This window comes from Trachurus japonicus, chromosome 10 (assembly GCF_045865225.1).
Source record: "Trachurus japonicus isolate A0001 chromosome 10, Traja_1.0".
Lineage (NCBI taxonomy): Eukaryota > Metazoa > Chordata > Actinopteri > Carangiformes > Carangidae > Trachurus > Trachurus japonicus.
This window is the reverse complement of record NC_140916.1, coordinates 22,728,722-22,849,725: the sequence shown is the minus strand read 5'-3', so window position 1 is coordinate 22,849,725 and position 121,004 is coordinate 22,728,722. Positions and strand designations below refer to the sequence as shown.

At 42.2% G+C, this 121,004-nt stretch overlaps 1 protein-coding gene across 3 annotated transcripts; it reads right to left on the bottom strand.

Annotated features, from left to right (window-relative positions):
• Window positions 1–35,923: 35,923 nt before the first annotated feature.
• On the bottom strand, window positions 35,924–113,158 carry LOC146980038 (glutamate receptor 3). 3 transcript variants are annotated; one of them, XR_015036928.1, is made up of 17 exons: window positions 112,912–113,158; window positions 112,279–112,437; window positions 88,626–88,865; window positions 73,051–73,238; window positions 62,991–63,044; window positions 61,837–61,998; window positions 60,865–61,032; window positions 60,366–60,470; window positions 58,177–58,281; window positions 56,077–56,283; window positions 52,995–53,368; window positions 52,272–52,470; window positions 44,648–44,895; window positions 43,748–43,862; window positions 40,788–40,902; window positions 39,074–39,321; window positions 35,924–37,729 (listed from the first exon to the last, which is right to left on the bottom strand). XR_015036928.1 is itself a non-coding variant. In XM_085790118.1 (16 exons), exons 1-15 carry the CDS (start codon window positions 112,988–112,990, stop codon window positions 39,076–39,078), a joined length of 2,649 nt encoding a protein of 882 aa, XP_085646244.1. In that variant the 5' UTR covers window positions 112,991–113,158; the 3' UTR covers window positions 35,924–37,729; window positions 39,074–39,075. The 3 variants fall into 3 exon arrangements, 2 of the variants coding, with proteins under 2 accessions (XP_085646244.1, XP_085646245.1); XM_085790118.1 differs by lacking the exon at window positions 40,788–40,902; XM_085790119.1 differs by lacking the exon at window positions 43,748–43,862.
• Between the last annotated feature and the right edge of the window lie 7,846 nt (window positions 113,159–121,004).

Genomic DNA, 121,004 nt, shown 5'->3' with positions numbered 1-121,004 from the left:
AATGGGAGGTGGGGTGGTCACTTATGTAATGTATAATGTTTACGCATGGGTTTTATGTGTTTTAGGGTTTTGGACATGCCATTTTTCATGAGTGGGCTTTGTTTGGCGCTTTGTTTTTGTTGTGTGTGGGTGGCACATGGGCAGTGGTGCAGAGGGTGGTGGCTGCGTGTGAAGAATTGATTCAAAACCCTGGTAAATATTGCCCTGTGTTGTTATTGAAAAAGAGCAAGCGCTTGATGATTTCATCCCATCATCAAAGAGTGGAAAAGTATTACAAATTATACTCTTAAACAGACTACACATTAAACAATTATGTTTCGTTGCATCTGGACCCTGTCGGGCTCAACAATTCGATAGCAGGCCTGGAAGAGAGTCAGTGTCACAATGAGGTCAGCACCACTCTGTGTACAACACCATCAAATACTCTAAACACGTGTCACTCAGCTGGACTTGGGGAATAGTTTGACATTTATGTTTTCAAAAAAGCCAGCTGAGGACAATGCTTTAACAAGATTGAATGTGGCACTGTGGTTTCCACGTTTTCAACATCCAAAGACGATCTTAGTTCTGTTCTTCTCAGATGTAGACACTTTGATCTCTGAGGCAAGGAACCAGAGGTAGCCTGCGGATCAGTCCGTCCTTGAGGATTGAGATGATGAAACTGGTGCACTGAGCAGGGCTGAAACTCAAGGGCTTGATGGAACGCCAGCTTAGATTAGTTTTCGGGCAAGTGCCACAAAACATCTGTCTTTATTTCTTTGGGACAAAACCTGACATTTGTGTGCACTTGACCTACAGAGAGGTACGCTTTTTCATGATATGAGTTCAGGCTGACAGATGCTGATTAATTTCACTTGGTATTGTGGGTGGAAATAATGGAGAAGGATGACTTTTGGAGATCAGAAAAAGGGTATTTCATCACAATGAAATGTTTTCAGCATGAAGTTGATTACTATTGGAAGGTGAGAATCTGTTACTATATTTCTCTGGGTTGATTCTGTCCTCACTGCTCCTGCATCACAGCCTCTGCACAATCATTTCCAAGTCATGTGCAGAAAAAAAGTGATTCTAGTCAGCTGCCACTGAAGGGCAGCATTGCCAAGCCATAAATCAATAACACTGTGTACCAGTGTCTTTATGAACTATGAATTTAAAACATAAAATAGCTTCATATTGGTTGAATAATTAAATTTAAATATATCCTGTGGTTTATGTTCAGCGTGAATAGCTTTATATAGTTTCTCTGTCAACTATTTATCTGAAATTAAGATCTTCCCCCTTTCTCTCCCAGAAAGTCACTTCTCTATTGTTAAACTGTAGTGAAATCGAAGAGAGAAAGACATTCAAAGTAACCCTCACAGGGCCTGTGACTGAGGGCTCAGCCTAAGCATGTTTGCCACGCTTTTCATCCAAGCACTCGGCACAATGACTTTGAGAAGCAGATAATTCAGGACTGGAATAGTTAGGCACATGCATCTCCCATAATTTCAACCTTTTTTTTTTTTAAATGGCTAGTGTATACAGTATAAGAGGAGTTGCTTTAGGCTATTTTTTCCTTCAAATTTTATTTTAAACCATTTGTCATTGTTTGTTTTCGTGTGAAGACGAGGTCAGGCAGCCCCGGGATAAAGGTCAAACTTGACATAAAGCCACAGTCTGAGTCACCCCTGTATCTGCTGGCTTGTCCCAGACAACAACATTAAAACCTATGACAATTAAAATCAGTTTTGTCATGATTGGAGTTTTTTTTTTTTTTTTTTTTTGGCATCGAAAAGAGCAATAATAATTCTTATAACATTCCCTGGGCTTCAGTGCAGCGTTCATAAATGGTGTGCCACTCTATCCTCTCTGAGCTTATAACGAGATTTAGAGGCTTTCCCTGCAGATGATAGAGTTTTGCAGGAGGAATAGGCACATATATTTCACCACGGAGAGCTGACTGGTGGGCTGGGGCTTGTGGCTTCAACAAGCTGTTGGAGGATGATGGCTGCTTGGTCTCTGCTAAAGAGCTGCTATCTGTAAATGTTTCCTTTCTCCTATGCTCTTTGACAAAAGAGCACAAATCAAAACCAACATTCAATTGCAGTTATTAGGAATCACATGTGAGCTATAGCTAATAGAATAATACTATTACATGCAGTTAATTGTTTTATACCTCCCCACCCGTACATTACCTTTTCTGGTGTCATTGTTTCTGCACATTGGATTGCGGAGGTGTAACCTTGGCTAATTGATATGCTGTGGCATTTGATTTCCTACCTATAAATCTCCTGTAAATTGGACCATGTCTCCCATTTTCCCCGAACAATGATTTATTCATTCTCATTGTGGGTGTCTGTCTTAAGAGTTCTTATGAAAGACCAGAGAGCTCTCCCTCCCTCTCTCTCTCTCTCAGTCTGTCTCTCTTTCCTGTCAGTCTTTTTGTACTGTGCTGCTTTTATGCCATCACCTTGCTCCGTCTGCTTCTTTCTGTTTGCTGGCTGTTGTGTGTAACTCAGTATAAAAATGCTGTGGGTAAACTTAATTGATTTTTCTTTATTCCTCACAGAATTGCTGGAGTTCTGTGGCATTTTTAGCATGCAAAGGGCTACTCAGTGTGTTTTATTTAGGTATGTTCAGGGGAGTTAGCAATTTTAGAATTTATTAACAGCCTTTGTTTTTATATTGCTCTTTACAAGTTGTGCCTTTAATGGAGAATGACACTGCTGGTACAGGCAGGAAACCTGGGGTGTGAAGAACAGTGGTGGAATATGCATTCAGATCTTTTATTTAAGAAGCAACACTTCAGTATAAAAATACGGTTTTATAAGTTAGATTCCTGGATTCAAAATCTCACATTTAAAGTAAAACTGCAGAAGAATTACCAATAGAAAAATGTGTAGTGTTTTTATAATTATTCCTGATTAATTACATGCCCAAAATTTTCATATTGTAGCTACAGTAAGCTAAGCACTATATGTATCCTAACAGATCATGTTTGATGTAGATTGAAATCAGCAGAGTTGGTTGCTATAGTGCTATATGTGCTTTAAAAGTGATGTCCTCACAGATACAGTGGAGTAGGACATAGAGAACAGTTACCTAGATACTGCGCAAACAACTGAGCAACATTCAGTCAGGACAGTCCAATTCTACTTTTAGCTCTGTTTTTGTCCTCCTGATGAAAATATGTGGCTCTTTAAGATGCCCTGTGCTCAATTATATCAACAAGCTAATCAGTAACTTTAACTGTTGGCCATTTGGTCTTAGACAAGTAGTGCTCACTGGGTTTATCACAGATTTATCTGCTGATGCTAGGAACGATGCTGTGCGAGCAGCGAGACAGAGCGAAAAACAGTAAAGTTACAAGCAATAACAGCAAAATGCTAAAACGCTCTGCAGAGCTGAGGGGACATTCTGCATGGGGATAATTCTCTGTGGGTCTTTCATATAACAAAGGGCCATTTGAGCCATTGTTAATGTGAAAATATTAATTAGTGCAGCTTTAAGAACAGTATTGAGTAAATGTATTCAGCTGCATTCTTCTTTCAATAGCTATCGACTGCAGTAGCCAATCTCAAAGGGAGAGCTCTGAATTGATGATGTATAGTCCACAGATAACCAATATACTGTAAGTGAAGGTGACATTTCAAGACTTGACATTACTTGAACTTTATGCACACTTTTGTAAAAGTGAGTCTAAAAGTAGTCTTGCACATGTCAAGTTTTCATTGTTTCAGGCAACTTATTAAACAGTGATGTTTTGCTGTAAAGGGTGTAATTTTTTGCCTTGCCTCAAGCTCAGCAGCACCCCTCTGTGAGTAACCTTGTCTGTTACGCCGCAGCAGCATCAGCAGAGACATGATTCTGTAATTGAATTTATTAATGAAAAGCAGAGGACCTGCGAGACACACAACACACTCATATGACACAGTGAGGAGTTGTGCTGATCATCAGCTGCTTCAAAGAGACCAGACTAACACTGTGCACTACAGTTGCCCTTATTAATGCACAATTAACCAATGTTTATATGTTGATTAATTCATTAATTACAACCACCATGTTTTTTGTTGTTGTTGTTCTTAAAGATGCAGACTAAGGTGCACTTTAGTGTCCCTCAGCTCATTGTTTTGCTTCACAGTCTGTTTAATTCAGTCGAACTGAATAATATAGAAACAAACAAACAAACAAACTCCAAAAACTAACCGCATGTTACCTGCCCAGCAATAAAACGACAAAAGAGCAACTTGCTGGTAAACATATGGAGCATGTGTCTGTTAAACACCCAGATATTTCCCTCGGGGTCCTGTGGCCAGAAACACTGGAAATGAATGCTAATGATACCCCATGATTGTGTACATAGGCAAGTGTTTGCTAACATGCTCAACACAGCAACTTTATGAGGTGAAAATGTAAAATGTGTGTTGTGATGACGGTATTGCTCCTATCAAGTAGGTCTACTTAGTTATTATGCTTAATGTGTTTGCAAACGGCTGGCCACGTAAACATCCAACAAACATGTCGCAGCTTCACACTGGCAACCTGTATAATATTATAAGTATATTATTTATTTTATTTTATATAAGGCTCTTTTTAGTGTCTTTACATTTAGAAAATGGAAATAAATGTATATCGCTGGAATAATTCATAAGATATGAGTTGGACTATTTTGAGCCATTAGCCCTTTAAGATGTTTTTAATGCTCTGCTGCCAGCTCCATCATCAGAGGAATGTTTACATTTTAGGTTTTTAGGCATCAAATTGCTCAGTAACTCACAGCAGGTACAGTGATAGAGATAATCTTCTTGTAGACACTTGTATATCTTGGATGTGCTATGAAGCTGAGTCCAATAAAGGGGTGAAATACGAGTGAGATGCACGTTTATATCAGGCTTTATATGTGCCAGGATGATGGTTTACGGCCTCTCTGTTCCCTGGATGTTTTCCACGCTGCTTGTTTCTGAGGCTCATGTGAGGCTGCCACCTCCGAGAGCACAACCTCTGCCAGCTTCAATAAAGAGTCACTACCCATATCAAAATCTCTAAGCCAGACCAACAGCATGATCAAGAGGCACACCTGAGGTGAACCCAGAGGTAATCTACCCTTCAGCCTCTCTCTCTGTGCTGCTCTCTTTCTTTATTCCCCCCTGTCTTCTGTGTTTTACAGGTTTATATTTTCTCCTTGTTTTGATTCGGATATAAATTCGGAAATATTTTGCATTGCTGATTCTCAACTCCACGAAATCCGCAACAATATCATACCACGATCGTCTAACGCTCTCGCATGCCATAGTTTTCCATTTCTTACCTTGGACCCAGTGACCTTCGTCCATTTCATTTACTGCCAGCCGCACACTTTGTCACGCATCTTTTTTTCTCCCTCAATCACACTCTTATTCTGCACTTAGATCCCTGCTTCCCAGCGCAGTCATTGCTGGGAAGAAAAATATCCGTTTGCTCGGGTCAGTGTTCATATTTTTTCCCCTCATGGGGTGAGTTCACCTGTACTCTACAAGATGAATGACTTGAGGGCTTTCACTGGGAAATGGTTGTAGTTAAACAATATGACCCCCTCCCCCCCACTACAAACAACTGAATGGACAGGCTAAAAAAAAGTGAATGGGAGGTGTGAAAAGGCCAACCAGCGAAAGTAATTGCTGTTGTGTTCACCAGAGAGAAAAGCACACAACTTACAAAGAAGTTGTTTCCAGCACACCATGAGGGTAACATATCAAATTGCCCAGGCAGAATTGTCACAGGTTCAATCACCCAGAATGAACTAATGCATTTGAAAATTGTGTACACTGATACCCAGACATTATTTAATGTGTTGTCAATAAACATGTTCACAGGTCTACAAACCTGGCTCACCTGTGATGGCTTATACTAAATGATACCAGAGGGACATGAAGGGGAAAGGTCCAACACTGTCAAGTGCAGTGTTTTCTGGCCAGAGCTCTTGTTGAGGGTCCATGTTTCCCTTTCAGGTGTTTCTTCTTTTTTCCTTTTTATTGTCTTCAGTTTGACTTAGCATACTCTTTTATGCATGTAAAAATTTTAGAAACAATATAATTATAGGTGACATTCTGGGTACAAACAAAACTACAACTGTGCTGAAATTAAGATGCCTTTAAAATGTGGCAGTTTGACTACTTATGGTGCTTTGACGAGAGAAGGCGAAAGTAGAGATTCAGGACTTGTTCATCCTGAGAAGAACATGATTGCATGTATCGAACCTCAGTGCCAATAGGACAGCTGTCAGGAAACCATTAAAACATGCATGTAAAGTTCATAATGCCATAATGATAGTGCTGGATGTAAAGTCAAACACCAAAGCAAATGGGATTCATCCTCTTGGTACCATGACTATCTGTACAAAAATTACTAGACGTCCACCCGGTACTTGTTATGTCCAGACCAACATTGCCATAGAGTCACACCACTGATGTGACTAAAAAAAATGTTTAATGGAAAAATCCTTTGTTATTTCAATGTATTCAATTCGAACCCCTTGGTCTCATAACCTGGTCAAACAAACTGGATCCACAATCTCCCCCATGATGTTTGTATATGTGGCCAAGACATTATTGCATTTTCTGTGGTGTCCTAGAATGGAGTTGTGGGGTTCTGATTTACAGTCCATCCTGTGAAGACGTAAAGTGCATGCATGACTGCATGGCTTCTGGGCCAGCACGAGGTTAAAGGCCCAGAAATAACAGAGCTGGTAGTCAACAAGGAAAAATGAACCTTTATTAAGAGGTTTTTGTGGCTTGGTCATTGTGAAGTAACCCCTTTGACTCCAATTAATAAAGTGCCTCAGCCAAGACTGGAACACCTCTAGCACACAGGCAAGTTCAAGGCCTGGAAATAACATTCTCCCCATGTCAAGATTTATTCTGTCATGAAAGTGTGCAGAGGTCCTCGAATACCTTTTGACTTCACTGCTACATGGTCTTCACTGGCACTCTGGTAGGAAATTCAGCACATACGATACATTTGATCATTGAGCAGGGACTGGATCAACACACAGCTCTGAATCTGGCTGCCTTTCTCTCCAAACCTAAAAAATATCAGGTTATAGTTATGATCCGGCCTGCTACAGCATCCCATGGCAATTCTAGTTGTAGTTCAAAGCATCAAAGCACAGGGCCACCTAACAGTGTTTGGGGCTGTCTCATCCTTCTCATCTTCTGCATGGGAAATATTCCCAGATGGAGCCTGTAGAAAAGCTTAGGGAAGCTTACTCCACCTTGAGCCTGAATTTCAACAACTACCACTCCACAGTCTGCAAGGCTGCATCTATACAGCATTCTTGACTGGCGAAAAACAAGTACTTCATTACTCAGCATGAAAAGGCAGTGGTTATTTATAGAAGAGTGTGGCTTTCACAGGATGTATTACCACCTAAATTAACAATCCAATAAGTAAACCTTTGTCTCAGATTTATTACAGATGCCATGATACATGCATCCTGAGCTTCCCCATGATTTATTTTTCAAACTATCAAGATTTAATACTACCAGGCCCTGAAAGTTAGTGAACCACTATGACCATAATTCATTGCACATATGAAACAGAGCATCTGTGCGTCAGAGCATCAGGGCTCCCCTGATTTGCAGTGCATCTGTGGGAACACAGGCTGAAGGGAGAGTATTTCTGAATTGTTGCCCTGATAGTGAGGTAGGAGTGCAACGGTCAGACTGTTATTATATCACTGGCTCACTCAGCTGGGCTGCAACTGATCGTACAGTCTTTCTCAATATCAGGATCTATGTTCGGTACCACTTTACTTGAAGGTATCATCATAAGAGTGACATGACACTGTCATAAGACTGACATGACACAGTCATGAACGTGTCATAAACATTATGTCAATGTCATAACATTGTCATTAAGTGTCATTCGGTTAACCCTAACCCTACCCCTAAACCTAACCCTACAAAAACCGAATGACACTTAATGACAACGTTATGACATTGACATAATGTTTATGACACATTCATGACTGTGTCATGTCAGTCTTATGACAGTGTCATGTCACTCTTATGACGATACCTTCAAGTAAAGTGGTACCCTATGTTCTTATTAGGCAGAGAAGGTAAAAGAAATCTGAACAAGTTAAAATTTCAGCAGGTGCCTGTTAGAAACTGTGAGATGTGAGATTTTCACCTGCTACAATCCTGAAAATGTGAGCCAGACTTTCATTTTCAAGTCACTATTTATCCATTCAAATAAGAAGTATTAAAAGGAGTTCAAGTTTTTTTTTGCTCTGAAATGCTTAGTTTGACCTTGAAAAGTGCCTTGAACGTCCGACTGTCACTTTGTGTTAAGAGTTTTCTAATGATGATCTCAGCTCCTTCATGCCCTCTATCTTCTTCCCTCCATCTCATTATCTCTCCAAATATCATAACTTATTCAGAAGCCCTTAAAAGGCAGACTATACCCTGACACAGCAATATTCACCAGGAGTCCGCCAGTTCATTAAAAAACCTCATCAAACATGCACAACACAAACATGCAGGGACTCACACGCATTGACGCACACACACTCGGGCTAATTCAGCTTTCTGGCAAGCATGGCCCTGTGGTGCTAACAAGTTTCCCCAGGCTCTCTTATGTAGTGTTTTATCAGGGTGCGAGACAGAGATTTTGCCCCCTATGAAAAGCCTTTGTCAGAACACACACACATACAGTACACACACACACACACTACATGAAGTGTAGCTTGGCTTTAGGTCGCAGCAAGTGAAATTTAATGTACATTTGGAGAGAGCGTGCTGACCACAACCTGTGAACAACCTGTGCAGCTTTGGTGTGTCACAAGCGGAGCCCCTGACCTGAAAACGTTTACATTACGGCGTCAACTGTCACATACCCTGATAATTTCCCCTCCTGGCATCCAGTGTTTAAATTACCTGCACCTGGTTGCCATGTTGGTTGCATGTTTTTGATGAAAGTCACTTGCCAAGAAGGAATGCTTTTCAATAGTCTCTCAGTAGAATAGCTTAAGGCTTTATTAGGGACCATACGCCTGTCAGACAACACACTCCTGATGTTGTGTTAAATCCCATATGCAGCTGTGTGTTACTTGGTGCGTCTTAAGGTATGTGTGTGTGTGTGTGTGTGTGTGTGTGTGTGTGTGTGTGTGTGTGTGTGTGTGTGTGTGTGTGTGTGTGTGTGTGTGTGTGTGTGTGTGTGTGTGTGTGTGTGCTGTTGGGTAAACGGCCCTCTTCAGCTTTATTACCTGGCCATGAATCATGAGCCTTCATTACAGCCTGCTCATTGTGCTCTGAAGGTTAAGCAAACCAATTAGAGTTCCCTACACGCCGTTGGGGTTCTCAGCAACAACTGCATCCCCATGTCTTGCATTTTAAATAGGCAAACGAGGGCTGGGATTAAAAGAAAGAAAGGAAGTGAGAGGTAGGAATGAGGATGTTTAGGAGGCTGGGAAGAGTTCATGGTTGGCAGTACAAGAAAGGAGAAAGCAACTATGGCAGAAGAAGAAGAGAGGGGAGGGAGGAAGAAGACTATGAGAGAAAGAAAAGAGAGTAAAGGAGAGAAAGAAGCCCTATTAAAAGAAATGACACCGTCACGGTTCACTGAGCGCCTGCACTGGGCGGCAGTACCCCTGTGCTTAATGCTCTTTGGCTGTCAGCGCCACAGTCAGCAGCACTGCCTGGCTGCTCCCAGAGGGAAACTGTGTTGGTCTATGCTCTCGATTAACTCTGCCGCTTATTAGAATAGATACCGGGAAAAGGAGTCAGCCAACCAAAGAGCAGATCCGATAGAGTGCAGACGTGGCACTCTGTAATCATAATGTTAAGTGTAATTTTAGAGTTCCTCAACAAGTCAGATCTGAGGTTTAGATGCAGCAGCAGCACCATCAGATTCTTTCATTACACCCACATTTGAGCTCCTGTTGCAACGGTTTGACCGATACACAGAGGCCCTTTTAATCGTCATCACATTCATTTTCCTAGGATGAACGAGCAGTGAGATGTGTCTGTCAGGAGGATGTACTGTAAAAGCATCTGCAGCGGGAAGAAATTGGCGCCATTTGTTGTGACGGTGAAAGCAATAGCCTCTCTCATATTCTGGAGTGCACCTCTGGGATTAAGGTACATCGAAGGAACTGTCAAAGGAAGTTTTGAGAAACAGCTGAAATTATAGCTTTCATCCACATGCAAAGCGGATAAAGGTACCTGAAATTGGTTCCTTTCAGAGCAGTACAAAGAAAGGTCACTGCGTTGGCGAATTGTGACGAGGAGTACAGTGGGTAATAGTATGTGGTTGATGTGTTTTCCCTGTCTCGCAAGATGCAGAATTTACATGACTGCTGACCTTCTCCTGAGTTTTTGTAGATATTTTAAATAAGCCAGAACTCGACTCTTTTTCGCTTTTGTGCACATCCAGCAGAGGAGACGTGGGGACGGGACGAGCAGGCGAGAGAGTGATCTCATCCAGGAGATATAAAGATGTGAGGCTGGGAAAGGCTGACGCTGGAGCACTAAGTTGCCATATTAGCATTTCAGAGAGAATAGTAGAGGAATCAGCTAAGAAACAAAAAGGCTGGATCAGCACTGACTGACAGAACCAAGGACTAATGTTCAGTGGAAAGAAAAAAAGGGAAAAAAGACCTCCTCCTGTCCTCCTACTCCTCTTCCTCCCTTACTTTTCCTTCCAAATCCACTCAGCCAGAACACCAGCTAGAGATGAACGACTGTCAGGATTTCATGTGTCTGGTCCTTTTTAGCTGGAATCATTGTTGGTGCAAAGATTTTTCATATTTCCACACATTCATGGCCTGGCTATTGTTTCATTTACGAACACATTTTCTACAGTTGTGGTGATTTTTGTGTCTGTTGAGAAAGGTCAAGATGAATTAGGTGTCACGTAAAGAGCATTTACAAAGTATGCAGATTTTTTTTTCACACATAATCTCGATAGCTACTTTTTTAAAAATGATTATTATGATGCAGTCCAATAGAATAAAGACTTCACCTTAACCAGCAATGCCAATAATATTAATTATTTATATGATCTAAAACTGAAAGGGGTTATTCTGCAAAACAGATACTTTTACTTTTAGTACATCAAAGTAGATTTTGCCATGAGGAATCTGCAAGATCTGAAAACTTGCTACCACTGCTATCAGTCATAAAATCCAGTTATAGATGTTTCAGTTTTTTCCCAGATTCTGAAAAGTTTGGAGTTGTTGTTTGAAAATCTTTTCAGTTTTGCTGAAGCCTAACAATGTTTTGTGTTTTGTGTTGTGTGCCGTATCAACTGTTTTGATTTTCTTTTTCTCTGTTGCAACCACAGCAAACACACCAAATCCTACACCAGAAAGACATACCATCACTGTGTTTGTGTGTTCAGCTGTTTTGTGTTGGTGTTTACATCTCAAGTCTACGGGGCTTGTTTGTAGATGTATCACTGGCTGAGTGTGCTGCTCCAGGAGCTGCCCCGACAGTTAGACAGTCCAGCCGTCCCCTCCTTCAGTCAAATTTTCCTCCGAGTGGGAGCGGGGGCACCGGGGTCCCGGGTTGCTGCCCTATCAGCTTGACCTGCTTTAAAACGCCACCATCATCAGGAGAAAAGAGCCTTGAAATGCCTGTTAGTGCTGAGCTCCGGCTTCCCATTCATAACCCTCTGAAAGCCCCACTCACAGCAACCTGATAACAGCTCCAGGTGTCTGGGTGGCATCCAAATAGCTGCCTATAGTCTTCACTCTGTTAGAATAGCTCAGTCCTCGTACCCAAGCTTTCACTGTCATTTTTTTCCCCCTCCCCTCTCCTCTTTCATCCTCACTGTACCACGCCACCCCCTCCCCCTCCCTTCCACACATCCACTCATTTTCCCTTCGCCTGTCCCTCTGCCTAGGAAATCTTTGTTAAAACCTTCTCTAAAGGATGATTCTATATTGATAAACACGATTACCGAGTTCTTTGAGAAAGTCACTTCAGCCTGTATAGTCTTCAGTTCAGTGCCTTTCAGCACCCGTTAAACTGCATGCTGAGATGGGAGTCATATTTACTGCAGTCAGCAAGTTTATTATGGCTTATATTGCTTTGGTAGCTGCTGTTTCCGTATGATTTTTTTGTAATGTCACATCTCTTGGGGTAGTTTGTAGAAGGCGAGGTAAAACCATTAAAGTTCTTTCTTTTTCTATTTTATGGCCTTGGTACATTATTCATATGCTGGGTCATTCTAGGTAAATTACTTTGGGGCATCCCTGTTCTCATATTGAACCCGCAGGATTTGTATTTCTCTTATATATTTCTTTTTCTTTGGTGAGCACAGCACAAAGTTTTGTTGAAGTTGTCAGATTTTGCATTTGATAACCTGCCTTTGAGACACAGGGTTTTGATGCAGAAGTAATTCTTACAACAAGTTTCCCCTTCTTCTGTTGCCATACCGCAGTTGTGTTTGGTGGTCAGACACTAACTCCTTCCATACCCTCCTGGAAAAACTGAAGTCACTAAAGTTCACTCGCCAAATTAAAACTTGCTCTCTTCTTTCAAGCACTCCTGAGTACAATGCAAATGCTCAGAAGTTCTCCCTCCATTCAAATTATGTGACTGGAATGTGAGAGTGCTAGTTTGACCCAGTTTCTCTATTATCACAAAATGTTGAACATGCAAAAAAGGGAAGATGAACCTTAAAATGAGAAGACCCAGTTTATCCTTCAGGCATATGGCTGGAATGAAATCTACCCAACCCAGGCAATCTGTTTGCCAGGGAACGAGACATTCAAGCCTTTTTGATATATTCATGTTCCACTCGTCCACCGAGCACCTGCCTTCATCACGTCCCTGCCTTCACTTGCTTCTTGGCTTACTCTCTGGATGGCTCCGGTCCCATGGGCCTTCTGGCACTCCAGGTAATGGAATCATGAGGCAAGTATCAGTTAGACATAGAGGATGTGAGCGTCTCCTCTCAGTGCGACTTAAGAGACCGCTGACATGTGTCCTCAGCTCCCTGTCAAATTATAACCCTCGCAGTGCCATTGCAGAGGACACCTTCATCTGGTGAATAAGTTGATTAGGTAGTGTCATTACTTATCTGATAATGTTCAGACAAAAATAACACATTTTATAAATTTAGCCTAAAGCGGCTGCCAGCTTTTTTCACTTTGGACTGTCAGTTCTCACTGCCTGCAGTACAATTAGGAAATGATTTAATAGTGCAATTAAAATACTGTCAAGGGTTTTCAGTTGTGTTTGCATTTTAATTCTATTATTGGCAGCCTAAAAGAGAGTCAGTGCTTATTTGGGATGACAGTCTACTGTCATACACCTTGGCGTCAAATCAAAAATACTGGCAAACTGATGATTTGCTAAAGCCTTCCCCCAATCGCTCATTGTCCAGTCAGAGCTCAGCAGCAGTCTAGGCACGGCAGATTGGTTCAGTTTCAAATTTCCCCATGTTTACACAGAGTATGTGTTGTGGTGTAATGAGAGCAATGCTTGGCATCTCAACTTTGGAGGGAGGTGTCTCACTTTAAGTCTTTCCAAAACCAAAAACACAAGATCAAAGGTGCAAGGAAAGGATTAAACAGTGTGATTATCCACTTAAACAAATAAGCAACAAATGTTAACATATTTGCTGAATAGCTTAGCACAGTAGCCTGTAGTTTCAATTTAATTATCATTCAGCTATCATTATGCAATGAAGTGTATAGGAAAATAACAGGGCAATAGTCCCTTTATGCTAACAAATAAAAAGTATATCTATCAATAAAGCAAATTATAAATTGATAAAAAAGAATGATTATCTATTCCCAATGCCAAGCTGAGGAACATCTAAAAAACTAACCACTATGGGATACACATTATTACAAAAGCCCTGTTTGCTATAGCACATCCATTGTGTACTATTATCCTTCCTGCAACTAATCTACTCTATCACATAATGATGACATGATAACAATGATAACAACCCCTTAAAAAGCTAACAGGCTTTATATTAGAGTGAAATACCCATCTGATTAAATGTTGTTCTTTCTGCAACAGTATAATGCCAGGACAGGTTAGAACTCATCCGTAGCTGTTTATTGCAATACAGGAAACGCAATAGCAAGGTAGTGATCAAATCTGTGAGCAACTGTTGTAATTTCATCTGATGAAATGAAATCTAACAAGAAACCTGTGATTTTGGAAATCTTTCTTAAGCAGTTGTTGAAAAAAAAAATACAGAGAATATTGGATCTGCCACTGTTACAACTATAATGTATGTGAGAGAATGGGAAGCGTGACAGGCAAAAGTAACTGAGTGGGCGTCATTTCATTCAAACAGCATTGATACAACTATTCAAAGTGACAAACTTAAACAGATGTCATGTTCTACCTGACAAGTGAGATTTACTTTGTTGGAACTTCCAGTTACTGCATAAAAACCCAATATTTATGCTGAAGTAATGGATGCGCTTAAGTTGTCAGAAGGAGATGGAAAGTCAATGCAGGCTAATAAAGATGCACAAAAAAAAATCTAAAAATAACGAATCTATGCCTGCACATTTCAGTGCACACATACACACACTCACTTTACTTCCTGTTATGCCAGCTGTAGGTTTCAGTGCGTATTCCCACTGCTGTTTATTCCTTCATCCCTCTTACTTATCTAACGCTTTTCACTGCAGATGGTGCAACAAACAAACGGCAACCGTTTGAGTCATGTTTCATAAAGGCAAGCTAATTATTGAAAACATATTCTTTCACCCATTTGCTCTGAATGACTTAAATTAACGTGTTTTGGAGCCTAATTCACTTTGCATCACAGAAATTTCTGTCTCAGGGTCCAATTTGCAACTGGGAGTGCCGATGCAAGACTTTAGGCTTCCTTGCCGCAGTAGGAGGGTGGTATCATGATTAATTTAGGCTTGTTTTGTCAGCGCAGGAAGCCACAAAAAAGCTCATTACAATCAGCTGGGTTTTGTTACAGTCCGGGCTCCCTCTAATCTCCCATAGAGAAGCAGAGCGATACAGCCATTCTGAATATGCATTGATGATGATTGCATGATTTATGCATGAGTCATGGCACCTTAAGACTATCCCGCCCAATAGAAGCCCTTGAAGTTGTGAAATTAAAGCTTTTGTGGCTGATCTCAAAATGTTTGTTTAAGACACTAGACCACATCACTTACAGGACCGCTCTTGAATGAGTAAGAATATAAGTGTTTAATGCGGAAGTATAAGATAACAACGGCTTGTTTGTTGGAATATCTACCAAAAGCTTGTACAAAGCCATTAGGAAACATGTTGTCAGCTGTCATGTTTCCTTTCAGACTACACTCACTTTTCAGTTTGTTGCACGTCTCTGTTTGACTTTGGGCTTTCACTGACATTACCTGCAATTAGGCCGCCATAATTGCTTGACTTGTCAGCGGCAGACTTGAATTAGGACGGTGATTGATGGTTATATGAAAGTCACAGGAGTGATGTGTGCATTGACCTTCCAGTGAGCTCATCTCCTGTGGGTGTTGACCCTGCCATAAACACAGATGAGGCCTCCCAGACAGCCCTTGTGTGTGCGGCTGTTACAGTGTGCACTCGAGTGTCCCTGTTACTGTTGATAGATGACGATGCACTGGTCTCTTTTATCCATATTTTCTGCCTTTTACTAGAAGAATTCAGACATTTTATGTAAAGTTAAACACCACAGCACTTTAAGTTATTAGTAAGTAAGTCAATGTTTAAAATTGGCTGAATTTTATTTACAAAGCTTCACTTGGTTTCATTTCATTGCACTGTATTTCTGTTCCTAGCTTATATGTCTTTAAATTGCTCTTAATACTGTTTATCTTATTGTGGTGAGTGCTGTCACCCTATGGCCAGGTCACCCAGTTGGATCTCAAATGGTTAAATAACCTGGTTAAATAAATAGAAAATCTATAATATAAACAGCGGAAGCAAAAGTAATCATTTTGTCCAACAAAGTATTGAGCAGTCAAGATGCTGCTGTAGCAGTTTTTGATACATTTGTGAAGTGTAATCCATCTTTATTTTCAAAGTAACTCTAACAGTGACTATAGCTGCCAAATCTGAAATATAGAGGGGTAAGTACAATACATGGGAGCATATAATGGAAATACTCGAGTAAAGTGAAGGATGTGAAAGGCTCTGACATCTCACCAGTCCTCCTATTAGTCTTGTGGATTCGGAGGAGTTACACTGTCATCATTTTTGTTGATTTGTGTATTTCCAGCTCCACAGCTCCACCACACTACACCGGGACCTGTAAGTACAGTAGTAAAGTAAAAGTAGTCAGTTGTTATCGCTGTGTGTGAGAGAGCCAGAGCTCTAGAGTCTGGATTGAAATGCCTCAAATACTATTAGATTGACTCTCATGACATTTCTGTCCTCCCTCAGGATGAATTGAATGACTTTGGTCATTCACCAACTTTTCATCCAAAATTCTAAAATCTTAATTAATCTGTAATTTAATTTACAACTCAGTCTCAGTGTTATACTATTTTCAAATGTTAGCACAAGGTTAGAGGAGGAACTTGGTGCGTTATCAATGAGTTCATTCACATGCACACTAATAAAACAATTATTATCCGAAATCTTTTTTTCAGATTATTTAAAGGAGCATTATCGCAAATACAGCAGTAATAGCATAAAACAAGCTGAAATATGCAAAAGATAGGTCGGGGGGAGCCATAACTAAATTTACAAAAAAAATCGCCAACAGTATAGTGTCCGTGGGGCAAATGCAGCATTTGTCTTTGTTATGATCCAAGCCGGCCCGGCGCTTGCTGCGTTCGATTGCACTCGGAACTGGCAAATCCGACCTCCGAACCGAAAAAAAGGAACAGTAAATTGTAATGTAGCAGTGTTAGGCTGCTTACAGTCGCTGAATTGTCCCACTGCGGTCTGCACGTCACACCAACGATCATACATTTGTAGGAGGAAGTTGCAGTTGCTGTTGTTGCCGTTGTTGTGGTTGTGCGCGAGTAGAGCTGCCGCTTCCACTAGCGAGTTTTCTTTTTCCTTTCCCGCGATTGCACGTTCATTCAGCCTGGTGAGGGAGGAGGAGGGAGGAGGGAGGAGGGGGGAGGGGGGAGGGGGAGGGGGAGGACTAAACGAGGCTCTTCTCTCTCTCTGACAGCTGCCCACTTGTTTATATTTGATATGCTCCGCCTGGCTCCATCTAGTGGCCGAATTAAGAATTTGGATTTGCGATAATGCTCCTTTAAGTGGTCATGTAATTAGGGCTGTAACTAACGATTATTTTCATTAATGATTAATCTGTCGATTATTTATACGATTAATCGATTTGTTGTTTGGTCAATAAAATGTCAAAAATAAGTGTTTCTCAAACCACAATCTGCACCCCGCACAACAAACGCCGCACAACAAATGTGGAACTACGGATTATTCATTGCGGGGGGATGCAGTATTCGGCACAGCAGTTTTTGGACCTGCCAGTATTTGACTGCATCCCCTGGCTGTTAAACATAACATAAACACACCTAAATACAACTGTGCGTAACCCCATCTGCATGTCGCTCGCGGAATGCCAGGGGATGCAAATCTCGGCAGGTCCAAAAACAGTTGTGCCGAAAACTGCATCCCCCATGTGTTTCACTGTAGATGTGTGGTGGTCAAAGGGAGTTATGCACATTGTATTTAGGTGTGTTTATGCATAAAAACATGAATTTCATACATGTACCAGTGTATTTGGCTAAAACAGCCAGGGGATGCAAATCTCGGCAGGTCCAAAAACTGCTGTGCCAAATATTACCCCCCCCCGCAATGAATGATCCATAGTTCCGCATTTGTTGTGTGGCGTGCAGATCTCGGCAAGGGCGCATGACGTCTGTCCGACTACCCATTTCTCCGACCACCCATTTCTCCGACTCCGACCATACATTTCTTTATTTTTGCGTCATCAGTCCGACCTCCCACTTCTCCGACTTAAGTAGCCCTAACCCTTAACCTTACCCTAAACCTAACCTCAACACTATAGAATGGGTAGTCGGAGAAATGAGCCGTCGGACTTGTGGGCAGTCGGACTGACGTATGCTCCCCTCTCGGCAAGCAGGCACTTCTCGGCATAACACCCATTTGAACTACTTACACTTGATTTTGGCCCTAGCACTCGGTTTTGCACTTTCTCATGTAAGGGCAGGGTGTCCCAGTTCTTTTAAGAGCAAGGGGAAGTGGTTTTCAAACCTTAAAATCACCCTTTAAATCAGAGAGAGGCTAGGTGCAGACTTTGAATGTAGTGCAAGATGAAAAGGAGCAAAGTCATCTTCTGTTTTCTCCATTTCATTGGACTACGTCATCGCTACCCTTGACGTAGGTGAACCTACGTTAGCTACGCTAAGTGTTGTTCCTTTTCGTAGGGTAAGATCTTTACTTTTACACTTCTCACTTCATCATCAAGGGGTATCTCCCTTTGGAGGCCACTCGAAACCAAGTGCTAGTGTTAAGGTAGGAGAAATGGGACTGAGCCTGTAATTCTCATTTCTATTACTCAAGTCTGACCAGGTTCAAGTCTCAGTTCTTTGGCAGTGGTGAGTGTGTACACCTGCCGCTGTGGAGGATCAGATCAGCAGAGTCAGGTGGACAGACACACAAGTCACTGTAGAATGACTGTATGTTGACTATTAGCAATTGGCAGCTCAGTCCCACTTAAGGATGAAAGTTGAAGACAGGGTTTCCTCACATCTTCATGAGAGTTCTGACTCTCAGGTAGTTTTCCCTCCACCATGAGGAGGCCACTGTACGCTCCGTTAGCCAGTTAGCAGCAACACTATAAAAGTACAAACCGATCTTGAGCCTTTGATGTTCGTTTGCATATACGTAGCTACTCTCTCTCTACTGCCTCTCACCACAGACTCGTATTTTCCCTCTTGCCCATTTATCCCCTCCCACTCTCACTTGGCTCTCCAACTTTCTTCTCTCCTCACTCTCTCATCTCACTCCGTTGAGCCAGATCTCTTCCATATTCCTTTTGCTCAGGTCCGCAGGCTGATACAGTCTTACTTTAACAAGCGCCTGGCAGGCTGGGCGGTGGATGTGGCAGCTGTTGAAAAGAGGCTGATGTGGCCCTCTCTACCACAGGAGAGTGAATCCCAGGCAGGGAGTCTCCAGATGGGCTCGGTTTGAAGCAGTTCACCCTTGGTTCCCCTAGGTGAGCTCCATACGGGATAAAACTGCATATCTGAATACTAAATGCAGATTGAATGTAATTAATTACCTGACTGCATTTAGGTCTGTATTTACATTCGCACCTGATGCTTTCTCAGGTTCATTTTTGAAAATGCAATATTTAAATTACATTTTTCATATGCTACTCAAAACAAGTTGTGTAAAGTGTGAGTATGTTTTTTATGTTAATGCACACAATAAAGTGACCTTTGTCACCGTGCATCCACAATTTGCGTGACAGATGCTTTGATCTATTCCTGCTTCAATGCTTCTCTCTCCTCTGACTTGTACAGGCTGCTGGTATTCTCCCTGCGTGCCTCTGTGCTGACACTGCTTTCCTCTGCATCCCATTGATTCAGGAGCCCTGAGTGATAGATGGGTTTAATAAAGCAAGGTGCAGTCCCCCCAAATAAATGAGCAAACGCAGGATTTATTACCAACATCTGCATTTTAAGGGGAATAAACAGGGCCTAAGCTGGGAAACACAGTTTCAAGATACTCCCACAACCCAGAGTCTGGGCCAGAAAAGCTCATGCACATGCACAGCTGTGCACATGGACACGGATACTCTAACATGCCTGTTACACACACACACACAGACACCCAGGATGCACATTTTCCAATCACTGCCTTTTCTCATCTCGTCTTTCATGCTCTCTGTCACTTAATTCTCACATATTTTGCCATTCATCTTTCTCCTTCAACAAAAGGAGACGCTCTTTTTGGCATCTCCCTTCTTCTCAGTTACTCATGTTCTACAGCCCTTTTCTCTTTTTTTATTTTGTCCTTCCACACTTATTCTGACAGACATTCCTTCCTTTTGAAGAAGCATAGCAATTTCTTTTTGACCCAGAGTGCTCATCGCTAGTTTGTCGTCATATAGAGTATAATAGTCTTTTTTGACATAAACAGCAGAACATTAAATTTGCCCTCTCCTTTTTTTTCTGGCATGGCAGTGCTACAGGCTGCTTATTGGTGGTGATTTATCCATGTGCAGTGCCAGTGGAGCTAAATCTCTGCTCCCCTTGGCACTGAAACAGTAGTATGCATGGTTTAATTTCAGCTCTGAAAGAATGTCGTGCTGCAGTGATAAGGCAGGCCTGTTTGCCAGTGATTGGACTAATTAATAGGCTCACAGATGATCCGTGGCTGTCTTACCCAGTCACAGTGGAGGAGAGGGGGAAAAAAGGAGAGGGCGAAACAGAAAGTAGCTTGACCTGTGAACTTTGGAGCCCCTTTAGAAACACTAAGTTCACTCACAAGAGACAAAAAGCCAGAAAACGAGCACTGCAATTTTTCCAAGCAGGGTTTTCTTTCTTATTAATGACAGCATTTTGACAACTCAGTGGATAATTACAAACACATTTAGCATCTCTTCCACAGGGCTTAAACACGTTTTCCATTTCCCCCTGTGTGCTCCCTGCTGCTACCCGCAAATCTGATACCCTAAAAGGTTTGTGCAGGACTTGATCCTCCCTGCTCTCTCTTCTCTGTCTCACTGCAGATGACCCACTAAAGCTTTATTCAGTGAGTGCCTGTCTGATAGCTTTGTGTAATTACTGACTGAGCTGGGACTAAATGAAAAAAATGGTGTGTTTACCACACATCTATTAATATTTCATGAGGGAGGAGTGCTACTTGTTCACAGATTGACTGCTGACAGTGATGGATAACTACATATTTTAAGTTGAAATTATTTTAAGTCAAGCGCCAACCTACATTTAACACATATACACACACATACTTTGAAACCTTTGACAAAACTCTATAAACTTGCACACATGCTCACTATCTGTTTTCATTTGTGGAGTACTGTCCATCAAGTGCATAATAAAAGAGAGATGCATTCACATCAAAGAACTGCTGTTTAAATAAAGCCAGCAGTGGGGAGAAAATAGTTTTAACAGAGGGCGCCATACTGCAGCGAGACATCCTCCAACGTGCTGCTGCAAAGTGTTTCACACTTGTTTGATTAGCCCAGTGTATCTAGTGTAAAGGCTCAGCATGGGGTCAGTGCAAGTACAGATGTGTTCTATTTAAGCTCTGCAAGTGTGTCTCTGCAGTGACTGGTGATGGTGGCAGATCCGTGCTTAGCATTTGCCGACTGGCTATGGTGTTTTATTTATCTTTCAGCAAGGCTGTGCTCACCTGACATGCTGCAGCAGAAATATAAAGAGGTTGTGGCCTGCACCTCCACAGGTAGAGCCACTGGACTATTAATGAAGCTGTTAGCAAAATCGTTACTGACCTTGCTGCCTTTTACCCATGTTTTACTGTTATCTGTACTAGAGGATGCCATCCCTGTTTTAAATGAAAGTCTCTCCTCTCTTTCAACTACTAACGCTGTGTATATATTTTTTTTATTCTATTCTTGTAAATAACTGTATATATATTGGTATAATTATATTTGTCTTACATCGTTTTTATATTTCTATTTATTTGCTATTCTTCTACTTTTTTTTCCTTGTATGTTACAAATGCTACTGTACCAACCAAATTTTTCACATGTGGGATTAATAAACAGTCTTATGTCTTATGTCTATCCTGTTAGACCATACTGTAAAACCTTCTCTATGTTCACAGCTTCCACAGAGGTCAGTTCAAATATATTTTTCTCATGCCTGAATAAAAGCTGGTAAAGGTATAGACCATGGCAGCTTTCTTAAGAGGTAACATTTATGTAACACTTTCTACACAGCTGAAATCTGAATTGAGTGCTGTCAACATCATGAAAGCTGTTGAACACACATAATACTTGGCCATGTTGCCTTCCTAAGTACATTTTTCTCCAGCTGCACTGCACAGTAAGTATAGCCTTTTGCTGCATATAGCATTTCTATTATCAGTGCACAGTGATATGATGTTCCTCTTTATTTCAGTGCAGTTTTTTTTATCCAGTCATCTGGTAATGTCTTTCACAAGTCTTTGCAAGTAGTGTTGCTCACCAAAAAACTGTCATTGAGGAAAATGTCTTGAATAGCAATAGCAAGTTTCTTCTAACCACAGAGCAGGCTCCATCTTTTCTAACACGATGCACTACATAAACTGCAGCTCTTTACATATCAATCTTGTCATGTCTAATAAAAGCCATAACATTTACATAAATGTCACTCGTGTGAATCAGAAAAAGCATTCACTTTAACAGAGAGACGATGTTGCTCCTGTGCATGTATGTTTACTGTAATAAAACGCAAACTTGATGCTGTGTCATGTAAGTACATGCGGGAAATTCAACCAACTCAGCTACAACACAGAAAACACAGCAAATGTAAAGAAAAAGAAGGAAATATTGAACAGGGAGAGCAGATTTCCAGATTTCCCTGTTATTATAAACATGAAAATTGTTGGATTATGATTATATTTTCAATTTCTGTGTAGAAAAAGAGAGACATTTTAGGACTTTTTAGGAGTATGTTTTCAAATAGGATTGCTTGTGGTTTTTTGTTTTTCACTTCTAAATCTCAAATGTCCAGGTCTAAGTCTCAGTCCATTTCCTGGAATCACAAAGCACATCTGTAACAAGACCACCAAAGAACTTGCCATGCCTCTGTCCTAACCAGCCAAGCCTAAACCAGGTCCTAAGCACCATTAGGAGATGAAGAGTGCAGTCAGCCCCGGCCCAACACTAAGCCCTCCCTATGGGGTGAACAGTGTGTAATGCTGCCTTAACTACATAACATTGCTTCTCTGCATGGACCTCTGGGGTCAAAATCATTGTGTATTCCTGAGCTGCTGGTTCAGGGTTGCTTGGGGGAGTCCAAGAGCACAGAGGCGTGTTAGCAAGCTGTTGGAGCAGGGCTGTAAATGATTCATATTGTACAGGCAGACACGTTCATGCAAGGGCTGATTTTAAAGCAGCAGCTGAATGATGTCCTCTAACTCAAGGTCTGGGGTCCCTGAGTGGATATTACGCCTCAGGTTAGTCCCAGTAATGAGGAGCAAGTGACCCCCCCCTCTCTCTCTCTGCAATGTTGTTCACATATGTTTCAGGAGACTTTTGATGAAATGTGGCATTGGAGGGCCTTTAGTCCAGGCATGCTGAAGTCACTGCAAAGCTGATGGTAATCTGCTCTGGGACAATCTGTGCTGGCACCGGTCCCCCAGTGGAAATGTGTCAGTCTACAAGCAGTGAAATTAACACCTCTCATACTTAACACGCCCCTCTTTCTCTCTTCTCTGGGGGCTCATTCTCTTGTCTTCCACTATCTCCGTTTCTTTCCTCCTTTCTTTCTTTGTTTCTTCTTCCTCCTTTTCCTCCAAGAGCTTGTATTTTACCTCTGTCAATCCCCAGGAAGATGAAGAGGCGAGATAAGGTTGCGGCATCAGTAAAGGCTCTCATTGGGGCTTAATGAATACCATTAATTCAATCGAGGGAACTTGTTGGGATGGCCATGGCCTTTGTCCAGTCATGATTAAGCGATGCTATCAGTTATCAATCGTAATGAGCTTTTGTGGCCGTGGGAGACGGGCGCTGGCTGGTGAAATAATAACATCTTGGGCTGATGATATAGCAAGTACGGCCAGACACCTATCTCATCCAGACCTAATGATATGATATGATGCCGGTGTGGGGGAACCAGTATGGCCATACACTATCTCACAGCTTGATAGAAACATCAGCTCCCTGATGCCTTTTGTAATGAGATAGTGATTATGATATTTGATTTGACAGTCTGTCTTGTTGAAATCATCTGTGAGTTCATTTCCTTAAAGGGGCTATAATCAGTACTTGAACAGTGGATCAAATGACGATGTGTATGTGAGAGGGAAAGAGAATAATCACCCAGCCCTGCAGTTCCCATCTACCAAGCATTAGTGTCTCTCAGCTCACTGGTTTGATTTTAGGGCCTGAAGCCATAACGGTTCGTTCTCATGGCTCTCATCATTTTTGCTTACATATGCAGCAGGTATCAGTTTTCATCATAAAAAAATACAAATTAAATTCCAGAACATAACCTGATCAGCATTTGACGAAGTTAGCAGCTAACTAGCACCTCTAAGTCCGAGGCCATGGTTCTCGACCGGGAAAAGGTGGTTTGCAGTGCACCCTCCAGGTCGGGGGAGAGTTCCTGCCTCAGGTGGAGGAGTTTAAGTATCTTGGGGTCTTGTTCACGAGTGAGGGAAGGATGGAGCATGAGATCGACAGGCGGATCGGTGCAGCAGCTGCAGTAATGCGGTCGTTGTATCGGCCCGTCGTGGTGAAGAAGGAGCTGAGCCGAAAGGCGAAGCTCTCGATTTAGTCAATCTACGTTCCCACCCTCACCTATGGTCATGAACTCTGGGTCATGACCGAAAAATGGGATCCTGCATACAAGCGGCTGAAATGAGCTTCCTCCGCAGGGTGGCAGGGCGCTCCCTTAGAGATAGGGTTAAAAAATCATTAATATGCCTGGCTTTACAGTCTGCATAACACATTTCCTAGAGATGGGCCTATGTTTAGACTATAACTGGGTTAAACTTCATTGGGCAATAACCTAACTTATTCTGCTGAGAGTTAGTGGCAATGATGTAATACCACTCTCAAAGCTGCTAGTAACAGGTTAGCTTACCTTAGCACAAAGACGGGAACAAAGAGAAACAGCTAGTATCATATTTGTGTGATTCATAATTTGAAATGTATATGTGGTTTTATGCAGGTTTACATTTTGGTAATGTGGTACTAAGCTCTAGACGTGCTGGTGTGTGGATTTTGTTCATAAAGCAGAGCTAAATAGCTTCATATTTACCTTCCAGACATGAGAGTCTTTCCACAGGTAAAAGAAAACCCCACTAGCAAAGTAATTATCTAAAGCTCATTAACACATTACATTTAAAGAGACAGTGCATAATAAAATTCTGGCTGCGCTGGACTCAGTCCTTTGTCTTTATGCTGACTGTCAGATGGCTTGCCATAGTAGTGCGGTATTGATTGTCTTATCTATGATGAGATTGTTCCCCAAATGTCAGTATTTTACATAGACATACAGTGGCATGAAGAATCAAAACAAATTATCTTTAGGTTTTATTCCATACAACCAAAATATTTCTGCACCTTTAACTAAGCGTTGACCAGATATTGACTGCCACTTACTTGTCACGTCAGCAGTGATGTTCATGCCCACATGCACTCATTAAGCAGGCAGCATCTGTATAGTCTTTGGCCTCCAGATTTAAATAATTCACACAAAGCACAATCTCCATTCAGTTTTTATGAGCCCCCAGTGGCAGTTCAAGGCAGTTTCAGCCTGTTTATATCACAGTCTCCCTTATGTGCCCTCAAACCAGCCTTTTTTAATTTTGCATTTGGTTGCAGCCTGTGAAGCCTATAACCTTTATGTTCTCCTCTGTTTTTTAATAACAAGCCCGACAACTATTATAAGGATTCTGTAGCCTTTACAAAGAACTACTGTCTTTCTAAACACTCAACACCACTATGATTCATGGCATGGGTTATTTAAGTGCACGTATGACTTTAAAGCTAAACCCAAGGGCAAATTCCTGGATGGCTTATGGAAGCCTATACCAACAAAACAAAAACAAACAACCCATCATGCACAGGCACCAACAGCAACGGGAAGAAGCCTATTGCACGGGACGGCAGAGCAGAGATGCACCAGGCCTGGAGTGATGCACTATTCTCATCTCTCTCATAATGTTATTAAAAGTTTGAGCCTGGAGGCCATGAAGGTTTAGCAGAGGATTATTATTTCAAGCACCCTGCAAAATAAATCAATCCTTTATCAAAGTCCGCAGTACCCATGAACTGCGTAATCAAATTGAACAGTGTTCTAGGCAAGAATCCCGTTACTGTTCTATTAAATTGAGCTATTGCTGAGGGAGATGGCTCAAATATAGCCTTCCACAAATGACATGGGTGTTATGTGCAGACAATTGAAAAAATTTCATAAATTTGGCACTGTGAAACATTTTTTCCTAAAGGATTCTTTCTTTGAAGTTTTTTTCCCCCCCTCCTGTCTTCATTACCTCAAGAGTGCAGGAAGTGTTTTGTGTTAAGGAAAAATCCACAAGGTTGGCTGTATAGTGGCTGTATTCTTTTATAATATGAGGTGTTTTAGCCTACTCCATGTAGCAGTGAAATTCTCATCTCCTTAAAGCTCCTTGCACTCTCAATTTTGCATGAGGTAACCAAGAATGCCTTTCTGACATTTAGAGAGTTGGAGAGAATATATTGACCAGACCTATTCACATTGTTATATCACATATTCCTGTAATGCAATTTACGAACAACAATGTCTCTCCTGCTGTTTTGGCTCTCTCTCTCCCTCTCTCTCCATCCCTCTCTCAGGCTACTTTCTATTCAGCCGGTCCCTGTTGAATAGCGCTCTGTAAAGCGGCGGAGCAGATGAAGTGTTTTTATTTGCTGTTATGGTCAATGAAGGAAATGACAGTGAATTTGAAAAAAAAATGCTGATAACTCCTCTTGATATAGAATCCTATGAATTTAGAAGAAGCAGTATTTCCATCATAGCCCCTCTTAAGGTTTCCCATAATTTTGGCAGGGACAGTAGAAATTTTCAAAAAAGACTTGATTTTCACTTTTTTTTATTTTGTTCCAGTCAGTTCTTGACACAACAAGAGAATACATAAACATTTGGATATAAATATTTTATGGAACAACAACATAATGTTCTTGTGTCAGCAACATGAAGTGTACAGACTGAATCGGTTCTGAAGCTGAAAGAAAACCAAGTCATGCACACTTGCTGGCAAACACAGTCAACCTGACCTTACAGCTCCTTTAAGATATAAAACTGTTATGCTTATTTTTTAGAGTTAAGAGCCATTTAACACCTTTCACCTGATGAAAATATTAGAATAAAACAGCGCCTCATTACTCTGCTATTTAAAACGAACAGCATCCCAGCATCAAGCATCAACATCCATGCAGGGGCTAAAACATCTCATTAAAGCGGCACTGGTGTTCTTACAGTGTGGGAATGGTTGTGTAATGATAACAAAATGAATTCTTGGAACACATATGTAGAAATTCTATGTAACGGATCTTTTTTTTTTTTGTCTTCATGTGTGTGCTTGCAATGAGGTTCATTAGTCGCTGCTCTTTATGCAAAACACGCTGCACAGATGGCTTTTGCACTTTACATCTCATCCACTGCAACCTAGTGTGTGTCGTTCAAAGGCAAGTGTAGAGAAGCAATATAAAGTGAAGCTTTGATTGAACTTTTGATGATTGCTCAAAGGTGTTTTGAGGTACATCTTCACTACATACCTGGACGACAAGAAAGAGCCGCTCTGCCTTTGGAGCTCTAATTAGGTTCTAGAGAAGCGACTGTGACAGGAACATCACTTCCTGTTCAAAGACCTGGACTATGTCGCTCATCCTGTACATACATACAGCTTTCTTTCCTGCAGTAATGAGTCGGGCACATCCTTTCTGTTTGCCTTGTGCAGCTTTTGTTTTTACCGCTCTCACATTCAGAGGATACATCTTATTTATTTTTCTGAAGGGCTTGTCAAATTTAAAAAGCACTTCTATTATGTTGTAACCGCTGTCAATTATGAATAGAAACATCAAACGAAAAAAATATTACCACATCTTTTCATCTACCTCTTACGCTCACTCACAGACACTAGTTTTTTTGTCTTCTGATGCTTCAGTGAATGAATGAAATGACTTCTCTGGCTCTGCTAGTCCTTGTTATTCAAGTTTTGTCTCAGGCTGTACTTCGTTCGACTATGTTGCAGGAGTTGTAAACTGTAAACTATTTTAAAACAATGATGGGACTTGCACTGTCAGCTACTGACAAAACCTTTTTCTTTTGATACACTGAGCTCCTAATGGACTGTCCCAACTCTAATACTGAGGAGAGGAGTCTATATCAACTATGTCTAAGTGAATAAAAAAGTGCTTTGATCTCCTGTTATGTTTATAGAGTGCTTACAAACTAATTAAAATTCTGTATCAATACTCTCTCCTGCAGGAACCATAATGAAAAATTTAAAAAGGGATGCTATGAATAACAAAGATCTCCAGAATTATTATGCTAGCCAAAATCATTTATAAGAAATATAATAGAATTTAACGCCATCCAGATTAAACACAAGACAAAGAGACATAAAGAATGTTGTCCCTACTTTTGTTAAGTCAGACACAGATGAGTCACTGAGAAGTGCAACAGCATTTCTCCCTAAATGTCTCTCTGACTTTGAATATGGTTAAGGAGGGTGTTGTATCATTTTCCCCCAAATTTAACACACTCTAATCCTAAAAGAAATGTTTGGCATTTTTGGAAATACTCTAGTTTGCTTTATTGCATTGTGTAGTTTTTTCATAATTAGCAAAATCCAGTCAGTTTTCAATGTTTATGCTAAGTGAGATTAACCACCTCTTGGCTCCAACTTACTTTACCCAGATAGTGTATAGACCTTCTCACTTGAAGGATGTCCATGTTAAGTATACTTACATCTACCAAATATGTTCCTTTTATGTATCTCAACAGGATTTTTGCTCTATGAAACTAATGTAAGGTCGATGCTGTGAAGTTTGAATATAGGCGTGAGCCACGCATGTAAGAAGCGCCATATGAGCTGTGCCTGTTATGGAAAATATATGGGCAAGGGGACGAAGGAGAGCCAAGCTTAGACCTCTGTTAGGAGGGTTTACGGCCTCTGGTCTGCTTGAGAAGATGAATCTACTCGACACTCATAAAATCCGCATTGGCAGTAGCAAAGCAACAGCTGGTCGAGTTTTAAATAATATAAAATAGTTACAGAGTGGGGGAGGACTCATATGGTAGACTCGGACACTTTGTCCGTATGTCAGAGGCATACGGTGACTTTTACAGACAAGCGAAGCTGAACTCTCCCCCTCCTCTCCATATTCACATTGATTAACAGAAAGGAAAAGCTGGCACACATGTTTATCAAGATGATAAGTAAGACCAGAGCCAGTCCTGACCTCCCTTGGGCCCGAAGCAAAATTCTACTTAGGGGCTCTCATACCTGACCTGTGAGCCATGTAAACCTTTAGTCAGTGCCTGTCACACCTGACACTACAATCCTCCCTGCTTTGAAACAGTTTGCTCAATCTGTCGATCTACGTATAATGTATAAACAAACAGTATGCATAGTATCTTAAAGCAGAAGTAAGTGGAATTTTTGAGTTAATATAATATGTTTTAAATAGTTATATCTTCTGATGGCAGTCACTTACATAGAGTGTTTGGTCTGAAACACGGGTCTGTCAGTCACTCTGCTCTGCTGTAAGCCGAGGAGAAAACTTTCCTTGTATCCTACAACCTTTATCCAATGAGGAGAGAGAACGGCAGAAAGGGGCGGTCCTCTCTGTGTGTGCAGCCAAGGGATGCGCGTGAATGTGGTGACGTAGGGACGAGGGTGGGGACTGCCAACTCCATCGGCTGACAAGAAGTTAGCCAAAACGACCGGATCGCTTACTTCTGCTTTAATATAAATGAAAAAAATATATTAACATGAGAAATAGTAGAAAACATAAATTATGACACAGAGTTTTGACTCTGCTGTGTGGCCATTGGTCCAAAATATTCTCTTGTTAGTGTCGCGACCTACGCCACCCGCAAGTAAAGTTTTACAGTTAAGGCTCTAACAAGTCTAGGCTACAGGGATGACACAGGTGCACATATTTCTATTGTTGAAAACCTGGAGCCTGGTGGGATTCGCTGCCATATTGTACAATGTTCGACTCACCGGTTGCTTCCGCTCCCCACCTGTAGCTTGGTCCGCGAGGCTTTCCTGGCAGACCGGCGTCCTGCTTAAGTGGCACCGGGCCGGCCACCAGCTCCAGCGTCCTGCGTGTATCGACCTCCGTCCGTCGTCACGCGGTCGTGGCTTTGTCAGTTCATTTGTGTTAAGACGAGACAATAACTAAAACGATAATTCAATCTTGAGGTGGAGGGGGTCCTTGGCTTCTCCTCGGGGTGGCCGCCTCGTTCCTGCACGAGACTCTCTTTTTGGCTTTTTCCCAGCATCCCCTGCTCCTTCCGCTCACGTCAGACTTAAGCGGCCAGGTAACCAGGCAACCAATAAAACATTACACAGTATGGCAGCCCCCCTTCTCAAGCCTACGAAAGTGACCCCAACATTCGCTACAATGAAAACACAGGCCTAAAGTACTATGGCTGCAGCTTTTACATAAAACCTATAGACATATGTTATTAGCTTTGACTATAGGCTATACAGTAATGAATATAATGAATAGCTGCCTGTAGCCTATTTAATTCTGAGTCTTGTTAGGCATGAAGTCACAGAGCAGCCCTGGAAAAGTCACGAGGCACGACGACAAGTGTCTGACTCGGTTAGCAAGACATACTGTATGCAAATCATGTTTGTTGACATCAAACTTGCTCCTCCACTCTGAAGACAAATTATTTATTATTATTTGAGATTATAAATCATAGTGGAATTAGCTTACTTACTTGCTACCCCAACCACATAACACTAAGGAAAAGTCTGCAAATAATTTTATATTGTGCAAGAACGGTTTCCACACACATCTGTGCATGTGTTTATTAAACATGTGCAATATCACACATACTGTACTGTAATAGTGGAAGCTGAAGTGCAACTTGTCAACTTGTCAAGTGTCAAAAATGCTGCTGCTCTTATGGAGCAGTGACACTAAAATACTAAAAAAACAAAACACAAGCACTATAACAACCAGTAGCCCATGAGTACGTCGCTCAAATGTGCTCCACAGCAATATTGACAGTTAGCCAGCTAGCGATGGCAAAATTATGCAGACAAACTCCAAATAAGGGTAACACTAAGTCAGCAAATGTTATCGTGCCTAATGAAGCTGCACTAACGAAAACCGACATTATTATGTAGCGATTCATCAAGCCCCTCACTCGGAGGAGAAGAAAAGCCTGTTTTGAGTCAAGCTGGACACATTTAGCAGCTCGTAGGTCTCTCCACTTCTCTAAGGCCATAAAACCAGTGACAGAATGATGGAGCTGGTAAAGATATTAATGGAGCAGGTAAACATTTTAAAAACTAGCAAGGTCTTTTGAGCTTAAAAAATGGGATTTCTTCAAAGGAGGAACCTCTGGAAGGTCACTTTTGAATGATGTGTGGGGTATGACTTCAGTCTCTGGTCAGAACGCCATTACTCCAGAAAATAGAAATAAAAGAAAATAGATGTTTGCTGCAGGACCTTACAGAACTGTTAGCTTGAAAGCATGTTAATGTAACAGAACACTGAACTGTTCCTTCAAGGATAATCTGGGTATAATTGTAAGTATATGTGCTGCAATCATCAAAGCTTCAAGATGCTATTGGGAAACATGTTCCAGATCAGTCCCAGATATTATTGCGCATGGCTCACGGATGAGTCAACAAATTATGTATTGACCTTTCAATTGGCTGATCTGTTTATTTATGAAAATGTGAGACGTTATCATTCCCCACAGTTTAGTAAATTCCATTACACAGTGTCCCCCCAGGATAAACACTGTGATTTAGAAAACGCTGCAGTTGAGCAACAGTATACAGTTGAACTTTCATCAAAAGCCAATCAGTGGTTTCTAAAGGGACGGACCACAGCTGACTCATATTCCCTTTTGCTTTTGTGAAGCGCAATTACAACATCATAGAAAACTGTTATGATGTTTGGATCACACATTACACTGTAAAATCCAAAGCTGAAGACCATTGACCGGCACAACCTAAACAGTTAACAGAGCAATTTCCTTGACTGAGAAATAAAACAGCTTGTTGCGTGAGGCAGCTGATGACTGATGACCATACCACTCCATAAATGCAGACTGAACCGTGCAATATATTTAGGTCAACATGCAGTCAGCATTCAGCTGCACGCCAAATCTTTTTGCTGTATATAGAAGCCTACATATAGCAGAAGAATAGTGAGAGAAGAGCTACAGTACGTATAATCCAGATGTGAAATCACACTGAGTTACTTGTCAGTTCTAATGGGCCGTATTAATGAAGCTCTGTGGGAGATTAGCTCCTGCTACTTTTTGTTCATTCCTCACTGATCCAGCCGTACCAACTCCTCTGCACTCCACATATCAAATCAAACTACAAAACTACACACATGAACACTCAAATCTAGTATAAATCAATGCAATGTACTTGATTGCTGTGGTAAACATTTGCTGGTTTGTCGAAGACTTCCTTTTACCGTTAGAGCCTCTGAATTCATCAAAGTATGGATTCAGCAAGCTGCTGCAGATACAGTATACTCCACAGGGATGTTGGTCCATGCTGATTTGCAGCTGTTATGCAGTACCTGCAGATTTTATTTCCCTCATAAAACCATAACAGTGTCACGCTTCGGTCTTGTGTGGATTAAATAAATGAGATATACAGTAATGTTAAATAGCAAGCTTTAGAGGTGCTCATAGGCAGGTTTTGCTCCCTTCAAAGAAAGCCAGGTTAGCTGCTCCATACTGTAGGTTTCACTTCATTCTACCTACTCTTATTCAGCATTTATGAGCAATACATATAATGCACAGCTTAATAAAGAATTTATTGGAGGGCCAGTGTGATAATCAGTATTTAACCTTGTAAACATGTCCATATGATATATAAGAATATAAGACATATCATTAGTAAAATAAGCAATGCCAGTCAGTGCCATGGCTGAAGATGAAAGTCTCATGAAAATGGATTCAGACAGCAGGGTTTCAAACATCATATAACTTAGAACTAAAGATATTGGTGGAACTGGCAAAATCAGCCTGAAACTTGTCAGAGAGACAAAGACAAAACAGCAAAATAGTACAAATGGCATAAACAAGTAACAGATGCTAACTGTTCTGATATGTCTCAGAGTCACCGGTTTTGGTCACAACAGAGGAAGAGATAAAAATCTCCGCAGAGCGTCAACAATCAATAATGTAATGCTGCGCTGCTGCAGGATATTTTGTGTTTTGAGCTATGGGCTTAACATCCCCTATAAAGTGTCCCTGAGCACAAGTTACCACTTTCTGGATTGAAATGAGAGAAAATGAGAAAATAATGAATGAAGTGAAGAAAGTCTTAAATGTGGACTTTTTGTTACTGATGCATTTATGAAGATAAGGAGACGGTTTGCTTTGTGACAAGACACTGATTCCATGAAGATTTTCATCCAGTAAGCAGCAGATTTAGGAGCAGTTCACGCAACGTTCAAGCATGCACAGCTGTATGTCAGCTTTTAGTGCTTTATCCAGTCACTGGCATGTTGCAGCAGACAGCTGGATTTGTTGTACACCCAGAGCTCTTACTTGTAGACACATGGCCTGCCTCGCCACCCTGACCTGACCTCTCTCTTTGAGGTTTTCCTGCTCTCAGAACAGCAGTCAGCTTTGTATATCGCACCATTTATTCTCTATTAACTCTTAGCCCCAGAGTTTGAAGTGCACAAATCTCCCATGAGGGCGGCTGCCTCTGCAGATGCTGGATCTGGTGCATCTATTGCCAGCGATCACAACGCGCTCAAAGTCGTCATAGTGAGTCCTGCCCGTTCGGCTTTGGTCAAACAACAACACGATCTCCTCCTGCTGTCTGCGTCATTTACTATGATTCAAACCTGCGTCATTCACTGTCTGGAGAAATGAGATTCTGCGTGAACAAAACATTGCATGCGTAAATCTTCTGTGTAAGTGTTACCATCATGAACAGTGTAAATCATGATCGTTCATTCATAGCAGGATGCTAATGGTGTTTCTGTGCTAATATTTGTTGTTTTCTTTCATATCTCATTGTTTCAGTCAAGCCCCCGAAGGCATCCCATATGAACTCCATGTGTCATATCTGTTATGTCTCTATTGTCTTTGCATCATTAAAATGTGCTTCAAAGAGCACAATCAACAGCGAAGAGGATTTAGAAATGTTCTAAAAAGCAGATGAGGGAAGTATGACAAACAGATTAAATAGCTATAAATGTGAATAACTGCTTATGACAAAAGCTCAGTCCAAAAAATGACTTTCTTTGTATTTATGTCTTTGATCTATTTTTTTAATAATAGGATATATGTTTGGAAAGTTGATCAATGTCAACAGAACTTGAATGTCAAGTGCAGAGCTCCTCTAGTGCACTTAAGACAGCTGAAGAGCTAAAGAGTAGAAAAGAGGAAAATGGAACAACTGAGTTGGAATGTGATTTATTCATTGTGTCCTTGGAGGGATGGAGAGAGAGAGAGAGAGAGAGAGAGAGAGAGAGAGAGAGAGAGAGAGAGAGAGAGAGACTGCAGCACACTGCAAAGTGAGGGAGCTAGTGAACCAGAAAGTTTTTCCCCTTTTTTTTTCTTTCTCTGTGGCGGTAATCAAAGTATCCTCCCCATGACACGTCCTTCTTCAGCCTTGTGAGTATCCTCTTCTCTTTCTTCGTCACACAGCCCTAACCCTACACAAACACACACACTCTTTTAGTTGTCACACACACACACGCACACATATAACCTCCTTCCCCTCAGTGACAGAGCCCATGTTAGATCAGATTAACTTTCACAGCCACAGGCCCAAAGAGGCAGCGAGTAGAGAAGCCAGCCCTTATAGTCGCACAGTTCAACACATGCAAGAAGTGTGTGGTGCCACAGAGGGGGGTGATTAGCTGTCCTCTGCTGGAAGGAAACGCGCTCCCCTGCCCCTGTGATGAGACACTTCTGTTCCCCATGTCACTGTCTGGATGAAAGGCCTCATCCTAGTTGCTTGTTGCCTCTTGTTTTTTCCCCATTCTCTGCAGGACAAACGCTGTCGCTGTGACGCCCTCTTTGATAGGTGAGTAAACTAATTCCAGACAATGGTCTCATGAGCATCATGTGCTGCAGTGCAGTACAATCCTCGCGCACCACTCCCCCATATTTTCTTGTTCCTGTTTGAAAGTCCAGGCATAACAAAGAAAAAAAATAGCTACACAAAAGAGAGGCAGTGAAGCAAAGGAAGAACAAAAAAGCAATATCCTTTCATGCTTTGTCAGAAATGGGTTGTTTGGATCGTACAGTAGCATTTCATACAGAGTCTGTTCCACAGGACTGGCGCAGTGAATAAATCCTGAATCATAGTGTATGCATCCAAAAATGAAAGTGAAAAAAAAAACACACACACACACACACACACTGGTCTTTTGCCATGTTTGTTGGATTTGTTATTTGAGCTATGGCAGGCTGGATCTCTGGAAGGAGAATTCATTTAACCACACAATGCAGTCCCAGAGACCAGTAAAATGACACAGGCCGTCTGGGCAATCTATTGAGCATTGTGCTGATTTACTGTGTATGTGAGAATTTACACAGTGGGAATAAGGTTTAAATGATTAATTGTCTCTTTTATTTGTGCAAATCCTGATGAAAATATCCTCCATAAAATACTGTTTTTGAGCTTAAAACCACTGCAACGCAACGCAACAACAGTGTGCAGTTTGCTTTGTAAGCAGTTGCTGGTTATAATAATACATTATTGATTGTCACAAAGCATCTTATAAAAGAGAGCACGGGAGAAAGATCACATGCCAGATAAAGCCGTCAATGGAGCCCTCAATCAGTGGATGCACAGCAGGAGAGCAAGACTGAAGCAGATGGTGCTTACTATTGATCCAAAACATGCACACATACTTCCACAGACTAACGGCTCAATATTGGACTATTATAGGATAAAATCTTCTCTTTGTGCATTTGTCTGCAGGGGGCTGCTCAGGCCACTGATACTCCACTGGCATCATACTGGAGTTTATGTTTGTGTGTTTAACCCGAGGCCCAGACAATCTCCTGTAACTCCTGCAGGCCACAAGGAAAAAAGTCGAACATGTTCAAGTGGTAGATATGGCATTAACACAGACACAAGGACCTCTTTCTGTACATTTTATTTACAAAATGTATTAAAATTCTCTGTACAGCGCCTCACTAATGAGGTTCAGCAAATTATGCATGCATCTCTTGCTCTTTTGTACCCACTACTATGGCCGGCAATTTTCGTTTTTGCAGAAGGTGAGGTGTACAAAAAAGAGGAAGAAGGTGGAAACTGATTTACAAAAAGAAGAACCAGGGCTGGATTTCTAACGTTAAACCTAAAGTCAGTTTGTGAGTAGCAGAGCTCGTCAAGCATCACTGATTTCACATGCAATTTCTTAGAAAAAAATGAGAAAAAAAAACAAAGAAAGGAGAAAAGGATAAATCAATCTTTCATCACGTAGTATAAATAATTCTCATTTATCTAAATTTACACATTTCTCAAGGTGTTCTTTCTTTTTTCTTCATAAGTCAGTTTCTTTTTTCATATAAAACTACCTGCCCATAGTCTCAGGTGATTAGATAAGTATCTTCCTAAATCCTATGGAATCACAGTCTGTTTGAAAGAAAAAAAAATATTACAGCAATATGGAAATGTGCTAAGCTTCAGGACTCTCCCTGGTATAACCTTGTATAAATCTATTTTCTGTTGTATTCATATATTTTTCATTTTCATTTACTAAGTGAAGTCACCAAACACGGTAATGCTCATTAAAAGGAAATCAAATTAAAAGCAAACCACAGCTCATTGTAAAATGTGCAATTGTGAAAGAAAACAGTTAGGTAATCCAAAATTCTACAGTTTAAAAGCCATTACTGTTATCCTTTAATTGGATTGCAGTTAATCTACAACTGAATTACCCTTTTTGTTTGGTTTTACTTTCATGTACAGAAGACTTGAATGACTCTAAACTCCAGGGAAAGACTGTTTGGAGCAGCAAACCTTAGTGAGTCGGTCGCTCCTTTGATATTTTACAAACTCTTTTTTTGTTTTGTTTTGTTTTTTTAAATCAAGCATGAACACCTTGCTTTACACACTTTTTTTGTCATACAAAACACACTCTTGGCAGTATTGGAAGTGCGAATCATGACCTGGTTCTCTAGTGCACGAGAGCCAAACCAGATCATCTTCTCATCTTCGTGAGTCCCATCAAACGTTCAGAAGACACAAGACAGCCTGGCAGCAGCAGCACCAGAGTTTAGAGTACAAACGTCACACTCGTCATTGTTTTTGGGCTGAATGGCATTTTACTCCAATAAGATCAATCTGTCTGTTTTAAAACAGGTACATGGTCACCACCAGTGACTCTCAGCAGTATAAAAGCTATTCTCTAATAACCAGTGTCTTACACTGCACTGAGTAGATCTAATAAACTTATATGAACACATATAACCAGTGAAAACCTGGCAGCAGAAGGATGAAGAGTAATCTGATCATAGTGATTACAAGAAACCAATTAGACACTTGTCATATAAGATTTGTCGTCTGTCTGGCACTTCAAAATGTGCTTAGGGTTGCAAATGATGGCTTTAGTTCTCTCATTCATTGTAACATGTCTAATGTATTATATGTATAGATATATATTCGTTTTTTTAATCACTGCACCATTCTTCTGTTTTGTATGAGTTTCAAGCAAAAAGCAATATCATTGTGAATGAGTTGCATTGATTGGACTCAGAGTTCCATAAGGCACTGAGAGGAGGGAACCGCATTGGTTCTTCCCATGACCAGTCCAGTTCAGTCGTGTCGTCTTTGCAGATTATCGTGCCATGTCCGCGCCAGAGGATTTGGCTTGGAGCTCAATCCCCGTGATCCTGTCTTTTCATAGTCACAGTTGTAAGGGACAATGCAAATGTTTCCTAAACCTGTGTCAACATACAGAAAAAGAGCAAACATGAGGTTTATGCCAGGAAGAACTCACATCTTCATACTGTGTGACTCACTGTTGGCTGAAAATATTTGACTTTGAATTTGTCAAAATGAATAAAAAAACAGTGAATGTGGTCAGTTTAATCAATGTGTTTTGTTTTTTAAAAGTGCCTGAAAACATGGTCCTAAATCTGAACTTCATCTAAATAACAAAATTATTTCAGAATAAATTTGCACCAATCAGATTTAAGATCTGTTCTTTATTTAATCAGAGTTTAGCACGCAAAAATTCAGCTCTGCTTCATCAGAATTGTGTGGGTGTGATTAGACTTGATTGATAGCAATGTAAACAAACGACACACCCACTGTCACCAGCTTCAGACTATTTATGTGACATCACTTTTTCCCCCGAACACGCCCTACCCACATCAAACCGGTTAAGAATGTGCGGACAAATAACACCAAACACAGAAGTCACTCATGTCAAGAATAAAAACTTTTCTACTTTGGCACAAAATCACTTGTCAGATGTTGATGGAGAAAATATGTTTTCAGGGCCCTTTAACTTCTGTTGCTCTGTTGTACAGCTGCTTTCTGTAAACAGACTTGTCACACTTTTGGGTTTAACTGGAAGCACAAACATGCAATTAATCCAACCAAACTCAAGCTTAGCAGTGGACTTAACTATGGTATGGACCTCTTTGTTTTGTGCAATGAGTTTAGAATTTCTATATAAAGCTATTTTTTGAATTTCCAGTTAAGTCTGGCGGTATTAAGTGGCAAATGAGCTTTCATTGGAAATACAAAATAAGTTTCGACAGAAGAGTCCTAGGGCTCTGTAGCAACGCAGCTGTTACAGCTTGTTCCGCTGCCCCCAAGTGGCAAATAATAAATAAATGAAAAATAAAAAACAAAACAATAACACAAACATTAAATTTAAATTTGAGGTTAGCCCCATGGAATTCCTTTTTAATTTGGGAAACAAACTCTGTAAAGGTAATATATTACACAACACGCTAGATGCTAATGTCCTCCATTGTCCCTATACAGCAGTTTGTTGACACTGCAATACACAGAAGGTTCAAGACTGTGTTCTTTCCCTCATGTAGCCTGAGGCACTATCCATGAAGCTATACGTTACAAGGCACAAACTACATCTTAGTGTTTTGTGTTTGGGTGGGCATGCGTGTTGTGCAGAGTCCAACATGACAACCGTAAACAGCCACAGCAACACATACAAATGAATTATTTACTCCTAACTGATATGACAGGAAGCTAAATGATTCATCGCTCACGGTAGCTCGGGGGAAATAGTGTGGACAGCAGGAGAACTGGCCTACCTCTAGATCTTAACGCTCTCGGTTCCGTATACGTTGTAGCCTTCTCTGTATGTGGCAAAGTTCTGGGTGTTGGTCGGGGGAGCCGGCTTAAAATTCTGGGCATTCTTGGCCAATTTCAGCCGTTTGGTTTCTTGTCGTGATTTATAACAGAACTCTATCAGAGCCACCATCATGGCCAGCCCCAGCCCTCCAACCAGAATATAGAAGACACCAGCCACATTGCTTAGGCTGAGAGCACTTGTCTTGTCCTGGGGGAAAGTGAATAACATAGTTAAGAGTTTTGCAGTGGTGCAAATGCAGCAGAACAATAAATGCAGCCTTCAAACTGAGCCTGACATAGCCTTGACTTTCAACAGTGTAACTGCTTTAGCAAATCGTCATTATCTGCCTTACTGATGCTATAGATTATGCATGCTAACAGCTACAAGCAACAAAAAAAGATTTAAGATGTCATGAGTTGCTAGGGCTATAATTTTGACTGAACTGATTTTCCTATGGTTGTCACAAAGTCATGAGGAACTTCAGACTGCCATAGTGAAACCATTCTCCACTATGGAGAAAGAAGCCAACTCTTAATGCTCTGTCTGTCTGTCTGTCTGTCTGTCAATACTGGTGAATGTAGAGTTTACGCTCCCCTGCACTACATCTGTGTTGATATGGCTTCTGCTCTTGACCATGTTAGGAAGCTGGTCAGTATCGCATAGGTCGACAGCTCTGAAAATCCTCTCTCATCTTTTTAAAAAATCCTCTTAGAGACATGTACGTATAACTCTCATGGCAACATTGTCATACAGTACAGTCAAATTCATAGTAGATGAATGATAGCTCCATTAAAGTTAAAAAAAGCACTAAAGATCAAACCATTTTGCTGCTGCTTACCTACCAAACATATTCATTAAAAATTTGTTCATTAGAGTTTTACTATTTGCAGTTTTAACCCTATGAGCATGGAGATACCCGTAAAGCTGTCTACATCCCTAAAGCTGTGGTCTGAGGCTCTGGCTATATCTCAGAGGGTTAAATAGTGGGTTTATTACATTCCTTAACTTCTTGTAATGTGCAAACAGAGCCTCTAACCTCAACTCTGAGCAGCCACAAGATATTGGAGGACACCCCACGGCGTTCTCACCGCTTAGAGAAGTTGGATTTAAGTAATTCATCACAATAAGAGGCATTGCTTGTTCGTCACACCACAGGAAGCCAAAAAATCTAATAGACACATCTCAATGCAAACTAGTAACAACACAAATAAATCAAATTTTCATTAACAGTTTGGTAAATAGAAACAGCAGCATAATGGTCAGAGTATCATGAATGTCAAGAGTGAAAATGAGCAAAAATAGCATTTATCAACAACTGTTAACTGCTGTGATACAGCTAAAATTGTGTAACTGAAAGGCACTTTGGCAATTTCCCCTCAGCATTACCATTACAGTTGTCACAAAAAAGAGTTTGTATTGCAGTAAAAAGTGACTCATTTTTATGGCATAAAAGAAAAAAAATGAATTTGGGGAAGCAGTGCCATGTGTTAGCGCCACATAGAAACTGTGTTACAGTTATGGTGGCAGAAAAACAGAAAGACTAAAAAAAGAAAAAATATGTGTAGCAAATAAACAAAATGTACACTATAGATGTTAGAGAAGTTTTGTCTTGCATATGAACAGTACGTCAAAATGCAATTTGGAATCAGTACAAAAGACCTGCAGCGACTGACCTTACTTCCAGAGTCCTTGGTTCCACATTCACCCTTATCGTACCACCATTTGTTTTTCAGCTTGTCTAAGATGCCTTGTTCACTGAGTTTCAATACTGCAAGGTTTACAGGAGTTCTTCACGTGGGAAATAACATAAATAACATTATATTATGTTATTTTATGTTATTCAACTTTTAAACTACTACATACTTTACAAAGCGATAAAGCAGGGCTCCTGGCTATGTCAACATCACAGAGAGCAGGCATTCTACCTATTACCTTTATAACCCCTAGTCTAAAGCCAGGGCCTGCCCATATCGCTTTGAGTAATCGGCAGACGCTGTTAGCGGGGCGACGAGCAGGTACTCAAAGGTACGATCTGCAAGTCTTTGAATACCAAACAATACCAGGTTACATGGGTTCGGGGGCAGATACTGAATCACAGGGGCTTTCTGAACACCATTTAACAAGTCCAGTCCAACAGGAGCTTTGTGTTAACAAACAGAAAACTCTACCTTTGTATTTCAACAACATCGGCTTAGTCCTGCGATTGCTAATACTCCAGTTGCTACAATGACAACAATCAATTTATGAGGTATTAGAACCAATTTCGTATTTGCCCAAAAGTGAGAGCGTAATTAATTCCTAAGTGTTCTATTCCAGCATATTGCTAAGAAAACCTTATCTCCCAATTATGCCAGATTAGTGTCAGATGAGTGTGTCCAAACCAAACTGCACAGAGCTGCAGGAAAGAGCTCAAAAGTATCAGCGGAATAATTCCTCTCACATTCGCCTGTAGCTGCACAATCATGTCTGACGCAGCTGTTTCCTGCCGCTTGATATGTGTAAGAGTTATATCACGACCTCCAAATACTGCATGTCAACATAAATTATCATAATATTCTATTGCACGAAATTACTTCCCCCACCCAAAAAAAAAATAAAAAATTCAAGCCAGACAAAAGATGATACTTCGTAGTCATAATGCGATAGTGGATCATTTGCGGCTCAGGTCAATCTTTCTGCGAAAGTGAAAAGCAAATTGGAAGCAAAGAAAAATAGAGCATCAATAAATGAGTGACCTGACTACTCCCTGGAAACAATGTCCCCCTAGGGGATCCATGCAATGCATAATGCACTGAGAGAAGATTACACCACTGTATATCCCTCATAGCCAATCTGAGGAAACGGACTGTGAAGACCAGACCATTGTCTTGGCTCGGAGAGACATTGATTAACAATGCAATTACCCTGTAACATGCTCTGTGTCTGAAACTCAATCTAGGCTTTGCGGTGTTGTGCCTGGGGGCAAGAGAGAGCTGTGTTAACTGTGTGTGAGTGGGTGTGTATGCAGCCATGTGCATGATTATGTGCATCTCCTGTTGTCTGTTGGAGCATGGAGCTGTGAGCCGGACGGGGCCAAGTGGTGCACTGTTTGGAACATGAGCGCTCCAGGCCGCTTGATTCCACCATATCGGGGCCTTTCCACTGAGTCCTGGAGAGCCGAGACAAGCCAGGACACAGACAGACAGTACATACCTGTGCATGATGACAGCACAAGGGACAGATATTTTCAAATGGCTCCTGAGCAGAGCTCTGAGTAGCACAGGGAGGCCTCCTGAACTCAGTGTCTACAGAACATGGACAATGTTAGAAATACAGACACAAAAGAATCCTTTTGAGAAATGAACCCCAGGCATGTAGTGGGACATTATTTGGTATGTGAGCCTCTTATGGTGATGCTATTTTAACAAAGTCACAGCAGCTTAACTGTTCACTGTGATTTAGGCCAATATATGACGAATGACACTAAGGGTGTAATTATATAATCTGCCGTCCACGGGACCTTGCAGCTTGTGTGTAATCTAGCCAGTTATCTGACCTATATCATCACATGCGTGCTGACAGTGTCATTTGTCATTAAATTGACCTGCATGCTAAAGAATATGATGCTAGTGCCTTGTATGTAATCTAGTGAAAGTAGCACAATGCTTCACGTCACGTAATCTAAGTAACATTAACACTAAGTTGTCACGGGTGAGTGGGGGTATCACACTCGGAGCCATTAGCTCCCATAATGGAAAAATCATTCATCATCTAACCACAGAAGAAGAGGGAGAGATGTGGTCAAAAGGGTCACACCAGGGTTATTAATGGGGTAGGAAGTGCATGTAGTGAACTCAAACCACAGGTGGTTTATCAGATGACCCATTAAAAATGAATCATGAGTCTTTTGTTTAATTAGAATTCTCACGTTTGCCTGTAATGCTTAGTCCCCTCAAGACGCCGCTGTTCCCCTTGCTTCCCTGTCGGCCTCGGCTGAGCAGCCATTTTGAGGTTTTTGCCATTAAAGGAGAATTTATCATGTTGGCTTTAGAGCTCATGGGTCCGCTGGTCCGGTGTCATGGATGTGAAGCAGCTGTGCGCTGAAGTACTGCAAAGCCCTCTCTCTTACAGGATTAACGAACTTCACCTTCATGAGGGGCGGCTGGAGGTTACGGCCTTTTCTGCACATGGAACACTCTCTGGCGAACTACGTTGAATTACACGTGTGTGACTTTATTAAGAAATATCTGACACTACCCAAGCCGCCTAACAACTGAGGCTAGGTGATCTGCCCTTCAGGCGTGTAAGGATGAATAAACAAAGCTCAACCTTTCACAACTGCAGGGCAGCCACATTCCCATTACCATCAAACCGTAGCAAAACTAAACCCATATTAGTTCTTATTTGCAGTAAATGAACACTACAGTCTCAATAACCACCAATAATAGTTTTCTGTTGGCTAAGCGAAGGCTCCTTAGTTTGATCTGAGCTGTTAAACCGCCTGGTCAGACTATCAGTTAATTAGGTAATCTGCCTTGGGGCAGCAGCAGGTTGGCTGGGATGGACAGTTGGTTTGGTTTTGGTTGAGTTGTTGTAACAGCCTTGCCGATTACTCTGCACTATGGTACCCGATTGTGGTGACATCGAGGCTGACCTTGGAGTCACCTCCCCCGCTGCCGCACTCTCCCTTGTCGTACCACCATTTGTTTTTCAATTTGTCCAAGAGGCCTTGCTCATTCAGTTTTAAAACTGCCAGGTTAACAGCATTTCTTGAAACGATAAAACATAACTTGTAAGAAAATGCACAGGTCCGTGAGAAATCTAATGCAAAGTAATAATTGAACTAAGCATCATAATGATAGGTCATGGTAGTGAGACTACCACTGTCAAAGCAGGGGCTTATGCACAGAATACTATCTGTTAAATCAGAATGGTCTAGGAAAGGACAAATTGTTTAAGAATTTAAGGAATATGGAGAGATAAAAAAGGCTAATATAAGGTAAAGACAGTGTTAAATCTTGGAAAAGGTGGCATGAAGGGTTACGTAGTTCAGAACTGAAGTGTGCGGGATGGGGACACTTGTCATTGAGAAGAAAAGTAACAACAACAAACATCATGCAATTAACATTCGTCACAAGTGACAGCGCAGCTTTTAAAAGGCTAAATTGAAAAACCATTGAACTGTTAAATTAAAAGTGACAACACAACAGTCAGGTAGGACAGCACACGGGACAGAAGGAGAGATCGAAGGAGAGAGAAAAGCAACAGTAAGAGAGACATAAAAATGAAATGACTGTTAGCTTTAGCCTTATTGTCTGGATTTGGATTCCTCTGCGGTTAAATAGCAAATCTATAACACATCTATAAAAAAATACTTAAAAACATTAATTATCACTATAAATCATTTGTATCCAAGTGCACTGAAAGGCATACCACCGTTACCTCTGTGTCCATAACAAAACAAGAAGAAGAGAAGAGAATGATAACAGGGGGACATCAGGGTAGGTGGAATACTATAACAACATGGAGGATATTGTTATATTATTCCACCCACCTTAATGCTGAGCCTTTGGGCGTCGCCACACCGTAGCCTTTCGAGTCGAGGTTCCCGCCCACTTTCATGGTGTCGCACGGCTTCCGCTGCTCGATGTACTCGTTCATGGTGGACTCAAGGAGAAAGGCGAACTTGCCCTTCGACTTTCGTACCCGGGCTACGCCATCGGGTGTGGTCTTAACAAACACTGAGGGCTCAGCCGATTTCATGTATGACCACATCTTCTCATATACTGCTATTTTGGACCGCTGTGCAGAGAAGAGAGGGAGGAGAGAAGTCGTTTAGAATCCCGCACGATACACATGTTCAATGGAGTTTGTTGGATTTTTGTGCTTAATGATCATTTCATTTAAACTGGCATCATGAAGTATTTATAGACATCTCTGGAAGCAGTACTGTGATATCTTTAAATACTTCCCCAAAATACAGCTGGTGGACTTCTCCAAGATCATGAAGTACAAGAATTTACAAAATCCATTTCTCTTCATCAGTATAAATGTACAGTACTGTTTGAATATTACGTTGCAGCTTGAAGCTCAAATTCTCTGCACTGAGTGTAAATGAGGCTCACACATCACTTATACAGCAAGTAATGTCATGCAAAATGGGTTTTTAGCAGAAACACTAGTATTTGTAGACTTGATTATGCAAAAAATATGTTCAGTATTTAAATCTCAGTGACAGCAAATTGCAGGTAACAAACCTTTAAAGGGAAAAAGTCTGGGATCAATTTGTTGAAATTCCAGTCTCAGTGAATTTGAGCTTTGGTTTATAGTCCTAATTTAACTTGTCGAACCTATTACAGACATTCATTTCAACAACACTGTCCTTAATGTAACATCTCCACTCTGACTCAGAGGCAATGTGCAGAAGAAGCAAAAGAAGTGAAAGAGAAAGCGGGCTACACATCCACAAGGCAACGCATCACAAAATGACACAGATGAGCATTTTCCCAGCGCCTGGGGTCGGGCTTAGTGAGCCTGTGAAATCAGGGGGAGTTGAGCCCTATCTATAATAAGCATCAATTAAATTATTCAATGCCGCTGGATTTATTTTGGCATAGGCATTTCATACTCTGAACAGATCCTGGTCCAAGCAGTGATGAGCCAGTTCCTGAGTGGCACTGTGTGGACCACTGAAGACTGGATCCCACATAAAAAAAATTATGCTTCCTTTTAGGTAGGGCCAGAGAAAAGACGAAGGGGTTTGGATGGTTTTCAAGAAATGGTTGAATCAAAAGCCCTACTGTCAGGCAAAGGGTTTGTGAACGGAATATGGACGAGCTGTTGATATACCAACATCTGTCTGAGATACTTCTCTGTGGCCTCCTATTTTTAATCTCACACAATCACAACTCATGTAGCAATCGTGCTGAAATTATTGTTTCATATAACTTTGATGTTCAAACAATTGGTTGAGCCATTTATCAAGCAGCAAGATTGTCTACAGCCCAGCTAGTGGTTCTCTGAGGCTTAGCCACAGTGATGCTTTGAGTTAAATGCCAATGTCAGTAACATGTTCATGTTTAGCAGGTATAATGTAATATTTTCACAATCTTATGATGTCATTTGGTTGGTATCTGGTATTTGTTCATAAATCTAGTATTGCAGAGAATAAAAAATGTCACACTTTTTATAGTTACACCACTGGTGTTTTTTGCTATAGTGTGATGGGTAAAATTTACTGCTTCCAGCTTCTCAGATGCTTTCTCTGTGATCCTCCATATTTGAGGACATTTTATGTGTTTGGATTTTTAAACTGATTGTGGAACAAATGTGAAGCTCTAAGCTTGGCCTCCAGGAAACTGTAATGGTTATTTTTTACGGTGTTTTTACATTTCGAGTATTAGTATAAATACCAGGCTCTGTGACTTTCAATATCCAAACATACTGATTAGTAAACAGACCCATCACTCCCTTGAATTGGTAAAAGAACATATTCACCTCTAATGCTCTAATGCTATTAATAAACAAATGAACTATCCTTCACCTAGCAAAAGTGCTTGACTGCCTTTATGTAATCATACAGTGTGTTTGTCGGCATCTGTCACAGAGCATCAGGCCAAGGGTGAGGATGAGATGAGACAGCTACATAGAGAAATTAAAAAGTGTGAATGATGAATGTTCCCGGCTCCGATGAGAAATCCTTGAAGTTGAAGGGGTGATGTTTGTTCTGTTTTGATGCTGATACACTGGATGGGATGGGTGAAGGGGGCAGTTAGAGACAGATGTGATGTTTTTGTTTACGATCTAGTTAAATCTGTTCATCATGGAAAGGACACTAGTTTGGAGGACAATTCCCCCAAAGGCCCGCGGCTCATCTGCTCCGCTGTGAGAAAGCTCCGGACGGCTCCTCAAATGAAGAGAAAAGAATGGATCTGGGCATTGATTACTGACGACAGAGTGTGCTGCCTCAGTGCTTTATGAAGTCAATTGATCAATATAAGAGCTGGGACGAAGTGCGACCAAAACCTAAATAGGCCGATTCCAGTGCAACTACAGTCACCAGTGAGATGCTTAAAGCAGATTCTGACAGAGAGAGAAAGAAAAAAAAACAAAATAGAGTGAGAAATCCCAGCAGGGGAACAGAGATATTTGATTATTGACTGCCGGCACACAAACATGCATATTCGCAGAAATACAGACACGCACATATGCACTACACACACACAAGCCCACCATAACGTATTGAAAGTCGACTCTCATCTCCTTTAAAATGTAATCACTCACATTACAGTCGGCAGAGGTCATTTAAAATTCAATTAGGAAATAATGACTGCAAAAGTCCATCATCAATGAAAAGACAATTTGTTGAGTGATTATATACTGCCATAAACACAGATTCATACATGTAGCTCTCCTTCACACCATATAATGGCCCTGTTAGCACAGACTGCTGTATTCAAAATGACCTGTCAGACGATTAACAAGAAACAGCTTCATTTATAAAGTAAAGGCAAACACGGCTCTGTGTTGGTGAACTTGCAAACGCCACGGCCCTCCTCCATTAAATGCCTTCACATTATACTCAAGTAGTCATAACGTTGCTCTATTCATAATGAAGTACCCAAATAGCTGAACCCAGGCAACCCTCCTACCTAAGCGACACAGTTACATCATCTGTGTAGGTGTTCCTCCTGCAAATCCGTCTGAAGCACAGAGCTTCCCGCTGTCTCGTAACAGTCATAAAGACAAACACAGGTCTGTTGTTCCAGCCTGGTGACCTGAGAGGAGGGATGGCGAGAACAGGACTTGCCTTCAGCAAGACAAGGTTAACCCAGAGAAAAACTGGTGGGGGTTTATTATTCTTCTGGGGAGAACACTTGGAAATAATACATCCAAATTCCACAAAGGTGAAGATGAAGGTCTATTTTATAATCAATATGACTAATAAAAAACTCTCTCTTAGCTCTACTTTAGTCTCCACCAACTCTTAATATTATTTAACAGTGAAATGAAACTTGTTACCATGATCACCAGGGAGTAGCTAATTTTTTTTTTTTTTTGCACCTTTGACCTAAAAATCTCCTGCAGCCACTGAAAATGACACTATAGGAGCAAAACTTACTGACATAGCTGTTTTGAGCAGATGTCATCTAGCACAGTGGGATTTAAGTACTAATGCTTGCAATTTACTTTCTACCTTTAAAAACACAATTAGTTGTGGCCTACTTTAGTTATGTGTTTCTTTTGGAACACAACAAATAATCAGCATGACATTTCTTTTTTGACTGGCACCTACTGTTTCATCAAAAGCTGTTTAAATTGACCTTCAGTCCACTGCTGGTTCCTGCTGCCTTAGCATTCCTCACTTACAGGCAATCTGTACACAACCTAAAGATGAAATGCTCGTATTGAAAATGTAAATCTTGAGAGACACCGGTGTGAACAAGGAGATAGACATGAGGGATTTGCTCTGTATTTTCAAAGATCATTAGCAAATCTGTTCTTCAGGGGGTTTGTTGTTCCAGTAATCAACAATGTCATTAAAATGTTTGAGAGGGAACAAGTGATTAAAACCCAAAGTCAAAGAAATTGCCCTCTCCTCTCTAAATAACCACTTAATCTGTATTGATTCTGAGTTACGCAGCATTTCCAGACCTCTGTCCACTGCCCTTCGAACTGCAGTCTGTTTTTTTTATTCTTCCTTTGGCATCGCAGGCTACTTTCATTATAGCTGCTTCACTGCTTGTACATCTAAATGCCATCTCCAAACACCCACCACTACATTTCCTTCCTTCCTTTACTCCTCTTGCATTTTGTTTGTGGACATCACCACTTTCCCCCAATATCCTGTGTGCCAGGACTACCTGTATCTCAAGCATGCAGGAATGAAAGTTGAGGCTCTGTGGATGTACTTTGTCATTGAAGTGTCACATGCTACGCCCTGAATACCAATTGCTCGTCTTTGATGCCTTTGCTGGACTCCAATAGCTCCACTCGCACCTGCTGTTGCTGCTCATCTAAAGTTCGACGAGGCCCTGCGAGGACAGCGCTTCCCCTCAGAGGTTACGCCTATCTCACACAAGTCTATCATCACTTTTGTCAGCTCTCCCTTTTATGCAAACAGGCTCTAATCTTTATAGGAGCCTCCCCTTCACGCAGCACTGTACTGAAACACAAAGCGACAAGAGCTCAGGGAGTTGTGCCACAATGTGTTGCGTATGATTGCGGGGCAACCTAAGGAATTCTTGTATAAATCTCCTTGCTGCCTCGTCTTGATGCAACCCTGGCTACGTGCAGGTCTGCTCCGCATAAAAATGCTACTTATTAAACCTTGTGCTGGACCATGCCGGAGCTATAGAGTGTCTGAGCCACAATAGATGAGACATGAAATTGATTTTCATGCATAGTAAAACGCATTGGCGACTGTACTCAAGCTGTTGTTCCCATCTCCACCACACCTGCACATCACTAAGATGCATGATGTTTGCTGCTGAGGCTGTGGGTAATGTATAATCTTTTGAGAGGAAGAGAAAACAATGCTGTGGTCTCATTTCTCTGCGCAATTATCATTCCTTCATTGTTACGCTGTTAAATGAGGTGCATGAAGGGACAGCAGTGTGGTTGTCTTTGATGGTCTCACCCCAGTCTTTACACGTAATTAAACAGCCACATCAGCCCGTTTTATCATCTCATACATTATTATGATCCGACTTCTCCTTCGATGTGTATTTTAAAATGTAACTGAACCGGGCCTTTTTGATGGAATAAAACCTCATCAAGAGGATAAACATGGCCTCACTGGCTCAACTCATCATTTTCTAATCATACAAAACACAAATATTCAACTGACTGCATGAAAAGATCCATGACAGGTATTAAAATTATGAAACAAACCACAGTGGTGCAGTGGCGCATGACAGCTGCTATGCTGGGGGAAGAGCAACACAAAGCTTGAAGCTATTCCACATTGTCTCAAGGTAAAGCAACAGACAGGTTGGAGGCAGAGGAGAGGAGAGGGTGCCCAAACAAGCAGGGTTGTCTGGGGAAGAGGAGCCAAGAGCGGGTAGAGCTGCACTGCCAAGCGCCTAGAGCCATTCAGGCTTCCTCTGGGCACGTCAGCAGGCTCCCAGGCCAGCTGTCCTAGTTGGTTGTGAACAGCAGAATCGAGGCTTTCTGAGGGATTTGCACTAACACCACTGTCTTTGAAAATTCCTCCACAGCTTCTCTTCATTCCCACCCCCGAATGAAGACACACATGGTGATGTGAATACTGTCACTGTCAGGTAATAAGCCATATGTCCAAACCGTCAGTTTTTCAGCAGCGAAGAAAAACCGCCTCAAGGAGGAGACAGGAAGACAATCAGATAGTTTACCTGATTTCAAAACATGAAAACTGAGGTGAAGGTTTTTGTAGCTCATTATTATGAACCATATTCATGTTACACTATCTCATTTTCTCACAATCTGTGCAGAAAGGGAGGAAAATATTATTTTTTCCCCTCATCATTTCTGAGCTCGTTCTTCTTGTCAGGAAGTTTTGTAAGATAAACCAGGTGAAATCATGAAGAATTAAAGACCAAGGGTGTCAGAGATGATGGCATATGTCTTGTCTGAAACATTGGACTTGATTTAAAATTTCCAGCTGGCTGATGCCGTATGGGTCTAATTAAGCCTGAATGTATTTCCTGAAAAACAGATCTGAAATAGAACTTGAACTCCTATTAATCAGTGTGTTTTTTTCCTTGTCAGCCCTCTACAGCTTTAATTAAAAGTCCCTTGGAATAGCGGTTCACACATGTCATTTCCTATTTGAAGACGTGGGGATGTAAGTAGGACACTCATTACACAGAATACAGGAAAACTGTGACTCCCCGACCACCTCTTAAGATTGTTCTACCAGAAGACCTTAGGTGGCTCCTTTGTCAGGCTGAGAAACCTGGAAATCTGTAATTGGCATCCATCATGTCTGTGACACAGAGACATATACTGTATATACACCTGTGTTGCAACGCTGATGAAAGGGAAAGTGATGACAGGCTTTGTGAGGTACGGTGAACTAAGAGTTGCTGTCATGTGCCATGTTTCCCGGGATGTATGATCCTCTCAGTGTACAGCCTTTTACAACCAGCTCCTAACAGTTAACAGACACAAGACAAAAGGATTTTTAATATCAAGTTTTAAAGACACTATCTTGTTCTTCTTTGTCTAAAAAAAAAACATGGATTTGATTTTACATTTTGTTGTTCTGAGCGACTCAACCCAGGGGTAATACAAATGAATTGCTCTTTCTGCCAACAGGCTGCAGCTGTGAAACATATGAATTGTTTCTCTCCTGCTGATGAGTAATGAGGGAGCGTAAGATAAAAAGACTGTCATATTGCCTTTTCGTCATCGCAGGCAGAGTGCAGTTTCATTAATTTCTTTTTCAACTTATTGCTCTGCAAATGCAAAGGATAGGACTGTCGGTGCAGCCACGCCATGAGCTGCGTTTTCACAGCAGAGGGTTGATCTGCGTTCAAGATATGCAGCGCTCTTTAACTTCTGCATGTGGCTGCTTTTTAGAGACTAATCTACTTTTCGCTTCAGATTTTAGTTAATTTATGACTTAATTGCCAAGCTAGTCCCTCATGCCGACGGACATATTGCATATTCCATCTGAACCATCTTTCAGACTGCTCTGTTTGACCTACAGGGCTCTTCTTCATCAGGTCCAATTTGCCAGCTATAGCCAGCTCGCTAATTATATTTCATGAGCTGACCCTTCTGAGTTTGAGCCTGATGTGGGTTCTTTGATTAGCCTCCTGTTTTTATCACCTCTGAGTCGTCCACGTTGTTATCGCACTTTCTGCTGACAGCCCCGGTGCCTCAAGGTTGCACACTGCAGTACTGCCGCATAAATTTCACGTTCATGTCATAAGAGTTCAAGATCTGCTTCTCTGTCAACATGCCTCATTTGGAGCAATCTTGTGCAGGTCAGGAGTGCTGCACTAAAGGTACACAATGGAAAAGCTGCAAGGCGGAGTTTATCAAGGACACGGAGCAGTTCTTATGATTCAACGTGCCTGAGTGCAAAGTGTTTAGGCTTTTGCATTGTTTGCCATTTGAAATGAAAGCAAATGAGCCACTGGCTTTTTTAGTCAGCTGCTGAGTTTGTGAAACAGTAAGTTGGCACCACTCACCCTAAAAAACTCTTTTGTGGAGCCTGAGTCCAGAGTGCCGTATGCTATCTCTGTCTGCTTGGCCAGGTCTTCAGCGCTTTCTATAGGAGAGACCATCCTCTCCACTGTCAGGAAGGCAGCCAGGTTGGCTGTGTAGGAGGAGATAATGATGAGGGTGAAGAACCACCACACACCACCGACGATACGGCCCGACAGAGATCTGCCAGAGAGACGTTGATGACAAGGAAAACAAAGAATGTAATTATTCAGTGACATGTGGCGCCTATTGAACCGCTAAGATCTACCAGTTGTGTTTGCCTAATTGCATCAGTCAACAGAATTTCCTTGTAAATCGTTAAAACAACATGGTACTGCATCAGCGCTCTAAAAAAGCTCATTTCCAAGGAAAAAAGCAGCAGTTGTTTAAAAATGTACTCTACTCTGAGTCTTTAATTGGCTGTGAAACAATCAGGGTCAAAGATCACTTCCTAGCCTGAAGAAAGTATTGATGAAACCATTTTGTTGATGATAATTTCAGCATAGTAACTGACAAATTCATTTACACATACAATATAATAGCTGCACTAAATGTGAAATGATTATAGCATTACATAACAAACAGCTAAAGGAAGAGGACAGATAATGATTGAGTGGTTTTGGTGCACTTTTTATAATATCCAGTATTAATTTCTTGCTCTGTTCTGCTCTGCTGTTCACTCCTGGTTTCTATTGGAGCTGACCCACCTGGGAGAGATGTCACAGCCCTGCTGCATGAAGGCGCCCAGTGAGAACCAGAGGGAATTGAAGATGCCAAAGTCATTGGGAGGATCAGGGGGAGTCTGGGGGTCTTTGGTCTCGTCCTGTTCCTCGAGGTTCCACTCATAAGGACTGAACCGACTGACCAGGAACAGGACCACGCTCACCCCAATATAGGCAAACACTATACACATCCAGATCTCATAGGCCAGCGGGTCCAGGAAGGAGAAAACGCCAGGCTTGGACTTTTGGGGCTTCTTTATCATAATGGAGATGCCCAAGCTCATAAACGGCTTGGAAAAGTCTATCACCTCCTCTCGAACCAGAGTAATGGTGAGAGGTGCAACAGCTATATCTGCTCTCTGGAAACAGGGACATGCACAGTGAGCATTAGTTATGACCTGTGTGAGGAAAAAGTCATTTTACATGTATGTGTGTGTGCTGGATCTGAGCTGGAGAGGGAGCTTAAAACAATCATACACATTTTACATATGATAAGAAATAAGCCAGTGACGATGACACTGGAGGGCAGGCTGAAAAAAAAGACACGCAAGTCAAAAAAAAAAAAAAAGCAGCGTAGCATAGACACCGTGTTATGACCCGGGATGGCAGCTAATACATCTGAGATTCACACAGTAAAATTAATGTGATCTTCCACTGGAACGTGGCCACGTTAGGAGGTGAGAGGAAGGAAAAAGCTCACGAGGGCACTGTGAGACTTTAAGAGAGCCAGCTTGGAAAAAATCCACCAAGGCAGATGGGAGTTTGAGTCATGTTTGGCCAAATGCTTCCTTAATCAGGACTAAAGAAGACACAGTGGGGCAAAAAAGAAAAAAAAAAATTCAGCTCTACAAGTTTTTATTAAAACTGCAAAGTAAGGACTTGTCTGACTCAGCCGTTCAATAAATGCCTTGTAACTTAAAGCTGGGATAGGCACTAATTTTTTGGCATCAACAGGCAAAAATTCCATAATCACCTTTCAGCATATTTTTAATTCGGTCGGTGCAAAGAAGACATCTGCACCTCCTCCTGGCTCTGTTCACAGAGTTCAGAAAATGTAGCCTGGAATGAGAGACTTTGGCCAATCACTAGTCTTTTCAGAGCTCATCCCTACAGATGGACACCTGTCAGTTTGGGTGAAGCTTTTCAGAGATAGAAGTTCTGCTTCTTCTGGATGGGCAACGGGCCTCTAACTTCAGTATGTAGTGATTTCCAAATGTGTTGTAGTTGTCAGGTGTGCATGTAGATTTACCACAAAGGCAAGTCATGAGTGGCTATGCTAAATCTTGCTAATAGTTTGTCTATATTGTATGTAGTGTGTGTTTCTTTTCTAGACTTCTGCCTACCCCAGCTTTAAACTTCAGAAGAAAAAAATGAGGAAAAGTACGGTAAGTCCTGTCTGGGTGAAGTTCATCACATGTCATACAGGAGGCTGGAATTCCCAAACACAGCTTATTCTTGCATTAGTGAGATTTTGTTTTTCAAGCTGTTTCTCTTTATCTTCCTCCTTTACTCTGCTGCTTCAATCACATTATATTATCAAAACACGTCCATGGAGGTGGCGCTGCCTTTTTAGAAATCACAATGGGTTTCTTTGTAAAAGCAGAAGAAAACAATTAATCACATTAGACATTGTTACTGCAGCCTGTGTGTTGATGTGATTAATTAAATAACTGCATCCTCTTCAAAGGAGCCACTCGGTAAAGGACAGCTCCTTGGATTGTGCTTATGTGGAAATCTAGAAAAGACCGAATTGAAGCAGCACAAGGCAGAAAATGTTGCCTACAAGGTCAAACTAGGAGCAACACAAATAGACCCAATAAACACAACTGTTTCCTTTGTGCTGTCAACACAACATTGTGAAGGGCTATAACCATCTAATCCTCGTGCAGGCGTAAGCAGCGCTCAATCAATGGTGAGGGAAACAAAGCAATAAAGAGCGGCCTCGGGCCTAACCTTTAAAAGACAACTAAAATCAAATTAATTTACTGATCAAAAGGTCAAAATGTACAAAACTATTAGTCCCGGCCCACCTGCTGTAAAACTACAGGCCTGGAAAGACTTGACAGCGACATGATTGGGGTATTTTTTTCATCTTCCATCTGCAGGGAGTGGACTTTTCCCATTTGAAAGATAATTTGGTGGCGATAGCACATCAAACCAGGCAATCTCTCAGGCTGATAGTTGGGAAATTGAACAGATGAGGAAGCCTTACCCTCATGCATTTTGTATTTGGCCCCTGTTCAACTATTGTGGTCTCGGAGAAAGGCGAGAAAGGAGTTAAGGGGAGGGTGCAGTGAGGTGGGGAGTTGGGGGAGGGGGGGTAATTTTGGAATGCTTGAGGTGTTGCGAGAGCCTGAGAGCTGTCTGATGTAAAACACGGCATGACCCTTCGCTAATGTGAGAGGTTCAACCTTTATGGAGCACAACACATATGGATCTTGTTGTTGCAAACCGCAAACCACCATTTAGCTGTTGATTCTAAAGCAGATTTTCTCAGCTGCGAATTTACAATGTGGCATATTCATCATACACATCAAACATTGAACATAATTACACAATCACTTCAAAGGCATACGATTTTTCATTCATCAAAGTGATTACAGTGTGTTTGCCATATGGACTCATTGTTTTCATGTACCTACCTCTGTTTCGACTGTAAGAGAGGGAGAGCGAGAGAGAGAGAGAGTAAGAGAGAGAGAGAGAGAGAGAGAGAGAGAGAGAGAGAGAGAGAGCAAGACAGACAGAGGGAGAGAAAGAAAGAGAAAGAGAGAGAGAGCTTTCTAGGCTAAGCAAGAAGGATTAATTGCAATGAACAGCACTGAGAAATGATTTCATTTTCTCCGTCTCAAGATGATCATCAACTCCCCAATGCTTGAGGCTGCATTTGACAAATTCACTCACAGCTGAGCTTCCTGAGACAGCATTAGACTTTGAACTGTGGGCAAGAGCTGATGAGTTCACAATGGGTTGGTGATAACCTTAAGACAGAAAAATGAGATCTCCTCTCATGTTGAAGTTCCTTGCAAACTGTCATGTAATCAGCGAAATCAAGGCTCCCAGTACTCACCCCATAGACCAGTTCACCCACCATCCCGTTCCACGTCTTGGTCTCGGGGTCTCGGGCTCCGTACTTCCCATCCATTACTATAGACAGTTTGTACTTAATTCCAACATGTTTGGCAATCTCAGATGCTAAATCGACGCAGTAGCCTTCATATCTGTCATTCCCCTCCAGATGCATATAATTTTTCTTGTACATCACATAAGGAGCTTCCTGTTGATTCAAACACACGCTGGTTTATTCACTCCCATGCCCTAGCATACATTCAGTTAGACAGAAATATGCTTACATGCACTCATATGTGCCCGTGCATACACACACCCACTCACACACCCACACACGCACACCTCCGCACACACATAGGTTCATCCACACACACGCAGAGAGATACAACATAGTATAAGCTGCTATAACCACACCCATGCAGTCATGCGTACAAAGATGATGCCCTGCGAATGCACAAATATGCACTGATAACAGCAGCATGATCATGTGGTCACCCTGCTTTCATCAAGCTGTGGCGGCCAGCAGACACCGAGCCCAATGCACCCAACCCATTTTGAGCCCAAGGGTGCTACTCTGTGGCATAATAAAGGAAGGTTAGAGGAAGGGAGGACACTGTTTTTTGTTCTTTTTTTTCATTTGTGTAGGAGAAAACAGAAGGCCAGAATGAGTTTTATCAGGGCTGGGAGTCATTGACAGGCAAGGTGTGGGTCAGCTCAGAGGTGGGTGGGGATGGGAATGGGGATGGGTTTCATAAGTAAATGCCAGTGACAGGAGAGGGATCAGAGAGTGCCCATAGTATCTCAACATATTCAAGCACATTGCACCAATGCGCAGTTAAAGGCTGTTTCATTCCAAAATAAATAAATAAATAGAAAATGAAAGGATAAATAAATAAAACAAAACGAGCTGTTATTTACTATCCAGAAAAATGCAAAAAGAAAAAAAAGGAAAAAGAAAAGAAAATACTCCATAAAAATAATAATTACATCAGGAGATCACGAGCGTGCTAGTTTTCCTCTCCTTTTCAAAACGCTGGTGCAGCTTGTCTTTTCTCTTACTGAGCACATCATCATTATCAAACAATAGGACCGCTCAGGAGAGCAGGCATTGTCATTACAGCCACACACAATTAGAGTGCAAGTAGGAGAGCAATGGTTTGTTTGTTCTGTGCTGAACGTATCCCCTCACCTCCGATTCCACTGAGTGTTTCCCTCCAGTTAACACGTGTTTACCTCCTGACTGTATTTCTCATCCAGAAATGTTAAATGTTTCCTCTTGCTATTGAGGGACACTTCCACGCGCCTTGGAATACAAATGAAAACCTAGCAGCGGATAAACACCAAAGATCCTTATCGTTTTCAAACATTATTTTTTATCAATTTAACATGTTTGTTTCCACTGAATCAGACGCTGCATCAGGTAATTAAACAGTCAGTGAACTAAAAACATTTAGTTGAGAACAATTACGAGCAAATAAATCTATCATTTTTGTTTGTTTTGCATATTTTGGTCTGGGACAACGCCCAGAAAAATATCCTCTTCTACTGTAGAGCACTGACTGGAAGTTATACTTCAACACAGAACACATGAGGGGGCAATACAAAATAGATTGGAGAGGCATAACAAGGGAAAACACCCCACCTTCTTATTCCTACACCAATGCTGTTTATTTTGCTTTGCCCAGCTTGAAAAACCATTGCAGTATTGTATGGTCCTGCAGTCATTCTTCGGCCAGTCTATCCCAAGTGTCATTGAACATTTACTTGATGAGGACAGACAGGTCTACTTACGTATGCGTTTGTATGCGTTTTGTAATTGATGGAGTCAACCATTATCATATATACCATTATTGTGATGTCACTGCTACGACAGGCCACTGAAGTATGGAAAATCAAAATGCTTTGACACCCACACGGATACAGTTGAAACACTCCCCCGGTTTCGGATCGACTGTTTCAACGTGTAGTGAGTGGATGGAAAGCAACGCAAAAAAGATGTGGTTCTACCCGCCCAGGACAGAATGTATCACTCATTGGAATCAACACCATGACCTTGAGTGGCAGAATACGTGAAACATTTAAAACTGCATGGAAAGTGTACCATAATAGTAGTGACCACAATCGTTCGATTTTCCACTGAGGAGTCGTTGGAGACCTGCGGGTCCATAATATTTACAAATCGCGTGTACTCGTTCCAGTACCCAATCTGCGAAAAGAAAACAGCGGTTAGTGGCGCATTCCAACCCACTGACAACACTGATGTCAGTGGACATATAGCAGGCACACTTCAATGCAAGGCAGGGAACTGCCATGATGCAGGGCTCATTAAAGCAACTCTGGATTTCCCACAGGCCCGCCGCCTCTGCGCTAAAGTTCGACCAACATAGCAGCCAATGAGCAGAATACTAAAATGACAATCTGCACATGGAATAAAGAAGGATTTTATACTACATTTTTGCATTCAACAGGCAGTTAGCGCCATGATCAAAGATACTATGAGAATATACAACGGGTTTTTCATGATCAAATAGCCAAACATGCGGGAACTGAGCCGCATGAGCACTCGCCAGACAACTTCAATCCCTCCCACCTTCAGCTTCTCAGGTTTTATGGTAAATAATTGATATTCAGTCCTATGAACTGCATACATGTTTAATAATTTAGCATAATATTTCAGTGGCTCTACGGGCTCTTCTACACAGTCTTGCCATTGCAGTTGCTCTGTATTCTGCTGTACAGATGCTTAAGTCAAACCAATGTCAAGTGTTTGTTTGCCCATCTGAAATAATGGCTGCTCTGGCTCACGATGAAACGTGTTGCATATGTTGTTGCCAATAGTCTAACTGTTGCTGGCTAGGATTTTCCCCCTTCACATCTGGTCCGCATTTCTTTTTTTTTTCCTTTTCTTTTCTTTTTTTTTTTGCCTCAGATCTTTAAATGTTTGGGCCAGACAGGTGTACAACAATGCAGAGTTTTTAAACACCAAATGGAGGCGCTAGAAAGCAGCAAACTTCAGCTCCAAACTGTGGTCACAGTTGTGGTTGTAGCTGGTGCACTTGCCAGACGGGAGAAAAACCCCGAATGTTTATTCCCAGCCCTTGTCGGACAGTGATATTTGAGAAGCGCTTCTCTGGGGGGACGAGGCTGTGGCGAGCTGTGTCATGGAGTGCTGCTCCAGAGGCAAAGTCCTGATCTCACCCTGAGCAGCTGGGACAGATATCAGCCCATACATCACTGGTGACAGTCACAGCTAAGAACCTTCATCCTCTAACTGTCACCAGGGTGACTGGGGGCTCCAGGTCCTGACAAACGGCTGCCCGGCCTGTCTCATCTTCCCTCTTTCCCTCACTCTCTTTCCCCCTGACCTCCTTTCTCCCACTCACTCCATTCCTCGCTCTGCTCTCTCCTCCTCTGTTTGACTGTGCGGGGATGGCTGTAAGGGCTGTGTGATGCTAATTGAAGTGTGGGAGGCATGCGGCATAATCACATGTCATATCAGACTGAGCCCACACTTATCCAGCTAACGAGAAATTCACAGCTGTCTCTTGGAACCCGGTGAGGTTATGAAATAAAACCAGAGGTCATCATATGGTACTGCTTATAATGTGAATGTACCGCTGGGAATTACCGTTTTGAAGAGGAGCCAGAGGAATTCTTGGATCCCCTTTGCAGTAATTGGTTATTTGAATGGTAATTACTGTCAGGAGAGGACCAAAAATCATTTCTGCACTATCCCACGGCACAGAAATAGTCTTATATCATTCTTTTGATAGGACAGTTTTAGCTATCAGATCGCAGGCTGTGTGTGATTTGTGGGGCTTGTAATGCTTGGCATAGCTCATCAGTGCTGCTACCTAACAGAGGCAGAGAAAGGCAATCAGCATTACTCTGCACTGTCCTCTCAGCCCTGCTGGTCCCACATGACTGAAAAAGCCCTCAGTGCTTTAATAAATGGCGGTATAGAGGCCTGTTTGAAAATCTTTCCCTCTGTCACACGGTGACACACATTTCTCTTGCAGCGGTTTAAAATGATCGCACGGCATTGGTTCTGGCACGCCCAAACATGTGGCTAACATTCATGGAGTCTTGTTCCCCAGCACAGATGATCGATAAATCATTTAAAATAACAAGTTGGCCGAATTCCACAATTTTGACAATAATGAACCAAACTTTGATCTGTGCCAGCTGTTAGCTGTGTTTCGATAAAGAGCAGAATTTTGTTTTTTTTTATCCTGTCTGGATTTGACAGTTGATGGATGAGAGCTGAAAGAGGTCACCGCTCCGTCTTACCTTCCTCGGCCCACCTGTTTTCATCTCATAAACATCTATAGTGTAGTTGGTCCTCCGGCCGTAGTTGTCAAACTGGATGTTCCCGGTCATACCTTGCACTTGGACCTGCCATGAGGGACAGACAGACACAGGGGGGCGGGTGTAATAGCCATCATTTTGCATATATAGCTGGTATTAAGGTGCTTGTGTCCATGGAGCAACTGGAGTGTGTGCTGCCTGTTAATCAAATGATGAACTGGATACGCTTTAATAAAAGATGTAGTTTTATGGTAATGAGGGCCTGGATTTGAGTGAGCTCTGTGCAGAGATATCTGGAGGCAGAGGGAGGAGAACAGCTCTGCGCTCTCTTCCCTTCTCTCTGTCACTTTCCATCTTTATCACAGTCTCGCTCCCTATCTCTGCCTCACTTCTTCTAGCCTTTTCTTTAGTTATCTGCTTGCCTCTCTTTCTCTCTCTCCCTCCCTCCCTCCCACTCTTTTCCCCTTCTCCCCCCTCCTACCGTTTTGAGAGCTCTCTCAATGTCGATGCCTTGGCTCCAAGGAACAGCGGGATTGGCTAGACAGTCTCCGGCGCTGCCACGGCGAGAGACATCCACACGTTGGCGCCGCAGGTACCTGAAGGCCTCTGCTATCACCAGGATGGCATCATGGGTCAGAGCTGAAGTGTACTGTACACACCCCCCCAAAAAAATAAAATCAAAATAAAACAGCAGGACACAGAGAGACAGGAACACATTGTGGGAGGCAGAAGATAAGATAAGATTACTGTTTTTGTAACTTTATATTTTCCGGTGACTATGTTATGCTCTGGGAGGACTAGAAATAAATAATGTAAACCACTATGGATGAAGCTTTTATATAAATACATCATCTTTTCAAATCAGTTTACAGTGTTTGTTTGCAGTGAAATGAGACAATCCCAGGGGACACTGGGGCTGAGTGTATGTTTATTTTAGCCACCAGGTTGGACCAGTGTGGGTGGGTTGGGTACAAGCTCTGATGCACTGCTCATGACAAAAATAGTTTGATCAGACAGATATGATTGGAAAAGCTGGGACGCCTCTGGATCAGGATCTCTTTCAAAACTTTTAGTGCAGAGTTATAAAGAGATAAAAACATTAATGTGCAGTTTTATCTCCCAACTTCACATGACCTTTTCACCACTGAGGGCTGAGCCACTTGTTTGTTGACCACTGCACCATGACAAAATCTAATTAAATGCCATTCAAAATCAATTTCTTTCTTGATCATTGTTTAATTAGATGTAAATTGAGGCTGCGATATAACCTTGCCTCGCACCGCCTATCAATATATCGATCGCTGGGAGGGATGCAAAGCAAAGAGGAGGAAGGAAGGGGTGGGAGGAAGACAGAATGACAAAGGCAAACAGAGGATGAGGGGTGGAGAACACTTCAGAGGGGATGATCGTTGTATTCTGCATGCACAATGAAAGGCCTTGTAGGGGGAACTACCTTCAGAGGAGCGTTTCGAGCTTCTGGGAATTCTCTTTCATCCAGCCGCTCCCAGCGCTGCATAAACTGCTGTACTATCGGGTTCTCAGGGTTGACTATCTGAAACCCTGAGATGTTGGCTCCACCGGCGAAGACTTTGTCCAGACTCACATTTGAAAATCCCTGAGTAAAACAAGTGAAAGGAGGAAGAAAAAAAACTCATGCACCTTGTTTTTCTTTGAGGGTTTCTTTTTTTTTTTTCAATATAGCCTGTGGCAGAGCACCACAAAATATTAGCAGCTATTCTGGCAGTGTGCTAGGTGCATTTTATTATGAACTCTGTGCTGTATGAGAGAGCGACATGTGTTTGCCATTACACTGAGGCAAATGTTTCCCTTCACGCTTTGCGGTGTAACCTGAATTCATTCACAGATAAACAACCTGCAAGTAGATACTTTACTGTTTGTTTCAGATCATGTAGAAGACAAAATATTTTACTTGAACCAGCTAACCTACTTTCATTCAGAAAGCTTTGCCACTAAAAAAAAAATTCTAATGCATTTCAAAACCTCTGCTATTCCAGCTGCCTTCAAATTTCCTTCTTCACCCTAGAGCCACAACATGAAGTTTCTTTTTATGGTCAAATTGCTGTTTTTTTAAAAGTGCAGGATTGTGTCATGTCGTGCAAGGACGTGTGTCTGGCTCCTGCATAATCACATCTTCTAACGCCAGGGAAACACCAGCAGGGGATGTGCAAGTGGGATCAGGGTAGGCCTCCACTTTAAAACTTTCATCCTAATATCAAGGATAAATTAATATTTCCTCCACCAGTGTGTGTGTGTGTATGTGTGTGACTGTCCTCCAAAGACAGTTGAAAAGGTTAAATGTTGGGGGATTATCTTACACTTAAATATTTTCAGCAAAGCAAATGTGCAATGTCTGCCAGGTTGTGATTGATAACGCATGAGCAACACAGATAATAATCCATACTGTATATATACAGAGAAAAAACAAAACATATTGTATATTGACTTTTTTTTAAAATTTCATACAAAAGCCTATAATCCACTTATTGTGCATGCACATTTGTGCCCATGGCTGAGACTAAGCCGTATCACATGCAGCAAAAAGCAGGTTCCACTCCCTCCCTGGGGAGCGGCTCGGTTATTACTCACAAGATTGGCCAGAATGTAGTGGTAACCACGGCTGTTCTTCCCCAGGGTCACAACCTATGGGAGAAAAAAAAACATCAATACAGTAAACCACCCATGAGATGAGAGCCAAGAGCCAGGGCTTGTATAAGTGGCTACAACAATCTCTGTAAACGCGAGCAGGCACGCAGGATGCCACTGAAGTTGCAACAAAGCAACATCGCCTATGGAGTAACAAAAGAGAGAGAGAGAGAGAGAAAGAGAGCGAGAGAGAGAGCAGTTAGAGGCGGTGTTCATTAAGGAGGAGCTGATAATCGAGAAAAGGGAAGAACGAGGAACATCCTTGAATATTCCGCTCACTTTGAAGTCCCTACCAGTCTTTAGCAACGGCTGGACAGGAGGTAGAAATAGAAAAAAAAAAAACATTTCAAAGGAATTTACAGTGAGACAGTAAGATGTAGATCTTGCTCTGCTTTGAAAATATCACACCTTTGGAGCATAACAGCATGTTTCAACCCACGCAGCCTGTCTGAAAATAGTAAGTGGTGTTCTAAGCCATTCCATCAGTATGCTACTAACCATATGTTTCCTTTTATTCTCAATTTCTTCTTCCTTTTGTTCGAAGCCTGTAGATAAATTCAATTGTGCAACTCTGAATTGTCTTTTTTATGTGCATTACATGCTGGACATGATTTTGGCCTGTGCCTCATGAGGTCTGTTATTTATGAGTTTTTGCAGTCTGTTGCCGATGGACTTCTGAGCAGCTGCCATGCAGAAACCTGTCAACCATGTCTCGGTTTTCATCTGCGTTCTACAAACATAGCAACACAAGTTTACAGCAAAATCAGCATGTTTGCACATGTTCTGGCTCCGTCACAAAAACAAACTGTCAGTTCATCATCTGCCTGTGTGTGTGTGCGTGTTAGGCCGGGGACGTTGGATATTTGTTACTGTGGATCGTTTACAACATTCCCGCTGAGTAGGAGAGAGTGATGAAAAGCAAAGTTGTATCTTCACATCTCAGGCTGCAAGAAAAAAAAAGTCTCTGAAGGACTTTTCAGTTTCACCCGTTTTGTCTCTGATCACAGCGATTCACTGTGCTATGCTGAACTTCAGCTGACCTGAAGAGACAGTAGCAGACAACAATAAAACAATCATCCTAGCTGGGGCTGACTATCCTTCCAAATTAAATAAACCACTTGTCTCCCTCTTTTGTGGACACCTGAAGGTTGTCCAGGAGCGGGAGAGAAGTTGCTGGTGTTTTTCGAAAAAAGAGCACTCAGGGGATCACAAAGCCTTTCACTCATGCGATCAAGCTGCTTGGGTGGGTCAGCGTTCTCTGACAGCTTCCCCATCATTAAGGGTTTAAACCTTCAGCGCTGCAGGATGTCAGACAGAAGGGAACAAACCAAGACGGCAAAAAAGAAACAAAGAGGAAATGAGCTGATTATAATTCAGAAATAGCAGGAGTTGGCTTTTAGAATCCATCAATCTGCGTCTAATGAGCAAGTGACAGAAAGCTCCATGAAAGGAAAATCTCTGCAATGTTTATGCTGCACTGATAAGGGAGCTAGACAGATCACAGCTACTTCTCTCTGTAATTGCTCACGGGGTCTGACTTTCAGACGTTTAGCCCTGCTGCGTTTCCTCGGACAAGCCCCTCAGCTCCGCGCTCCCTCGCCGTGCACTAACCTTGACTCTGGCTGGAAGCCCGCCTCCTCAACACCTGCGCAGGAGCTGGGCAGAGAAAGGTCTTACCCCCCACCTGCAGCCATGCAGCTCACAGCCAGCCTGGCAACCGCTACAAGCAGCAACCTTGGGATGGAGCACAGCACGACACTGATGACACATCAGATACACTGAACCTCCGGCCAGACCACACCAACCTCTCGCCTCAACCCCTTTAATTAGGCAGACGGAGAGACCCGACTCCAGTTGAGACACACAGATTTTATTATTACTAGTTGTGATGCTCCGCTAAGTGGCTTGTAAGCGCAGATGGTGATACACTATCTCTTCACTGTGTTGATGAGATATGATTGTCTTCCGTTTCCTCTTAAACTCAATCATATTTGTGCACAAACTCAGATTAGACACAGGGAAATAAACTGTAGCTTAACTGTGAATAAGCAGCTGGTAAAAGCGCTGCGCAGTAGAACTTTGAAAGCATGGTTTTGGGAAATACAATTATTTGCTTTCTTTTCAAGATTAAAATGAGAACATGGGTGCTAATTACAGCTGTAACTGGGGCATTATTAGCTTAGCATAGCATGAAGAAACAGTATGGTTTGAATACTAAGGCTCAATATTTGGTGGTTCAAAAGGTTAAATATTATTTACCTGTACAGGATGTTAATTTTTACTTAAACATGCACATATTAATTCAAGCAACTACACTTGCACATATTTATATTATGGTACGGGTACTTGCATATGTATACTGTATACAGTACATGCATATATGTATATGTTGTCTACTGCCTCCTGTTTGCTTTAATTATTCTTGAGATGTATTTAGAATTTAATTAATTGGGCATATACCAAAGAGGCACGTATGTGTGTGTATACGATGCCCTACAATTTATACCGCAAGTTAGAACAAAAACTAAGTCATTAAGTTCAAGGAGCTCTGTAAACTTCCACAATAAAATTGAGGTGAGACATACAGATCAGAACAAGGGTATAAAGCCATTTGTAAAGCTTTGAGGGTCCCAGCAGCAGAGTGGGCTCAATGATTGTGAAATGGAAAAAGTTTAGAACCATCAGGACTCTTGACTCTAACAGAGCTTCAGAAGTCCTCTGCAGGGATGGGAGAAGCTGCCGAAAGGACAACCATCTCAGCGGCACTCCATCAATCAGGTCCTTATTGCAGAGTGGCTAGACAGAATGTGCTTTTAGTAAAAAAGGCATGAGGCAGCCAGTTTACTGTTTGCCAAGTGGTACATAGAGGACTCAGAGCACAAAGACAAAGATTATCTGGTCTGATGAGACACAACCGACAAAGAAACCCAAATATTACATCTGGCAAACATCGGGTTGTGTATCACCTGGCTAATACCATCTCTATGGTGAAGCCTGATGGAGGCAGCATCATGCTGTGCGGCTGTGTCTCAGCGGCACGGACAAGGAGACTGGTCAGAATTGAGGGAAGGATGTATGCAGCCAAACACACAGACAGATCCTTGAGGAAAACCTTGCTCAGTTGTAAATGCAACCTGCAACAGGGGTGGTTAACCTTCCAGCATGACAATGACCCAAAGAATTCAGCCAAGACAACACTGGAGTGGGTTTGGGACAAGTCTCTGACTCTCCCTCAGTGGCCCGACCAAAGCCCAGACTTATACCCCATAGAGTATTTGCAGAGAGACCCAAGAGGGCAGTTCATACGCGTTTCCCATCCAATCTGACGGAGCTTGAGAGGATCTGCCTGGAAGAATGGGATAAACTGCTCAAATCCAGGTGTGTCGAGCATGGAGAGACTTACCCAAGAAGCTGTAATTGCTGCCAAAGGGGCCTCTACACTGAATTAAAGATCTGAATACTTGCTAGTTTTTTTAAATTTATTTTTACAAACACACTTTTGTTGTCATTCTGGATTAGAGTTTTTACAGTGAGCAGCTAAAATGTCAATATTATAATATTATGATAATTATATTAGCATAATAAATGTGATCCCATGCATATAAATAATACTGCACTGACTAAACAACCAATTATTACTTTTCCCAGTGATACAGAAAGAAGAAATGTGTTAAGTGTGTCTAAACCTTCAATAATTCCTCTTTTTCATACAGTGCGCCGTCCTGCAAATCGATCCGCTGGCTGCCTCCACCACCTTTTGTTCTGCTGCTGAAGGAGAGCCTGCGTTTTGCAGCCTGGAGTTTTCTTTAACGGCTGATGGGGACAGACAACCGGGATGACCTTGACTTCACCCTCATCCAGACTCGGCTTGCTTCGCCCTCACCAGACAGAAAGCCTTAAATGTAAAAACTACACATTTCCAATAAAACACCAGGCCGTTTACCTCAGAGTCTGACCTTTTTACTGTGGAGTTTGCCACGGCACAGGAAGAGGCAGACTGAAAATGATAAGCTCCCAAGAGTTTGTAAATATCATTCACTGAGGCATATGAAAGAACAAATAATGATGCAATTATTTTTAGCATCAACCTACGAAAAGTCTAAAACACACAAACTTGCACTGTTGACTTTATTAGTGAGTAACTGTAATCATAATCATATCTATAATAGTTAACTCTGTAAAATATTAATATTTTTCCTGTGTGCTTTTTGATAACATCTCATTTGCTTCTATTTCCATCACTCCATTTCTTCTACTGAAACTAGCATGCTAACCAGCTAGCACTAGTCTCATCACTTTACAGCAACTCACCATAACGACCAGTCTGCCCCGAGGAGGCGGTACCGCTCAGAGGGAGTACTGTAACCTCTTGTCTTGTAAATACAACAACAGCTGAAGCTCTGGGCAACACTAGTGAGTAAACAGCTGTTCATGCTAATGCTGGCTATGTAGCAACAGCAAAACTCACAAACAGCTCCCTTATATGGGTTGATTGTTGCAGCGGGGCCGCTCTGTCTGAGCCAAACATATGAAACGCATTTTCATTATTAATCAGAATAGGAATAACAAGCTATATTAACTGCCACATATAATTTCATGATAACAAGTGTTATCACCAGTAGATCAATAGCGGTGGAGTGCTCCACTTCACTCAGGATTGGACACAAGGGTGAATTTGACCTCTAGAAGCTTTGATGCAGAAGGACTTTCCTCTTCTGCGGCCTCCATTTCTGCTCCAAGGCTCTCGGTAGAAGTGCTCTTGGTGGAGCGCGCGCTAATTAACAGCCAGCAGTGGCTGTGGCGGAGATGATTTTCTTGGCAGCGGCCATATATGCCCCTGAAGATAGCACGAGGGTTGGCCTCCCCCCAACTGCAGAACATTTTAGACGCACCTGACTCATATTCGGATGATTACATCTATCACTGCTCTGAGACGACTTGAGACCCGATACCTTGGAAGGAAGGAATCACTGACGCCGCAGCTGAGACGTCCTTGTGTCGGTGCCAGAACTTTGAAATACTAAGACGTCCTACTCTGGTTTCACTGAAAACAATCAGGGTCATTTTACTTGATTGATGATAGCGGGGGGTGGAAAAAAAGTTCCTCCGGTTTAAAGACTGTGCAACTACACGGTGCATATTGTCACAGTGGCGGTACACAGGTCTCGGCCTCTCATTCAGCCGTGAAGTCAGCGGGTCACATTCTCTTTAATGATAACGCTTTAATCCCATTTAATTCTATAATCGCAGTTGGTGAATGGCCCTCAACAGCCCAGGTTGGTGCCAGGGATCTGAAAGCATATTTGGGAACACCCCCCGACTGCCACCGTCACCACCCAAACACACACCCAAGCTTTACATTGAGTACAGGAACAGATCGGCTATATTTCTGTCAGCCTCTCCTCTCCGCGGCCCGGGGACAATAAGCTGATGTTGAGATCAGGAGCACCTTTCATATCAGCAGAGACGTAAGCTCACTATCTTCTTTTTCTCGTCTATCTTTTAGAACAAACCGAGAGACATGCCAGGTAATGTTCCCGGAAAACAGAGTGAGAGTAATCTAGGCGCTTTGGATGCCTGGGGGGGTTTGATGTGGGAAAAGAAAAATGTGTGTTGTGAATTTGGGAAATTTGGATCACTTAGGTTTTATTTCACATCTGTGTTTGTGTGGCTGCGGTATGTCTCAATGCGTCGTCACCTCGTTTACAGTAGGCTCAATATCACTCCCTTTTTTCACCTTGTCATGCTGACATTTCCAGCTACACACAGAAAATCTGAATTTGAATAGACAATAGACTAATACATTCAACTGTGGAGTTTCTCTGAATTTCCCATTCAGGAGCAAAAGGAGAAATATTGAGAACTTGAGGATCTTCCAATTCTCCACGGTGAAGCAATGTGGCCACCCTTCATGCCTCTACAGTCTGCACAATGTTGTCCTAACAAATCCCCAGATGCATCTCTCATTTTTTTCCTTCTCTTTCTGTGAATCCTTTTCACTTCTTATTGTTTTTTTTCTTCCTCCTGCATGAAAATTCAGCTTTGCGGCTGGCAGAGCACTCACTGTCTGCCTCTCTTTGAACAGCTTGCGTGCCCTGGGCCTGTCCCAGACGTTGTACTTTTTTTTCTTTTTCTTCTTCTACTTCTCCTTCCTTTTTTTTGCTTGCCTCCCTTTAACTAGTGATGAGCAGGTTGTTGCCTCTGAGCAGATTCCAGCACAGGAATCCCGGGGGGGAAAGACGGCCAGGAAGGCAGGAGCATAAAGGAAGATATGAGGCTATATGTGCAATCTCATGGATGGATCACATTAGGCAGGAGCAGATATATGCGGTCTAACTCATGCATACATATTCTAAAAAAAAAAAAAAAATCATGATTATGGGAAGTGGTATCAATACAAACATGATTAACTTATACTTGGTCATAGTTCTTGTTTAAACAGGCCAGCCACACACATTCCTCTCAGCATATACTATCATAAAGCCAGATGGTTCAATGAAACACATTTGTTGGATATGATTCAGAGAGCAGAGCTGGCAGAGGCTCTCCCATTTTTGTCGTAAGGGAAGGATTGCCATTGGGTTAATTTATCTGCAGTGCAGTGTATTGATGGAAAAGTCCTATGGGCGATAAATCCTGAGTGGTTGTTACAGCATAAAATGATAATGGCCCGGGTGTAGCATTCTCCTCAGCATCCCAAAACAAATTTGTAGCGAGACTCACTCTGCTCTTATACGAGCAAACAAAACTGCGCCTGATGCAGCACTATGCAAATACTTGCTTCCCGTGTTTCTACATCATGTCAAGTGATAAATGAAGCTAATAAATGTGACATTCAGCTGAGTGTGCTTATGACTGAAAGAAGAGGCACACTCATTGTTTTGTGTATGTGTGATGAACCTTTGGTCTGTAAGGATAGAGACCAGAGCGAGTCCATTAATCTGTTCATCGGAACTGAAAATTAATCAGCAACCATTCTAACAATTATTTTACTTTCTCTTAGTCCTTCAAAATAGGAGAAAGAAATTCTATATCTATACAGTATTGTATACAGTATATATATTTTTATATACACAGACACACACAAAAAAAATTGTATAAAAAATTAAAATACTGTGTCATAGGCAATAATATCAATAATAAATAGCTCAGAATATATAGTGGATAATTGTGATTATTACTGTTATCAAATGAATTAACATTTAAGCAGCATGTTAATGTTGTAGCTGGTGGAACTAATTTTATTACCTGTTTAATATTGGTGGTGTTTTTTCACAGTTTATTTGTTTTGAAATAAAAGAACATAATATTTCTGTAAATGTTGGTGATGAAATAGAAAAACCCCATTCTGTTTAATCCAGTTATATAGTGTAGTGAAGTATCAAGTATAATGCAATGGAAAATACTTCAAAATTGTGCTTCAGTAAATATACCATCACCAGATGTCCTTTCAGTCGCTTAGCAAGATCCTTGAAACATAAAAAAAAAAACTATTCAGAGAACTAGTAGAATAACTAAGGCTCCAAGGACGGAAGCATTAACAATGACCGGATCAAGAGTGGTGCTGTGCTTTTATTTGATTTTATTATTTTTTTGGGCGACAATTGTACCAAATTGTGGAAGCTCAGCTTGCCTTTCCAAGATAACTCTACACCCCATGAACTTCATCGCCTGGTATAAAGACATTCATTCTGCGGTGGGATTGTGCCGACTGAAATAATAAAACTAAGCTACTGAGCTGATTCCCCATTTCCCCCAGCAATCAGCTCGCTGGATCTGTCCTGCCTCATGATCCTCTCTCAACAGGCAGTGACCTTGACGGATTGAAGCCACACGCCGACATTGCGACACACAGACACTGGCCCTGGCACACGGGTTCTGTTCAAACTCTCCCCCCTGTCCTCCAGAGAAGAAACTCTATCTGTCTACAATCATTGGTTAATAGAACTACGACAGCAGGTAGAAGCAGCGGGTTCCCACATAGCTGCCACCGGGTGCCATTTTTAGTGTGATTGCCCTCATGGGAGACAGTCCATCCCTGTTTCAATGTATAATGGTATGACCCGGTAGGGGGCAGCTGCAGAGTGAAGTCCTACAGCTTCCCTGAATGCCTGTGACTCATCCATATTGGCAGAGCTGACCAGATTATTTCAATTAACTCCCCCCCAAAAAATCCCATACTGAGGTTGTCATTAAAACAAGAGGCAAAATTGAGCACGCTGCTGGTTTCAAGGTTAGCTGTTGTGAAAGCCCCCCCCCCCCATCTGCACTAAAAACAAACTTTAGACAGAAAAATGCATGATGGTGGTGGTCGGATGTGGAGAAAGGGAATAGGCTCCCTTTAAAAGACAAAGAAAGAGTTCATTGATGGGAACAAAGACAGAAACAGGAGAACATCAAACAGTTTCCTGCCTCGCATCCTTATTGCTGTTTGCAGGGGAGAAAACGCAATTAAAGCCACAACCATGAATAAAAAGCCTCACGTGTAATTTGTTATGAACATTCCAAGCTCTTCCTAAAAGCTGATGCATATTCTTAACACACAAAAAAAGAGAAAAACAAAAGATTTCATTGTAGCCTCACAATTGTAAAAACAGGAAATTTGCAGCACAAGAATTAAATTAGACACAGCAAATTAATACTAAAAGCAATTCTGCTTTAAACTATGACTCTGGGATCAAATTAGATTCATAAAAAACAAGTGAAACTAACAGTCATTGAGGGGATATTGTGAGGCAGAGAGAAGCCAATATCTAAATGAATGTTAACGAGCAGAATCCAATTCGGGAGCTGATTGCCTTATAAGCAGGCAGCAGCAAACAGAGGGGTGTAGTAGGGTGGTGTGGGGCAGGCGAACAGAGGAGATGCATGGCATAATAGCCACTCATCTATTCATGGTAATTGTGTTTCCCCTACTACAAGGACTGGTGGACCTTTCATTTCCTCCTCAGGCAGTGGACGTGATAGAGGAACGGAGGGGTTTGGGGTTGTTAAAAGAGGATTAAAAAGGCTGCATCATCAGTGGTCTCTCCAAATGGCTGCTCACGCTCAGACCTCTCAATCTCAGGCTCTTGGGCAGCTTGGACACACACACACACACACATACACGCTGATTTTCAAACAAGCCAAACCTCAAACTTAGCAACCAAACAATGACAAACCGAGCTCCTCCAACAGGTGGGATTACTGCCGTGCCTCACATTCAACTTAGCACACTGTTATGACCTGAGGACATTACACAAAGTCAACTTTCTACATCAAAAATTGCTACGGTCTGGAATGACTCGTAAAACCTGACACACACAACAAGCAGCAGTGCAAAGGATACTAATATTTTATTTTGTCAGTGTCCTCTATATTCTAACACACTGAGCCACTGGATGATTAAAGGCCACTCCAGAAATTTAGTATGGCACTTCCATACAGTACATGAGACAAATGTATGAGTGGATTTCTTTTGGCCTCCTGGGGGAAAATCTGACATATTATCAGTTTACAGTATATGGTGATATGCAAACAGAGGGATTTACACACTGAGTAGCATCATCATTAATTTGCAGTCGCGTTTCAGTCCATGCTTATTGAGAAGCTGCAGAAGAAACTGACGTATCCAGAGCTTAAGTCGTTTGGATCAAGCGGCAGGAATGTGGATCTTTCCTTGTCCATATTGCAGTAGAGTACCAGTCTGTTATTAGATCCAACATGTTTTTTTCCATTGTTAATGTGCCTCTCTTTTGTTTTTCAGCCTAACTCAGGATAACTTAAGCAATGTCCCTGGATTCATTTTCTAACATTTGTCAAAGCCCCTTCTGAGCCACAGTAGATAAAATGAAAACAATTCACCATGACTGGTAAATTGACTTTGGCATGTAAAATTGGTGGAGAGCCCCTCTAATATTTGTTATTTTTCTAAATCTAATTTTCTTGGCAGTTGTGTTTCTGAAGCAGAAGGCAACAAAAGGGTAAGACAGACAGCGTAGATGTTTGCTTATGTAAGACTCACCTGCTCTAATATGGTGTTGATCCTGTCCACCTCGCAGTCAATCACATAGCGCTTCTCCTGCCTCCTGTCCATCTCCTCAATGATGCGCTTGAACTCCGCCGCGTCTGTTGTGCTGCTAACAGAGCGAGCGGTCACCTGCCAGTTGTTCGCTACTGCTGCCTCCATGATGGCCTGCAGTATGGAGAAACCTAGAGAGAGGGAGAGATACACAGAAAGAGAGAGAGAGACCCCGAGGATTAGACACAAAAGAGACTGGCACACAGTCGTGCAAGAACTGAGTGGCTGCTAATTTATTCTGGGGAGGTTTTTGCTTGGATCCAAAGGTTAAAGGCCATCTCATTACAATCTAAAATAGCATTGTGAAATCTGCAGGCCCACTGAAATATTGTCTAGAGTCTAGACTTTGTGTGCAAGTGTGTACATGTGTGTGAATTCACATTTGCAATACCATAATGAAGTGAAAGGACAGGAATTGTATCTCCATATTATTAAAAGATCAGTGGGTGATGTTATTGTGCTTGGCATCAATTAAATTATGGCATTTAGCTCAGCCACATGTTAACTTTGACGGTGCGGTGAGACACATCGCGCCCCATGTCTCCTTGGAGGACGGTGCCAAGTCATTTAAAGATAAAGACAATGAAACATTCATCCAGGCCAGTGGTAGAAAGAGATCATTATGCTACCAAGAATGGAGAATGAGCCCTTCTAATGATTAATTCACACGTGAAATATTTTCATTTAACAGAGCGCTCAGAAACACTATGGTCAAATCACATACCACAGAATGAATAATGTAGTCCTATTTCTGGAGGGATAGATTGCACGTAGCACAAGCTGATATAAAAATGGCTTAACTCTTCTCCAATGTACAATAGGCGAAAAAGGAACATGAAAGTTATTAATGAAAATCAAGCACACTGCTGGTATCTCATTAAGCCATGGACAATGCAATAGCAAACTGTATGTACAATAAGCCTCTTTTCCATATCTCTGTTCATTTTTCATCGTCCGTCGTGTGGTTAACTGATACAGTAAAGGGAAGGGGGGTGGGGGGTGTAGTGGCTTCTAGCTGCAGTGAATTCTGGCTGACAAACTGATTTTATATGATGATTACAATTGTTGCATGTGATTGAGTATTATGTAAATATATATATATATATATATATATAAGATCTTCTATGTACACACTGTATATAAATATTTTTTTTCACTGCAAGCCATGTTTCTGTACAGCCTTATCTCCATGAACCGGCTGCAGACAACCAACAAAGCACAGAGACAACACAGAGAGCAAAGAAACAAAAACAGCTATAACAAGAAAACCACTTTGTGACTCTTCATGTCTCTGCTCTTGCATTTCCTTTATTTTCCATTCCATCTGAATGGTCAAGCGCCATTTCTTTTCTCTTTCTTTTTTTCCCTTGACTTGTAAATGCTCTGAGACTGCTGCACCGTGTGTGTGCCTGCCCTCCCGGTGTGACGCCGCCACTGCAGCATGCAGCCACATTTCCAGCAGATGACCTTTGGGCGAGTAGCACGGCGAGTAGCAGAGACCGGTGCACAGCGTGTCATCTGTCCAGAGGAGCAATGGCTTACTGCCTGGAGACATCAACATGCCAGACCTCAAGGTTATCTGGCAACCCGGTTATCAGGTCACATCTCCAAGGAGTTCAGCCTATAGCTTATGAACAGAACTTGTAGCACAACATGGAGTTCCTATGATTTGTTGAGGGCATGTACAGGTACACACAAGGTTCCTTTATGGCTTCTGGGTCACAGAGCCGCTTAAAATTAGCAACACTTGTACAGTACTTCTGAAGTAAAAGACCGTGGGGCAAAAAGAACATGAAGGTAGTGTGGTCTTAAGGGATAAGACTGTCTATTGTAGTAGGAATTCTTCCTTGGACAAAAGCCACAGTGTCCTCTGGAAAGAAAAAATCTTTAAGTGTGGTGAACATTTGAAGCTTTTCTCAAGTATCATTATTTTTATATGAGCACACTCTTGTGCACTATACCTTCTCACATTTCCCCTACCTAAAGCAAAAAGTTACAAGATGAAGGTCTGAATAACATGGATGCATTATTCATTATCCTGAGGCATATGCTCAGAACCTCACCAACCACAAACCAGCTGGATAGCTAGCATGGCAGTCTCCCTAGCAATAAAAAGCTTCTTACTTTGAGAGATGTCATGCAGATTAAGTGGGTCAAAATGGTCTCTGTTGGTTTGCAAAAGGTTGAGTCAACGGCTGGTAAAGCTTAAAATGCCAATGGACTGTTTAACACACGGTGTAAGACATGGTATGTATACTGTATATAGGATAATGTGGTGAAAGATACTGTTGATATTTGTTTAAGGGTTGCAAGTATCTTTTAGTTTACTGCAGTGAAATCACTGATTCCTGTGCTGCTTGACAGACACAATAACATGCCTGAGAAGATTTTAAATAGCAAAAGAAAAAAATAAAGCCTGCGGGGGAAAATGCTCCAGGGATTTGGGCCTCATACATGTAAGTATCTGTAGTGTTCTGTCAAGAAAAAAAAAATCTGTGCATTTCTTATTTTCATTTCTGAGGTGCAAGAAAAACAAGAATTATGCTAGCGCTTCAGTGAAAGAAAGAAACAACGTCCTATCAATCAGATTAGAATCACAGAAGGGCTTTTATTTTGAAATTGCTGATTTGTGCGGCGTTCATCTCCCCATGCCTGCGGCAAACCCTGAACCATGTGGGAACAATTGGATTCATTTAAGATTCACAGAAGATTCCATGCCTGCCTAGTTTTACATTTGTATGGAAATTAAGAGATGGAATCTGGTGGTGGTAAATAGTCTGTCCAGAAATGGATTACTTCTGCTCCTGTTTTTTTTTATTAACATCAGCAGAAAAGTTTATGTTCCGTGATTTAGACTTCAAAATTGAAATGAACAAAATCCTTTCAGCGCAACTTAATCTGACAGCAGCAGCAACACTGATGGTTCCTTCTTCATCTCCACCAGCAAGCAAAAATGAAAAAAAAAAAATATATATCTTTTTGTTATTCCCTGCCTTTCTGCCTGCATTTACATCTAGTGGTTACACCTTTCTCCAGACCGGAATCCCATTTGGCTTCACCCAGTCGATGGGTTCAACCTCCTCAACAGCACTGCAGACCCACACAAATGCTTTTGCTTGTGATCTTTATTTCCAAGACTGAGAGATGCTATAAATCCAATTCACCCCTTCGCCTTCAGGAGCCCCTCAGCCGTGTTGCGTCTAAAAATGTATTACAGTCAACTACATAAATTATGGAAGACAACAACAACATTTCCTTATCACCGCCTATAAATCCCCATGATATGAATGCAGCCGCACCACGCCGAGGCTTCTGCTGATCATGCTCCTCAGTGCTAATCATGCCATCGAGACAGGGTGAGGTCTAACATGCTGTAATGCTCGCAGCCGCCAGTCGTGTTGTGTAATGTATAAACATACAAACAGTACACTGAATATATTTGTACACATTTGGTGTACATTCACTATGTCCACATGGGATACGCGGGGCCTGATAGTCATGGTAAATATTCATACGCCTTGTTATTACAACACATTTTATCACACTGAACTGTCGGTTGATTTGATTGACTTGTCACTGCTGTAGTGGATGTTTGACAATCCTGTGATAAACCTATGATGCATCCTTGTGCTCCACAGCATCATGGTACCCACCACCCTCACAGTCTGAACGGTGCATCAGGATAATGCAGCATTTTTTTTTGTCTATTGGCGGATGTAAATAGAGGTTTCTCCTTTTCAATACACAATGCAGTGTAGCAGTGTTGCTGCTGGCTAATGGTGCCAGGATGCAGGTCAAAGTTGAACAAAACATTAACTTTAATGTGTGCTGTTTCTTTTTTTTCTTTTTTTCTTTTTCATTTGGAGCCTGTGCGACTTATGGCTACCCATAGCTTCATTCTCTGCGTTCAGCCTGAGGAAACGTTTTTGCCTTTTGTCTTCACAGGAGCTTTACTTCCAGTCCCAGCTGCAAAGGCGGCGACTGAAGTGCACACGAGGCAAAGTTAAGATTCGCAGAATACTGACTGCACTCTGGACAAACTGTGCTTGTGGGGTAACTGTGAGGGCAGGAGGATGGGGGAGGGAGTCGTGCATCCAGGTCTGGGAGTGAGCGTTTGGGATATGTGGAGTTCGAGTTAAACCAGGACATCAAAGCTGCTTTTAAATCTCAGTACACGCACTTGAAACAACTGTGTCGTTTTTTGGGGGAGGCAGTGTATCAACGGGCTGTGATGGGTGAAAACTCAATTATATCTGCATTTTTGCTTTAAATCTACCGTATATCACACTGCAGAGCCAGCTATCAAATCCCGACGGAGCCTGATGACGCCTTGTGCGCTTATAAATCAGAGCTGTTGCGAATGAGATGTTGTGGCAGTGTAGCGTACCAGCGGCTGAGTGAGAGCTGCAGTCCTCTCCTTCGTCTGGGAACCGGATCTTAACAGGATGAGTTTTGAAGCGTCACCCGTGGCGGCTCAGCAGTAATTGAATTGAGTTGCATCTAATCTCATTGCCCAGCTCCTTTGGTTCCCTGCCTCTCATTAGGGTTCGGTGCAGAGTGTCACAGGCCTCTCTCTCACTCACAACCCTCTCTCATATCTCACAGCTGATCCGGGCTAACCGGACAAATCAGAGAAACCATATTGCAAATTTCTCCCGGCACACAACGCAGCATTAGCCCCAACTGACTGTCGGTTTCCGAGACCCCGCTATAATGTTTGAGTGTATTACACTTCTGTATCATTACACTGTGTCATCACTGGCATTACACTAATCCACATCAATCCAAAATCTAATCTACCAATCTGATCAAATAATGGCACGGTGCTAAATAAGTCACCGTTAACCACACTCCTGTACACAATAAATAAAGGGGAACCACGAGCAACTGGAGCGACCGGCAAATAGCGATGAGCAAGAAATAAATGGCACCAACAATATGATGTGAACTCATCTCTGAGGGATCAAAATCTATAGTGCACACACATGAAAAAGAGGCAGATGTTGCTGAGCCAACAGTAAATGCAGCCGCTCTCGCCCCTAACTTGCCAATCCTCTGGTAAATGAGGGTCTTTGGCAGGCCGAAACGCCCTGCTGAGTGCTGTCCAGGGTCTCAGAGGGCATCAGAAACAACTGAGCTGAAACCACAAAGATAATGGCTTTGACTCATAATTGTGAGGTTGGCTTGGTACCAAGTCTGAACGTCTGAAGAGAAAGACAGAAAGTGAACTTTGCAGATATTAACTTGAAGGGTCAGCTCACCCAAATTACAGAGAGGAATTAACATGCTATGCACGTTCAACCGATGTACATAATGCTTTTTTTAAAACTCTCTTCCTATCAAGCCATGCAAACAGTTTTGTTTTTTGTGTGTCTGGGGGTTTACTGTAGATCGCTGTCTGCCAGAATTCACAAAAGTAATGCCATTCACATCCACTGCTTTGTGCCAGGGGCAGAAATCTCAAGGAAGGACATCACAAACCAAGGGCAAAAAACAATCTGCATGGCTGGACCAATGTGTGAAATATTTAACATGTTTTCCTCTGGAAACCTAGCAACACTGTGGTGAGGACTGTAATATCATGACAATTTGTTTTGTTTGTTTGCACCTTAATTACAGTTTAGATGAAAGGCGTAAAAACCAGTGAAATACAAATTTGTATTTTGTGAATTGTTGTTATGTTTGCATGTTACGGATGTTCTGATACCACTGGAGTTAATGTTAAAGCATTATAGGCACACTACGCTGGAGTTATTCTTAGATTTGTTATTGTTCCTTCTGTTTTAGAATTCAAGTAATACAGTTTTATTATTTATAAGATGGCAGTTAACCAGTGCAAGTGCTAAGCTTTGAGGAAAAAGCCTGAATGATCAAGATAAAAACAAGCATTGACTGTGTTTCATTGTGTCAAGTGTTTCATCAAGCCTGTGAAGATTCACCTCGCTCAATGTTTTTTGATTTTCGCTCCATCCTGTACTTGTAATTACACTGCAGTTATTCACAAATACAGTTGGATTAGCTAAACAGAAGTCACAACTGACTTCATCTTTGCAGCCTAAGTGGCCTTGGAAAAAGCGACTGCGTCGTGAAACTACACCCGAGGCCTGTCTTCGCCGTGACGACGCTGCAAATGTCTATTTAAGATTCTGAGGCTGTCAAAAATCTCACTCTTCATTAACTTTATTTCTATGTATGTACAAAGTCATACATATTCCCAGAGATAATTTGTCTCCATTGTCTTTTCAGGCAGCCAGAATAAATACTTACAGTATTTAGGGCCTGGTGAGTGTTTGCCTCTGGGCTAAGTATGCTCACAGGGCTCTGAGGATCCCTCCAGTGTTTGTGCAGTGGAGATCAAAATCTTGGGCTAGGAGAGGAAGAAGGCTTTATATTTCCTCTCATTAGTCATCTGGCATAGGCTCACAATTAGTATAAAAAGGCTGTGGTTTTTTTTGCTGGTCTTATATGACCTATGCTTTTGACTCTAAATGATATAAAGTAACTTCAAAGCAGGAAAAGTCAAATCAATGTCTGATGCTTGTCTGTGGAGGGAATCTGTAAGCAGCTGCAAAGACATGCTAATTGAGACGCCTTTGAAAGAGCTTTTAAACACCTGACAATTAACTGAGGGAAAACTACACTCTAACAGACACTTGTGTAACTTAGAGGAAGAAAAATGTTACAGTCGATGTGAAATCAGCTCAAGCTCCGGAATGAGCTCCTCCACTTCCCTCTGCCCACGAGAAAAAGAAAAAGGAGCTTTAGACGTTTACCCCGATGGTGGAAGCGTTGTGTTCACCGTGAAGCTGGTGCCAAAGGAGCCCAAAAGTGTGTAGCCAAGGCTTTGATGTGGGGTTTACAGTAGGCCTTTAACCAAAACAGTCTCACTGCCAAGTGTTGTCCTAATCAAAAAGGCAGCGCATGTCAAATCAAACAGAAGCAGCATGCTGTCTATATCTTTAGAAGTGCATACATGCAGGAGGGAGGAGAGCGATGCTTTTTCCACTGTGAAAATCCACCCACAGACTTTTCAGAGCTCCTGCATCTCTTCCTGTCTGTCTTTGTTCTCTTGTCGCTCACACTCACTCCATGCTGTGACATATCAGCACATATGGATTGGCCTGTGCGTGTCTGTGCACGTGTAGGGGCTGATCAAGTCTCGGAGCGGCTACGGCTAATCATCTGAAAGGAAACAACAGGAGAGACTTAGCTTTAAAGAAAAAAAAAATACAAAGTCTAAATATTATTCTACTCTTGTGTTTACTCTTGAGGATGACATACACACACGTTATGTGTTGTTTCAAGCAAACAAATCAAATTGGCCCTGTGACATAGTGTAACATCAAAGCAATCAGCCTCTACTATGGCTGCTTGAAGCAAAGGCCAGGGCGTTTTGTTGTAATGAAAAAAAAGAAGCTCCCAGCAGTAATTTCATGGCTGCTGAAGCTAGCATTGGGTAGGTGGTAAAATGGCTTTATTCCAGGTTCAGTTAAAAGAGGACACTAAGCGAGCATAGAGGTTTATTGTGTGCTTATTGTGACGGACGATGGCTCTCCTATCGCTTTTTTCCTCTTTTAAAAAAAAAAAAAAGGTACAGGTACTTGACACCTACTTTCTCGGGGGGTTACTGAATTACAGAGGTTGCCACTGCAGGCCGGACTATCTGTATATTGGGATGTCACTTTGGCAGTGATACCTGTTTATGTGTGTGAAATGAGAGAGAGAGAGAAAATACCACTGATGCATAGCTTCATCCACACTTCTTTAATATTATTTTTCTTTTGCGTTTTATGGCTTCTCTGATGTGCCCTTTCTTGTCAGCGTGTCCAAGCTGATTTATTCTCCAGATGCATGCATAATTTAGTTGTTATGAAGCTGCCATGAAGGGGAGGACCACTAAAGCGCAAGAGGCATATACGTGTGTGTATGTGTGTGTATGTTTGTGTGTAAAGTCTCAGCTGGGTGCAGCTGATGTACCATTATAGTGTCTGTGATGAGACCACAAAGACTGGCAAACAGGCTGCAGTCTATGATATAGACATGGTTGCTGTGGGGAGATGGCATTCACACTTATTATCTCACACTGCGAGCAGCAACTATAAATCAACAATAGTGGGTGACAATATTGCACTTGACTAGACATTATTTGTGTGAAATGTGTCAGAATGGCAGAAAAATTACTTCTATAAAGAATTGGAATGGAAAAAGCAGCTGATGGTTTGTAGTAGTAGCACATTGAAAAGATAGAGGTTGGATTTACCAATGTGGTTAAAATGCAAACTACAGAGCCACTGCAGCATGAAAACATGTCAGCACATGTGTCAATGGACAGTCAAGGGACTGGTGATGTTGAAGCAAAAAAAAAGAGAGAGAAAGAGAGAGAGAGAGAGAGATTTAAAAAAAAAAAGCAATCTCAAGTCTTGTAACAACTGAAGTTTGGACTATCCTCATTGCATTTGGTAGTGTATCACACTGCCTGATTTGTTTTGTTGTTTAGAACAGTAAGAGCGAGGCCAAAGCACCACAATCAAATTAAAGGACGGACCTGATCTTGGTTTGCCATCAAAGGCATCCAGAAGAAGCAGCGGGAGGCATTCATTGTTTGACTCTTTTAGGGAACAAAGGCAACTGTCTCTGGGTAGCCAATTAGAGGGATTGCTGAAGAATGGGGAGCAAGGTTCGCTTTAGTTGCAGTGTATCTGATGCTGCCTGATTGCCCTCCCCCTCCGCCTCCCCTTAGCTCCCACCGATCCGCACCTCCTCATATCTGTCTTTCTATCTACAGTAGCTTGGCAGAATTAAATGAGATGAGGCTAACTATGCAGGGTCATCCAATCCTCCCATTCACAAGCCTCTTGGCTGTGTTGGCGCATCGCTCTGCCAATTGTGCCAGACTGCAGTTATCTTGTCTGCCTGTTTAACAGCTGATCAACAGTGTCTGTGGTGAGTTATGAGGGTTTAATACAAAGCCAAGTAGTCTTTGATTAATGCAGCCTTCAATCTGATGCTTGTAAATCATTGCCCAAGTACTGGCATTAGCAGCCCACATGTTCAGTTTTCCTTTACTATCTTATAATTTAAGAAAAACTACTTACATATCAATAACATGGACAAAGATACACATGACACGCATCCCTCCAAATTTCTCCAAGCATATATTATATAGACTATAATTTAGTCTGCACTCTGCTTATTAAATAAAAAGACTGTGTCTACCAGTATCAGTGCTATTTAGCATAAAAATGACAACCGTCTGGACACAGGCAGGAAGCATGTAATCAGGGGCTGACTTAGAATAGTTTAGCCGAAAGATTGAAAGTGAAATAACAAGTTAGGGATGTCAGTTTGACCCCTCCAACCACTTGTAAAATGAGAATGAACTCAAATGAAAGACCGACCGACTGGGATGCACTCTGTTTATCACCTGATAATAAGAAGAGAAATTGAGCATACTTGAATGAGCCAGTTAGGACTGTGTTGAGTGATTTGCAGTAGCTCCACATAAGCCTGTCAAAACAGTAATGAAGTCCATAGCTGTCTATTGTTCTGAACGTGCCGAGAGGCTCAAATCAGCTCCACTGTGCTACAGACAATGGCTACACTGATATTACATGTGACTTGAGTTCTGTACATCGCACAGGCAGCGTGTCAGCAATGTCTGCATGTCGTCTGTCAGAGTCTGGCTGGTTCCACTCAGTCATTGTTGTCACTTGCAGTTAAGATCTTCTGACTGAGCCGACACCACCTAAATACAAAATATAGGATCCAATTTTTTTTTTTTTTTTTTGGTTTTATAGCCACTAAGTTGTTTTGTCGTTGCAAACTGTAGATTACAACACAGTTGAGGACCAGAAGCTGCCAAAGCAGTTTTTCTGCCTTGAGAATGTGATGTGTCTGGTTTACATTAGCCACTATTAAAGTGGCCAAGTTGTTTATTTTAAGATATTTTTTTGATGGTTTCAGTTTCTGTTTTGGAGTATATTTCAAACAGAATAACTTTAAGTAATCAACCACACATTTGCATAGATTCATTTGTTTTATCATTGCTTTCATTATGGGACACCAAAATTGGCCCGTTTGATTTAGGTTTAGGATCAGACTGTTGTCTGGGAGACAGCTGCCTGAGTGATAATGAAGGTACAAGTCACTTCTTTTTTTTTTTTTTTTTTACAAAGTAAATACATTTCTCTGGAGGCAGCTTTAGTGCAGTTCCACTTCTTCCTGTGTTAACACAGCAGCACTGCAAGGACTGGTGTGTGAGATTTTCAATGTTTTTCCTTTTCCAATTTCTTCTCTTTAAATATATATGGCCTTTTAATTCCATATTGACATTTTAAGACCATTAACAATAATTGTGCTTGTAAATACTTTGGAGACCATATAGTCTGGTCACAATTTGCACATATGAGCATGTTTTATAATAAGCTGCTCCCATTGTGGTCAAAAATACTCCCAACAACCTTGACTGATCAATACTGGACCTTATTGTACAGATAAGTTTGCTGAATAGACTCAGCTGCAGCTGAGGTCACTGAAAATATTGACGGAGTGAATAAAAGAAATGTCCTGGAGGTATTTCTGAAATGAATACCGGACTGCAGCTTCTACTTGGCAGATTTTTGTTCAAAGTACATTTGACTTCCTGGTGCAATAATGATGGTTTTAATATTGAACTCTATTTCAACTGTCAGCGGTTAAATGATAAAAGCAAATACCTGTGTGCGCTCTGTGCAGCAGTTACGTGTTGGATCGTTTTCCTCCTAACTGTATCACATTCAGGATATTGATCGCTGGAGGAAATGATGGAAGGAGACGACAGGAGGCCCAGCATTGTTCTTAATATGTCATCAACGCCTCTGTGTGGCGATGGATACTGTGTGTCAGGCTAAAATCCTGTGTCTTACCAGACCATCATGGATTTAAAGAGGTGGCAGCTGCAGGTCTTACCACAAAATATGGCTGGTGCTGCTCTCCACAGATTGGTATTCACAGAATGTCACTGAAGAATATAAGTGCTACAGCGTCAAAAGACTCAGTTACATTTTACGTCTTCTTTCAAGGTGAACTGCACCAAACCAAACTAACAAAATCAAACTAATGCAGAGGCAAGGGAGCAACGTCAACACTGAAGGCGCTGAGTAAGACAGCGGTGATGAGGGAAAGATAGACATAGAATTGAGCCTTTTCTGAACCCCCTCCCCCAAATGGCCATTGTGACAAGGCAAAGCAGACCTGTCAGGCTTTAGATTTAGAGCTATACTCTGAATTTAAAGTGTTTGGATGGAGGTGTCCTTTATGGCCTTTCCAAAGCCAGAAACACACAACACAACAAAGAGCAAACATGGATGGAATGGATTACCTGCTCTATTGTGAGCCACAATCATTAGCACATCCAGCTACTGTACAGTATAGCTTACTACAGTAACAACCAAACATTAGGGCTAATGTTGATCTATTCTATAGGCTACACAAAGAACTTTGTTGGATTTGAAGTTTAAAAATGACCCACTCAAAAATAATGCTTCCAGTATATTGTGCTCATTGTCATACAACTGGATCAAGTTTAGGCTGACATTGACAGGTCTGGGGGCTAGGCTTAGTGAATGGTCACTTCTTGACATACATATTGCTGCAGGACAGCTCTTCCAATACTGCGCTGAACCAAATCAGTTTTCAGTTTTTAAAAGACAAGTTTTCCAACCCCCCCCCCCTCAACTACTTGAGATTCACTTTAATTCACTGCATTTAAGAAAGGAAAGGTAGTGAGTGCTGCACTTCTCCGGTTCCAGTGAGCTGAAAAGTACTCTCTCAGGGAGAGGGGCCATAAGAGGAACCTAAAAGCATATAAGGAAAAGGTATAGAGGGCGAGAGAGAGAGAGAATCATAAATCAAGTAGAGGTGAGATTGCTGAATCAGGGTTGATTGTGCCTGGGAGAGACAATAAAGCCTGTAATCATCTGTCTCTCCTGCACAGACCTGGCAATTATCTGCCCATACCTGACCGCCAGAACAGAAAGGGCAAGATCCATCTACCTTCACCCTATACACACACCCTGTTTTTTGTTGTTGTTGTTGTTGTTTTAGGGGAAATACGGCTGCTGATGCAAACTGAAAGGATAGGGGGAAAAAAGCATATTCACTCTCCGAGAGGTATGATTTAGAGGAAACTGAGAGCGTGGTTGAAGAGTGTTGCAGGGATTGTCAGTTTTTTGTTCCTGCTTTAGCCATAGTACTGTATGCTGTGTCCGGGGTGAAAGAAAGAGTGGTGATATTTGTTTGGATCTTTCATCTCTCACTACCCACACATGTATTAACACACACACACACACTCACTCAAGTAGCCCGCCAATATATTACCTTAGATAAAAGAAGACTAGCCACTCATTTTGCTGGTATAACACTGCCTACCGAGGCTCCATTTGCAGCTCCTTCATCATAACGTCTGCTTTCAAACTGTCTGATATTTGCATTTAGGGCACAAATTTACCTCCATTTCCATCCAATACATTGGAGCCTGAAGCATATGGACCATCACTCTCTGACTGAAAGCACTGTGCTATGGCCTAAAAGCATTTTTTGTCAGTCCAATAACAGAGCCAAATGAATAGTGTGGTTGTAATTAATCTTTTCTATTGACTGAATAAAACCTCGTGGTGGGACTCGGCTGGTGAATGCTTTGTTGGAGTGCTATTTTCCCTCCCTAATAGGAGAGGTTGGAGTATAATTGCCAAGTTACCTTGAGTATTGTGGATGATCAATGCTTTTATCAAACACAAATTAAAAGGCAAAAAGGCACCCGAGAAAATAATACGTTGCAACAGGTACTTTGCATTGCCTGAGCAGTGAGTCATTTGTCATCGGGTATATAATTGTTTATTCACCGAGTATGTACCGCAAAATCAGAACACTGTCACAGCTGCCTGTGAGCAGGGCGGGTAAATATTGATGATTGACTTGCTTGGGAGGGGAAAATTTACATTAAAAGGTCAGAGATCATTTTTCTCAGCAGATCGGTTGTGCCATTTAGAAAATGCTAACACGTGAAAATGACTAAAAAGCATGTAATACAGTATACTGCAAGACAATGCGCTTTCATTGATCCCGAGCATCACCAAGACTGAATAAAGAGATCAGTGATTTGCACCCCAGGGGATACTTCTGCAGCAGTTGCATAGGGGGACAGTAGGCGAAGTCAGAAAATAAAAATAAAAATAGTGGTATGCGTCTACATATTTGCATTAAAGAGGAAAGTAAACATCCAAAATGAATTTTAAAATTTTCTGCCACAAAACTATTAAGTCATGTAACAGTAATGTTAGCAACAAAGAGAAAAGTTTATGGCATAAATGGCTAAATGTAGTTCAAATTTCACATACTGTTATGAATTAGTAATAAATGGGTGCTTTGAACCTTAAGTAATTAAATATATGACTAATGATTCAACAGTTGAAATTGTTTCCTAAATCTAAATTGTTCAAACATGTAGATAAAAGGCACACAGTGAAACAGCCTGAAGAAATGTACAGTTGAAATAGTCTGAGTGACAACTAAAATGTAGATTTTGGAAAGGTGGCATCACTGTCGCTCATCAGACAGAGTTGTTGAGTTATGACAGACAAAAAAAAAAGTTTGGAACCACTATCTAAATAAATAAATAACTGAAAATAATACAGACAGCCCAGTTGTCCATCAATTTTTCATTTGCTTCAGAGCCCGAGGATGAAAAAAAAAAAAACACCCTTAAAGACTATTTTCCCTTGTCACTCCTCTTGCTGGCTGCTGGTTTAGCCAGCAGTCAGTGTCCATATTGCCAGGGGAGCTGCACTACCTGATAAGCGGAGGTAGAGGCTCTCTGACACATCTGTCTGCTTGATGAGCCAAGTGTCAAAGCCCCCCAAAGTGCTGGATGGAGTGCATCAATAAACGACTTTAATCCCCTCCTGGGGCCAATGTCCTCCCACTAATAAGGGATCGTCTTATACCACTGGCAGTAAGCAGAGAGGCAAAAGTGGCTTGGCATGGGCCTCAGCACGGGGATGTACAGTACACGGGGAATTGTCTGTACACAGGTAGCAGGCTGTAAATCACACGCGCCGGCTGTTGCCTTAATTGCTCTTTACTGAATTGGTGTTTTGCTTCCTGCCGCCTCTCACTCTCCCTCCTCCCACTTTTGCCCTCTTCCTCTGTTTCTACTTTTGAAAGTTTGTCTGTTTGTCATCTCCCTCTCTTTCTCCAACACCTTCTCTCTTTTTGTATACGCTCTTTTCCCCACCTCCACACTGTATCCAACTCTGCCCCAGACTGTCTCACTTGCCAGACAGAAGAGGAAAAGCAGAGGCATGGGGACCGGTAGCTGGGCAGTATTGGTTGTGCTGAAGGACATGTGGGTTGCTAGCATCCCCAGGGAAGATCTGATGAGTGTTCTAGTCAGAGTGACCCTAATTAACCACATATTATCTGCAGGCTGTGTGGAGGATAAAGGCCCTTAGCTCTGGACCCTACAAGCCTGTAGGCCCAAAGACAGAGGACTCTGTACTGAAGCACTCTTCATATTCTGCCTCAAAGCACAACGGAGAGAGGAGGGGGGAGAGCAAGGCTGGACCATAAAAAGCACCAAACACAGAGCAGAGAGCGCGCTGCAGAGACGACAGGTTGCTCCAAGCATATCTGTGGGTCAGGACCTTTCTATAATGAGCAAATAAACATAGCAAACCCGAGCTGCAACATACAATGTGAGAGGAATATGTAGCCACCCTTTTTTTGGCACCCTCACAAAGAGGAAGACATATCATCTCTTTGTCTGTTCAACACATCCTTCCCCTCTGCCCAGGTGTTGTTTGAGCAAATTGAGATTTCTGTAGAGGGAGGAGATCCTTATTCTATTGAGAAATAATGAGCTCATTTTTTCCTTTGACATTAGAAATCTCAGATATGAACGCTCTGCCATGTTGACAGGTCGTCATACACGGGGCGCGCTGCTACATTAAACCGCCGTTTATTGTCAACTAGGTGATGCAATCTGGGGGGAAAAAATAAAATAAATAAAATAAAAACAAACTCATAGATGCAACACAACAATCAGCCCCCACAGGCAGGCAGAGACTGTGGCTTCTGTAGGAAATATTTTAGTAGCAGCCTGTGACATACCTCATTTCAGATGAAAGACGAGCCAATATCAACAACATGATTAAACAGAAGATTAACTGACACCAACCAGCCAACAGCTAGAAGAATCCAAAGGTTACAGCTCATAAGATATGCTGTTTCTTTAAGTGCAGTGTGTTATTACAAGTATTATGGGCTGCTGGTGAATATATTTCACATTTACATATCACCAAACCCCGGTATGAAATAGTGCAGCGTAAACAGCTTCGCAGGGCTTTCATAAAGTATTACAGAGTAAATCTATCCCTTGCTTAACCCTGGTGTGCAGCTGCTATTCTGAGTCACTGCGGTGCCACACTGTAATTCAAGCTGGAAGTCCTGACTGGAGGCCCCATCAGCGCGCCGTCACCTACCTCGGTCGGTGTCGTAGAGGTAGACGAACTTCTGCCACTTGTAGTGAGAGAGCAGGCTGAGGACGGCGCCGCGGAGGGCGGGGCGCATCTGGATGACAAACTGCACCTCGTTATCGGTGGGGTAACTGGGCGTGACGAAGGAGGTGTGCAGAGCGCCGCAGAAGGAGGTCAAGGTGTTCATGGACTTCTTGTCGTAGAATCCAAAGATGGCGTACACCCCGCGGGAGAACTGGGAGCAAACTGCAGAGGGGGACAGCGAGAGGGCAAGAAGACACGAGTGTTAAGATGTTAGTCAGCAAGATGTGTGTTATGCACATTCACAAATGTGTGCCTCATCATCACTTCAGGCAGCGATCGATCCACTGACCCACCACTAATAGCAAATTGAGCATTGACTCTAAATGGCCCCCAATGCAACTGACTGAAGCATCCTGGGAAATAAAATAACAATAACACATAATATGTAACCATAAATAAATCCTGTGGTCAGTTTCAAACTCTTAGATCAGAACTTGTTTAAACTGTTGTTGTACAGAGCCATAAGTTCATGGAATCAGCTTCCAGGGGAACATTTATACTACTGTACCAAATTTACACAAGCAAAGAGTTTCCTACAGCTACAGAAATATTTACTTGGATGGGTCAAATGATTTTATTTGAATAATAGTCCTTTATATTATTTTTTACTGTCGTTATCTGGGTTAGTAATAATATCTGGGTTGTAATTTGTATTCTTTGTATTTTAATTATGTAACAATTACTGTAACTCGAGGACCCAAGGAAGACTAGCTGGATGTCCAACATCAGCTAATTGGGATCCTGTAATAATAAATAAACAAATAAACTTTGAGACATTTACATACAGTATGACAACTTCTACTTGTTTTGATTGATTAATGTATAATGGACATATCATAGCATATACTGTACAAGCATGTGGATAAAAATACTGCCATATTTCTCAGTGTAATGTTAACAAAAAAAAAGTAGGATTTAAACAAAATCCAAATCATAGAGGAGAGAAGAGCTGCTCTTCTTTGTCTGTTGTGAAAGTAGACTGTCAGGCTGAGAACATCACTAGGACAAAATGAGCAGAATGATAATGTCATCTCGCGCTTTAGGAAATTGCGACGGGCATTTCTCATTGTTTTGTCACATTTTACAGACAGAATTAGTCAGTTAAGGAGCATTCCACAGATTTTCCACTTCAACTTCCGTCATTAGGACCTCTGCTCAGCCTGTGTGATGGCCTCTGGGGCTCTGGAGAGAGATTTCCGTAGTCTGAAGAAATAACCCTAATGATGTCATCAGGGTTATCTTAGCCTGGGTTTTGAGACTACAACCCCTTTGATTGAGTTATCAATCATGGAAATAATTGCCAGTTGCAGCCCTAAAGCTTGATACCAATCCCCACTGGTCGCAACATAGAAATTCATACCCAGTATTAATATTCAGACTCAGATATGTTATCTGATGGAAGATGCATACAACACACAAAGTGCACTGCATCACAAGGTGAAGTGAATGTGGCAGCAGGCTGGCTCACATTGTGACAGGATATCAGCAGCAGGAGTCCTGTAGGTGTAAATGCAAGCGGTGCCGTGTTTTTATGTGTTTGTGCTTGAAGGGAAGTGCAAAGCCAAATGACAAAAACATCACGCCGTTCACCAAAAGGTCTCCAGCTCCTACCAGGAGCTCCCACCAGTTATCACTCAGTTCCCTCATCCACAGCAGTGGAGTCACTGCAGCGTTTCACAGCAGCCGTGAGCTCCGCCGCTGCCTGCCGCCGCTTCTGTTACCTCCCACGAAAGGAGCTGAAAAAGACAGCTCTCTCTGCCTCGAGTGAAAGAGGAACGCTGTTTCACTTCACAATGACCTCAGGTGCGTGTCTTTGTTGAAGCCACAATATCAGCTGCAGATACACGTTGTTATACAGTTACACCTGCTTGTTCTATTCAGAATTGATTACAAGGTTTGCCTCCTTATGTACTTCAACCTAAATAAGCGAGAAACCCTCTGCTTTACTGAATACCTTCAAAAACACAGAAATAATTTACTGCTGGTCTATTCAAAGTACCCAGCAACACCCACAGGGAAACCGGGGACTCATTGAACGCACCACCTATGGATATCAGAGGAGCCGTCTCACTATGCATTTTTAAAAAGAAATCTAAAATCATCTCTCTTCACTTCAGCCTTTAAATAGTTCAGAAACGTTTCTCGTTACTGCTCTCTTATACACTGCAGCAATTCTTTCTAAATGCTGTTTTAAAAATTGATGCTGGAGGTCGGTTGAGAAGTTTGGAAGAAATTCATACGTGCATGCATGCCCCCCCCCTCCCCTCCCCTCCCCCCCCCCCTCCTCCAGTAGCACCACCAAAGATGGTGGTTATCCTGGAAGAGGCTGACTACGGTATAATCAAAACCTGTGGTGCATATGTGACCATTGGGAAAAGAGGTTCTGTCGAGTACATATTTTTTTCATATTAATATTACTCATTTTACATTCACATTTAACATGTTTACCTGTTAATTTTTTTCTATCTTTTCATATCAACAACAAGCCGCCAGTAATTGCTGTGTAATAAAGCACTTTATACTCCATTTGTACTCCGCAGAATAAATAATAGTCTACTTACTATTATCATTATATACTGTATGTGGCATCTTTGGATAAATCCTGATCTCATCAGGAGGAAAATAAGGTATAAAATGTGTCAGGTACACACACACATACACACAGACATCTGAAGTACAAAATTGACCCTGAAAGTCGACTATTAAGCAAAACAAACCACCTCTCATACAAGCTGCAGAAGAAAACAGATACCGTTTAGTGAAATTGCTACTTGAGATGACGGAAGGTAAAAGAAAATAAACAGTCACACAATCAGAAGAATGTGTTCACTGTAACAAATCTATATCAAGCACTTCAAGGGTGTCAACATGTCAGTAATACAAGCTGGTTTTTTTTAATCAGCATGCACATCTGATGACATTTCTAGAGAGCAACTTTCATTTGCCTGTGTATTCATCATGCACTCCAGTGGGACAGCATAAATCGTCAGACAGGAGCGACTTCCATTCAGTCAAAAGCCATTTATGTGTAAACTAATAATCAGAGCTACAGGTGTGTTTTCCTTTATTACCCTATCATGAATGGGTGTTCACTTCTTTTGACTGACTCTCAAGTGTCCTCGCTGAGTAATCAAGCATTCTTAACATCCGTAAACACTGAGAATATTCCAGTACAGTGGGTTGGATGACATGCAGGAAAGACTCGATCCAGTCTTACGCAATGCCCGCGTTTAATATCTGGCTCTGATTGGCTGATGGATATCCAGTTCAGCTGTATGCTAGTTTACATCAGGCATAGCGAGCTCAAGTCCTCACCGACATGACAGTTTGTACTTTCCCATCCTAATCAAGCATAAGATTCAATCACACACACACACACACACACACACACACACGCGATAAACATTTTTCTTCTTTCCCCCTCTCTCTCTCTTTTTCTGCCCGTGACAGTGCGTCAGTATGTGCAAACCTTTCTTATGCTCAGAGGACGACATGACATCAGCTCTTAAGCACAATTGCCGTGTGAATGAGAGATCTAGTCACTGCTGGGATTTGCCTCCTCCTTTTTTTAATTCTATTTCCTCCCTATCTGTCCGGGTACAGACACCTCTCCCAAGGTATAAGCATCCATTGTCAGTGACACACACACACACACGCGCACAGATGCAGGCATACAGTCATGGACACACACACACACACACACACACAGAGACACACAGGCACGCACACACACCACAGCGTGTTGATAAGTGAATCAACAGATGGACGGCAGTATTGTGGGTAAGTGCTGCAGGGTGAATGGTGCAATCTCCCTCACTGAATGGGAGCCAGTAGGAGTTCCAAACCTCGTCGAGGCCCAGTTTTCTCTGCACTCTCTCTTAATTTGGGCCAGTACTGACACAGAACCTATCCTAGGGGACCAGATCTGGCAGCCTCTCTCTCTCTCTCTCTCCGCTCAGCTGTCCTCCGCTTATTAGGTTGAGCTTTGAGCAAGCCCGTGCTTCAATAACAGATATGTCCAAAACACACACACATACACACACTCTCTCTCCCTATACCCTCTTCTCCCGTCTTCTGTTATGCTCTCATCTTGCCCCTGTTAGTGATACTATGTCTTTGTGCTTCATGCTTTTCAGTGTGGCAACCTTATAGCAGTGGAAAGGTTTGTGTGTTGCAGGGGGATCCCATGAGCGACGATGCCATCGAGGGCAACCTGAGCTGCACGCACAAAGGTTCTCCCGTGGCGGTGAGGATGTTCTACACAAGGACCGACCTGTTCTGTTTCGAGGGCACAGACCAGCCGGTCTCTCTGAACCAGATCTGCCAGCCTCCTCAACTCTTTTTGGCTTCGAGAGCTGCACACTCCCCCTGTGACAATTCAACACCTTCTGCAGAGTCCGCCTCTGTGAGCATCACTTCTGACGGCTTAATACGGCTTTACCGGGCCACCCTCCACATACACATGCACATACACTGCCATGAAGAGAGGCAACTATAGGTAGTGTAAGAAAACATACAATTAATGGAAGCAGTGTTATTGATTTTCGGTGGAGTGCCGTAAGCTGTGAAGAAACCTCTGAGCCGTTTCCCCCGGTCAGAGGCTAACAAGCCGCACCGCATGTCGAGGCGCCATGCGTTCTGAAGGCATTTATACACTGTGGGCCGGAGCTGACAGTAAATCAGGTGGAGCTAACATTAGCTGTGCTGTTGATGGAGTTTGATGAAGTGAACGTGTCACCAGCATCAGTAGAAATGACCCCTCCTCTGGCAAGGCAAGCTGCAGCCGTCTACCGCCGACTCCTACAAACTGCTGTTAAGAAAATAGCGAGAAAACAATTTGCTGTTTCACACAGCGAGGGAGGAAAACAAAGACGCGTTGGCTCTTATCGCCAACAGCCGGGGATCATCTGTGAGGAACGAGCAAGTGGGGCTTTTTCAAATTTCGTCTTCAATTTGCATATTTTTGTATAACATTATAGCTTTCTAATTAATCTACATTTCTGTTAGAAGCCGCACCAGTTTTCCACCTCGCTAATTTGCCGTGCATGTGAATCCCTTAACCTTTCAAATTTTTTAATAAAGTCTAATGCTTTCAGTCAAAGGTGAATAGCAAGACAGCGGAGCAAATGAGCAGCACATATAAACTGACAAGTTCATTACTAAGGAATAACAAAAAAAAAAAAAAAGAAGCAATCAACAGAAACATATTTGACGAAGCTGAACAGAGGAAGTTTTTGTGTCGCCTGGACCAATATCTTCCACTCAGCTGAAAAGTTGTATATATGGAAAGTTCTGGATTTAGAGTCACACTCTGTATATGTATGTGTCCCCTCACTCAGTTTTTCCCAGAGATGTCTCTCCATGCAGTACTGATCCCTTCCTACTTCCACGCCTCACCGTCTCTCTCCTCTCCTCTATCCTCACCACTCTATTTGACCTCTCCTTTTGTTGCCTGTCTTTTGCCTCAGCCATCTGGTCATCCCCCAAAGCATACATCCTCCTCAAGCGTGGCAGTATCTCTCTCCACCTGAGTGCCCCTCTCTCTTTCGCCTCTCACACTGTTTCCCCCATAATATCCCCCCGCTCCATCAGTGGAGCAGAGACTGGTGTTGGACTTCACTTTAAGAAAAGAAAAAAGTAGGCTACTGTACTGTCAGGGAAGGAGGTGCTATGGCGAAAAGAAATCCCAGCCGTGGCTTCATCCCTCTCTGTAATTATGAAATACATGTTGTGCTGTAGGTGGAAATGAGGAGGCCCAGCCCGTCTCTAGCTCTGAAGAAATAACACATCAGTTAATATAATTCAATGATTGTCACCTTGAATTTTTGTAATGCTAATTCACTCACAAGTCCTCAAACAACCATGTGCATGTACACACAGTCATTAGAGGAGCTTGCATGAGGCCTGAGCGGTAAACAACACAACGATAATTCTCTCTCATCAGCTCTTTCTCTTTTCCTTCTTTTTTTCTTCCTCTGCAGCTAACCGTGCCTCCTCCTCCCCCTCCCCCCTCCCCCCTCCTGCTGCAGGGAACCATGCATCCCATCTCCAGTTCACTGGTCAAACACACACAGTGTGCCGCCCTCATTCCCTTCTATAATCAGGACACTCGGCAGTGCTACAGGGATGTTACGTTTCTGATGCATCACTTGAGATGGCTGGCCTGGAATGCTAGTTCAGAGGGATATACGGTATCCTGCAGGCAAGCTAGGCTAATTCATTAAGGAGAGAAAAAAAGACAGAAACCTTTTCATGCTCTCAAAGTATATGATTTCCATGCTATTTCGCGGCCCATGAGCCAGAGCCTTGCACAGCCTTGGGAAGGGGGCCGGGAACTGTAAATGTCAACGATGATTGTATCTCTTTAGCCATTTTCCTCCTCGTCTTTGAACAAAACCCACATTCTCGCATTCTCTCTTTGGCTCTGTTGTTTCTCCTCACATGTCCTCCATTTCCCCCGCCTGCGCCTCGGTGTCCTCCTCCCTCTGGTCCTCGTAGCTCCTCTTGCTGGTACCCACCCGGACAGCCCCCGCCCCCACCCCCTCTCCGCCAGCCAACATCAGGACCAGCCTCTCCTGCTCTGTAAAAAGGGATGCTGTCACAGGGAGATAGCTCGTAAGTGCCCTGGGGGATTGCATCGGCTCTTGTCATATAGAGATGTGATGTGCTTCAAACTGTTAACTCAAATGGCAGACCTAGATTCAAGATCAACTCAACTGCGATGGTGCCGTCAAACGTTGAAAGGAAGCCGTTACTCGTCCTGCTGCATCAACATCTACAATCTATTTGCACTTCAAATTATCTGCTGGGTTAAATGAGAGCGGCAGGCATGCTGTCAAGAGAGAGAGCAAACAAACAAACAAAAAAAAAAACACGTTAACTACATCCAGTAAATTTGTCCTGGACTTGTCTCTGGCTCACTGAACACATCAACGTTTTATGAGACGATGTCCAATTTAAAGTCCACGAAAAATTCAAAAAACAAGCAGGGTGTTCATGTGAAGAGTCTCTGAGATGTTCTGTGTAACAGTGGAAAACAGCTTATCTCTGCTTAATTCCTCAGTAAATTTTGCCTGAATTTGTCCGAAAAAAATATTGGATATTGTGATGTTGTATTTAGCTGCACTGTGTCACAGGCTATAACACAACTTATCATTTCAAATTTTACAGCATCTAAAACAAAAGTGGCTCTTTTACCCACAAATTTCTCCCCTCCCCTCTCTTGCTGCCAGATCGGGAAACCCCTCCATTAAGTACCTCATCTGCAGTACAAGCAATCCGCAGGCGGGTTCAGGGCTGCATCAGCGTGTGCGTCTTTATGTATGTACATGTGTGTTTGACTGCTGGAGTGTATGATGGATGATAGGGAGGCCCAGGGACGCTCCGTCACCGAGGCCTGTTCGCCTGGAGCTCAGCATCCCTACATGACGGAGACAGGTTTATAACTTCCTCCGTCAATTTTGATTTGAAAACTTTGTTGATGGCTGAATAAACTTGCATGGTGCTCGCATCAAGATGTGTCTTGTGTGTGCATGCATTCTCTACAGCCCTCATATAAAGATTCATATTTCACACTGTAGTCAGGTAGACCTGCAATAGAGCATGAATGTGTAAGTTTTATGGGGTCTGTATAGTGTATACAGCTGCAGACTGAGAGCACCCAGTGCGTTTCCCTCTCTGCTTTTACATTAGTAAAAGTCACATCAAAGGAGGTTACTGCGCAGTAACTTTAATGGTCAGATTAGTGTGTCTCTATCAGAGAGGATGCTGAATGGCTGCCTGTGATGCTGCTGGCTAGACACAAAGAAGAAGTGTATCTGTGTGTGTGTGTTTCTCTGGTGCTTGGATAGGCGGAAAACATGTCAAATATTTGAGGAAACATAATTTTATTCCAACGTGGCAATCACATGTGTGATTTTTATCAAGTTTCTTATTCACAGTTACACTTACGATCCAAATGCAATGTGTGAAATAACACATGGTTTATTGCTCTGAAAATACATAAAGATTTTATTTTATCAAAGGAACTAGTGTAAAGTAGATTTCTGACACCCCTGCTGCTCATATTTTTAGGACACCAAATGAATCGTACCACATTTACTTTAAAATATAGCAGGAGCTGTTTGTGAGAATGAGCAAACTGAAATGTTATGCTGTTTAAAGCTGACTAAGACTGCATTGGATAAGCATTATTAGGATAGCACAGGGATTACGTTTTAATTAAACACAAGTAAGAAAATTAACTTTGCTTTGTGTTTACTGGTCTCAAACACATGGCTTGCCAAGTAAATGAAATAATGTTCACAGAACAGAACAGGCAGCAGGTAACAATATGATCAAACAAACATATTGTTATTTCTAATGGAATTAATGGAGATCGGCGCATAAGTATACAATTTAAATTTAAGTTTAGTCTCTCTTTTTTTTAATTATACTCCCGAGCTTCATGCAAAGCAGTGTAACCAGTTGAAAAGGGCATTATGGAAATCTGGGTGAAAGCATAAAATTTAAACTCAAACTCTGGTTAGCATGATTTACATTCTCTTTGAAGCATCAGGAAGTTATCCATAAGAAAATCACTTATTCTATATCACACTGTGCTTGAGCATCCGAATGGAAGGCTCACGCACAATTTGAAACCACAGTTATAGTCTTAATAAGTCGAAACTGGACTGCTCTGTTAGCAAGAAAGATATAATTAAAAAGCAGAGGAATCAAGTCCGAATTACGTGATATGATTGTGTTTGTCAAATCTTTGCAGGTTTGCCAAAGGAAGCCAAGGGAGGATTACCTCTATGCAAACTAGAACTTTTATCGACCAAATATTCATTGAAACTAAACAATTCTGAGATGTGAATGAATTCTAATTACTGGCTAGACCCCATGGTTTACATAAAAGTCCCTTAAATGAAATGGCTTAAATTGAAACACTAATAAAGCCATGACTCTATGACAGGTGAGAGGCTGTAGTGAAAACATTCAATATAAAAGGTTGGTTATTTAGGACATCTCAGATATCTATAATCTTCTAGTATCTAATGTGCAAGGATTTAACACTAAAATATTCAGAGTTCATTTTGAATGAAAAGTTATTTCATAAGACGTATCTTTCAAACAGGCTTGATAACTGTGACTCTCTCTCATGAATTGAAATTGAAGATGGAATTACGGGTTGAAATTCATAGGATTAAGTGTCATCCATTGTCTGCATGTTACTTAGCATTCAAAACCTTTGTAACATTAATAATGCCTGACACATCGAAGGTTTGACTGCTCCAAATTACCATGTATATCGTGCAGCAAAGATGAAAAACTGACCCCAGGAGCAGAGTTACTCAAGTCAGATGTGCCCCACAAAGCACGTACTTCCTATCACTGGACTTCATTAACTATTCTCTTTCCTCTCTTGTTATTCTCTGCAGCCCTTCAGCCACCGGCTCCTTCTCCTCCTACCTGCCATCTTGATGATATAGCCCTGTTCTCATGTGAGTGGCTAGTGAACAATCCCAAAGGGTGTCAATGACTCTCAACTCCATCTCCTTCTGACAGATATTTTCACCTTCAAGGCCTTTCCATCGTGCTTTTGTTTGAACACAGTGCAACACACTGGGCTGAAAGCACTTCATAGGTCAAACAGACCTCAGATGCCACAGAAGAGCTGCACATGTGGTGATGTCTACGTTATCATGGAAATGCCCTCTGTTTGACCAGCAAAAAAAAATAAAAAATCATTATGCAGGACAAAAGAGCAGGAGGTTTGAACAAGAACGCTCTTCAAATGTTCAACATGTTGGCCGTTTGAAAAGTTCAGATAACAGCGCTGTGAGGGGAGCTGCGAAACCAGAAGGGTTGCTGAATAATTCTGGGGGAAAATCAGTTTGCTAAGACTCAACCAGTGCTTGCAGAAATCTCACTTCGCATGCCCCCCTTCCCTCCTTCCCCCCTCCCACCGTCCGCTGCATGCCATTTCCTTGACACATGCAATTAAGGACTATCTATGCAAGCAGATAACAGACCTAAACCCTTGGCCCTTGCTTCACCTCGAGAGGCGTGCTCCGAGACCATCACGCTGAACAAATAACAATCCCTTCTTCGGCAGGCTCATGCGGTCCACCATTTGCTGCAATGCAGAGGTGAGAGGAGTGCTACAGGACGTGTCTTATCCTTTCAAAGATCCTCTCACCTTCACGAAGACGTCAGCACAGCGCACGGCAAGGACGGCTGCTAAACACTGACCCTTTGAGTACAGCTGTGTGCATTTTTTAAGTAAGGATTCAGCAGAGTATGAAACATGTAAGGCTTATGATATTCTGTAATTGGATTTCCCAGAAAGCTGGTGACAAAGTCCCTCACACACCACTAATCCTCCCAATCAGCACTGCGGGCCTAAAGCGCGCTCTTCTTCGAAGATGAATGCGGAGCGTGGAGGGCGGAGAATGGAGCATGAAGCGAGGAGGAAACACGGGGATGGCGAGATGAAGATGGGTGCGGGTTAGCGCCACGATAGCGCGAGGAAAAGCGGCTGCGGGAGGGGGGAGGGGGGGCGCCGACGTGTCCCCCCAACGCGCACCACGGCCCGATCGGCATCACAGCGGGAGCGAGACGAGTAGGAGGAGGCAGAGCGTCCGCGACAGCTGCGGAAAAGGAACGAGGGAGACAGGGTTCAACGTGTCAGACCACAACAGCAAACATTCAGACTGTTGCTGTCAGAAGTGGTCTGGGACTCTGCCTTCACAACGAGCTAAGCAGATTAGCTTTGCTGAATCACAGGAAACAGTTCACTTTAGGACTCCATGACAGATGCCTTTAAGAAAAGAAGACAGAAGAAGAAAACTCTCAGCTCCATCAGAGAGATTACAGTTAGTTTGAGAGGACGCTTCTCAAATATTCGTCTCGACTACAGGAGAGCCGGGCTCGCCTGGGTAAAGACTTGGTGATATTTCAGGTGCAGAGCGCTGCACCCGACTGACTTGTTTTGAATCCAATTCTACACAGCAGGAGGAATACCTGGCAGCTGAAAACCTCTCTTGTTCCTGCTTTTATTTGGATGATTGGGAAAAGAAAAAAAAGCAAACAAAAAACTAGCAAAATAAAGGTGGAAGATGTCTGCCAGGCGCATTTATTTTTCCATCAATATCAAAACAGTGGATTGTTCTTTTATTCCTGCCTCCCTGAATACAGTACATCAACTGTATCTGTTCTTCAGTCTTGCTTGATAAACTAGTTTGCGTTTGTCTTTTTTTTAATTTCCTTTTGCAAGACAGGAGGACAGAGAGACACCTTGAAATTTCCATATCCTAGTTAGTTGAGTGTAATGCTTCCTGACTGGTTGTTTCTGTCCTTTGGGGGGGATTTCAGATCTGTGTCTCATGTACGACTTCACATGCAAAGCTGGGAGTGTGCCGCACAGAGGAGATGACTATCTGCCACTCTCACGAGGTCCGCTTCCCGCGTTTGCCCCCGGTGTCACTAATCAAATTATGCGTCACAATTCATATCCTATGGTGATGAAACAAACCGAGACCAGCCATTGAGGGATTTGCATTGTGAGGCCTGATTACGGGGCTGCTTTTTTTTTTTTTTTTCTTCTTTTAAACGGCACCTCTCCAGGACCGGTTTGCTCCCAGCTCTTTGACTTTCTGTGAAGAATAATAGAATAAGTCAACGAGGACAGGAGATGGGACCAGTTGTTTAACCTTGAAGACATCACTTAAAGAATTCCCTCTCCTTCTCAGCCTCAATCCAGGCCTGGTTAAGTATGTAGAGTCCTGCACCACTTTTCATCTTATTAGTGCCCTTGCTGAGACGGTGCTCCATCCCTGAATGATAATGCTGGAGGTGGCAGAAAGAGAAAGGGAGAGAGAGAGAGAGAAAGAGAGGGGGAACAGACAGCTATGACAGTGAGCTATAATCCTATATATTTCAGGGCTCTGTCATACAGACCCCTTAAATTGTGCTTCTGTCACCTCACTTTTCTAAAGCAAATTTCCACCACACCCCAAGAAAACCAATAACCATTCTCAGCATGGTGCTCCACTTTAGACCCACTTCATGTAGCCACTTGGAGAGAAGAGAGCAAGAAGTTTTCTCGCATTAGATGAAAAGATGTGCTCCATTTGGCTCTCAGCGCACCATTCATTGTCTGGACATATGGCTTGCCCTGACGCCAGTGATGAGAGTTCTGTGTGTGATTTGGTGGCAGTCGGATGTGGTCACCATGCTGCAGTGTGGTCAGGGGCTTTGGGATACCTGCAAGGTGGGATATAGATGATCTCCTCATCATAAAATAAACAAAATGCATTTAAGATAAATATTATATTTCTATTTAAAGCATCAGTTAGCCTCTCAACCTCTTTTAACCTTGTTTTTGACTGATGGATAATGACGATGTTATTCACCAGTTACTCTCTTGTTGTGTGCCTGTGCTCCTTCAGATCAAACGAATTGGTGGTGTTACCATTGGTCATTATCCATATTGTGTGCACCACTGTGTGGTAGTCGTGACTGGTTAGGCAGGTGTGATGTCTGCATCGTGCCTCTCCACCTGTTTGTCCAGACTACAACCCCCAGGATTTTCAAACTTTAACAGGAGCAGCTACATTTCCCAAAAGTCTGAGTTTTACTTGCTCCAAAACTTCGGAGTGGTGCAAAAATGAAAACAAATTCATGTGGACATAACCTGAGATTCGTTTGCAGTCATGTCATCTATCATTGCCAGCTTGACTTACTAGGATATGGGTTGCAACACATGACTGAACATAAGGCAGTTTTAAATACAAACCAAATGCACTGACATGCAAGATAAAGTCAGTGGAAATGCTTGCCAGGTCTTATATATAAGGCTTGGAGATGGTTTTGTTTATTTGTTTACAGATGTCCACCACCATATCCTAAAGCAAGGGAGACATGTAGTTTGTGATGCTCATAAGATTAAAAACTTGCAATCACATCTTGTGTATCATAGTCCTCACTATAATCAGTCATCACTGGAACTTCTTTCCATCAAAGAAAGAGTTAAAAGGAAATACAGTTTATTAAAAATTGGGGGGTTTTTTGTTTGTATTTTGTGGCTCTGGTCATTGGTTCAAGATAATTTCTCCAACCCAGAGTGAGGCATCGTCACCATAAATGGATCCAATTGAGCAACAGGCACAGAAGTCAGGCCCTTGCACAGGGTGTTCACATGCCAACGGTTTTGAAAGCCGAGTCGCAAGTTTTCCAACAGAATCAAAAGTTGATTGCGCCTGCAGTGGTATAAATAAAATCTGCATTATTACCTCATATAACACTTACGTAAAGTGTGACAAGGATCTTAAAGCATCTCAAACTGAAGCTTTAAGATCTTGATTGTGTCACATAAATTGCTCCCACATTTTGAACTGAACACAGACTTTGGTGGATTGTGCCCGCACAAATTCTTCGACAGGAAACTCCTCATGCAACAAGTCTTCATTACTGCTAAATATTTCATTCGGCTACAGGACATCCAAGGGCTAAAAAGCTTTACTGTGAGACAAACCCCTGAAATTGGGAGTGAAATGTTTACTGACTTTTCACAAACTTCAGCCACTTGAGAGCAATTTCCAAACTTAAGCTTCTTTATGCATAAAAGACCCAAAGTCTATCCCCTTACAGCTTAGGGATGGGACTCGTTGTAGCAGCAGCAGCAGCAGCAGCAGCAGCAGCAGCCAGGACGTGGGGGAGGGGCATAAAGTGAGTCTGATGAGACTTTTCTGTGCCATTGACATATTAAAAAAAGGTGTGTTATTCAACCTGACTGTCCATTTACTGTAACCCACATTGAGGAAGTAAGGTCCCATTTTCCCTCCAGCCCACATATTTTAAGTTTCTTTATGGTGAGTTAATGTCCAAGTGGACACCGTGCTATTTTTGGCTACTGTCCACTTTACAGCCACTGTGGGTCTGCTCCTGAATGTGTGCTGCACATCCCCAGAAGCGTATCAAACCTCACACGTTGACTGACAGCAGGTTCTGGACATTTAACTTGTTTCACTTCAGCGTAGGAGACAGGGGAGATTAAGGAGGGGAGGGGGAAACTGTATCTACTTACAATCCAGTTCACATCACACACGCACACACGGGCATACACAAACACAGTGGTTAGTCACTTCATCTCTCCGTCCTCATACTGTGCCTCTCTCCTGCACCATTCCCTTCTCTCATAAACATAGCTAAGCCACTGAACTCTCCCAAGTCCTTTTTCATCATATTCTAGCAGTGTCAGGGCTGCAAAGGGCACCGGCATCTGAGAGAAGCTTTCTATTGAGGCCTTTGGAATGGATTCACTCCAAACGGCCTTTTCATTCTGCAGCTGCGATGGATTAACTCTGTCATGGGTCCAGATGAAGTTTGCCTTCCTGATCTGCACGCCACGCCGCGGAAAATAAAGCCGTGCCACCAAGATAAAGAAGGCAGGAAAAAATAAAATTAAGGGACAGGAATCACGCCGGCGGCTACCCAATGGTCGATGATAGAACACTTCAATATTTCATCACACAGTCATGCATGGACACACAAACATTAACAGTGGCCTGGGAGCAACCGCCCACAGGTTTTACGTAGCCATGTGTGAAATGGCAAGAGCCACACAACAGCACTCTCCGAATTAACCATTGGAGGAAGAAACAGAGGGGGGTCGTGGTTGAGCGAGCACATCATGTTCACTTAATTCTCACTCATGGGGATAGTGAGCTCGAAGAACAGGAGGACCGTGGAAAAGAGTAAAGTAAGACGACACCGCTGTGTCAATGTTTTCTCTCTATTGCGCCCGTAAATATGCCTTCTTAACACAAGTCTGACAAACTGATGGGCAGCGACTGCAGCCGCCTCCTCTTGTGACCAAGCGGCGGATGAGTCAAAGCACCTCAGAGCTTTTTAGTCGCCTACAGCCGAGCAAATAATTCATATTATTCATGGCCATTTGATTATTATTCTAGGCCTTTTGACGGCATTTGGGCAGATTTGATTAAGTTCTTCCGTTCGATGTGAATCAGTGAACCTTCGGAGATACATTGGCATTTATAATGGTGACAGCACAACTAAAGTGGTTTGAGTGGCTTGGGTTTTAACTCCTCAGACCTGCCAGAAGATATCTGTGATTCAGTGTCATCAGTAGTTCATCCCAACAAATTTACAGACCCTGCTCTGACGATGCCGGCGTCCTCCATCTTCAACTGCAATCGTAGTTGCGGTAATTGTCTATAAATTCACCCAGCCTCCAGAGGTGTTGGTCTGCATTATGTCTTTCATTACATAAGATGTGTTTAATATTAACCATGGAGCCTATTCATGGCACGGCATGGCTTATTTGCATCTTTGTATCACTGCAAGGAATATGCTAATATCTTTTTTTTTCTCCTTCCTCCTCCTCTCCTTCAGCCTCTATGCTAGAGTGCCCATACACTAGTTTCACAAGGTTATGATGCTTCAGTGGCCCGGCGACTGTGAACTGTCACAAGCAATCAGTTATGATGGAGCCCTTGTTTCTGCACAGACATGCAGCTTTGGCAGGGCTCTGCTAGCGACTGCCTCTTTTGAAACAGGCCAAAAACGTGCGGATCAATCTGCTCAGTCGGCAGACGGAGAGTTGGAAGCTGGAAGCAACCTTCGCACTGTGATCCAATATTTACTAGTTGGGAGAGTACATCATGACACTCCCTGTTGGTGTTTTGTATTCATCACAACACCGCCCTGATGTCCTCTTCATATTTTCGACTGTCTTTAGGAGGGAAATTATACACTGTCACACACACACACACACACAACACAACAATAAACAGCTGATAATGCAGCCCGAAAGGACTGCCAAGATTAGAAAGTATAGGTGCCAATTAACGCTTTTCTCCAGGTTCTCGTGGAATGACAAAAGGCTCAGAAGTGTTTTCCGTCACAAACAGTGTGACCTTGGTTGGGACAATGCAGTCAGCAGCTCCTATTGAGGAAGACTACAGAGTTTCTTTTTCTCTTGGACCCAGTGAAGCCAGACCAATGCAGCAACTTCCGATGAGGCACGATGTGCTATTCCAGCTCAAGTAGAGGATTACTGATTCAGTGATTACGGGTATTGTAGGGGAGTGTAGTGAATGGCCAATAGCCAGCTGAGTGTGACTGCAACGGCTGCGGGAACATAGCTGTAATGGGCTTTGTGGGAGAGATTAAATATATATAAAGAGAGAGAGAAAGAAATGAGAAAGACAGAGAGGGGGAGTCGAAGTAAGAAAATGCTGACTGCAATGTCAGAGATCTTTAATAGTGACAAGTTTTGAAAATGCGCTTCCTCTCCCCTTCTTTACTTTGTCCCTGCCTTTTCACAAATGGTGAATGAGGATAAATGACATTTTGAAATGAAAAATAATCTCTGCCACAAACAACGTGCCCCACTCTCCTTGAGAGGTTTTGCTCATTGAGAAAACAAAATGGAAAGCAGCCATTACATGGAGCTGGGCTGCTGGCAGACATATCCCTGATGCACCTGAGATGAATAGTTCACAATAGCAGCTTGCCCCCCCTGTTCGTTTTATTTAACATGCACCACATGTGCAGGCCTTTTTTTCATCATGAATAGTTTTTCCTCATGCAGTAGCGGCACTAAGATTTTTGTGTGCTTCCTCCTGCGTGGTTCCTCCTAGTGTTTATCACTGTTTTTTATATGGTCAGCCCCGCTCCTCTTGTTCATCACAACGCACACGGCTGATATCATCTTCAATAAGGGAACACAGACTTAGCCTGTCACTGTTGAATTATAGTTCAAAATCCACCCTGTTATTTGAACAGTGGTGAACAGATGTGCGCCACATAGATGGACTGTCATGTTGCATCATGTCTGCTGATGAAAAAAGGGGGCTTGATCTATGCCTTGCATTCGGGGGCTTTGCCATAAAGCTCACATATGGGTCAGTGTTCCACTATTTATTCTTAAAACATATTCTGGGTAATAGCAACATCAGCGTTTTCATTGCTCAACAGTGGCGTAACTTGTTTTAACAGATGTGGGGATGTTATTGCCAACCAAATCTATCAAAATGATCAAGCTTTATGAACAGTCCCATATGTCCACTGATATGTTTAAAGCACTTCTGGCAGCACAGACTTGCTGCAGCACGCATGAAAATATAAAAAGCCTCAGTTATCATGTTAATATAGCTTTACATGCGTTGGATCTATGTTGACAATTTGAAATAACTCTGGATTGTGGGGCGATAATATCTTCAGGTTGCCATGCCAGTCCATCCATGATGATTTCACCTCAATCCTTCTTCTCACTTGCGATCTATCACATTTTCCCAGAGAAAATTGAGCAGATAGATGAAGGAAATCAATAGGGAACTCAAAGACACCCTAACATCCCCCCGGTGGGTCTGAGCACAGCACAAAAGACAGATGAGTGTCAGTACTGGAGAAATGTTTAAAAGTAGTGATGTAAATCTTCGATGTGAGCTGCCTGCTGATCTTTCCAACACTATGCGCCTTTTTTTTTTACATTCCATAGCTGCTGAAATGGCCAAATGCCCAGTGTTTGTAAAAGATATATGGAGATTTGAAGAAACCGCGGCAGCGAGGGAGGAAAGCTGTTGTTTTATCAAACAACATCTGCCAGCGTCATTGATTCCAAGACAAATAACACTCCGACAGCAACGCTTCTCCTCAGGTTGGGTTTAAGAGGATCTTTTGATATTCTGATTAAAAATTCATTGTGTTGAATCTGCCTTGGAGTGTGCTCTCGGTTTTCTATTCTGAATCTCATTACAGCCTCTACTATATGCCGGAATTAAAAAATAAATAAATAAATAAAAAATACTGCGGACAGCATCTCATGACCAGAAAATTAGGTCAAAAATAATGTTCCCTTTGGAGGTTTGGCCTTTGAATTATTTCCAGCATTTTATGTGTTTGCTGTGCACTGTATATAGTTTAACCTCATGTGACCACAACAAACAGTACCAGCCACCGCAATCACTTCAGCAAGACTTCGAGAAAATTGTACAAAATGCACAATGTCATCAGCACTAAACTTAAGTGACTGTGTTTTGTTGAATGTTGTAGCAATTACTGGAACACTTGTAGTAACAATTAATATTAGTTTTATGGAAATTTCTTATACTGTGTGGCTGTGGCGTTCTTACTGAAGCCATGATAATAATTCTGCCAGACGTTTTCAAACCTCAGTCAGATCATAAAATGTGACAAACGCTTCGACCCTTTCTCTGCCTCATCCTCCTCTTTGTGAACTGTGCTGTCAGTCACCCCGCGCCTGCTGTTGTCCTGCTCCCTTCTCAGAGACCTCGCAGCTCCCACAGCATGTAACCTCATCCAGGGCCGTTACTGTACCACTCATCTGACTGAGACCCACATCCAGCCACCTCAGCGGGCCTCCGAGACCGCACGTCCTGCTGGCCTACAAATCACACCATTACGTTTACTGCCCTGTGGCTCATGTTTCTCGGAGAGACTTTTTTTTTTGCGCAGTCACGATGCTTATCGAATAAACTTGACGTATGTTTCGTTTTTTTCGCATATACACAAGCCTCTTTCCAAAATAGTATTTCCCAAAATTGCATTAGCTTTTTGTAGAAATAGATTCACGGTGGAGCGAGTAATATTTTTTACTGTGACCTTTTCCTTTGGATGAAAAATGAGGAGCATCACGGAAGTATAAAACTGAGACTTACTCAGTGATAAATGCGAAGAAGGAGACAGGGATGTGCCTGTCTATGCATATGTGACTGCACACGCCCACTCTGTCTGTGTGTGTGGCTCCATGCATATGTGCGCACACATGCGTACATATGAACATGCCTGAGCATCCATAAACAAACCTCCATCTGTGCCTCCAACACAGCTGGACTGCGATGGCATGTCCCGGTACGACCCCCATCGCCTGAAGAAGTCTCTCTCTCTAACACGCACAGAGACACAAACTCACTCATACACACACACACACACACGCATAGTCTCTAAGATAAGCAACCTCTAAAGCAGTCTTCAATCGAATTCCTTTTCCTTGTGCTTTTCTCTTACTGCAGCCCCCATCTCTATCCTCCCACCTTTGTTCCCACTCTTTTTCCCAGCTTCCCCCTGCCACATTCACCCGGTCACACCTTTCAAGCTGAGTTACAAGCTGCAAGGAGAAGAAGTGTGGCACCGCTACAATCACCTGAGGAGCTTCTCTCGACCATGGCCTGTCTCTGTCAGGCCATGTGCTGCAAAAACATGTCTCCCTGTCGCTTTGTTTACCATCCATTCACACACCACCAACACCAACAACAACCCCAAAAGCTATACACGACAATACATGCAAAAGATGGTGGTGGTTGGTGGGTGGGGGGGTAAGGGCTTTTTCATTTGTGCTTCACAACATATGCCATTTGCCACATGTGCTCAGTCATAGCGCGGGCCGCCAGTGTAAAGAGGCTGTTGGTGTTTCTGGGCAACATGTGCAGCAGCTAGCGCCGCCTGGGCGGGCGTAAAGGTCAGTGAAGAAAACACTTTTAAGGATGTGATGTTGTCTAGACAAAAATTTGACTCGTGAGCCGTGTTAGCGAGACTTCATGATAACCTTGGTCGATGATGTTGACGTCGCACGTTGATGTAAAAACAAGCATCAGCTGGATTTTCTGCTACATTAATGCTGCCATCTGAATTCCCCCCCCTTCACATGTTTTTGGTCATGATAGTGAACTCACGACAACTTGCTCACACATTATCACCAAAGATTTTTCTGCATTATGTGCAATACAACATCCAGCCAGAATTTAGCTCATAAATAACGCGCAATTATTGATTTTCTGTCTACTGATATGCTAATACTGTAGCAGTAACTGCTAACTGCTAGCATCACTGCTACTCATTTGGGGTGAAGTTAAATGAATGATTGGAGATATATTTATTTGCTCTCTTGCCAAGAGTCAGAGGATGGATAACAGCTCGTGTCTGTACAGTAAGTAAATAGCAAAAGCCAGCAGTGAAGCTAGCTTACAGTACCATAACGTTTGGAAACAGAGGGAAATGTAAGGTAACAAGAATACAACTATCATAGGCTAAATACTTCAAACATTATATTTTGTCTGTAGGGTCAAAAATCGAACTAAACTGCCGTGGGGGTATAAGTGTGGTATCAATCTTCTGATTAGCAGAAAGTAAATGATGATTCCAAAATGTCAGCTTCCATCTTCCCTCAAATTAAAAAGTCACATTGCACCTCTCACCCACTGCTTTTTCCATCTACTTCTTGCATTTGGAACAAACAAATGCCATCATAGTGGCTCTTGTTTTATCCTGCATCCTTTATCCATGCTCTGAGGGCGAGGCAGTGTTGGTATGCAGTTTTGGTATACAGTAGCTAACAGCAAAGGGAAGGTGAATGGCACAGCCAAAGAAGCATCTGCTACTGGCTTTAAGGGCCTGGAGGATTCAATAAAAGAGGGGTATAGGCACATGTAAAAAAGGCTGGCAGAGGGGACACAGCCCATTAGCTTAATGACAGAATGAGGAATGAGGATCAGGGAGATGAGATTCAAAAGCCAAGCATTGCAAAATTTGCCTTTAACAGGAATCAAGGCAAGTAATCTAATAAATAGTGTGGCACGGAGAGGCAGAGGGGGGCTTGATAGGTTTTTTTTTTTCCGCCTCAGGTAAAGGAAGAAGAAGAGGAAGGGTAAACAGGAGAGAAAAGGATGGCGGTATCATTAAGTTGCCTGGCCGTGACCATCAGGAACATTAATGCTGTCTGCTCTGCTTTCTTCAGACTGGTACCCTTTGCTTTGAACTACTCCTCTGTGAGCATACCTGACTCCTAGCTTCCACAGCTATTATGGACCCTGGACTGGTAATTACACATTTCACAATTTCTGATGTCACTTCAAAGCAACAACAGTCTTGCCACCAAAGCACATACCATGCCTCTGCAGTACAAAGCCAAGCCTTAAGGATTACTGAAGCCACACATTGTTTTGCTGCCGGTCACTAATTCAATTAATAGCATAAGGCTTTAAACTGACTTGAAAGAAATTGCTCTGACACAAGACTGTGCCTTTATTATACCGAAGGATTTCCATATTTCGTTTCTCAAAAGCAAAATAAACTCTGGCAAGTTTAATTTGAATTACTGTATGTGCATCCCATTGTTCCTCTCCCTCTGTAATGTTACTTTTAAAAGGATGTACAGCAAATGAGGGGGAGTGATCTACATGATGAGTCAGAGTCGATGGCGTTGGCACTCTCTCTCTCTCTCTCTTTGCTTGAGTAAAGAGAGAAAACACACTAAAGCAAAATAAGAGAAAAGAGTAGTCCGAACAAAACAAAACTTTAAAAAAAATAAGCTGTCATTTCAACGATTCTGCAAGGCCTTAGGCAGCCAGATCTCATCTTTATCAAAGCAATGAAGCTTGCCTCAAAATAGATTTACTCCCCAAACCCGCATAAATGCCACTTTTATAAAACCTCGTTCAAGATTGTTCGATCATAAAGTGGAAGTGTGCTATGTGTGCTAAGGTCTGAGTCATCCACATGGGGCCATTGATGACAAAGGGAATTTGAATGTCCACTAAATAACTGTGACAGCCTGCAGTACAAACAATGGCGCTGACAAATGTAAAACTCAGAACGCAGGAGGTCTGAACTCAGTATACAGGCAAAGCCTTAAAGGCCTGGAAGTCAGCAGATAAGTGATATTTAATAACCGTCATCTCTATTTTGTTCACTACATTTGTAGAGACAATCTGAGGTGCTTGTGGACTGTTGTGAGCTCAGCATGAGCTGTCTGCGGTTTGCGAGCTCAGCTTGACAAGAGTCTCAGGGCACTATCTTGAAAAAAAAAGGTCTTCCATCGTACATTTCTCAAATCAGATTCTAAAGTAGTTCTGCAACTCAGACTGTTTGAAGTCTTTGCTCAAGGTGTATTGATTATTTACTTAATTATTTTACAATTAAGTCGGGGACTGTGTCAAGTATCAAACCTTGTTCGGTATAATGCAGCAGGCTAAACGCTCAGCGCAGGGCAGACATTTCAAGCTGAGCCCATTATTAACAGGCTCATCAAAGTGAAAGAGATGCTCTCACCAAACATTTCAATGACATTTGACAATTGCCTCCTTAATTTTGCATCACTGGTTTCTTTGCGTCATTAAAGGTTCATAGTTTTCTTCTATCTGAAGTTCAAGGCAGTCCTGAGACAGTGCTCTGATGGAGATGCTAAGACGTGGCAGCAAGAAACGGGGCCATGGCTCCCACAGGAACCCCTTCCTCTCACTAAAGCTCTGTCTGCCCCTGAATTTAATTAGATTTTGATATCAAGCCTTTTTCTCCTATGCTTCCCTTCCTCTTCAACATGCGTGAAATTGCACAGCACTATCTATTATTTATTCTCTCTCATTTGCTTATTGTTTCTTATGGATGCCTTCGTTAGGGCACTTGCAGCTCTGCTTCTTGTGATATGACGCTCTGCTTCATCTCCCTCACTGTGCAGACCCACCTCCTCTGCAGGTCTAAGCCCAACTCATTTGCTGGCATTGGTTGGGGAGCTATGGATCCCCCCCCCTCCCTTTCACCCAATGACAGCACGGTGAGGTGCTATGAGGGTTGGGTGCTAATGAGCTGACTCTGCAATGCTGGGGGAGATGCTCTGTAACACAGGGGGGAGTCAGAGGACGGAGCAGGCGGGGATGCTCTGGCACATGGAAAGTCAGAGGGGCCATTATGACCGTGCCACACAGGGGTTAGACGGACTGAACGGCACCAGTCACACAGAGCTGTGTGTCGCCAGAGTCGGCCATTCAGCCACACTGAAGCCATCATTTAAAATGACACCTCAAAATGGCATTTTCTACCCTATTTCTTCCCTTTCCCCCACTCTGTTTCTGCTGATTTCAACAAACCGCTGCCAAAGGAGTGTGTAGAGAAAGGAAGTTATTTGCTAGACTTGCTACAAATCAAAATGGCCCTGTGCTCCAGTTGCACCATGGGATATCCACACCTAAATAATAGCAGCCATTAAAAAAGCATGAAAAACATAATGGTTCCCAATTATATTTACTGATATTTCTTACTGAATAATTATTATGATTAAAAATAAATACAATGATTAATCACCTGATACCTCCATCCAATTCTGTGCCATACTAAAATATACACACTCCCCAGCACTGAGTCCTTGACGTAAGGTTTGTGTTACTGGCTGCATTCTCTCCTCAAGGCCAGTAATGTTGCCAGGGGAACTTTTTTTTTTTTCATTGTGGAATTCATGCATTTGCAAAAACATCACCACTGTAAAACTCAAGACAGGAAATGATATACACAAGACATTCTGTGGTAAAAATCCAAGTATATGAACTGCAGGAAGAACACTGTGTACATTAGAGACATTCTGTGTTTGTAAATGTTTCCGTAATCCCCACTGAGACTTGATGAACCACTGGGAAGTGAGATGAACTGTTTCCCGTGGATTGAGCTTCCATAAGCTCCATATACTGTACGAGTTTGACATAAATAATTCTGCTCGTTCTGCGTGGACACGAAGTGGTGAGAGATCTGGACATGGCTGAAAGAGAAGCACACTTACACGCATGGGTGACTGAAAAGCTGTTGGACGACTCGAGGTTGTCGACATTGTAGTTGAGGTGGAAAGGCTTTTCAGTGGTGTTTTGGTTGGTGTTGTAGAGTTGGACAGCGAACCTGAACGCGCTGTGCTCCTGCACCGTGGAACGCATGAACAGTCCCCCTTAAAGACATAAAGAAACACATGGATCAGACAACGCTTTCACACTCACATCTGTGCCTTTTAGTCCAGTGCAAGCTCTTGACTGCATTTTATTCAGCGGGGGGGAACTCCATACGTCCCATAGTGATGCAAGGCAGGTTCATTTATATGTGAAAGAATATGAGGCATATTTGACCGGTGCGCCTAACTCTTCAGACCGAGCTGACCGTCTCCACCGCTTCCTTATTACACACTCCACTTATTTTCAGACATTAATCGCAGTGACACCGTCTACGCCAGATGTAGCTTTAGTTTTTAACAATCAGCGGCTTTAAGCTTGCAGCATATGCAAAATTAAGTTAGTCTGTCGTTGCGCAGAGCTCCGCGCTCCGTACCTACACATCTTCCCGGTATGAAATTGTCAATGTTGCATTTCATTTCTCTACATGCGAACCACAATGCGCAGCCCTCTCTAAACACAGCAGAAACACTTACCGATATTAATCTGATTGGGAAATCCTGCGAACGATCTGTCAAAGAGCCACAGTAGGAACAAAACCACGCGTTGTGCCATTTTCTCCGACCTATCTGTTCAACTCCTTAAAAGGCTCTGTCTAAGCAAATTCATATGTTCTGGATGGAAGCCGGGCGCGATGGAAATCCAGATAGATGATGGTCGCTCACAGTGCACCAATTAGGTTCATTGAGGTGCAGCCCAGCTGCAGAGCTTTTTTTTGCAACTAAGGGGAGAGAGAGAGAGAGAGAGAGAGAGAGAGAGAGAGAGAGAGAGAGAGAGAGAGAGGAGGGGTGGGCTGGCGGAGGGAAGAAGGAGCTGATCTGAACTCCGATTGGAGCCGGCGCGGCGCGGGCCAGTGTTGGTCAAACTTGATCTGACGTTAAATTTAAGAAAAAAGAAAAAAAGCCCCAGCCCGCTAAATTACGGCAGCTCGGAATAAGCGCGGCACTTGTCAATACAGCCTACTGCCGGCCGAATCAATACAAACACTGCAGTCTCAGGTGGCCGGTGGTTGTGAATAGCCCGGACACTTCCAGCTGCTGCTGCTGCTGCTGCTGCTGCAGATCCCCGGGATCAGCGGAGCCGCTGCGTTTGCACCATTTGAGGTGAACACGGAGAACTGCAGTTATTTCCAACACGAGTGAAAACTTTGTTGTCCACATTGGGTCATTTTCTCACATTTCGCGCTATCGGTGTTTTTTGTTTGTTTGTTTTAGTTCCAGCGCGCCTGAGAAACTGTGTCGTTTTAAGGTCAAAGAGAAGCACAGACAGTGAGAGATGAAAAGTTGAAAGCACATCATGCCTGGATGCCCACACCCATACACATTAATACATGTGCAGGCAAAGGGAAACAGGGACACAGAGTCAACAGAACTGTCTATGGTCCTGAAAATGATCACCAGAACAGCCTTACATCGCTGCAGTGGATTTTCTATCAAAGCGACATCTCTGGATACCACGTACAGGAAAATACATTCGGGCTTTTATTTTTTTGGGAAGCTTGATGATAATAACAATATACTGGCTGATGTCAATAAAATCTTCATCTCATTTTATTTACTTAAAGTTTGACTCAGTCTCTAATGAAACATCTATCATTTCAGTGATTCTGCCTAAGAGAGAACAATTAAGGGATTACTGGCCCATTTATCACCCTCAGCAAAGCCTTTGAAAATGGAGTTTTTAATTGCATTGCAAATGGCTGAGGCTTCCGCTATTGATACTGCAATGCACTGAGTTGCCTTTAACATAGGAAAGACTGTGTCCTGTTTTTCTTTTTCAAGCATGTGCTTTGACACTTTGAAACCTGATTCAGGAAAAAAACAGGAATGATTGTATTATCTGCTTTCACCTGAATTGAACAGATGAAGACATCACAGTGAAAATCTGAGAAATGACCTTCTGTGTTACAGATTTATGATGATGAGTTGGATCATTTTTCACCTTTATATTCCACGCTTGAATCATATCAATAGAACCGGGATCATGTGTTTGTGGGCTGGCTGTTAATCATTCATGTCAATCAAGTAATAATGTGTCATGACCTCGTCATCAGAGAGGGAGATTTCCTCTCCAAACAGGGTCAAAGTTGATCTCTGTTCCCACAACTCACTGGGTCTCCTGGGATGAATCTGGAATGACATCACATTGATCCTCTGGTCTCTGCCGCCTCGGTGTCAAAGTCGTAGGAGGCCGCTTATGTGACCTTAATGGCTGAAGTCATAATGACCAACGCCAAACCGCTGACCTGCTGACTCCTCTGGTCTGCCATCGCCGCAGACTCGCATCACATCATACATGGATGTGGGATGTGGGGATGGTTGTTTTAGTGGAAACAAAAGGCTACAGTACCTGTGATGTTGATTTGCTAAAAGGTTGTATAAAATAATTAAATATGAATAACAAAGGAGCCATTTAATTGCTCATTTACAGCATGTGCTGGTTCTCAGTGTGAATTGAGCTAATCGTGCATCATTTCAAACAATCTCCGGAAAAACATTATTCGCTACAAGGGGAACCCAAATAGTTGAGATAAGACCTTGATATAATTGATATTAAATGGTGATGTTTGTGCTGCATTAGGACATTTATGGCCATGCTGCATTATCCTCTAGGCTCAACCTCTGCTGGAATTCAATTATGTCAGGGGTGTAGAAAATCACAGATATGATCTACTGTATGTGAAAACAAATAATTATATGATATGCCTTTTTGGATTTGAAAACACTCACAGGAGTGTTACTCAAGCAGGCGAAATGAAAGGACTGATAGATGAAAAGATGTTGCCTTTTATCTCATGATGATGATGATGATGATTCACAGGCTATATAGCTCAGAGCAGTGCGAGCCTCACCAGCAAGAATTATTCATTTGTTCACTGCCTTCCTCTCCGAATACAACAGGATGAGATCTTCATCTTTGCCTCTTTGAGGATATATGAGCAAATAAGTTGGAAACTGAAAAAAAAAACAAAAAAAACACTGTGTCTCCATCTCTATGAGAAGCCAAGGACCATAGGAGAACTAATTTTGACATCTGATTTGCTGGTGGTGATGACTACTTCTTCTGCTGTCCTGGCATAACAATCAAAACTTGTCTCGTAATCAAACTCTAGAAGTCTTGTGATCATATGATAAAAATGTGTGATAATAATCTATTGTCAGCAGGTATAATCTGATTTCTTGATTAAATTAGAAAAATCTTCTTTAAAAAAAAAAATAATTTATTAAATTATTTAAGAAATGGGACAGTACATATTAAAGGACATTTATCATGTAAATATGAATGAGATTATAGCCATATGGCTAATTTCCATCTCTTGTCCCATTGGCAGGTAAGTGTTAGGTAGAAAATCAGGACAGAGAATTACAAAGCTTTACCAATAAAAGAAGAAGAGATAGAAACAACAACAACAACACAGACTACAAGTTGGGGACCACATAAGATCAATTAGCAAAATTTGATTTCTATTGCAAAATGCCTGTACAAAGTGCTAAATTGTGCACTACACTTCTGGACTCTATTGCAAGATGCCCCTAATAAAGTGCTAGACTGTATTGCTGACAGTGTTTCCAAAACTTCATTTCAACTGTACTACTTACTACATTGTTACAACCGAATCTTGACATATCAATCACTCATTTAGATGAAACCAGTTTGGTGGTAAACTTTGACCATGGATGTCCTGAATTAGCTAAATTAAGCTAAGCTTAAGTTAATTTGCGACTGACCACTCTCCACTGAGAAATGTTTACTTCCTGGTGGGTGGATGCTCTGTTGGATCTGCCTTTACCCAGTCGCTAACGTTTGGTTGTGACGTATGTTATGTGCCAGAACACAATGAAGCTGCTGCTTGCTGTAAACCACAAACATCCCCCATTGCAATGAGCAGAGCGAGTGTGTGCCAGATGTCCGTCAACAACAGTGTTGCCACAATGGAATGAATGGCTTCGCAACCATCCATCTCCACTGTTATGTATGAACTAAAACTAAAATTTAGCGCATGACCTCAACGGCATTGTTCTTTGTTTGCTGGTTGTGCTGTAGATTCTCTGCAAGAGAAAAGCCACAAAATCTTTTCAATCCCAGGCTGAGTACTGGAGGGAAAGGGAAATTGACTGGAAGTACAGAGGCAGGCAGAGCCCTGATTACTTGGAAAAATAACCTTGTTGATGAAATGGCACCACAGATCATAAACTTGGTAAATTATATTTTTTGCCTGGAAACCATGGACCCAATTTTTCCCTCAACGAGGGAGCCAATCACAGAACGGGAGAGGGGGCAGCAAGACGATGACGACACACCGAAGCGACTTTGTTAATAGCTTGTCGATCCAACATGGCGGCAGACGCGTAACCTCTCGATGCAGTGTTAGAAAGTGTTTTAAGTAGTTTAGACTGCATCGTTCTACAAACGTCATCGGGTAAGACTGATACGATTGGCTATAAGCTATGTACAGACGCATTTGATAGACATTCGTAGCACCCAATAAACAGCTCTGGGCTTTCGTAAACCTAGCCCCAAATATGAAAAAATGAACGGGTGATTCCCAGACCGAATCTCAATCTACATTGAGATGAGGTCTGATGTTAGCCAAGCTACATGCTAAAACTAATATTAGCAAAAAAACTAATGCTATTATATTCATCAGTTCTCGTTTTTGACCCTTCACAGGGAAAGACAGACTGAAAAACAGACTTTCAAAAGCAAGAGGTGCATTAATCAAATTGAAATAGATTTGGAACTCCAAGAGCATCACAAGAATAACGAAGCTTAGGCTGCACAAAACGCTGGTAGTGCCGGTGTTGGTATATGGATGTGAAACATGGAAAACGAACAAAGGAGACAACAAGGCGATCGATGTGTTTAAGAAGAATCCTCAAAATCCAATGGCAAGACTACATCAGTACAGAAGAACTACTAGAAAGAGCCGACATGAGGCCACTGAGCAAGGAAGTGAAGTGGAGAAGATGGAAGATGATTGGTCACATACTAAGGCAGGACAAAAATAACGACTGCAACATCGCAATGACCTGGGCACCTGGAGGGAAAAGAAGCAGAGGAAGACCAAAGACCACCTGGAGACGTACAGTGGAGAAAGAACGAGAAGAGGCGGGGTGGAGATCATGGGCTGAAGCAAGAACAACTGCTGCCAACCGGGAGAAGAGGAGATGCTCTGTTGAGGCCTTATGTGCCACTAAGGCATGAAGTGGATAGGTAACAGGTAACAGTGCAAGAACATGTACTATTCAATTCCACTGTGAACATAACCACGGTGTTCATGGTCTAAAAACTTGAATGCCACACCACACTCTCCATGTTTCCCATCTCTCTTTCTACACTGTGACTGTCAAAGAAAAACAAAACTCCAAAGATAAATAAAAAATAACAACCATGCATCATTTTTTTTCTTTCCCAGACTGTTTGATTTGAATGATTTTTTGTGGCTGCAAGAAGTGAAAAAAAAAAAATCTAGTGTTTCGAGAGAAAAAACAAACTATTGCATAGGATAGAAAGAATTTAGTGTAAGAACCATATTCCCTTGACTGATTTTTTGATGTTTTATTTTAGTGATTACTGTGCAAAACAAATCTTTCCAAAAATACAGAAACTTCTGGCTTTTTGGTTCCAACAGACTCAAACCACTGATGAAAAAAGTCAAGTTTGTCAAAATGTAGTGAATTACAAATCACTGAAGGGAGTGTTGTGAGGAAGCATGATACTGGCTAAACAGTGGTGAGCATCAGGGTGGTGAACCGCTCTGCTCAGGTTCAATTCATTGTGTCAGTGTTTCCAGCTCTATAAAATCCATTTGGCAGTTCTCCTTGCAGCTGCGCTGGTGACTCCTACTGGCTGGCCGGGGAGTCTGTGAGGAGCTGCGTTCAGATCTGCAGGAGATTCTTTGAACCTCACTCTCCTGGTGGAGTTCCTCGCTATCAGGTGAAAAGAAGCAGCTGGTGACTCCATGTGTATCGGAGGAAGCACATGGCTATCTACACCCTCCCCAGGTGAACAGTGGGAGTTAGCACAGCGGGTTCTGTGGTTCATAGGGATTTGGCCTTTATCAATGGGATAAAAAGGGATGGAACGTGCCAAAAAGAAAACCCGACAAGAAAAAAAAGGAACAAAACAAATAACACTGTTAGGAACCTTGTTTGCCGCTGCAGTCAGCTCTGTCATGTAGGTAAATTGCTTTGGTCCTTATGTTGTGAATTAATTATGTCATGATTACAACCCAACAAAATGTGTTATGTTGAAATGAGAAAAGAACTCCTCTGTGCTAAAGAGAAAACAACATGAACATACTGTAACTGAGTTGTCCTTCCCGTCTATGTCATACTGTTGTTCTGCTCAAACTTAGTCGCGCCATCCAGGAACTAACTGATACAGAACCAGGTGTTTGGATAGATTCTGCAGATTACCTCAGAGCTTTAATCTAATGAGATGTAATGCACCAAGGCTGTGCGCTTTAAATCAACGATGATGACTCCAATTTAACAAAATTCATTCTCTGCTCAACTTTTGTGAATGTCAGAGAAAATTGCTTCTCAAGATTAAACAGATTGAAAACGGAAAATATTTTCCAGGTGGTAATGTATGATCAGAACCGGTCACATGGTGACTTTTTCCATTTTACCATTTGGTGCATTACTTCACATCAGTCCCACCTTGCTGAGGAACCACATTCAGTAATCATAGAAATGGCTTTCCCCTGGTGAGAAACACATAATGAGAGGGGGTGAATTAGTATTGTAGGAAGGATGCAGTTAAATAAGCATTATGCAGCTCAAACTCAATGATATTTGAAGAGCCATTCCAAGAGCCCATCAGTCTTGGCCAGATGTTGGAGGCTGATAAGAGACTCTGCTCTCAAGGAGCTCTTCTTTATTCTGTCAGTGCCTCTTCCCATGAAAGAGACTGTGGGAAGGCAATGGCCTAAGGAGATAGAGAAGCACTTGCCATTGTGGCAGAGAGTCACACAGATGTAAAGAAACAACAAATCTAGCTGAATAAAACATATCATGCAAACATTGAACAATGTGAAATCACATTTGGTTAACAATGTGTATATACTATATATGTATCCGATGATAAAACTTCTGATGGAAAAGATCCTTGGAAGAGCTCGTCTTGAACTCCTCATGAGCAAAATGAAAACACATCATGTGGCACAAGATAAATGACGTGACACGGTTCAAGGGATGAGGAAAAAGAGCCTACCCCGGTTGCTCTATTTGAATGCCACTGTGTGCTGCGTCACAAACCCATCACGCATTTTGGCTCCACAAACACTCTTTGGCCTGAGTGTGACAGAGGCGGTGTTATCAGCTGCACAGGCTGACACACTTCACTCTCCTGCCTCAGGCTTTGCACAGTCACAACCGCGCGACCGCAGCAGTCAGCGCAGCGTGGCAGGAAGACATCTTCACCACATGAGGCTTCAACTACATGGGCAGAAGGGTACCCCCCTCGTTAACACACAAATATGTGCTGGACAAACATGTTTATGCACACAACACATGCATGTGTGCACAAGGTAAATCATAGGGCTTTTCTGGTTAATCGTGTTACGAGTACATATGAGTGGGCGGTCAGAAGGTTGCATATGCTCTTGTGTGCTGACATGATAAGCTGATTATGCAGTTAATGGGTCAAACCAAGGCGATAATTGATAAACGCTGAAGTCAAGATCCACAAATGACAAAAATAAATGCTAATATTCTACATTTCAAGTTCTATCTTAAAAGTATAAAATAGGGTGTCAAATTTTGGTTTTAGCTTCTAAAAATACTGAATTGATGCTAATGGTAATATAAGATAGTAAAAAAGGCCATTGCTCATCCGTAGGCAAAATAGGAGATAATGAGAGATGCTGGAGCTGAACTTTGAAACTTAGAAAACAACAAAACAGCAACCGCACACAAGCTTTCAGTCATTGTGATTGATACTGAAGAAGAATTCAGTGTCAATTTATTGCAAGCTTGCAATAAATTGATATATCGTGTTTTAGTGTGCGGTTGCTGTTTTGATGTTTTCTATAGGATAGTAGAAATGCTCATAGTTTTTCTTGGGTTATTTGGGGGAGTTTTGATTATTAGTTGTGCAAATAGATAATATGTGGACAAGGATGAGTGACTGGACATTCTGAAGTAAGTTCGACCATTTCTGACATCCTACACTATTATTAATTAACTGATAAATTGCTTAATTAAGAATGATCCACTGATTAAACAAAAACAAAGAAAAGTCTTTGCGGCCTTAATGTGTTCACTAGAGGACCAAAGAATGTTTTTAAACACATCTTTGGGTTAACTGGATCAAAAACTGATTCTCAGATCCTAAAGACCTATCTGATAACGTAGATGTCCAGGACCATTTCCAAAACAAAGCTTGCCAGCTAGGCAAAGGACCATGTCAGACACCACTTGTCTATTCGGGGGTGACAGAGGTATAATGGTGGAGGCAAGTTATAGGGGGAGAGAATAAAGAAATGAAATGCAGCCAAGAAAATGCTGAAAACAATCCCTCAGCAGCAGTGGTGGTAGCAACAACAGCAGCCTTCTATTTTCCC

Bases quoted from the DNA above. Each gene is read 5' to 3' on its own strand.
- LOC146980038 (XM_085790118.1), bottom strand. From the start codon at position 112,990: ATGGCACAACGCGTGGTTTTGTTCCTACTGTGGCTCTTTGACAGATCG. The intron at 61,033-61,836 runs GTAGTTCCCCCT...GGGTGTGTACAG, and splicing joins CTCGAAACGCTCCTCTGAAG to TACACTTCAGCTCTGACCCA. The intron at 53,369-56,076 runs GTGAGTACTGGG...CCCTGTTTCCAG, and splicing joins TGGGTGAACTGGTCTATGGG to AGAGCAGATATAGCTGTTGC.